This window comes from Bicyclus anynana, chromosome 9 (assembly GCF_947172395.1).
Source record: "Bicyclus anynana chromosome 9, ilBicAnyn1.1, whole genome shotgun sequence".
Taxonomy (NCBI): domain Eukaryota; kingdom Metazoa; phylum Arthropoda; class Insecta; order Lepidoptera; family Nymphalidae; genus Bicyclus; species Bicyclus anynana.
Genome location: NC_069091.1, coordinates 4,647,956 through 4,753,772, shown reverse-complemented (window position 1 = coordinate 4,753,772; position 105,817 = coordinate 4,647,956). Strand labels below are relative to the sequence as shown.

General features: G+C 36.8%; 2 protein-coding genes across 2 annotated transcripts in view; both read left to right on the top strand.

Moving 5' to 3' along the window:
* LOC112047262 (progestin and adipoQ receptor family member 3) overlaps positions 1 to 8,345 on the top strand; it is a 33,892-nt gene extending 25,547 nt beyond the window's left edge. Inside the window, exons 5-7 of the mRNA XM_024084328.2 lie at positions 2,207 to 2,395; positions 3,405 to 3,473; positions 4,670 to 8,345. Coding sequence (XP_023940096.1) covers positions 2,207 to 2,395; positions 3,405 to 3,473; positions 4,670 to 4,834 — 423 coding nt within the window. The 3' untranslated portion in view covers positions 4,835 to 8,345. The remainder of the gene's footprint in view (positions 1 to 2,206; positions 2,396 to 3,404; positions 3,474 to 4,669) is intronic.
* Positions 8,346 to 42,921: 34,576 nt separating this feature from the next.
* On the top strand, positions 42,922 to 105,484 carry LOC112047272 (pituitary homeobox homolog Ptx1). Its single transcript, XM_024084338.2, has 5 exons — positions 42,922 to 43,210; positions 53,477 to 53,795; positions 85,136 to 85,264; positions 91,619 to 91,863; positions 104,900 to 105,484. The coding sequence occupies exons 2-5, from the start codon at positions 53,600 to 53,602 to the stop codon at positions 105,482 to 105,484; spliced, it is 1,155 nt and encodes a 384-aa protein (XP_023940106.2). The 5' UTR covers positions 42,922 to 43,210; positions 53,477 to 53,599.
* Positions 105,485 to 105,817: the final 333 nt, after the last annotated feature.

The window sequence follows — 105,817 nt, the reverse complement described above, 5'->3', positions numbered from 1 at the left end:
GGACCGATTTCAGAAATTCTTTTTTTGTTTGAAACGGTATAGTCCCCATTTGGTCCCATTGCCATCATGTCAAGATCTGATGATGGAATCCTGGAGAAATTGAGGGGAACTTTCGAAAATTATATGGGTGTCTAGTGTGTTTGTATACTTTTCCATTTAGTACTTTTAAGCACTACAATTTCATGAAGGTTTAAAATCGATCTGATGATGGAGCCATAAAACAGACGAGGGAAATCCTCGGCGATTTACAGCAGTTACCTTGTGTTTGGGCTTGATTAATTTGTAATAATGAGAACTTTCCACATAGATAGGTTGTGACTGTCATTTAGGGGTTTGATGATGAAGACCAAGGACAATTAAGGGGACTCCTTAACAGTTTACAGTAACTACCTTGTGTTTGGCCTTGATTTATTCGTATTGCTGAGAACTTTCGACCTAGATGAGTTGTCTGTTATTAGGGGTCTGATGATGAAGACCAAGGTCAATTAAGGGAACCCCTTAACGGTTTACGGTATCTACCTTGTGCTTGGGCTTGATTAATTTGTATTGCTGAGAATTTTGTACCAAGATGGGTTGTGACTGTCAGTAGGGGTCTGATGTATTCGTTTGAGATGAAATTTTACACTAAAAATGGAAAAATAATGAAAATTTTAATAAAAAAAATACAACCGACTTCAAAACCTAAAAACGTACGCACTAAACTAAAAAGTGAAAAATAACATCATAATATGTTCTACCTGCTGATCAGTTTGAAGGCGGTGCTTAGCCGGTGTTGTCTTAATTTAGGCCATTTCTGACAGGACCACATGGAAAAACACTGTCTGCAAAATCTATATCTATAAGATATTCTCACATGGCTTGAATTAATACATCACCGGCTTAGCACCGCCTTCATACTGATCAGCAGGTAGAACATATTATGATGTTATTTTTCACTTTTTAGTTTAGTGCGTACGTTTTTAGGTTTTGAAGTCGGTTGTATTTTTTTTATTAAAATTTTCATTATTAACATTTTAAAGAAATATTAGTTTTTGTACATAACAAAAATAAAAATTTATTCACTTTCATACTTTAGGTGTTTGTAGTACAACGACCTCATAAGAGTCAATTCTTTATGGTAGGCGTCCACATATCTGCATCGTAAGTATCGGACGCATTGCTTCAAACGGATCATAAATATAGATCGCAGTAAAATCTACTCACGAATTTATTGTAAAATTAAAAATCCCTTTTAATGCGATGCGTCTGATACGGATGTTACTCAATTACTACTACCATTATTCAATTATATTGATCAATACCGAAAGAGGTCGCGGTAAAAATATATTTCGACAAATCAATCTAAGCCCAAAGGTGAATCGGGACTATTAACATCGTTCGATGGCATTAATGTATACGTTGTACGCGGTAGTAACGCAAGAGAGCCAAGGTCCGAGCAAAATGATCCATTGTCATCCACTTCGTACTCGTTTTACACTTCGATTGCAATGCCGCTGCGAACATATCCGCCGTTTTGTATGCATGTTGTTAGAAATTGACACTAGTTGGACGTCCTTTGTTAAATTCCAATGAACTACAGTCGTATTGACACCGTTAGTTATGATGCTTCCGATGGGAACGTAGAAGCGAAACGTTATATCAACCACGTAGTCGCAGTTCGTCTTATTATTCTATGGTAGAAACGAAAGGAAAAGAAGGGAAGGAAGAAAGAAAAGGAGGAAGGGACAAGTCCTTTTGACACAATTAACCATTCAACTCCAAAATAGGCATAGTTAAGATAACTGATGATTAAGTATAAATAGGTTGGTACCTTAAATTATTGTATAGACAGATACTGGAAAACACTAATCCTCATAGAAACTTTAATTTTTCATGCTTTCGAACAAAGAAAGGTCTTAAAATCGAAAAAAGAAAGGTTTAATATTGTCTACATTAATTCTTTCGTATTTCGTCCAAAGTATGAAATTTTTTCTAAACTACAGAGTATAAAGTAATATTGCTATACAATGACGACTTTTGCAACATAAACTTGCGTCATAATGAGTACGTAATAGTAATTGCTAATGTCTTCGATTTGCCTTATCCAATCTTTAGCGTAAATAGCTAAGAATCTATAGAAGACACCAAAAAACAAACCGAATCGTCAAATTGTGAAGTACCTAAGCTTCCTGAGTTTATTGACATGCCGTAATCTCTTTGTTTCCAGGAATGGAAGACATTCTACATGATCTCAGTGACGCTGATCTTCGCCGTGGCGATGGTGCTGCAGATTCCTCGTCTTCAGGTGCCTTACCTTGTGAAGATGTGTGTGTTCATAGGCTGGGCGGCATACGGCGTGCTGCCTACGCTGCACTGGACATATGTCATGGGAGGCTTTGATAATCCTATGGTGCAGGTTAGTATTTGGTTAAGTCATTCACACTATAGTACGATTATTAATTCCAGTCAGTAAAATGACAAGTGCAACTGTCACTGAAATGTCATTTTACTGACGACAATAATCTTATATACGATTAATCTAACTTGTGATTAGTAATTCCAGTCAATAAAATGACAAGTGCAACTGTCACTGAAATGTCATTTTACTGACGACAATAATCGTACATACGATTAATCTAACTTATGATTAGTAATTCCAGTCAGTAAAATGACATTTCAGTGACATTTGCACTTGTCATTTTACTGACAGGAATTGATAATCGTACTATAACTTTTTTATAGTACTTAATAGTTGATGAAACGCCGGTGGTAGACCATCTAAAACACAATCTTTTTAACATAAAAATGGAATAGACTTTAAAGGCGTATTTCAGTTATTTTTATTTTAACACAACATTAGTCAGTAAAATGACAAGTGCTACTGTCACTGAAATGTCATTTTCTAGTAAAATGTCATTTCAGTGTAGTGTAGAAACTGAAAGGCGATTTTCATCCTCCTCCTAACAAGTTAGCCTGCTTCCATCTTAGATTGATCTCTCATCACATAAATCTAAATTCATAATTGTTAAATCATTTTTTTGCCTTCGATCTACTACTTCATGGCTTCATAGATTTTGTACGAAAAATGTGTCTGTCCGCAATTTAACTAGGCAACCTATTTGCAATGTGTCACTGTGAATATTTTTTATCATTTATTTCTTATCCAATTAAATAACAGATAAGGGTTTAAAGGTATTACTAATGCCGGATATTAGACCGGTAGTATCTACATGTAACATGGAGGCTGTTTAATTTTATTATTTTATTATTAAAAAAAATATCTATCAACTTCCTTGATCTTTTATAAATGTTAACGTTCAAATGCTTATAATATCACCAGCAACCATATTGCTTTAGACAAGAAAAGATGACAGATAGTCTTCAAAATAGAATAGAATAAAATATGCATTTCTCTCTCTTTTCAGATATTCTTCCCCCGGGTGATAGGCATGTACGTCATCAGTGGGACAGCGTTCGCGATATACGCCTTCAAGGTAGCTTGATCTAACCCGCACAATCTATATTTTAACTAATAGTCCATTGACATTTGCCATTGTCTCACTAGTCTAGACTCTAATGATTAGCTATAAGTTAAAGCAGGTTATATAGCGGACTGTTGGTTTGAATAATGACTATTTAATTTATTTTACTATAATTATTATTCTCCGCGAATAAAACCGACAAATATAATGCCGGAGCGAATATTCAAGTTTCCTCACCATAGTACGTACCTACTCAAGAGGCAGTGATTTATGGTTTTTGTGATTATCTCATATGGTTTTTTGTTCAACCAAATGAATGTTAATTACATCATTTTACATCATGTGTAATTAGTATAGTAGTGGTATTTAGTCGCAAGTGGTAAAATTATCGAAGCAACGTTAATTACCATTTACCATCATCATAAAAACGAAAAGTCACTGCCAAAATATGTAGTGGTTTATAAATGATACAACAAATATTAAGAATGTATGTTATAATATTTGATTCATAGAAATGCAAGTCTTATCGGATCACTATCATTATCAGCTGTTCGACTTAGGCCTCTTGCATGGACCTCCAAGCTTATGCTTGGAGGTCCATGCAAGAGGACTCGAAGAACCGCTTGATATCCCCGGTCCACCAAGTGGGGGGTCGACCAACACTGCGTTTTCACGTGCGGGGTCGCCATTCCAGCACCTTGGGACCCCAACGTCCATCGGCTCTTCGAACTATGTGGCCTGCCCACTGCCACTTCAGCTTATCGGATGTTACATTGTAATTCAAACCATATGCGTTTTATCATTACTGGTGTTTGAATATTAATTACCAATTGGCTACTTGACAGTATTCGGAAAAAAAATTTAAAACTTACGTCAGCTTATTAATTTTTTTCCCAAAAAGATATCATTAAATGGCCAAATAAAATGATTTTTATTCATTAATCTGAAATGCTCACGAAAACAGCTTGCCACGTGACATGTGACGTCAAATTAAAAATAAAACAAATGGGTAACTTACTCCAACTCTTCTTTTTGCTCTTTTCTTGAAGGCTACAGAAAAAAATCTCTTTATGTTGTAAAAATAGAATGTTTACAATTTGTTTTAATTTTAAATAGTGTAATAATTATTGTCTTTAATAACCAACACCATTTCACATTTTATCATTACAACTGTCAAATTATTTGATTTGATTTTGTTCTCTCTCCAGGTACCAGAGCGCTGGTTTCCCGGGAAGGTGGACTATATCGGTCACTCGCACCAGTGGTGGCATGTACTGGTCCTGGGTGCTCTCTACTACTGGCACAACTCGGCCATGATCTACGTGCAGTACCGCATGAACCACGGCTGTGCTAACACCATGAGGATATTCTAATAATCGTTTCGTTTGTTAATATAATTATTTTTTGCATACAATTATTTTACATAGAAACGCAACTACAGACAAAGTCTTCTAATTCAATACAGTAATGCGAGGATATGATCACAAAGGGGTGTAAAAGGGGAGCAAGTAGGAGCATTCTTTATTCATTTATTAATAGACACGCGTTTTGCCGTTCCCATAATTGTCGTCTTACATCATAGGGTTGCAATGCGCGGGCGAGGACTAAGTTAAGCCTCTAGGTGGATTATATCGGTCACTGGCACCAGTGGTGGCATGTACTGGTTCTGGGTGCTCTTTACTGACACAACTCGGCCATGATCTACGTGCAGTATCGCATGAACCACGACTGTTCTGACACCATTAGAATATATGTGTCCCATTTCCTTCTGACGTTTTACCCCAGATCTCTACGTATACCTGCGTCGGCAAGGACTTAGTTTAGCGGTTTTCCTATAATTGCGTTTCTATGTATAATATTTCTTTATGCTGTGTCGGACATTGTGGTGGCATGTACTGGTCTTGAGTGCTCTCTACTAATAGCACAACTCGGCCATGATCTACGATATTTTAGATTTCTATAATATGAGGATATTTTAGATATAGTTTCTTTAGTTAATCCTTACGTGCTTACAAGTTACAAAATAGAAACGCAATTATAGACAAAAATATTCTTCGTCTGCGCAGTACAGTGTTGCGAGGATATGATCACAGGTAGGTTTTTGAGCTTTTTTTTTTTTTACTTTATTAATGAATTATCAGGCTTTCGGTTTTTCTTCCGTACTTGTCCTATATACCTCTGCATCTTTACCCTACGTGGACGAGGACTTAGTACAGCGGTTTTCCTATAATTGCGTTTCTATGTGTAATATTTCTGTGTGCTGTATTGGTCAATGTGGTTGCATGTATTGGTCCTGGGTGCTCTTTCTGCTGGCACAACTTGGCTATGCTCTACGTGTAAAACCATGAAGATGACCTAGAAATTGTTTTGTTAGTTAATTCTTACGTGCATGTTATACCTATATAATGGAGTATAAAGATAGAGGGGTATAAAACAGGTGCGACATACTCACCATTCTGTAATGTATAGGCCGCATACGTTGCGATAATAACAGGGACAATTTCTCAAGCAAAGTGGCTGTTACTTGGCACCGAAGTGTTTGCAAATGTGTGGCCACCCTTATTGTGTTACTGTAAGTATTCGGTTAATAGCAATGTGTGCGGTTATCACACAAATAGATGAAAATGTGCCTGACTCCTTTCCTCTCTTCATTAAGTTAGTTCTCAAATTACAAGTCATGTTTACAAGACCTGCTTGACAACGCTTTACTTTGCGTGATTTCCATGTTAAATAGTTTTATGTTTGGGGGTATTTTAGGCAATTTTGTACATAGGTACAGCTCTCCCAGATTAATTGAAAATTCTTTAAGGAAAATGGAACTTTTTTGTAGGTATTGTTTATAATCTTTGTACAGTGTTCGTGAAACGAAATACGACGCTCTAATAAATACTGAAAAATGTCATAATATTGCGTTCATTAATGGACAATTCACAAGAACAATGTGTCAACGTTGAGGTGCTAGGTAAAGAAATACAATAAGAAACTTAGCTAACTTATCCTAATAACTATACAAATCATGCCCAAGTGGAATTTTTGCATTTCCGCGTTGGTCAGAAAGCCTGATCCTTTGCGCATAAAATTAGTCAGCCCTTTTGTCATTAGTCGGGGCGGTGAAATATTTAAAAAAGAAACATTTGCCCTGCGATTCTATGGCCTAAAGGTCTGCAACAAATACTTATTTAACACTAGATCAGATATTGGGCATCTGCTTGGGCACTGGCTTCTGCTTTTTCAACTACTTATTATCTGCAACTAGGTTTTAATGGTTGTAATCCTAGTTTTAATACCTCGGGATTTTAAAACCTGTTTGGGAGAGGTATTCGTTTTAGATATAATACTCTGAAATCCTGGTCAAAACTAATAATATACCTTACTAACATTGCAGTCTACCATTCAAGGCTATCTATAAATTTCCTTTATTATGATATTACTGTTCTCTTTTGCATTTATTGTCTGTCTTTATATAAATACCGAATAGTTTATTGTGTTTTATCTGATTGAGGAATATTCTCAAAATATACAGGCTGCTGGGTTCTCAAGGGAAAATACAATACATTCATACATATCGGATATTAGTATAATTTGTCTTCTTATGGAACTCATGCTTTGTTGTAAGGTGTACATTTGTACAAATAAGATTGGAAAGTTGACAAACAGTGCGTTTGTGTGTAAAAGTCGAGAAATGTTTTGTAACGAAACGAACCTTTAGTTCGCTTAGACACACAAACTAGCTAGGTCTATCATCTTACCCACATGCAAAGTCAAATGAACTTCTAGAAATAGATGGACTATACGTATCTTCTTAAAATGGCTAGATATTAGTTTAGTTTGTCTACATAGGAACGTCGTGCTTTATTGTAAGGTGTTCAGATAAGATTGGAAAGTTAACAAATAGTGTGTTGGTGTGTGTGAAGAAATGTTTTTTTTACAAAACATAGTTTTATCTATACACACAAACGCGCTTGGTTTGTCATTTTAACCACATCCAAAGCCTTCTACATAGATTGACAATACAAATATTCTTAAAATTGACACAAATCTTTGTCAAAGTAATAATTATTGTAATTTACATTTTAAAAAATTCGTGTTTTATTTTAGAGGATTCTCTGTTGTATGATAATTTTTTGTATCATTCAGAAGAGTAGCATTGTTGAACGTACTAATGTCAAATGTTAGCTTTAAGTTTTTCAAAGCTCAAAATATCTATTCATTCAAAATCATAAAAAGCTTGAAAGTGACCAAATGGCTCAAATAGGTACATGACCATTATTATTATGTTAATTCTTATGTTAATAAATAAATATTATTATGTCAATTCTTGCTCAATATTTAAATAACTAATTATAATATAAAAAAATATTAATTGTTAATTGTATTTTTTTTGTCAATTACATTGTTGTCTGTATTTATGTATGTGTAAATACCACCCATGTTTGTAAATTATCATTTGTTGGCATTATTATTTTGTTATGATTTTAAATCAAATTCTCGTTTTGGTGATTTTTATCCGACAAATTGTATTTATAAGTGATTTTTTTTTATCCATCTCAAGAGGAGGAAAAATGAGATTTAAGTAATGAAACATTATTCCATTAATATTTAATTTTGCTGTTTCATTCCAAAATCTCGAAACTGTTTAGCGTTCAATTCTAGAAATAAGTAAAATATTATTTTTATGTCATCCGTTTTCTACATTATTAATTAATTTGGATAATGTTAATGGATCTGATATTATAGCATTTATTAATAGTTATTTTATTGTCTGTGATGTTTTTATTTTAGAAGTGCTTGTTGTGTTTTTTTATATTTCTACTTTCTTACTTGGGATAACAATGGAAATTACCAATGAACATAAAATAAAAAATAAAAACATTTAAACTTGTAGTCTTTCTTTTCCATATAATGAATATTAAATATATTACATCATAATATAATAATATCATATCTTTGAAACGAAAATTACATAATACCCAGCGATAGTAATTTTTCTCATCTTATTCAGTATCATGATAATTTATAAGCATTTTGTTGTAGCATTCCTTCCTTTAGGAATCAGTTTCACACACTAACGTGCTTTTGCTTTTCTATTTATTAACTATAGCCAAAACCGCAAACAAAAGCATATTCCGAAAATAAAATAAATAAAATAAATGCATTTAAAATTGGCGCCACTTTATTTATTTTTCTGGTCCTGGGCTCTAGTTCTTTTGATCATACCATAGAGACAAACATGCTTAATTTTTGTAACTGGCTATGGCTCTGAGTCTTTTTGAGTAAAAAGTCTATACGTAGTTTGTTAACTGCGCCATCTAGTGTCCAGTAGCAAAACTAACAGCTGAATCGTAATTTTTCTACTCTGTAATAGAGGGTATCAAAGTAACTTTTTTGTTATATTGGCATTTTCTTTTAAAATATTTTTTAGGAAAATGCGGAATAAAGAATAGTAGTATCCTGCGGGATTTACGATTATAAGAATTGAGTTATTATCTGATTAGTTTACAAAACTTTAATCTATACTAATATTATAAAGCTGAAGAGTTTGTTTGTTTGTTTGATTGAACGCGCTAATCTCAGCAACTACTGGTCCGATTTGAAAAATACTTTCAGTGATATATAGCCCATTTATCGAGGAAGGCAGGCTATAGAATTTGCACTTACAAAACATCGTTAGAGAATAGCGTGCTGCACCTAGTGGAGCTCGTCATAAACTGTACCTTCCAATGCGCGGTCCTCGTTTAAAACCTTAGGATCACAACGTTCATCAGTACGTACTTCGAACTGTGTCCAGTACGTACTTACTTATTTGCAACTCTTTGAGCTTTGGTTCTTTTTTTCGTACTTCCTCATTGGGGATCAAATCATTAGGTAGGTTGGTGGGTCTTTTCTGAAGCTTCAATTGAGGTTAATCATTCAAGTTTAACACTGTTTCCTTTTGTTGTAGGTAAAATATTCTCCCTAGTGTTTTTCAGATGCATGGGTACGGTGACAGTCTCCTTTATGACGTTACGTACTATGACAACATAATTCCTTTTTTTTTTCAATTCTTTACAAGTTAGCCGTTACAACTTAGTTAGGGTGGCAACTAGCCATGGCCAAAGCCTCCCATGAGCCAGACCTGGACCAACTAAAAAAACCTCAATCGGCCCAGCCGGGGATCGAACCCAGGACCTCGGTCTTGTAAATCTACCGCGCATACCACTGCGCCACGGAGGCCATCAGCCGTCACGCACTATTATCGTGAATTGCGGCAAATTTTCAAGAGTGAAAGGAACTGTCACCCGCACCATGCTACATGCAACGAACTGTAGTGGCTGATTTTCCAATTTGCCGCTAGTAGGCTGTTAATTTTTTGCCGCCCTTAGGCCTAGTTCGGTAGTAGTATTTTAGTCGAGTACGAACTATTTTTGGGCGGTAAATCCAAAAATTGTTCGTACTCGACTAAAATACTAAAGTAGTCCGAATTAGGCATTACAGACCTCGGAAATTCGACATCAACTTTTTATATATTAGCACTGTATAGTAGATACGTACGGTATAGTAGGTTAGTTCTACTGTTCATTCTCTTCATTTCTGTAAGACAAAACGTATTGGGCCAAATTTACCATCCCCTAAAATCTACAGCCTATAATTAACCTGCTTACAAATCCGCCATTGAATTTCCACCATATACTTATAGAACAAATTTTCCTATACAGGGATCAGGATGAATCCATTTCGGATACATGCAGCCATCGAATTGAAAATACGCGTCGACGTCAAACAATATAGTGATTTCACATATCAGCGAACCGATAAATGAATTGTGACATTGCACACACAATTCACGTTCACAGTTGGAGTTAAATCGCGGGGTTCGGAGGAAAAACGAAAGATAAATGGGCAATATTTTCATTGCGCCGGTGACTGGCCATGTTGACTCAGCGTACTGGAAAATATGGACGGAAATCATTCCGATCGTAGATTGGTAAATCCAATTGGATGATCGTTTTGAAAGGTTCGTTAAAATACTATCAGGCCCTTTATGTTATTGCGAAATAATTGTAGACTTTTCAATTTTGTAGGTAATAAATAATGATTAAGTGGAAACAAGACCCATTTGGTTTTAGGTTGGAAACCATTGACTTTAACAATAGCATTAAATCGCAGACCATGCTTGTTAGTAATAGCTATAGCATATAATTTTAGATTTGGGAAAGTCGTAGGCATCATATGTAACTTTCGTTTAATTTCATTGATTTTTCTGCATTTAAGACTTAAGAGTTTAAACTAATAATTAGAACTAAAAATAATTGAGTCTAATTCAAATTCGTTTATTTCGACAAGGTTTAGTTTTTAAAAGTGCTTGTAAACTTTTGAAAGTCAAGTTTGTCTATGGTTTCAATTATTTACCTACTGGTTTAGAAGGCAGATTCTTACTCAGAAGAGTCAGCAAGAAAGTATAAGCACCTCTTTTAAGAATGGCGGTAATCTGCGCAGGTATAATTATAAACCAAAGTGTTAGAAGCGTGCTACGTGACTGCCCAGTATTAAGGAAGTCAAATATGTACTTATTAGGCTACTTGCTTACTTCATTTGTAAACAGTATTTAAACTGAATTATGAAAGTATTATATTTTATTTTGTTCCGCAAATACTACCAGTAAATTTATATAAATGAAAAAATATCTACGTAAATTTTTTGCCGCCGAAACACATTAGCAAGTGACGTCATTCATAGAGATAACAGCGTGATTGGCGTTTGCAGTGATGTGATTATATCACGTCACCGCAAGCGCCATTCACAAACCGATGCCTTGTAGCGAATGACATTACATAAAAATATTACAATTACGTTAATTAAATGTGATTAGAGTTTCTAGGCATCTAAACTGCCTCTATGCAAACAATCTTCTTAGTTTTGTACAGCAGGCGATTAGCCTATTGAAAGTTTCGTACGCGATTGTAATGGCGTCGAGTTTGCTTTAAGGTTACTCGCCGTACGTCGCCAACATCCGAAAATTACTGCGCAGAGTTCACTTCTACCGCGTACTATATCTAAATCTATCTACCTACTGTCTAATAAGGTTATTTCCAAATATTTCCGAAAACGCAATCGTTATCTCGTTACAAGCAAGTGAAGTAACAAATGAGCGCGGTGAGCGTATGACACGCTCCCCCGGGAGCGGCTGACGGATTGCCGCGCGATCGCCTCTGACGCCCTGACATGTGTCGCCCGCACTTTGTCCTGTACTGATAACACTGATAAAACTACGGGAACATCACTGATCAATGTAGGAAACCTTTGACAGGGAAATGGGGATGATGACTAGGTTTGAATATATTGATTTTTATGATACATTCGGGTAAATAATGTCAATGTTAACTAATTTATACATAAAAAGCAAAGACTTGCAAAATAAATAAGATTACAAAATTTCAAAATCTATTAAATTTTTTTTATCGTAATTAGATGAAAATTCATACATTTTTAACTTCCTTACATTAAATGTGACATTTTCAATAAATGAACTATAAACATAAACGCACAAATAACAAAGATATTAGTAATTTTGTTTGAACGCCCATACAAACCTAACGATCAGCGAGCCAACGATGTCACTAAATCGTGCCATTTTGTATGGAGCGTTTTTCAGGGATCCGCGGCAGCGCCTGTAGCTCCGAAAGTAATGATCGTAGATACCCTGTTACTTTTACAAAATTGCTTTGCTATTAGTATACTGTTAATATATATACAATTTAAAAAAACTGTCATCATCCCTATTGGTAGGTACTTAGCTATTTATTTCATAGGATCATAGACAGATATTATCTAAGGCACATTATGTTTTTTAACTAGCCCAAACTTTATGTATACACTGTATACATAATATAATTATAATATACCACTATCATACAAACTTTACATATAATACCTCTAACCCCTGATAAGATTTTATGTGGCATTTTTTGCTATACTTACAGATACTCATATGATGATGGCCATGCCTTGGCTACTACCTTTAGTTTATACCTTTAGTTACTACGTGTTCGTACGTAGTAGGTTCAACTACAAGTGGTAACTATAACCAAGATTGTAACCACTGTTAATATTAAAAAAAAATAGCCCACGCTGATAGTCAAACTCAGGTCCGCTCAATTATAAAACGCTACTTAACTGTTAGATAAATATTCAACTCGTCATCATTAGTCTATTTTTATAGATCCCTTCATGGTGCAGAACCAGGCTTCTCTCCTTATCGATACAAGAAGGAATATGGTGCTTAAACCCACCACGTCGCTCGAGATTGAATCGGCGAGCTTGGAATGCTTGAGCCTGAAACGATTGCTATAAGATGGTTGCAACCGAAACAGGTAGCCTAACTTATCTTCCAAGTCACACCCAATTTTTAATCTAATATATAAAATTCTCGTGTTTTCACAGTTTTCGTTGCTATACTCCCCCGAAACGGCTTGACCGATTTTGATGAATTTTTTTGTACTTATCCGGTATCTATGAGAATAGGCCAACATCTATTTTTCAAACCCCTAAATCCTAGGGGTAGGATAAAAGTAGGGTAGAGGTAATGTAGGGGTATGGTAGGAATAGGGTAGAAGCAGGGTAAGGTAGGGATAGGGAAGAAGTGCATCATAAGTCAAAGAGAAGCTTGAGCGGGTCCGCTACTTTAGGTGTAAAAAAGGCGTGTTAGTTACACTATTTATAACACAATAACGGCTGGACCGATTAGGAGTAGGATTCAGTAGGGGTTTGGTAGGGTAGGTTTTTACGCGGATGAAGTGTCTGGCATCCGCTAGTATTTTCATAATCCAAAAATCGGAACCCTTATTATCGATAGCCATACATGCTAACCACTGAACTACAACATTCAACATAACTACGTAACTCAACACCTACAGAGTATCATCAAAATAGGGTTGCGGAAATTATACAAATGGCAATATTGTAATCCCATCATACTGCTAATCGTCTATTTGCATAAATACGAAATGCATCTTACTCGACCCCGCCCTACGACAGATGTAAACCTTACGACTTTAATGTCCCGTATGCTAATATAAAAAACCATATTGTAACCTTGTACTAAACTATTTTTTATGAATGGAAAAAAAAGTTGTGGGCACGCGCGGGTTAATCCTATGAACGTAAATCTTTTCAACTTTAGCTTTTGTGTTACGATTTTTGAATATGAAAAATTACTGTTAAATTGTGCGGTTGGTAAAAAAACAATGAAAAATATGTTAAGAATATTTATGAGTTAGGTACTTGGATGATTTGTTAGCGGTGGCGAACAAAAATAGTCTATTTCTTTTATTTTAAATTTTCTTTTTCAGTTGAAGTTATTAGAATATAAATAACTAGCTGACGCCGCGCGGTTCCACTCGCGTGGTTCCCGTTCCCGTAGGAATACGGGGATAATATATAGCCTACCTCGATAAATGGGCAATCAAACACTAAAAAAATTTTCAAATCGAACCAGTAGTTCCTGAGATTAGCGCGTTCAATCAAACAAACAAACAAACTCTTCAGCTTTATAATAGGTATTAGTATAGATAGAATATTGTAAGTGGTTATTATTTCAAGTATATATTTGGAGCTAGGAGCTTAGACCACAGTAGATATATTACAAGCAGTAGTTGGACTTCATACTAAAGGTCGAAACGCGAGCTATACCTACGCACCTCGTACGTGGGGTGATCGTGGGGTGAAGACCGTTGCGACTGTGCCGCGGTGACGAACGCAGTGTATTGGTTTTTTTAATTATGACGACTAGGAAAAAAGTTATTATTTTTATAAAGTTTGATTAATATTTTGTATTCTAAAGGCATAATTTAATAAATATATATATAAATAAATGCTTAAATGATAAAATTGTGTAAATAGGTAAATGACGTAAACGTTAATATAATATTATTAAATAATTATTTATTAACTTCTTCATTTAGGTTGTTTTCTTTGATTATTATGTAATACATAGATTTAAATCTTATGACATGTATGTTTTGTATACCTGTATTTTAATGTAATAAAGAAGTTACGTAAAGAAGTTGTTTGAATTTAACAACATTATTGTGTTGCTCATACTTTAATGTATTTGAATAAAAAAAGTAAAGAGCCAGCTGATATCAATATACCTATCCAGATTTTTTTATTAAACTACTAGCGAACCCGGTCAATCTCAATTTATTTTTTGTAGTTCCTTCCCTACATGCCAAGTCAGGGTCAATTTTTTATCGTCTATTCTATAGTGTGGGGGTATCGTTATCGGTATTTTTGTACATTACATAAGGGATTAAAGTGCTAACATAATCTACGGAACCCTACACTGCGCCTGGCCCGACACGCACTTGACCGATTTTTTATTATTTGGTCACCTAGTGTGGTGGTAATAGATAGATGGCATCACCAAAATAAATATATGAAGGTCCTTCAAGATCATTGATTAGTATCAGCCTTATTTAAATCTACCAATCAAAAAACAACACGCATTTTATTGATCACTTCCTATTTTACTACAATTTACAAAGTATTTTATTTGTTTATTTAAAAAAAAGTATATTTACAATCACATAACTAAATGGAAACACAAAGTTGGCAAATGTAATTAAAATGCTGGAGCCGGGCAGCCCTATCACATGTTTACGGAGCGCGTGGCTGTAGGTATTTATTTCAAAAATACGGCCGAGTTATTATACTGCTTGTAATATATCTACTGTGCTTAGACTTACCATGCTGTTCCAATGCAGGTTGGCGGGTTAAAATCCAACATAGATATCTAAATATAATATTTGAATAAAAGTTCTCTAATTTAAAATATCGAAACATGCGCGTAAGCCATATTCCAGAGAACGAGTGGCATACATTATCTTTACTCTCTTTCTGATGGTGAAACATGGACCAATTATGATAGAATAAGTACTTTCATATTATATTCATTTTTTTTCGAAGCATTTGTTATTTGAAACCAATGCATGTCCACTGCTGGACATAGACCTCTTGCATGGACTTCCAAACAAAACGGTATTCTTGTTACTCATATTAAGAAGGTAGTGCCCGTAATAATGACCATGGGTCCACTGGGCCTGCGGGTTGGTCATTCGCTGGCCTGGATTTTTACGCGCCGGTGTCGGGCAGCAGTGACACCGGCCTGTGCCGTGCCAATTAAAAAAAAATAGTCTGTTTAGAATGTTTATACCTATCGCCGATAGTCTGTCTCCAAAGCCACTTCAGTCAGCCTGCAGTTGATAAGGCTAAAGATACTACGTCCTAGCCTCTCCCGTAGACCCCTGTTTAACTGACTCTCTACCACTCAATATTTTTAAAAACAACAAATCATAACTAAATGCGTGTGTATACGGTTTTTAGTTAGTTTAACTGCATTATTAATCCCTATTTAACCAATATATCGTGCTAATAAACACATAAAGCATTATTATTAACTAATCCATCTAAATCAAGTAAATAAATGAATCGAGAGGCCGATAGTACATACTCCATGTTCAAATATTTACACACAATTTCGTTTGCGCGCTCAATTTCCCGTAACAAATTGCACTAGCGTGCATAACTAATACTTCGTTATATTTCACGAAATTCCGTACAATAACGGCGTATCTTGTAGGTGCTTTGATAGGGGTGTCATTTAGGAAGTTTCCCTTTTTTGTTAGCTATTTTTTCAGACATTATAATGATCATTAAGGCCTTTGTTCTTAAACCATTGTTATAAAGCTATCGAATTCTACTTTTGGTAAGATCTATGTTTTTTGAGTCTTCAAAGTATTTCTATTTATGTCACTGATTGATTTTTTTATTATTATTCAAGGGGGATTATTCAAGCAACGCACTTCTTACGGTCCACCCAGATTCGTTGGCAAATACCACCATACCACGCATATTAACAGATACTTTTTGTTACAATATCAACAAACGAATATGTCTGCACGGTAAAACAAATACCTAGAGAAATTAGTTTAGGTTTAAAAAAACTAATACCTATACTTATCTATGTACCTACCTTAGCCCGAAATAATGACGTTTTGAAATACTTATAAATAATAGGTAGGTACCTACTATTTATAAGTATATATTTAGGCACTATCCCGCGTTTTGACTAATCCTTTTGTCTGCAAGAATAGTTTAGCAAATAAGAACGCATTCGTGCACTTCTGTTTCTTTGTCTCGTATATATTTAAGTGTGCAATAAAAAGTAAATAAATAAGATACTTCCCTCTATACCCTTCTGTAGTCAAAGAAGAAAAATTTTGCAGTATTTTCTTTGATACGCAAAGCTACGAAATACTCATTATTATTTACCATCATAGAGGTTACTTAACGTTGTAGGCACTCGTAATATCGAAATTTCGACTAAGTATTATAACTCTGTTGTATGTGTCAGCCCTATTTTAAGGGGATGATTAATCACGCTACATGAATATGCATGAGTGTTAAGGCTGTCAGGTGTGGGGCTACCTTTAAATATCAAATTAAACATGTAGGCGCTTACACGTGGCGGTGTTGCGAAATATTTTGTAGATACCTATTCTATAGATAATACTCATACATCCTATTAAAGTTGTGAATATAAAAGTTTATCTATTTATATGTTACATATTTATGTATTGTATTAAAAAAAGAGTCATGTTATCCCCGCGTTGGCCGCTTTTAAATTTACATGTTTTTAATAAATAGTGTAGGAAATAGTAGGCTTCAAAGTGCTCGTGGCCAAAGATTACAGTGTATTATTGGAAACTCGTGGCGTTCGAGCCGTCCACATCTCTTGTTGTGTAATTCTTTATAGGTTACTTGGGATAGGCGGGGAGAGTGACTTGAGTGGAAAAGGGGAGTGTTTGATATCAGTCAAAGGATCCTTTAACCCTACACACATCGTTCACAAGTGCGTGACTCCACTCAAGGTCATTCTCTGCCATTCTAGTGTCTTATTTTGGTAACAGTTTGATTTGTTAATTAAGTTGTCCTGACAAGTGTTGTGAATCATAACCTTTGTTCGATATTAGTTTTCTTATATTTGTAAACACATTTGAGTCCTATAAGAGTCAACATTAGCATTTTAATCAATATTCTCTATTCTATAGTAGGTAAGACAATAGTCTAAAAGCTGAGGACCGAACCTTGAGCGAGGATCCGTCGAAAAACACCGTTAAAGTTAATCTTGAGTAGTGTTTTTCGCGGTCTCTTGCAAAAATTTTTCTTGAAGTTAAGTTTCTGACGATTGTTCCAAATGATTACTACGTTACGTTATCAACCCATTTCGGCTCACTGCTGAGCTCGAGTCTCCTCTCAGAATGAGAAGGGTTAGGCCAATAGTCCACCACGCTGGCCCAATGCGGATTGGCAGACTTCACACACGCAGAGAATTAAGAAAATTCTCTGGTATGCAGGTTTCCTCACGATGTTTTCCTTCACCGCTTGAGACACGTGATAATTAATTTTTAAAAATGCACACAACTGAAAAGTTGGAGGTGCATGCCCCAGACAGGATTCGAACCCACACCCTCCAGAATCGGAGGCAGAGGTCATATCCACTAGGCTATCATGGCTTGACTTAATGATTAATGATTACTAATATTATACATAAAAAGAGTTAAAAAATATGTATCTCCTTGGAAGATTGTGGCTATCGGTCTAACCATTCGAACTTGATAGAAAAAAAGCCGCTATAGTTCCTCCTTGTCTACCTATCATATCATGCCATACCATTTACTTACTTAGGGTAGTATGACAAACTTTCTGGTTTTACGAAATCAGCTAGTAAGAAAAGAAGCCAACAAAATAATAATTTAAAAAACGTAGATATCTATATCCACCGCAAAAAAACAAAAAGTCGCCCATAACAATCGAAAAATACTTACTAGTAATCTAAAATTACTTACCTACCTACTTATGGTAGATAATAGGACGAACTTTCAGCTTTTACGGAATCGGCTGGTAAGAAAATAAGGCAACAAAATAATATTTTTTAAAAAACGTAGATATAATCGTTAGGTTATATTTAATATACAATTAAATTCATGATTTACACAAAAACATCCACCGCAGAAAACAAAAAGTCGCCCATAACAATCGAAAAACGAACCCATTAATTGGAAACCGCGGTCGGGCAGCGCGAACTAAATTACGAGCGTCCATTATTATTTCCGTGCGGCATTATCATCTAAATCGCATCGCCACCATTTACGGTGTTTAGGTATTTGCACACTATTGTTAGTGGCGTTGTGTATAAAATAAACATTTGTTATGGCAGGAGGGACCGGCACAATATCGGTGCGCGTATATCCCGCATTACCATTAGAATGGAGCGCCTTGATGTATGGCCGGTTGTATTACTCCAGGTTGGGCGAGTTTTGGATTTTAGCTCGCTTAATGTTATTTTAGTGCTTTTATTTTTGAAAACTGTATTTATTATTTTATTAAAATGGCGTTGAGCTATTTATTAATCCTACTATGTTATAAACGCGAAAGTTTGTATGGATGTTTGGATGTTTGTTACTCTTTAACGCCGTTACTACTAAAGCGATTTGGCTGAATTTTGAAATGGAACCAGATTTTACTCTGGATTAACTCATAGGCTACTTTTTATCCCGGAAAAATCCATGGTTTTCCGAGATTTGCGAAAACTGATACTTTTGATGAATGTTTGTTACTCTTTCACGCCTCGACTACTGAACCGAATTAGCTGAAAATTGGTATTGAGTAATATTATAGCATGGACTAACACATAGGCTACTTTTATCCCGGAAAAATCGATGGTTCCCAAGGGATTTGTGAAAAACTAAATTCCACGCGGACGAAGTCGCGAGCGTCCGCTAGTAGTAAAATAATTGATTGATAATAGGTAATATTAAGTAAGTATAACAAACATATATAGTACAAGTAACAGAAATTACTAAATCTTATGCAGCTAAAGTCAACTGCTTCTTAATGACTTTAGCTTCCAGACGGCCTCCTTTCTTTTAAAAAATTGTTTTTAGTGAATTCCTTTTGTTCAAATTTGAATTTTTAGGGCAATTTTTAATGGAAAAGGTAATTTAATATGAACGTCTCATATACGCGTATTATGAGGGCCATAAACTTTCTATTTTTTTATCTGTGTGATTATAAATAAGAAGCTAGTGCAAATCACAGAATACATAATTATGTACAAGTACCATAACTAGACTCTAATTATATCAAAGCAACAAGCTTTTGTAAGCCAGTTTTTTAATGAATAAATAAATAATAATTATTACAGTTAGGATGACAATGCTAATTGAGTATAAGTGTACCTAACAGTAACAACGATTTACGAGTAGAATGACGTCACATTCCAAATCACTGTTGTTGATACAATTATTGTTCAAGTAGATAGCTCTCTGTGACGTCATTTTAAATAATTGTTGTTGATCAAACGCTACATAATCAGTTATTTACCTTCCTACAAGATATGAGAAATATGAGAAACCCGATCCTCTAACACATCTGAAAGATTGAAACTGCCTGAAAAATTTTGTGATGTGAAAATAGACAGCTCGGTAAACAAGGGCTGTCATGACGTCACAAAATAGACACATTCATTTTATGTCGTGAAATTAGACAACTCTGAATACAAGGGCTGTCATGACGTCACAAAATAGGTACAGTGATGTACAAATTTCGTCTCTACTACGAACCTACTCGTAAATATCGTGTGAGTAAGCACACGCTAATCAAATCTCAACGAGACGATGCTCATTTTAAATTCACAAAAGAAAACACTCGAGACAATTAAATAATAATGCAATCTGGGAATCTGTTTGCTTAGCGCGCGATGACGTAGCGGGGGCGGGAGATGAAATCTAAACTGCGGCGCTATTCTGTGAGTGCGCTTTCCGCTACAACGTTGACGCAACTTTAACATTGTATTTGCTAAAACCGTGTATGATAATTAATAGTAGTATGTAAGTCGCAATAAAAATCTTACCTATTTCCACTCAACGACGACGATCTTACGACGTACCTAATATTAATATAGGCATTCTTTTGATTACCCATAATTTGGCAGCATCTTGTGCTGTCAGTTTGTGAGCAAGAAGTTCAATTTAGGTTCTTTTCTCTCAATTCTGTCTACTGACTAGGTGCAAATAGCTTCAATAGTTGACAGGCCGATTTGGTAAGCTTCTGGAGTGAGCTTGGCTGGCTTGAATAATCCATAGTTAGTCCCACATGTGTAGACATAGGTATAGTTCTCAAATGAAGTAAAAGTAGACAGAAATATTTGTATAAATTTCTGTATCTTCGTTATCTGTAGTAAATAGGTGTAGCAAAAACTGCTTATAGCAAAATTAACACTTATACTATATTGAACAATTAGTCAAAGGCGGGCGCACCGGCGAGCACATTGATGTACAGAATAGCACAACTAAATTTGCGTCGGTCGGATGACACGGGCTTACAGAGAGATGATGGTTGTAAAATAAATACCTACTGGGCGTAGGGCGCGGGAGGCGTTTGCCGTTTAAAGCTCAGCGAGGTGTGGGGCGAAGCGCCGCGTGGCGCCGCGTGGCGACGCATGGCGTGGCTCGTGACGTCACGTGGCGGCCGCGTGGCGTCGCCCGCGCATCCGGGGTTAGCATTCAATTCCAATCTAGTGACAATATTTTGGCGGCGAAAATCGGGTAATTTTATAATTCGAACAGGAAACATTACACGCTAATTTTGTGTTTCGGGGGTTTACTATTGGCCGAGATTGATTCTCTGCGGCTTGTTGGTGCGGATTAAGTTGTTTATCTTATTAATGATACCGTCTTGTTTTCTTTTATTTATATAGATTGTAAAACTAGCATGTTTTAGCCAAACAGTTAAAGCGCAGACTTTGAGAATTGTGATCAAATACCTACTTTAATTTATACAATAAAAAAAATTTAGTTAACCTGTGTCCTAATAAAACCTAAGCCCTAAACCCTAAACCCTAGCTGAAGAGCTCCTCAAGACGTTGGTTGAAATGGTTGAAGCTGTTCGCCATATAAGTATAGGTACTCGTACTTATACTAGCCGTAGAGCCGTGATAGCCCAGTGGATATGACCTCTGTCTCCGAACCGAGAGGGTGTGGGTTCGAATCCGGTCCGGAGCATGCACCTCCAACTTTTCAGTTGTGTGAATTTTAGGAAATTAAATATCACGTGTCTCAAACCGTGAAGGAAAAACATCGTGAGAAAACCTGCATACCGGAGATTTTTCTTAATTCTCTGCGTGTGTGAAGTCTGCCAATCCGCATTGGGCCAGCGTGGCGGACTATTGTCCTAACCCCTCTCATTCTGAGAGGAGACTCGAGCTCAGCAGTGAGCTGAATATGGGTTGATAATGATGATGATGACTCGTACCTACCGAAAATTGACTAAAGTACTAAAGTACCGAAACGACTAAGTATAGCAGAACTAGAATAGCTTATGGTTAGACTCAACATTCCGCATGGCGATTAGTAATATATTCGTAGTTTCAGGCCTAATAACTTTCTGAAAATATTGACTTAAAATAGCCTTTATCAAGAAAATGAAAGACGTAATAAATAGTTTATTGTAAAACTCATTAATATCCTGTCTCTTTTACATAAATATCGTCGTGGCATTCTTTGATTTGAATAGAACTTCTATCCTCTACCTATAGGTAGTTAATTTGCTACCAGATTCGCGGACCTATTTTTTATCTAAATTGTACATATCTGATAAGTATTACAGTTTTCTGTAATTTATAATCATTGTAGATCAATAACGCTTTTGTATGTTTATACCTAATTTTTATGATAGGATAACACCGAACGTCCAAATCGATAAAGACACTCACATATTAATCCATTTAATTTAAGGAAAATCCACAACTGATAACAATTTAGGTACCTACCTGCTTTTTGTGTTAGGACATAGGCTGCTTGCAAAGATTTCCAAACACCATGGTTCCAAATCACAAGCATCTAGTGGCGGTAAGGATATTATTAGTAATCTAGCAGACACACCGCGGTTTCACCTGCCTAGTTCCCGTTCCCGTGGGAATACAGCATACATAACTATGTACGCAGGAGATATTATAGTGCACAAGTGTATGCGCAAGCACAGGTGCACTCTCTCTTCCCTTACTCTCAAAATCCGATGGGACGGCAGACCGACACGACCGGTGAGAGATCAGGCGCAGGACTGATGGCTTTACGTGCTCTCCGAGGCACGGGGGTGTACTAACACCGCCAACTTTACAACTCCAGGCTGCTATTAAGATTGTCCTTGTAAGAAAAATCCAATAACCTATTTTTTTTGTTGGCCTGACCCGGGATTCGAACCCTGGACCTCATTGTCCGTAGCTGAACCAGCTAACCACGGGACCAATGAGGCAGAATTATAGCCTATAACACTTACAAATAACATGGCTTTGTATTGGTAAAAGAATTTTCAAATTCGAATAAGTACATCCAGAGATTAGCCTCTAAAATACCATTAACTTTACATCTTTATAATAATACTAGCGGACTCGCTCAAGCTTCGCTTTGACTTATTAATTTATTTATTTGCACTTCTTCCCTATCCCTACCTTACACTACCATACTCCTACCCCTACCCCTACCCTACCCCTACCCTACCTCTACTCTACCCCTACCCTACCCTACCCTACAACTACCCTACCACTACCCTACCCCTACCCTATCCCTACACCATAAACCTACCCTACCACTACCCTACCCTACCCCTACCCTACCCCTACCCTACACCGCGACACGAGAATTTTATATATTAGAAGTAGGTATAGATGAGACAACTGTTATAACATATATGTAACAAGAACCATAGAAAACAAAAACGGTTATATTTTTAGACTACACAATTTTTTTTTATTATTATTCTTTACAAGTTAGCCGTTGACTACAATCTCACCTGATGGTAAGTGATGATGCAGTCTAAGATGGAAGCGCGCTAACTTGTTAGGAGGAGAATGAAAATCCACACCCCTTTTCGGTTTTTACACGACATCGTAACGGAACGCTAAATTGCTTGGCGGTACCTCTTTGTCGGTAGGGTGGTAACTAGCCACCGCCGAAGCCCCCACCAGCCAAAAACATTTAATACTAATGTGCTAAAGAGGTAAAGTTTGTGGTATCGTACCTACCTTCGATCTCTGGATCTACTGAAACGATTTGGAAAATTCTTTTACCACTACGTGTGTCATATAGGTAGGCTATATTTTATCCCGGTATTCTCACACGAACGAGAACTACGCGAGTGAAACCGCGTGGCTAGCCATTTATTTCCAAGATAGGACTTGAACAGTCAATCTATGAACGAGTTAGTCGTAAGTGGAGTAGTTTGAGAACACGGACCATAAATTGAATCGTTATTATATGTAGTGGAAGTAACGGCGGGGTGAACTAGCGTGGGATTAAACATTCCGCTAGTTACTCAGCTTTATTGAATGGAGGAGGTAATTAAACTTCGCTGCCATAAAATCGGTTCATTGGTAGGAGCGCTACGGAGGGTTACAGAAGACGAAACTTTACGAATGAAACCTTTATTTTTATAGGTAGGTATGAGTATAAAAATACGTGCCTTATGTTCTCGCTCCAAAATTGATAGACCGATTTATTAATTATTTTATTTTGTTTTTCTTGATATATTTTATCTGCTTGAATAAAATATAGTTTTGATCTCAATTCTATAAAATACACAGGTATTTAATGCAATTATTGGATTTTGGATATTATTTTGAAAAGTCAGCGGTAATATTTCAACATCATGGCTAGTACCTACAGTACATAAAGATAAAGAAATTGGCTGTGTTGTCCTTTTGGACTATAAACATGACGGAATACAGAGTAAAAAAAATCATTCTAAAATTTATATTTAAATATTCAATTCAATATATCCTTTATTTCATGTAGCCATAGGCATGGAATTCTGTTGGTCAATGCTTAAAATATCCGTGAACATACATAAAAAACGTAAAAACAATAAAACTTGGAACCTCCTACACTTTATTCTAATTCAAACTTTGACAATATCTGCGGGAAGAGACCCAGCAGATATTGACAAAGTTATCTAACCACGTCTATTAATTGCATAAAAACAATTTTTTTACCAATTTACATCCATTGACAGCGATCTTAAAGTTTCAAGTTCCATTAATGTTTAGTCATGAATGTAGATAGAGGAGATTAGGCATATAAAAACAAGCAGTAATTTGAATATAGAATACCTATTTAGGCTAGATATTAAGTGATAGTATTTTAGATTCTTACCGCATTGTTCATGTTAGAGTATGTAACCCTACCTACCAAAGTAATCGCGATTGTTTAATAATGAATGTAGATGGAGAGCAGATTATATGAAACCGGCAGTATCATCCCGCTACACACGGGCCGTAAATCGGATCGTAATTATATGTAGTGGAAGTAAGTGGGAACTACATCGCTGGAAGATTCACTCCGACTATTACATTACGGGAGGCAGTCGCTCGGCTTTATTGATTCGAGACGGCAATTAAACTTCTCTTCCTTCGCTGCTAATAGAATAACCTATTCGCTTGGTACTAATGTTTCTTTGATATTTCTTTAAGGAGGTTGATATGGCGATGTAAGAATGATCTGTTTTTTTTTCATTCTTTACAAGTTAGCTCTTGACTAGGTATACAACTTCACCATGCTGTGAGGTAAGTGGTGATGCAACCTAAGATGAAAGCAGGATAATTTGTTTAAAACATATGATGAAAATCCATACCCCTTTCGCTTTCTACACGACATCGTACCGGAACGCTAAATCGCTTGGCGGTACGTCTTTGCTTGTAGGGTGGTAACTAGCCACGGCCGAAGCCTACCACCGGCCAGACTTACATTAATTAAGAAAACCTCAATCAGCCTAGTCCGGAGTCGAACAAAGGACATCCACCTTGTAAATCCACTGCGTATAAAACTACAATCATTTGGATTTTGGATAGGTATTCTTTCGGGAAGTCAGCGGTAATGTGGATAGTACCTACAGTAGATAGGCAAAGTAGTTGTGTCGTCCCTTTGGATTATACAATGTGAATATTATACAAAGTGAAAACTCATTTTAAAATTTATATTTAGAAATAAATTGAATGGTCAATGCTTAAATATATCAATGAACATACATACACAACAGCCAAACGTAAAATCCTTCTTTTAATTTTCTTTCGTAAATGCCTACTATCATACCTACCTAATATTCATAAAATAAAGATAGATACTGAAAAGACTACTTTTATTTGAAACCGAATTAAAAGATAAGATCTCAATTTGCGAAGTTCACTGGACGCCCCTAAAGGGACACGTTGGACTAAATTAATTTGAGCCCTTCTTATAGTGATGGGATGAGAATATCGATACATATTTAACTTCGTCCGCGTGGAATTCAGTTTTTCACAAATCCCGTGGGTACCATGATTTTTTCCGGGATGAAAAGTAGCACACCGTTAATCCAGAGTAATATCTATCTCCATTCCTAATTTCAGCAAAATCGCTCCAGTAGTAGCGGCGTTATCGGCGTTATATAGAATAACTAACATCTAACCAAACATCCAAGCAAACATCCAAACAAATAACCATATAAAATTTCGCATTTATAATATTAGTAGGACTAAATAAATTGTAGTTTCTAGTTTGCTCCTATTATAATAAGTACACATTAATGATAGATACCTAAAAATAATATATTGAAATGTTTAGACTACGTTTTCCACTACACAATCAACAGTGATATTCTTACCGACAACTTTAAAAAGATAGGAATTTTTAAATTTTTCATTTTATTTTTATAAAAAACCATATGCCAAAATTAAAGCTTTTATCTAATCTATCAGTATACTGCATAATAAAAGATCTTGGAATGAGTTATTTTAAAATTTACTTTAGGTATGATAATTCTGTGTTGTACCTAAGAGTAGTTTATTTTCCACAGAGAAGTAATATTTCGTAAAAATGACATGTAGCTTACTTGGAGACTGAGAAATTTTAGACGTTTTTGTAAGTAGGTAAGATTATGTATTAGTGCGATAAAGCATTAATAGCTTTGCTTGTTTGTTTCAGTCTGAAGGTTAGGTATCATCAACATATTTTTTTTTATTTTTTAAATATTTGCCATATCTTTTAAATACAACAAGTATTCCCATTCCCCTGTATTAGGAGTGGGTATACCAACGGGGCGGGGATCGAACCACCACCCCTCGGTGATTAGTCCGACCGCTCTTACCTTCGAGCTTTTGAGGCTATTATGCCAATAAAGAAGTTTCTTAAACAAACTATGATTATTACAGCATTTATTGGATGTCGATATCTTTGTGAAGATCGACATCGTACAACCCTGTTTTGCGTTCGCCCATCCTGTTTTCACAGGCTTAGAGGTGCTCCTCTTAATTATAGGGCGTCGTTTTCTCAAGTATTACCTATCTAAAGCAAAATTTCAACCATTTTGTTGAAATATACTAAAGCGGGCAATTAATTCACAAAATTACCTGAAAGTTATATATAATTAAGAATAACTGAAAATACTGCAATCTGAAACTTTTCAAATTTCGTCATTTTTGGAAAAAGAAAATTCTGTAGATATGTTTTACTAGGTACCTACCATAAACCTCCAAGTTTTCAGTTACATATGTGCATTTTAATAAATAAAATATCACGCGTCTCAAACGGTGAAGAAAAAGCATCGTGAGGAAACCTGCATAACTGAGAATTTTCTTAATTCTCTAAGTAAGTGAAGTCTGCCATTAGGCCAGCGTGGTGGCTAAGGCCTGACCCCTCTCATTCTGAGAGGAGACTCGTGTTCAACAGTGAGCCAAATATGGGTTGTAAGATGAAGATATGATTTTTTATTTATTTCATATTATAAGGTGGTACCCACGTAGGTAGGTAAATATTACTTGCTTAAGCACTTGTCAGTTTTCAACAATTCAAAGGTATTTCAAACTTGAAGTTGCTAAATACATTCAGTTCTCAAGTTGCGTATTGTTGTTGATATAAAGAGGTCTGCGAACGAAGGGATGTTCTGCGGAATTAGCACGAGCTTTCACCCGGCCTCGCTTGAAAGATCGAGCCTATTGTAGACGCATTTTGAATACGCATAATTTCGCTTCATTAAAGCAATGAAATGATTAATAACTGAGATCTTTGTTTACCATTAGGTGTGCTGTTACCAAACTGCATAAATGCGTATTTAGGATACCGTAAAAATCACAAACCTTACCTAGTAAAAATTATAAACAAAGGTGATTACTTTAGTTAACTATTTGGGTAACTAAAAAAGGATGTGTGTGCCAGTTCTAACGCACTACCTACTGGAGTTTCCATGTCAAGTAATATAATGTATATTATAAAGTAATTATTAGCGAGTAAAAACTGTGTTTATTTGCTTTCTTGCGATTGGTTGGTTGCGTAACTTTCAAAGCGAAGCTTGACTGAGTCCGGTAGTGAAAATATACATACATATATATTTTCACTACATGAGCACAAAGTGTAAATTTCATGAAGATGCTTTTTGGTGATACTTACTTGATCGAATTACACCTTGAATTTTTTTTTATTAGATTGTCGTTTCATAACGAGTCAACTCCTCTATGTTTCAAAAACCAAGTGGCGAGAACAGTACGGAACCTTTATGACGTGCAAGGCAACACAGAGGTATTTTCTTTCGTAATTTGTCTATAATGTGTTATTTCGAGACAAATACTTTAGGCCTCGCAAATATTTGTCCGTTTAATGCACCTGTCTAATGCTGCTAATTCTCAACCTAAAGCCTAAATACATATCATATTTTATTAATACCTTGGTATTTGTTTTGATGAACACTAACCTGTTTTTGGACTAATTGGAATAACTCAATAACATAATTACTTAGGCTTAGGTATGTTATTAATGAGAGGCGTGATAGCTCAGTGGATATGATTTCTGCCTCCAATTCCGGAGAGTGTGGGTTCGAATCCGGTCCGGGGCATGCACTTCCAACTTTTCAGCTAGATAGGTATATGCATTTTAAGAAATTAAATATCACGTGTCCCAAATGGTGAAGGAAAAACATCGTGAGGAAACCTGCATTCCTAATTCTCTACGTGTGTGTGTCTGTTATTGTGTATATAATTAAGAATAACTGAAAATACTGCAATCTGAAACATTTCAAATTTCGTCATTTTTGGAAAAAGAAAATTCTGTAGATATATTTTACTAGGTACCTACCATAAACCTCCGACTTTTCAGTTACATATGTGTATTTTAATATATAAAATATCAAGTGTCAAACGGTGAAGAAAAAGCATTGTGAGGAAACCTGCATACCTGACGATTTTCTTAACTCTATAAGTAAGTGAAGTCCGCCAATCCGTATTGGGCCAGCATGGTGGACTATTGGCCTAACCCCACTTATTCGGAAAGGAGACTCGTGCTCAGCAATAAGCCGAATATGGGTTGATAATGATGAATGACGCAAGAATGATAATAATTACTGTGGTGAATTTTTAGGATTAATTTAATGTTTTGTCAACCAGTGGCGTGCACTTCGTACATGCATTAAAGTACTGCATACCCTAAGGGTTGTCTTCTTAGTGCTTATTAAATACAGAGATTTTCCACTTTGATTAATTTTATTACTAGTGATCGACAACCTTATGCACGCCACTGTTGTCAACTGTCACTAACAAGTTATCCTTTTCTTCAACCCAATTTACAGTCACCCTACTCGAGATACCCGAAGTATTATTCAGTACGATTTCAACAAAACAACAGCGTTTAGTTCTTCGTTATTAGAAAATTAAATGAGTATTGAGTAGGCATGAATATTCATTGAGAATAAATTAGATTTACTGGTACCAACTCTTACCGATTCGTAGCTACTTTGAAGAGTTTTTACATGAATTACGAAATTATTTTACACCAGCGGACGCCCGCAACTTCGTGCGCGTAAAATCTGTTTTTTTTACTCCGTGGATGATTTCGGGAAAAAGTAGTATATACATATTTTGCTGCAAGGTTTACTTTGTCTCTATACCAAATTTCATTCATATCGGTTCAGTAGTTTAACCGTGAAAAGGTAACAGAGAGACAGACTTACTTTCGCTTTTGTAATATTAGTATAGGTTAATTTTATTATAGGTAGGTTTTGTTTGTTTTTTAATATAGAGTAGCAAGACACAGGTGGCTGAATTTTTATGTTAAAAGTTCGACGTGATTTTGATGTAATTGTGTGTGTCTCTTTGGTACGTAGCTTATATAAGCGAATGGACCAATAATGAGCTATAAATAATAATATCTATATGATAAGTATTTATATATTATTACTAAATGTAATAATTCTAGAAATAAAGACTTCGAACTTCGTCTTCATCGAACACACCTCGGATATAATTATGGGCATAGTTTATAAAACTATAACCTACTATAAAATTGAGCAGTGATAGCCCAGTGGATAGGACTTCGGACCCTTTGATTTGAAGGGCGGGCGAAGGTTGGAATTTGAAACAGGGAAGCACCTTTAAATTTTCAATTAGGTATGTGCGTATTATGAAATTAAATATCACGTCTCTCAAACGGTGCAAAATTGAACGGAAAACAATTGTGAGGAAACTTGCATACCTGAGAATTTCTACAATCTTACGTGTGTAAAGTCTGCCAATCCGCATTGGGCTAACTTGGTAGACTATTAGCCTAATCCGTCTTATTCTGAGACTCCGGCTCACAGTGAGGCGAGGGATTGTCCATTGAATAATGATAAACTATAATTTATAGTTTATCATTTATAGTCTTTATTTTTACATATTTATCAAGAGATGTTGTAAAACAATCGCGACAATGACGTAAACAGTTACTAGTTAGGTAATATATTTTGATCTCCATCAATTTTTACATAACAGTGTTACGTAAAACGATACGCTTGTTATCATGTGGCATAAATGTCCTCGCCAAAATTTTTACATTCACGAAAAACAGATAGCGGGTGCAATAAAGGGATTAGTGACATGTTTATATCATAGCATTGCATACGCGGGGCTTATCTGCGGCCATAAATAAAAGTAAATCTAGACAGATATCGTTGCCACTGAATTTTTCGATTAGATATCAATCATGAAATAACAATAATCTTATACCTACCTACTTACGAAACTCTTTCAGCAGTTATAAATTCCTTCTGTATGTAAGCTTCTCTATTTCACAGTTTTTTTTACTCTTTATTAGCGGCCGCGTCTTCGTGGAATTCAGTTTTTCACAAATCCAACGGGAACCATGGTTTTTTTCCGGGATGAAAAGTAGCCTATGTGTTAATCCAGAGTGAAATCTATTTACATTCCAAATTTCAGCCAAATCGCTTCAGTAGGCGCAGCGTAAAGGAGGAACAAACATACTTACACACTTACACACAAACTTTCGCCTTTATAATATTAGTGTGATAGTGTGACAAGTTAGCCCTTGACAATCTCACCTGATGATAGGTGATGATGCAATCTATGATGGGAGCGGGCTAACTTGTTTGGAGGTGGATGAAAATCCACACCCTTTTCGGTTTCTACACGACATCATACCGGAACGCTCCCCACCCTGCAGAAAGCGCAGTGTTGGTCGACCCCCCACCTGGTGGACTGGCGATATTATCTAAGCGAATCGCAGGGATTCGCTGGATGCAGGCGGCTCAGGTTCATGATGTTTGGAAGTCCCTACAAAAGGCCTTTATCCTGCAGTGGACGTCTATCGGCTTGTATGATGATGATAATAAATTTAGGTAGACTTTAATGATTTAAATATCGGATAGAAGCAGGCGTTACTTTGCGAAAGTTCATCATGAATATATACCTAATAATTTATTTATTTTGCTATCATTGCAAAGTCAATTGCATGTTGTAGAGTCAACATCTCCTGAGGATGCTCCGGTTTCGGGGTGAAACGTACGTAGAGAGTATTTTGTCGGACCTGGGTGACGTTGTCGCATGGGTTCGTTGGCTTTTCGCGGATGAGAGCAAAATAAATAAATTATTATAGGTATATTTAATGATTTAAATGCAGGCTATAGGTAACCTATCTACGTATACCTATAGAAACATAGCATACAGAAACGTCCAGTTTCCGCAGTACGTAGATGACTATGTAATCAAAACCGTCACTCAAACTAGCTAGGCTAGCTAATATTACTAATTAGTAGCTAAGTATTATACGCTAAACTGGACTCGCGGCACATAAACCTTTATAGTGGAGCATAAATTGCAACTAATGGAGCAATCAACGGGTTTATTGTTGTATAATATCTGTGTAATGTGACAGCTTAATTATGCAACTATTGCTGGAATTATTGCTCGGTTGTTGCAGTTTGTACGAGTTACGAGCTTTTGTCAGAAATCATACTATGACATTTGGTTATTTAAGGTACTAGTTGACGCCGCGCGGTTTCACCCGCGTGATTCTCGTTCCCGTAGGAGTACGGGGATAATATATAGCCTATAGCCTTTCTCGATAAATGGGCTATCTAACACTGAAAGAATTTTTCAAATCGGACCAGTAGTTCCTGAGATTAGCGCGTTCAATCAAACAAACAAAGAAACTCTTCAGCTTTATATATTAGTATAGGTAGATAGTAGGTACGGGGTCCTATAGATCTATGCGCTGTGGCGGATTTGTAATCTTGACCGCCCTAGGCCCCTTAAGTACCAGCCGTCCTTTTTCAGCACTCATCATATATTAGACATTTTACGTTTTATAAAAAACAATTGATTTTGTGATATTTTCTGAGATCTATGGGATCAAAATTTGATAAAAGCTGCTGTAAGCTGTCTAGCTCTTTCGGTGCTCGAAGCTTTTACTACGCGATCGTAATTAGGTATTTAAATAGAACCTATTACCTAGGTTTACTTGTTTCTAAGAAATAACATAAATAAAATATAAATACAGTACTAGTATGTATTTCATTTCAATGAAATATAATCAGTAAAAGTTCTCAGTCTGGCGTTAGGAAGTAGGTAGTGTTAGACCCTCGTGCTACAGGGACCATGTTAATCCTACGATACTGGTCATCAACATTTATTATAATTTCATCATCATCATCATCATCATCATCATCATCATCATCATCATCATATCAGCCGATGAACGTCCACTGCAGGACATAGGCCTTTTGTAGGGACTTCCAAACATCACGATACTGAGCCACCTGCATCCAGCGAATCCCTGCGACTCGCTTGATGTCGTCAGTCCACCTGGTGAGGGATCGACCAACACTGCGCTTTGTGGTGCGGGGCCGCCATTCCAGCAATTTGGATGGATTAATTATAATTTACAACATTAAATCTGCCAACCCGCACTGCAGCAACGTGGTGGGTTTAAGCTTCATATCCCCTCTACTATATGGAAGGAGAACAGGGCCTGTAGCTATGTGGCATGTCGATTCTCTTTCTACAAACACTAAAGCTTCGAAAACGAAAAAAAATATGGGAATGACAGATCCGATCGATAACTTGATCACGTGACAAATGAACAAATGTCATACCCATATATTTTATAATTTTGAAAGCGTTTGCGATTGTAGAAAGCGAATCGACCTGTCACATGTCTACAGGACCCCTGGCCCCATAGTGTTATAATAGGCTGATAATGATGAAGACGATGGGCTAAGGTCGGACTTACCTACTTGGAATCACAGCGTTAGCTTTTAATAATAATAATAATAATAATTCGCCGTGTGGCACCGGCAGATTAGAATGTTGCCACCCCTATCTTTCCCGAGGGTGTCGTAAGAGGCGACTTAGGGACATCGGAGAACCGTTTGGTATCTTTTGGTTCTCCGAAATCAAGCTAGCTGGCTTAAAAAAACAGCCTCCTCGGGGACCTGAGTGGACCCCGGGTGATGTAACCTCCACTCACCCCCCCCTAAAAAATATGATGATGGAACAACAGAGAGCGCGATTAGGGCCGCTACCTGGGGGCCGCCAGGGCGCGTCTGGGGCTGGCGCTGGACGTGGCAGCATGCGAGCCGCCAGCCAACATAGTCGACCGGCACTACCACCTGACCGGTCGACACTTCCATCATCCCCATCAGAGGGCTTGGCTTCGACAGGGTCCCCTAGGGCCCAATCTTCGGAGCCCGCCGCTGGTGGCGTACGGCGCATGAAATGGACATGCGACATGAATAAAAATGTCATGCGCGCGTACTACAGGGCTACAGGGGGAGAAACCGGACGGACTGGCTACCGAGCAGCAATGTACCGCGAGTTCTTGCTGCTTGAGCCGCACTTAACTGTCACGGAACAGAACCTAGCAGATCGAGCTCGGTTTATTCAGCGTTCTAACATCTTCAACGCGACCGAGCTCGAACGATTACGACGTGAGGCTGTTCCCGAAGTGCCAACCTCTTCTGCAGAGCAAATCGTCTCACCGGCGGCGCCTGTCCGCGAAGAGACTGAACCTATGTCCCAAGATTTGCATGCAGAGGAGGAGGACACTGAGGGAACCGTCTCCCTTGATTTAGAGCGGATGAGAAGGATCCTAGAAGAGACGATTGCTGAAATCCGTAATGCTCCTCTAGAGAATCGTCCGCGGCTCTCCCGTATTGCGCTAAATATAGCGACGCGGGATGTCATTGAGGCTGTCAACAAAATGCTGCCCCAACATCTGGCGGGCAGCACTGGTCTGGATGATACGGCTTCTATCCTTTTCGGGGCAGCCCTAACCGTCCACCGTTTCATTGGTATCAAAACCAAGGAACCTGGACGCCCGGGGCGTTCTGTTAATAACATCAGAGCAGAACCAGCCTGGAAGAGAAGGATAGAACGCCGTATCACCCTTGCCAGAGGCCTCATTGGCAGACTGCTATGCTTCAGGTTGGGCAATAGAAGGCCAAGGATTGTGCGCTCCGTCAGAATAGCCTTTAACGGGCTCGGGGTTAGGCTGGATCAGCCGGACATAACCTTAAAACTGACGGAGCGCATCGACGACCTGAAGCAGAAAATCGCTGCATGGGGAAACCGCATACGACGATACTCGGAAAGAGTTGAGCGATTTCAGCAAAATCGTCTTTTCTCGAGTGATCAGAAAAGGTTCTACAACAGATTGGAGTGTCCTGCAGTCTGTTCTACCTCTCCACAGCCGAATCCGGCTGACCTTATCGCTTTTTGGCGAAACATATGGTCAAGAGAGGTAGAGCACGATGAGGGTCCTTGGATTTCGGCGATAGAGGAGACATGTGCCGCAATCAGGCCGATGAACCCAGTCGCCATCTCTACGGAGGATGTAGTTGGTGCAGTAAGGCGGGCCGCGAACTGGAAAAGTCCGGGGCCCGACGGACTGCATCACTACTGGCTGAAGGCGTTCTCGACTTGCCATGTCACCTTGGCTCGCCAATTCCAAGAGGCTCTCGAGCAAGGGACACTCCCGAACCTTTTCACCACCGGGATCACTCATTTAGCTCCAAAGACCACCGACACCGTAGATCCCTCAAAATACCGCCCCATCACGTGTCTTACTACCATCTATAAGACACTGACATCCGTTCTGAGCTCTAAGATAACTCGTCATGTAGACGATAATAACATCATGTCTGGGGCTCAGAACGGATGTCGGGGTGGTAGTCGTGGTACCAAGGAGCTCCTTCTCATCGACTCCGTCGCGGGCCAATTGGTCAAGCGCAACCGCCGGAATTTTGCCGCAGCCTGGATTGACTATAAAAAGGCATTCGACTCGGTGCCTCATTCGTGGCTCTTGAGGGTCCTTGAGCTGTACAAAATCGATTGTACAGTTCAAGACTTCCTCCGGTCATGTATGGGGCAATGGAGCACGATCCTTTGTCTCCATGGCGAGCGGTTGGCGGCTGCCGATGACCGGATTAGGATACGCCGGGGTATCTTCCAGGGTGACTGTCTGAGTCCACTATGGTTTTGCTTGGCCTTGAATCCTCTCAGTACATTACTAGAGGGTTCGGGAACAGGCTTTCAGTTTCGGAGAGGAGGGACAAAAGTGCCTCACCTTCTCTACATGGACGACCTCAAACTGCTAGCGCCCAATGCTACCCGACTGCAGGAATTACTGAATCTCACCACGGGATTCAGTAATTCCATCAGAATGGAGCTGGGACTAGACAAGTGTGCGGTCTTGCATGTGGAGAGGGGTCAGGTCACTCATACGGTCGGGATCAATCCTGACCTGCTAAACATCAAGACCCTTTCTGAAACTGAATCTTACCGGTATCTGGGCATGTCACAATCTATAGGGGTGCAAGAGGCGGACATGAAACAGTCAGTTTGCGAGGGTTTTTATCGACGTCTGACAAAGATCTGTAAAAGTTATTTGTCGGGCGCCAATAAGATTCGAGCTTATAACGGCTGGGTCATGCCTGTTCTCATGTACACCTTTGGCGTGCTCAGATGGACTCAGACCGAATTAGACGTCCTGGATAGAAGGGTCCGCACGACTATGACTCTCTATCGTATGCATCACCCAAAATCGTCTGTCATGAGATTGTATGTCCCCCGAAAGTGTGGTGGTCGAGGCCTACTTAGCGCCAAGACCATGCACAATCGGGAGATATGCAGCCTCAGGACCTACTTCGAGACGAAAAGAGAGTCCCCGATGCATACAGAAGTCATAGCATGTGATAAAGGACTCACCCCGCTATCCTTGGCCAACAGCGAATGGCAAAAACCAGTGGTACAGAGCATCTCTGACCGGGAGACCGTATGGAAGGGGAAGGAGCTGCACGGACGCTTTTTTAAGGCTCTTCATGAGCCCCATGTCAGTAAAAAAGCGTCTGTGCAGTGGCTGCGCTTCGGTGACCTCTTTGGGGAAACCGAAGGGTTTGTCTTTGCGATACAAGATCAGGTGGTAAAGACGCGGAACTACCGAAAGTACATTCTGAAGGATGGCACTCACGACATCTGTCGAGCCTGTCGCCATCCCGGCGAGTCACTCAGACATGTCCTTTCGGGTTGTTCAGCTCTTGCCAACACTGAGTATCTGCACAGACATAACCAAGCAGCCAAAATCCTTCACCAAGAGCTTGCTCTGACGTACGGTCTCCTGGACCAGAGGTTGCCTTATTACAAGTACACACCGGTGCCAGTGCTTGAACGCGACGGAGTCCGGCTCTATTGGGACCGGTCCATTATCACGGACAGGACTATTCTTGCGAATAAGCCTGACATCGTGGTGTTGGACCGGGCACAGTCGAGGGTGTTTTTAGTGGACATCACAATTCCATATGACGAGAACCTTGTGAGAGCTGAGACAGAGAAAAAACGTAAATATCTAGATCTGGCTCGCGAGGTTACCGCCATGTGGCATGTGGAGTCCACTGAAATCATCCCCATCGTCATATCTGCCAACGGTTTGATCCCAGTCAGCCTCGCTCACCATCTGAGGCGGCTGGGGTTCCGTGGCAGTTCGCTCGCAGGCAAGATGCAAAAAGCGGTCTTGCTGGACTCGGCTAGGATAGTCCGCCGGTTTCTCCACCTGTCGCCCTGACCCCCGGCCGTTTGGTCTCCCTGCCGGGGTGAATCCTCCGCCCGGTGCATATATGTATTTATGTAATATATATTTAAGTTTATTTATTTTGTGTATTTAAGTAAGTTTATTTATTTTCCCTTTGGCTTTTATATATATTTATTTTGTACCGGGCGTGAGAGTAGAATGCATGTATAATAATAATAATAATAATTTATTTGCTAAAACATGGGTTATAACAGATACAATTAATACAATTCACAATTATTAATGGGCCAAACATGTTTTGCCACAAATTAGGCGTGCAAATTTTTAAATCCAGTAATACAATATAAATTTTCAAATTATTAATATATATTACATGTTGATTTGATTGAAAATAAAGTGACATACAAAAAAATTACCACAACTATACCAATAATGAAATAATTCTAAAGTAATGAAAATAATAAAATATTTAAATAAAGTTTATGTCAAATTGTGAAATATAATAAATTAGTCAAATTGATTTTAATTTAAAAAAGTCATTTAATTCGTAAATACTATTTTGGCTGAGGGCATTAAAAATATGTTTTTTGAAACTCTGTAATGGCATTCCTTTTTTAGCGCTGTCTGTTCTGTGCTTGGAATCATAGACCAATATAAGCATATTATATGTATATAGCATAGCATACTGCATAGCTTGCAGGCGATTAGCGCTAATCCTTTGTCAGCCGTTATTGCATGAACTTGACCGTGCAAAGTGATGCTACTGTTAGAATGTACATACATGACATACTCGTAACATGTGGATGCGTTGGACTTTATCAAGTAGGTCCTGGGTTCGATTCCTGCTTTGAGATATAGTTTTTTAAATACCTACACATCTATTTCATCCTCGGTTCGAGTTCTTTTCGCTCGATAAAAAGCCAATTTTTATATAGGTACCTAACGAATCATAGAGTTAATTTAAATACCAGGCATGCATATGCATACATGTCCGTAGTTCTTATAAAAATACAGTTTTCGTTATTCGTTCTTTGATAATTTTCCACAATTTTCCATACATACCTACATGGTCTTTTAGTAGGTAGGTGCCTATACTTACACCTGTAGACATAGTAGTTGTTATTCGCCTTCTTCGTGATGGAAAATACCTACATCAATATGGAGATAGAATAACTGTATTACGCTAATCTCAGAAACTAATGATCCGATTTGAAAAATTCTTTCAGTGTTAGATAGCCCATTTACGAGAAAGGCTATAAGCTATACCTATTTTATCCCCGTATTCTTACGGAACGGGAACGACACGGGTGAAACCGCGCGTCGTCTACTAGTACTATATATGTATGGTATGGCTGTAGTATAGGTACCTACACATAAAGTTTCAGCAGCATAGTCTGCCTTAATAAATATTCTGTTGGTAACTAACCAACGGAATTTGGCGGGAAAATCGTAGGAATCATTATTTTCATTGATTTGCTGTATTTTATAGTCTTATTGCTTAAAATAGAATGCATTTTATTCAATATATATAGTTCTATAAAAGTGCACAAGTGAAGTGGAGATTGAGCAAGAGTGTTAGAAGTGATAATTCGATTTTCTCGGTGAACTCTTTCGGAAGTTTTGTTAAGGTTTCCTGCTCCGTACTAAAGCATGACATGATTTGACTGAGACTGAAAGATAGAGGATGGACAATATTAATCCTCAATAGCTCAACGGTAAGAGCGGTCGGACTCATCATCGAGGGGTGGTGGTTCGATCCCCACCCCGTTGGTCTATTGACGTACCCACTCCTAATACAGTATTTCCCGACTAGTTGGAGGGGAATGGGAATATTGGTCATATTTAAAAGATACGGCAAATATTCTTTTTAAAAAAGAAATGTTTGACCACTTTCGCCCTAATAATTGATAAAAAATTATTAATTGAAGACAAGATATTATTATTGTTTTTTTAATAAGTGAACAATCACCTTATTAAAAAAACAAATCAATCAAAGTTGACCTTCAGCAAATGTAAAGTTTATCTTAAAACTGCATGTTATCCATTATTTTAATTATTGTTTTTTTTCTCTCTTTCCTTTGTATGATGTGTAATCTGAATAAACTTTTCTTTCTTTCTTTCGTTCTATTAGTAGGTACAACTATAAGTACAGCTCCAGGGGAATGCCCTCGGATTAGTTGTCGATGAGGGCTGAGATGCTTTATTTTTGGCGAGACATCTGCGACGCGCGATTAGTCAGACGATTTGTTTCTGATTGCAATTTGTTACCGACGTCTGAGTTTCTTTTTTTTATCATGACCTTATGATGAAGTTGAAAACTATTTTTATTTATGTAGGTATATTATATTTTTAGTATTTATATAAATAACTAGCTCATTCTATAATATTATCCTATCCTAACGGTGGCATTCCATACCAAAGCACTGAATACCTCCTAAGGGTTATGTCTCTTAATAAGTTCAAGGTTTTTATTAAACGGACGTTTATAGAAACATGATATTATTATAAAAGGCTTGGCAACTAATTGTACTAAATGATTGAATAGGTAGGTACTTATTTCTAACTTTTTTGTGATAAATATGAAGAAAAGCTAACTAAGTTTATTGATTTTCTTTTTGGACCAAGGAGCTTTTGGAATCCTCGTTACTTAAAATTTTATTTTTGTAACTATTTTTTTAAACTACCGACCAAAAAAACAAAAGCAAGGAGAGGTCACTAAGCGAGATTAATTAATAATGTGATCCAAAAGTACCTGAATCACTGATTTATTTTCTCTAACACTTTAAAAATACAAAAATTGTAAACCTATTTATAGAAGTTTTCTACTTTTTTATTCAAACTCCGTTATAAACTCTAGTAACGTAAGACCTCTGACGCCATCTGAAACAAATAGATACCTGCTGTTAATATTTTTTTGAATATCCTCATTTAACTTTAGGTACTTCATAGCAGAGATTTTATTAGAAAATATAATGTTAGTCAGTCAATTTATACACATTTTCAAAATAATAGATAAGAATGTCAGCCCATTTTTTTTACTGTAGTAACTAAAATCGATTTGAAATATTATTGCGTGATACGACTTATACTATAAAGACTAGTAAAATAAAAAAAGAATATCTAAAAAACAGTCTGTGGCCAGTTCAATGTTTTGGAGTGCTGCATTTTTTTTTAAACTTTACAAGTTGACTACAATCTCACCTGATGGTAAGTGTAAGTAATTTCAGTTATTTTGATTTTAATACAAAATTACTGAACCAATTTTCGTGAAAACTAAATGGGAGCAATCTGGAAATATACCTACTTACCTACTCTTTCAAACCAAAAAAATTAATCAAAATTGGTTAATAAATGACGAAATAATGAGGTAACACACCTACATTAAAAAAAAGCATCGAGAACTTCCTCCTTTTTTTAGAGGCATGGGGCTGACAAACTTTCAGCCTACCTAAAACAAGGTAAGAATGGCTCTCGGTCCCTTTCGTTTACTTATAGGGAAAATCATTTATTAATCAGGGAAAACCCAAAGGAACAGATGGAAAATGTCAAAATTGGCAATTTTGGTATTAGAAATATCACTTTGGATTACTTTAATTGATGGTGTTTGTGGCAAAGCAATGTCTGTGGAGCCAGCTAGCAAAATATAGGTAGGTGCTTTTTTTATTCTTTACAAGTTAGTCTCACCTGATGGTAAGTGATGATGCAATCTAAGATGGAAGCGGGCTAACTTGTTAGGAGGAGGATGAAAATCCACACTACTTTCTTTCTTTCTACACGGCATCGTACCGGAACGCTAAATCGCTTGGTAGGGTAGGTAACTAGCCACGGCGGAAGCCTCCCACCAGCCAGACCTGGACCAATTAAGAAAATCTCAATCGGCCCAGCCAGGGCTCGAACCCAGGACCTCCGTCTTGTAAATCCACCGTGTATACCACTGCGCCACGGAGGCCGTCAAATTGTTAGCCATACAGTGGCGTAGCGTGCCTTGGAGGGTCCCTGTATCAAAATTAGTTGGGACTCAATGAAATAAAGATTTCTCACAAAAGAAACAAAAATGCTTGTTTAAAATCAAAATATTTTGCTTAATATAATAGTGACTTAACATAATTAGGATGAAAACGGGAAAAAAAGAGATTGTTTTTTTCGACTTCTGTCATTTCTGAAGTGACCAACACTGACGGGAAGCACCAGATTATGTGAGATTGTGGATTAAATTTTACTAATTTTTGCTTTCACACGTAAGGGGCCCTGTAGTCCGGGGGCCCCGTATCATTGATATGGATATTGCGGTAGCTACGCCCCTGTAGCCATAATTTATGTTATAGGAATAATAAAGTAATATTTTACTGTTGTAAAATAGGTTAGGATTTGTATTTAATTATTTATGCTTGTAGGTATAAACAGATCGTCATGACTATGATAATGGTACTTACAGATTAAAATATCTGTTTGTCAATATCTTTTCTTTAATAAACAATCTAAACTAATATTATAAAGATGTCTAAATGGACCATAATATTTAAGACAAAATAATGATGTTGATCCTATTTATAGATAGGTATGTTATAAATATATACCTACCTAATATAGTCTACAAGGCCTTGAGAATTAAATGCAGCCCTATATTTGGTAGGTAAGTCTCGAGAATATTTACCTACGAATATATCTACATACATATATCTATGATTAGACATTATATAATATATTAATAGATTGTTAGATATACTATATTCATATGTATAATATGTTATTAATTTCATAATAAAATAAATTATATATGTAATTTGTAATTTATAATCACACTGTTCCTATCTTTTACTAAAAGGACGATAAATACAATTGCTACATATATTATAATAGATAATTTTTACTCACCCAAAAAAATGATACAATATATCTTGGGCTTTTTGCAGTTTCCGTCGGAAAGTTGCCGTCGGTAATCCTGAACACAAATCCCTTGCGCGAATTATCAATTATCAACTACAAAAACTGTTTTGGTGTCAGTATTTGTATGATTACAATAAAGCACGTGGAAATTCCTGAATAAAAGCACACACGGCGTCGCGTTTCAGGCGTGCTCGCTGCAAGAAGGTTGCGCGTCTGGCCGCCATATTGTATCGCGCCCCTCCCACTGCAGCGTTGCGCTCGCTGATTGGTGGATCCGCACGCCGTGGGCGGGGCATACCGCGCCTAAATGTTGCCAGCTTTTTGAATAAATAATTTCAGTAATTTAAGTAATGAAGGCAATTATGGCGTTGTTTAGCTAAGTTTGCGCGGCAGCGAGTGGGAACTTTATATTTATACTCTCTTTATGTACGCCGACGCGGTTAATGCGCCCGATCTGTTTACGTTGCGAACGGTTTATTTATTGCGGGCGACGTTGCAAACGATTTAAACTGCAATTATTTTGCTCGCTATAAGGAAAACATATTGCACGATTTAAATGCTTTGGACGGTGCTCTATAAATTTTAGATGATTCAAATTTTTACAGTCCAGCACTACATTTTTTTTATTAGTAAATACAGACATACAATTGCAAAAAAAAATATCTACATATTGTAATATAAGGAAGTTACATATCATAGGTAGGTACCTACCTAGCAACCTGACTAAGTACCTACAATATGAGTAGACTACTTTATTTTTATCGTATTTAAATACTTTATTATTTTAATATTAATCTACTGAATATGACTATTTATTAGAAAAAAAATTGAAATTACATAAATTCAATTAACTGAATGTCACAATAACGTCCACGTCCACCCGAAGTAAACAGTGACGTCACGAGGCGTCACAGCCGCCCGATAAAAAGTCGATTTTATCCGCATAAGTTCGGCCAGCTGACTGAACCCCGCGCCCGACCCCCGCACGCACTGAAAACTCAACACGGCGAGATTTCAGCGCGAGCGAAACAGCACCATTCGGAAAATGTATACAACAGAGCGAGAGGAGCGTATACGGTCGCGGCGTCGCGGTGGGCGGGAATGCCGAATGATGTATAGAGTGGTGGAGTTAGGTTCAAATTGCGTCGGGAAGTGGCCGAGATTAGAGCCAGTGCGGGCCGTAGCGCGCGCGTTCGTAAGCCCACTTAAGACTGTTTTTAATACTAGTATTTTTTACGCCCCGCAAGGATTTAGCGGATTTTAGAAATACTCAGGTCGAGATCGCGCGGTTTGATTTATCGATATCTGTTCTGTGTTTACGTTTGGTGACGGGCTGACCGCGTGCGTAAGCCGGAGCTTGCAGCAGATTATGACGGATATCCGCGGATTTGGTGGGCTGTGATCCTCTCAGCTGCTGGGACGACTGTACCGGGGAATCATCTGTCCACTGTAAGTAAGCTTCGAGAGCAACTATGACAACGTTAGTAATTGGATACCAATTTGAAAACACTGAGTTCATTTCTTTCTATTAGGGTTCTATAAATCCTGCACAGTTTTAGTATTACCTATAAGTATTTATAGTCCAGGAATTGTATTATCTAACATTTCTCCTTAGATTACTGTGAAAAAAATACTTATTAAGTTTGGAACATTCGATAAGCATTTGACAAATCCAAAAATTTTCATAGTGAAGATTTGTGAGAAATTACCGATAGATATGATATTGATAGATATCCAGATTAACATAGAGCTATAAGCAATATTTTAATTGACATATCCCAAGATATAACTTAGTAGTAGGTAGGTAGGTACCTACTTAGTATAATAATCAGTAAACTTTAAAACTTTAGTATAGGTAGGTACGTACTTAATTTAGTTGACACTTCGGCTAAATGGTAGCGTTATACGAAATGAGTATTAGGTACGAGTATGTTAATAAATAATAATTAATTAGGATTATTAAATTATAAATAAGTACATAATTATGTTTCCGTGCTCGAAATTGATGAATATAAATTGTAAAATATCTTTATCGAAAATCTTTATAATCGATACAGAGATTCGTACATTCTTGGTTTGCTCATTTCAAAATATGTTATTTATTGGGGTTTTCTTTCAAGAAATTCTCTGTAACAGTTTGAAAATGGAAGTCGCTGTTAGTAGATACACCTCCATGATAGAAAAATAATAGATTCTGTGTCTGATTTGTCTGTAATCTGTGTAACATTCCTGAGAATGAGAAAATATAGAGATTGCACCTGCAGTCTCTTAGAGGAAAAGGGGAATTGGTCATGTTTATAAACAGACAAGGTTCTTTTTTAAATTAGTTTGTTAAGGTTAATACACCTGCAGTCTCTCAGAGGAAAAGGGAGCATGTTTTTAAACAGACAAGGTTTTTTTAAATTGGTTTGTTAAGTTTAAATATATATAAATAAATAATTATTGTGTCTGCTAATGCTCATATTATCAATATGGTTCGTAGCGACTCTACTACCGGTTCCGAGGGCAGATCCTATACCTAACTGAACAAACCGAGTATGTATTTTTAAAAAAAATTAAAATATATACTCGGTTATATTATTAGGTTACTATTTTTTATGAATTTACAGATTACTTCTCGTACATAATAAATAAATAAATAAGTCATTTATTCCATTATTACATTTCCAATTTACATTTTAAATTTTGTTAGTAAGTTTTCTTAAATTATGTTAGTAGTTAGTTAGTATATTCTTCTTTAAATATGGACCCCTGAAAGTACTCGTACATACGGTTACGGAGATATTATTTAAACTTAAGCCTAAATCCTACAATTTTGACCCGGGTCTCAACTCAAGTCCTGGAATTTGCTTGAAGTTATTCTCTCTAAGGACCCACACAGGCACCGGTAAATCCATGGAACGTTAAGATATTCGTGTTTGATGTGCAGATAAATCATTTTATTAGGAAATTCAATTGTAGGCACTCAGTACCTTGACTTGAAAATAAATGTGTTTTAACCGCAATTTTAACACTTAAGAGAGCCTACACACACGTAGGTTAGGTAGGTGGGTATATTATTGTCAATAATTATTATAATAAGGACTTTGGACATTATGAAGGCCAAGGTTGCCCTTAAAGAAATATATGCCATATAAAATGATGACTTTCGTCCAACCGCCCTGTTCACTAATTTTGTCTTTAATTATTGAAATAAACATCAAATCGATTGAGAAATTTTATTGGACCAGCGTGGTGGTCTATTGGTCTAACCCCTCTCATTTGAACTTGAGCTCAGCAGTGAGCCGAATATGGGTTGATGATGATGATGATGGATGATGATGATGTTATATTGTGTCAAGTAAAATATTTAGTCAAAGTTAGTGAATTATTCTGCTGGTAGGTACATAAGGCAACCCTACCCTACTATTAGGCCAATAATATAGATAAAATACCTAATTGTATGTGGTCAATCTTACATGTAGTGTAACGGAGCAATACTAACCGTCCATAGCCGTCGGTCACTACAAGTAGGTAAACACAATGGTCGTTATAGAGTCAGAATCAGAATCAGAATCAGAATCGTTTATTAGCAAGAAACGTTAAATTTAGTTAAACAAAGATGTTCTTATGTATTAGGTAACAATGTTTTACCATTAATAGGTACCTATACAAATGTTTAATTAGTCAAATAATAAATAGATATCATTAAAAAATTGCTATAATAAGTGCGTAAAAAATATATTTTCTTACTAGTTTTATGCAACAAAGTTAAACATTATTAGCTAGTGAGGTTTCGTATTTCATCATCATTTATCAACCCATATTCGGCGAGTCTCAGAATGAAACGGGTTAGGCCACGCAGGCCCAATGCGAATTGGTAGACTTAACACACGCAGAGAATCAAGAAAATTCTCTGGTATGCAGGTTTTGATTGAGATACGATATATATTTAATTTCATAAAATGCACATAAATGAAATGTTGTAGGTGCATGTCCCGGACCGAATTCGAATCTACACCGGAGTCAAAGGCAGAGGTCATAATCCACTTAAGTTATCACGGATTTCATATCCTACTTCCTCTACTAATATTATAAACGCAAAAGTTTGTATGGATGTTTTGTTTGTTACTCTTTAACGCCGCTACTACTGAACCGATTTGGCTGAAATTTGGAATGGAAATAGATATTATTCTGGATTAACACATAGGCTACTTTCATCCCGGAAAATCCACGATTTCCGAGGGATTTGTAAAAAACTAAAAATTTCTCGCGGACAAAGTCGCGGGCGTTCGCTAGTTTGTTCATAAATTTTGCCAGGGAACACCTGCTTCTACCACATAAACATGATAAAAATTAATAATACTGAAAATATCTTAAGACGCGTCGTATTAATTAATTTTGCTTTATATGTGTTATCAACATCAATCATTCGTCTTTAACTAAAGCTAATCAAAGTCAATCTATTAATAAATGTGGGTAGGTAAGTAATTAAAATTTAAAATTTTATTGACAAGGCATCCATCTAGATCAGAGATGTTTGAATGATGAAAAAAACGATATTAAAGGTATCTAGAATGCCATCCCATCAGGTATTGATGGATAAAAGTAAATGAAACTGGTCCAAAAAAAATGTTGTAGATAGATTGTGACCTAAGTAATGAAGGTATATATTTTAATTTTGATTTTTTTAATTAAATTTAAATTAAATTATTAAATGACGAATGAACATTGAAATGTCCAAGGGCGGAGCCAGGATTCAGGGGGTTCAAGACATTTTCAGTTCTCACATTAGTAGTAGGTGGTAGGAGGTGAGCTCGTGAGCATTACGGTTTACCAGTGATCGACCCCTTTTCTAAAGTTGATATGATCATTTATTTACATCACTCTGCTTTTCTAACACTAAATAAAACCAACGGCCCCACCGTCCCTTGCTTACGGCTGCAAGGTCTTTCAGATTTCACGAGTATCGTCAAACCTCGCAATGCAAGGACTAAAGGTGTAAATATATTTTCGGCGTCATTCTTTCCTCACACCATTGCATAAAACATTAAGTGAGAAGCAAATATTATATTTAATTTAGTCACACATAAAAAAATTCACGATAAACAGCATAACAGCACCATCTTCCGTCGCCGCAAACGTCTTTTTACACTCCCGATCCCAACGCCGATTGTAGATCCAGACGCCCGAAAAACGTCCTTTACGATTCTGATGATGACATATCAAACGTCACCGCTTCCCAGGCAACACAAACCCAAGCTACACCGGCACGACGACGTCCCTGATATCTGACGTCACCCTGACGTGGATTTTTTAACCCACGACCACCCTTCCAGATTAACCGTCTAAGCCAAGGTCGGAGTTTCATAGGAGACGCCCTTAGAGATTCGTTCCGCTCATCTCTTCTGCTTCTGCCTTTGGTGATCAGGCAATGCTTCTGCGTGTGACGCCGTTGAGGTCCTATTAAGGGGTCACTTCCACAATCAGAAAAAAAGGTCTTTTAGATCTCCTAACGCAGTGAACGTGTTAAAGGCGATAATGGAACATATCGACAGAAATAATATATCATTATCCATTTCGGCTACTGGTGATAAACTGATACGTACCTACTCGTACTGAGTTGATTACAAGATAAAGATAAAAAAGTGAAACCCGACTAAGTACTGTTTAAAATACAGGCACTGTTTAGTTTTACCTTATATGTATATTTTTAAGATTAAGAAAATGCCTAAATCAAACTTCTTCAATCGTACGGTACCAATTTTAATAAACGCTAAAGTTGTTATACTTGTGTTTTGGTAAACAAAATAAGTTTGGACAAAAAATTTATGCTGGATAAATATATTTTTATCCCACGAGAAACCTTTCATACAAACGGAATGAAACTTCAGTCTAAATTTAGATAATGTTGACATGATTTATCTTGATATCCTGTAGTAAACGTCGCGCGGTTTCACCCGCGTAGTTCTCGTTTCCGTAGAAATACAGGGAAAATATAAAGCCTTTAGCCTTCCTCGATAAATAGGCTATCTAACACTGGAGGAATTTTTCAAATCGGACCAGTAGTTGCTGAGATTAGCGCGTTCAATCAAACAAACAAACTCTTCAGCTTCAGGATGTATCTATATCTGGCAGAATCTCGTTCTGTTGTTGGAGAAATCTTTTACTCAAACGAAATGTAACTGCAGTAAGAATTTACCTAGATGAAATAAAATTGTAACATTATCGAAAACAGATTTACAAAGGGCAACCTTTCTCACGGAACGAGTGTGATCCGTGTCAATATCGATACACAAAGTCACGTTATCAGCTGATAGGTGTTCGAGATACAAATAGATACACTCAAATATTTGTGTTACATGTCGCTTAACACATGTTTTACATTCAACTCTCATTCACTTCTACAACTTACACGATGTATTTGATGTACAAAGTTGTGTTGATTTTCAATTGACGACGACGATGTGACATCTGATTTTGTGATTGTCTTGTGTTTTGTGACAAAAAAAATATTGTGTAACCGTATTGTTTATGGTAAACACGAATACCTTTCTGTTTTGTGATATTTGTGTTAGAATTGCGTGTATTGTTAGTGTAGTGTTTGTATTTATAAATCTCTACATTTTGCCGTGTAGTTTTTTTTTTAGTAAAAATGATTTTGTTGTCGGTAACTTTAATCAATTAATGAAAGTTTTTGTTTTATTTATAAAATGGGATCCTTATTTATAAGAGAAACCCTGGGTGAACAAATTGACTGTGTTTTTAACCGGAATCTATTGGTGGTAAGTATGTAAAGTTTATTTGTTTACTGATCTCTAACATAACCTCTAAGTTGATATAGATAGGTCCATAGATATGACTTGTTTTTCATATTGTTGTGTCATTCTTAATGCAATGGTATAAATTATGTACCTACTTTTTATGTACCTACCTTATTGATTACTTTTTCTAAATTTCTTGAAATGCAAAATCATAAGATCTGATAGAACAAAATCATAAGATCTGATAGAACATCAGATCTTATGATTTTGTACCTATATTCGTTATAAATAGCTTGGCTAAAATTTCTTCACTTAAGGAAACTATCTACATAATTACTTAGTGAGAATGGTATTATCATGACATATTTTCTGTCTTTACATAATAATCATTCAAAAAAAATGCAATTTTGATCAATTGTTTGGAATTAAACGAAAAAAGCGTCAAATTGATTAATTTCGCTGGCATGTCTTGTTTAAAATGTATTTAATTCTTAAAACTGAATGGGTTGGTAACATTGAGTTGAGGTAAAATGACATTTTCATAATAATCTTATAGTAATTAATCATAATGATAATCCCGCTTGGAATTTTACTTCATTTACCGTATCATTAAAATATATTTAGGGTTTAAGCAAACTACAGACATTTTCCAATTTGATAAGATGCTGCTTTTTCTGTTAAGTTGTAAGATTTGGATACATTGGACGTAGTTTTAATGTGTAGGTACATACAGATAAGTATTTGAAGACAAGATAGGTAGTTGACAGATATTAGAAACGTTCTCCTGAAGTTCATTTATGTACCTAAAGTGTTTTTCAGTTAGCATGGGTACGGTGACAGTTGCCTTATGACGTTCATAATACGTACTATTATCGTGAATCGCGGCAAACTTTCAAGAGTGAAACGAAGTGTCACCGTACCCATGCTATCTGAAAAACATTTTATACACATACACGCGCTTGGTCAGTTAGAATCACAGCATCCCAAGCCAATCGAACTTCTCAGAACATAATTTGACTATAACTAGGTACTTGGAGATCTTTCTAATCATACTTTTTCAGTTAGATCTACCTACCTAGATTTTTAATAACTAAAATCAGCACTGATTTAGTATTTTCGGTGCCAGTTTAGTTGCAATGTTGTAACTGCAATATTTATTTATGATAACTTTATCTTGAGTAAATCATCTTCAAGGATATAGTGAGAGTGGATGTTAGACATCTTCTTGGCAAGCGCGCTCACCTAGACCTCTCTGTTTTAAATATAATTATTATCATTATCCATATAAAATATTATAGGTACTTGAAAAAAAAAGTATTTTAGTATATAATAATTTCAGTGTGTGTTAAGCCTTAGATGATAAAACAAAGGAAAATAATACCTATAGGTAAATGGGTGTGTCAACACTAATAGTAGGTACCTATGAGAGCCTGTAATAGCTAGACCTATCTAATTTTATACAAGAAAGAAAGAAAATACATTTTATTATAAATTAAATAAATTTACAAAATGCACAATTAACGATGTTATCGCTAACAAGCGATCTCTTCCAGGCTACCTAATGAAGAAACTAATAATGAAAATTATAAAGATAAATAGGGTTATGGTGTACAGTAGTAGGTACTAGAGAAAAGAAAATAAAATCCACGCATTTCATGAGAAAAGAAAGAAAATAGTTAAATATGTACAAAATACTAAGATATATCTACGTACATAATATACAATTAACAAAGTGGTAAGGTTGGAGTCAATACTCCTACTATAGCTAATTTAAGCCTAAAATCTAGAATTTAGGCCGTGGTGGACTATCAACCGTCCAAAACACATTTTTTTTTTATATTTACCTCTCTTATATACCAAATAAATAAAATCATGCCCTCAATCGCTAGTCATTTAGTTTTCAGCCATTTAGGTATAAACCCTTATTCAGGCAAAAAATTATTGGAATTGAATTTTATGGCATCTTTTTGAGAAAATTTTTTAGATCTTGATTTCCCGTAGAAAATATCCAAAAAATCATCTTCTATACTTTGACAATGAGGACAGTTGGCCGATTCACTATTTTGGTCCTATTATTAGCAACCTATTAAAATGTACATTAAATAAATTGACAAAATGCCATTTACCTACTGTTTAATATCCACCAGTAAGCACGGGATGACATTTGTTACATAAAATCTTAATTCCTATTCAATATATCAACTAGCATACTTCAAAGATAGTGAATTTGCCTGCTAGACACTTTATACTAGCCATTAAACCATAGTGGCTTTAGGAGGTAATCCCTAAACCCACTATGATTCAATCTCTAGTAGTATCTGTAGGAGTCTACTGTACTTATGGTAGAATGACCTCACAAAGTTTCAGCTATTGTAAAATGAGGTAGGTCTGGCTATTATAGGCTCTTAGTTCATTATCAACAGCTTAATTTTTTTAGTACCTAACTCACTCATTTTACAAATTGTGATTAAGTGTTCTCTATGAATGAACCAGTATGTCAAACATGCGACCAACGACATATTTCGTGAGGATAAATAGACAAAATGTCAACATAATGCGGCGGATATTTCCGTGTGCGCTACTATTGGTTGACATTTGCGGTTGCCTATTTATATTCAGGAGATACGTCGTTTGGTCGCATGTTGGGCCTACAGATATCATTTTCGATGTAACGTCACGCCTTTCTGTCATAGACATATTGAGATTCATTCATGTTATATATTTATTATCGTGTATTTCTTCATCTATGCTTCAGTGAATAAGTTTGATAAATTTTTGGGGACAGTCTTCTTGAATATATTAGAATCTCAGGCCAATTATTACCTAATATTGGACTTGCATCGCACTTAAATTCACCTATAAAATTGTTTGTCGTTTTTTGAAGGGAACGAGGTAAACTCACACATCGAAAATATTTAACACCAATAAATATAATTATACACCCATTATACATTTTAAATTGTAATACACACACGTGTAATTTTAACACAATGAAACATCGATTCTATATATGCAGTATATTTTTGACAGTGTTAGGTTAGTAGGTTAGTTCGTATATAAGGTAATTGGTCTGAGAATAGAATTTTGTATTACCAGCTAAACAGATAAACGTAATATATACAGATTTGAGGAATGGATAGTTACAATGTCAAAATAGGTACATAAGTGTAATTTAATAATAAATTATAAAATAAAAACTAGGTAATATTAGTTTAAAACTAGTTTGATATCAGTTTGATTGACAGAGTACCTAAATACTAAAATGCAATATTTCAACAAATAAAAAATAACAACTGTGCACTTTAGAATTATTTTTTATTGATTTGACTTATTATGAAATACAGTATTTTTCGTCAATTAACTAACTATATTTCTGTAGCGTACTGGGTGTGACCTTTAAATTTAAACATATGCACATCATAACAGTTAAAAAATAAAACATACAGTATAACTTTACCGCGCCGTCGGGCGAAACGTTAGCGCTTCGATATCATAGCACCTTTGTTCTTTTGTCGAACATTGAATTCCCGACGGCGGCCATATGCAAAAAGGGCAATTAAACCCATAAATCACTATGTGCGAGCATTTTCCCACCTATTATTCCACCTTTTATGATCCCAAAAAGCGATGCCATCTACTGACAGCGCATTTGAAATATGAAAGTTGTTAGGCTGTACTCGTATATCTCCATCACGATGCTATTTAGGTTCAGTGTTTGTTTTTACAGCGCCGTGTGAGCACACTAAATCATGCTGATAATACTTGTTATATAGTACAGATATTTTGGTACAGTTGGAACTTTTTTTGGATTTCGTTTACTCAAAAATAACGATAATTAAGTACCCATATCTACTGTATTTGGACTTAGAATTTTGTAGAAAACTCTTCTTTTGGAAATTTACCTCTAATACGAGTTCTTTTTAGCGTCTGTGTTATGAATGGAAGAAATCAATTCATTCTTTTCCCGAAAATTCGCGGGCATGATGGGTGTTTTATTTTTGAGGTTCACCGAAATTATGTGTTTATAAACAATGTTTAGCTTGTGGTTCTTCGGTTTGTGTTTGCATGTCTATCGTTCTGAAAAGTGACTGAAAATGCCATCTATCAATTCAGTCATAAGAGTCGGTACAGACCAGAGGTTGGTTGGGTTTGAACGAGGATTTAGTTACCTTATTTAATCAAGCAAACAACCTATTTATCTTAGTAGGTTGCTTGCTTATTAGAGCATAGATTAAAACCTATAAGTAAACCCTTCGCTGCATCATACAGTCAGTTTGTCATCATCATCATATCAGCCGATGGACGTCCATTGCAGGACATAGGCCTTTTGTAGGGACTTCCAAACATCATGATAGTGAGCCAGCGACCAGAGTATCCCTGCGACTCACTTGATGTAGTCAGTCTTCCTGGTGGGGATCGACCTTTGCGCTTTCTAATGCGTGGTAGCCATTCCAGCACCTTGAGACCCCATAATGGGACAAGGTTATGACGGCCTCCGTGGCGCAGTTGTATGCGCGGTGGATATACAAGACGGAGGTCATGGGTTCGATCCCCGGCTGGGCAGATTGAGATTTACTTAATTTGTCCAGGTCTGGCTGGTGGGAGGCTTCGGACGTGGCTAGTTACCACCCTACCGGCTGAGACGTACCGCAGAGCGATTTAGCGTTCCGGTACGATGCCGTGTAGAAACCGAAAGGAGTGTGAATTTCGATCTTCGTCCTAACAAGTTATTAGCCCGCTTTCATCTTAGATTGCATCATCACCTACCATCAGGTGAGATTGTGGTCAAGGGCTAACTTGCAAAGAATAAAAAAAAGGTTGCTAGTTTATGAAAGCTGCATCATCATTCGGAGGGGGTCGACCAACATTGTACTTTCTAGTTTTGGGACGCCATTTCAACACCATGGGACCCCACAAAAGGACAGGGTTGTCTATACCGCCATATTATTAAAAACTGTCTCCTTCTTTCAAGGTACACCAAATGCGAGAGGCCTAACAACAAAACGGCAGTCGCATCGGCGACTCATTCATCCAAACGCGACCAAAAGGCTTCACCATTCATCTCCGCGTGTACAAGGAGGCGCTGGCGGCTGGCATGGAGCCGCTAAGCGAGAACGGCTTGTGTCTGAGCGAGCTGGAGCTCCATGGGGGCGGGCATCTCCATGAGTCTGTGGCGGCGTCGGTTGGTTCAGCCATATCGAGCCTGATGGCACCATTGCACCATGAACCACAGCATACGCCGCTGCACCACGCGCCGCCGTTGCATCACGAACCGCTTGAGAAGTTGAAATGTAAGTACGTAGATATATTATAGCATATTTCTCACGATTATACTTGCAATTGTACGTACTCGTTGTAGAGTCAACATCTCCTGAAGATGCTCCGGTTTCGGGGTGATACGTACGTGGAGAGTATTTTGTCGGACCTGGGTGACGTTGTCGCTTGGGTTCGTCGACTTTTCGCGGATGATAGCAATATATACCTAGTCATGATGAACTTCCGCAAAGTAACGCCTGCTTCTTTCCAAGCATATTGTTCGTTTACCGGATCATATCCAAAGACGGCAACGCGCATTGCTGAAAACTATTACTAACATTGAAATAAGGTTAATTTAAACCAGGCGCTTTGAGGAGTTGAGTGTGCGAGAACCGAGAATATTCTCTTCACAGTTTTGAACTCAGCATGCAGATTATGATTCTGGATGTTGCCAGGACGGACCCTTTAATACCTTGTTTTATTAAAAATATCCAATTGTTTCTTATAATTAAGGCCAGTTTTAGCTAATTATTGTAATTTTTTTTAAGAATATTTGCCATATCTTTTTTAAATATGACTTCCCATTCCCCTCCAACTAGTCGGGAAAGACTGTATTAGGAGTGGGTACGACAACTGACCAACGGGGCGGGGATCGAACCACCACCCCTCGGTGATGAGTCTGACAGCTCTTACCGTTGAGCTATTGAGGCTCTAAATTAAAAAGATACTAAAATGAGAATAACAAGAATTCTGTAAAATGTACCTACGTCACTTCGAAACTATGGAATGAATTCAAAAGAAACTTGGCATGATTTGAGTTCATAACTTCATATTACGTAGAAAGTCATAGGATACTTGTTATTAAAAATTGAATAGAAAAACATTCAATTTTAAAGATACAAATATAATATCATTTAAAATAGTCCAAAGTGTGATAATGAACTTTGGACCTTATCATTCATGATGCGTGAATTGTGATGAAACGTCACAAAATATAACAAACAGATTTATTTGTTTAGATGTAATAAGACTTATTCAAATTGTATTAAATCTAATGACGTATACAAATGAAGATAGTGAAAGCTACACATATATAAAGTAAATAGTAACTGTGATTCAGGTGATATTTTGAATAGGTAGAGTAGGCAGGTACACATCAAAAGGATATCCGCAGAAGAACCAAAGTAACCGACATAGCTCAGCGAGCCGCGAAGTTGAAGTGGCAATGGGCAGGGCACGTAGTTCGAAGAGCCGATGACCGTTGGGGTCCCAAGATGCTGGAATGGCGACCCCGCACCGGAAAGCTTGCGTTGGTCGACCTCCCACTAGGTGGACCGAGGACATTCAGCGGGTTGGTTGGTTGGGTTTCTGGCGGCTCGAGACCGTTTCGTTTGGAAGTCCATGCAAGAGGCCTATGTCCAGCAGTGGACGTCCATCGGCTGATAATGATGACGCATTAAAAACAAATGAATATCTATCTGTACTTATAATAAATCTGTAGAGAGGTCAATTCTGTACTTGAAATATATTTCCAAAACTAGCGGACGCCCGCGACCGCCCTTAGACCTCTTTAATCCAGCCCTTACAGTATCGCTGTAAAAATGGAGTAACTTCTCCCAATTTTCCAACATTTCCTTTCTCTGCTCTGCTCCTATTGATCGGGCGTGATGAAAAGTACACTATAACCTGCCCAGGAGTATGAATAATAATTGTACCAAGTTTCGTTAAAATCAGTCGAGTAGTTTTTGTTTCTATAACGAACATATAGACAGACAGACAAAAATTTTACTGATTGCAATTTTGGCATCAATATCACTAATCACCCCTAGGTATACTTTTTATCACGCTACGATCTATAGGAGCAGAGCAGTGAAAGGAAATGTTGGGAAAACGGAAGAAGTTACTCTCTTTTTACAGCAAACTACTGTAAGGGCTGGGGTAAAGAATTCTAAGAGCAGACGAATTCGCGGGCATCCGCTAGTTCATAGCAATTTGTTTTAGTCCCAGAATTGTAAATTTAAGGATCTCAACTTAAAATAAAGGTTAGGTTAGGTTACCTTATTGCCCAAAAGTTGATACACTTTTTTCCCAAAAGATAATTAAACGGGAAATATTCCTTTTTTTGCTCTAAAAACAAGGAATATTTCCCATGTATTTTCAAAATTAAAATAACATTTTCATTCCTCTCGAAAAACCCGTAAAGACTGGTAGGCGTAGGTACGTGGTGCTCGAACCCAAACCTTTATCTCAGTCGATGAGAATTTGTAGCATCATAATTTATTTTTAGTATTACCTCCTGTTGCATATATTTTGGACACTAATCATTAGGTAAGTTCCGTAGTTCAGTTATTTCTTCTTCTCATGATAGTCAATTTTCTTTTACTACTAACAGCATTCAGTTTTTGCATTTCGACCTATATGAAAAAGTGCTATTTTAAGCGTGACTAAAGTAAACCACGTCAAAAATCAAAAATTTCTGGGTTGATATTGTGTTTATTTACGTTATATTTATCTAATACAAGGACAGTTTAATAGAAAAGAAAAAGGAAAACAAAGCAATTGACCAAAAATAGGTAAAATACTTAAATAACCAAATTAAGAAAAATAAAATAAGATAAATAAATATTTATACAACGTCGCTAATTTCTAGCAAATTCGATGATATTTTAAAAAAAAATTTTAATCTTCCTCTTTTATACAATATCATTGGCAAAAATAAGTTTAAATGAGATCATTTTGTGATGAAAATAATAGAGAATTGCGTATCATATCAGCGTGGCATGAATAAACCGTAATTTTGTATACAATGCGATGTGCCCACATATCGCGTCACGCTCGTTGTCGGTCCCTTTGATAAACGGATCACATTTTATAATATTCATCTCTATAAATAAAGTCATCGATTTGTAGCACGTGCAACGGTTTTGATGATCCGTGGCTAGTGACTATTTTATGGATAGTCAAGTGCTTTTCATGATGATGAGTTATTAGTTACTTGTCTTTTATTTTTTTATGCATTTGCGCATGAGGTTGCGTTTAATGTTTTTAAGCAGTTATTGTTCGGAAACATTAAAAAATAAATTAATTAAACAAATAAAAAAACCCGACTGCATAAAGTGCATATCTAAGGTCCCGACTTAGATATTGGATAGAATGATTTCTTCTATATTATTTAGTAGGTCCCGACTGTTTTCTAAATGCTTTCTACACTTCTATACTGAGCTTTTTTTTTCTTTTCAGTTTTTTTACACTTTATTTATGCAGTCGGGTTTTTTTTATTTGTTTAATTAATTAATTTATTTCACACTTTTTAGTTACGATAGATGGTTAATTTCGGATTTATTTATTACGTTCATTACAAAGTACGATAATTTATACGTCCAACCGAGGTTAAGCAAATATTCAAAAAAACCTACGGAACGCTCGGTGGACGAATCCGACTCGCACTTAGCCGATTTTTATAATCAATATATTTAATTTAGTCTATTTTATAACTTCACTTCACAAACCTGCTCGCACCTATAGTCATCCGCCTCGCGTATTTTGTATAAACAACTAATAAATAACGTTTTTCTAATTGTAGTTTTTTTTAAACATGGCCATGATATACCATTTTAGAATCCTCACAAAAAGCTCTTGAATTTGATACCCATATTGCAATATTAGAAAAACATTTTTTTTTCACCTCTAGTCTATAACGTCTCACAGTCGTCTTGTAATTTTTTTTTTAGTTTCACCTATCTAAGAACACTTGGGTTATTAAGACAAATCTAACGATATCCTAATTGCGTAAATCCGTTCAGTGGTTTGGAAGATATGAGGTAATAAAGAATATTACATACATACATACAAGATACGCGCGAAAAACATAACCCTTCTTGTAGTCGGCTAAAAAAATTGATATCAACTTTTAGATTTAAGTGATACCAAAAATTTTTTTGGAAGAGACTCATTTTGCTATAAATTTTATTTACTTTTGTTACGTTTCCGTGGCATCATCCTCATACCCAGTTATTTAATAGCCCACTGCAAGGCCAGGCATCTGTAGGCATCTGTAGGTAGATTCACCACGCTCTTCCTTTGTGGATTGGCAGGCAGGAGTCGAACATTATCTGTAACGTTCGACTCTGTCACGACCACTATTAGAAGTCTTAATGATCAGTTTTATCGGATGTCCTGCCGTTAGCCCTGCAGGGACGTGGACTTGAACGGTGAGTGGCTACTGCATGCTACTATACTGCTGCATAATAATCAATATCAGAGCAAGAAAAGGAAAAAGTATCAAAATACACGCCGAGTACCTTGCTCACGAGATTACCGGCATGTGGAATGTTGTGTCAACTATTATTGTTCCGATAGTCGTTTGAATAATTTTGTATTTAACCAACCAACATTGTTAAAAAATAAAAAAAGGAAATAAATAACAGATAAAAAATATCAGAGCAATATCGGATGCGACAGCTAAAAATGCTCTCGGCAGAACGAGGACCCACCAACACCTGCTAGTGTCTTAAACCAAAGGTTGGCACCCCACCTGCTTAAGTTTAACATCATCTGCGAATGCCCTTATGTTTTCCTAAACCTAAGGTTGTCTGAAAGAACGCTTCTTAGCGATGAGGCCGCCTTTTGTAACCTGCACTTGTAGCACATCGAATCTCTTTCTACGATCACAGACGCTTCGAAAACTAGAAAAATGTATGAGAATGACAGATCTTGATCACGTGACCTGTCGATAGCAAATGTCACTCCCTGCTGCTCTCTTCTTAATCTGTTTCTTTTTCTTTAGTTAAGTTTTATTTTTGTGCTCTAAAAAGAAAGTATAAATAAATAAATAACCCAATTTTTTATAAGCTTTGCTTGCTTTACACTCAGGGTTTAAAAATCCAATTGTACTATTGTAACATCATTATACTATCGGCAATCTAAATCATACAAATATCAAATACTACAAAGGAACAAATTACGCTCATCACGCGCCGGTTAAATAAATTATTCAGTGAAGACTGAATATATCGCGGAACGGGAAGCTGCGTGGGGGGAGGGGGGAGATCGGATAGTTTTTACAAACACATCAATATAGGATTACGCGCCCCTGCCGTTTAGTTACGCAATTAGTATCGGGACAGGGGTGCATACAGGAAGGATCGGTTCTCGGCCTACTGCAAAAATGTTTGGTTTTTGACCGACTACAAAAAACGAGTTTTATATTTTTGCCCTAATTTTTATAATTTTTTAAATTCTGTGTACCTACCTACAATGTACATGTAATTTTACATGTATGTAAAATTACATGTACATTGTAGGTAGGTACACAGAATTTAAAAAAATATAAAAATTAGTGCAGCGAAACACATAACACAATATCAAAATTTATGAAAAATGTTGATATAATTATTAAATGATAAGTAACATTAATTTTAAGGATTGCATTTTATCATCATATTGTAATGATTGGGGGAATTCTTCAAAAATATCACCTAATAATGTACACTTAAAATTTTAGTCTGGCAAGTTCGTTGATGACACTCCCATGATATGCGGGCGACGGGGGGGAAAGAAAGTGAAAGTGTGAAATCGTGCGTGCGGGGAAGTGAGGTGCATCAGTCGTGGGTTTTTCATTCATCGCTACACGCCCCCCGGTCCGCGCGGACCATCGGGAGTGTTACGAACAAAGTTGCCAAGCTTTCTGTCATTTTAAGAATAAAACGAGAGTCAGGAGAGTCAAAGAAGTAGAGTATTGTCTACTTACAATGAGATGGACTAGACAACTGTACGACAAAGACTACGTAATAGTATAACTTCGTGCTATTTAATTACTGAGATTAAGATTTTAAACGATGCTGGTGGACACAATTTTTATGCTAATTGATTATGAAACACGGCTAAAACTCACGTGATATTACGTCGGAGTATGCCCGACTAGTTTCGAACCCATACGGGGCCCTTAGTCATGAGCTGGTTCTTGCATCGCGGCACGATCCAAACTGCGAAGCGGCTGCGCGACGCGCTGCTGCACGCATTGCGCGCGCGGAGAGGGGTTGAGTGGTGGGGAGTGAAGGTTCCGTTACACTCTCCGACGGTTCATTAATGTCATCTTCATTAGACTCGTCTTCTTGTAAGCAAACCGAACTAATGCTATCTTGTTCCAAGTTTGTTGTATGTGACAATGAAAGAAATAGCGGTTTCCACGCTGTGGGCAGCAACCATCCATGATCCCGATTAAAATTCGGGTGACGACTAATTTCTATCGCTTCACGTATCTTACGAGGTACTAGAAACTTTTCCCTTGACAATACAGAAGCCTTATCAAAACGGATATAATGAGTCGTACCCGAAGCTAGAACATGCTCGGCTATTGCTGAACCGTCCGTGTCCACATTCTTCATGCTCCGTATGTGTTCTTTTACCCTTGTGGTGATGTTACGGCGAGTCTCACCGATGTATGATCTACCACAGTCACACGGAATCTTGTACACCCCGGGCACGTTCAGCGGATCCCTATCCTTAGGCGATCGCAGTATACTCTTCACCAGTGCAGGTGGACGAAACCACGTCACTATGTCAAATCTCCGTTGGAGATAGTGGCTGATTTTGTCCGTCACGCCCTTCACATATGTTAAGTACACTGGTGACCGGTTCACACAGGACGGTTTCCGCCTAGTTGTTGTTTGTGCCCATCTGGAACTCTGACGCCAACTATAGCCATTGTTCTCCAGCGCCTGTCTCACCACTCTTAGTTCGCACTCAATATAGGGTGGGTCACAAAGACTTAGGGCTCGATTTATGAGGCTTCTTGGTACCGACGATATCTGCGACGGATGGTGGTGCGAACTCGCATGGAGATATCTATTGGTGTGAGTCGGTTTTCGGTACACCGTTGTATGTAATTCACCACCAGACCCCCGGATCACCATCACGTCTAAAAATGGCAGACCGCCCTCTTTTTCTTCCTCTTTCGTAAAATGAACCTTCTCATGTAGACTATATTATTTGGCCATAATATTCCAGTGTCTCAATAGTCTACATGAGAAGGTTCATTTTACGAAAGAGGAAGAAAAAGAGGGCGGTCTGCCATTTTTAGACGTGATGGTGATCCGGGGGTCTGGTGGTGAATTACATACAACGGTGTACCGAAAACCGACTCACACCAATAGATATCTCCATGCGAGTTCGCACCACCATCCGTCGCAGATATCGTCGGTACCAAGAAGCCTCATAAATCGAGCCCTAAGTCTTTGTGACCCACCCTATATTGAGTGCGAACTAAGAGTGGTGAGACAGGCGCTGGAGAACAATGGCTATAGTTGGCGTCAGAGTTCCAGATGGGCACAAACAACAACTAGGCGGAAACCGTCCTGTGTGAACCGGTCACCAGTGTACTTAACATATGTGAAGGGCGTGACGGACAAAATCAGCCACTATCTCCAACGGAGATTTGACATAGTGACGCGGTTTCGTCCACCTGCACTGGTGAAGAGTATACTGCGATCGCCTAAGGATAGGGATCCGCTGAACGTGCCCGGGGTGTACAAGATTCCGTGTGACTGTGGTAGATCATACATCGGTGAGACTCGCCGTAACATCACCACAAGGGTAAAAGAACACATACGGAGCATGAAGAATGTGGACACGGACGGTTCAGCAATAGCCGAGCATGTTCTAGCTTCGGGTACGACTCATTATATCCGTTTTGATAAGGCTTCTGTATTGTCAAGGGAAAAGTTTCTAGTACCTCGTAAGATACGTGAAGCGATAGAAATTAGTCGTCACCCGAATTTTAATCGGGATCATGGATGGTTGCTGCCCACAGCGTGGAAACCGCTATTTCTTTCATTGTCACATACAACAAACTTGGAACAAGATAGCATTAGTTCGGTTTGCTTACAAGAAGACGAGTCTAATGAAGATGACATTAATGAACCGTCGGAGAGTGTAACGGAACCTTCACTCCCCACCACTCAACCCCTCTCCGCGCGCGCAATGCGTGCAGCAGCGCGTCGCGCAGCCGCTTCGCAGTTTGGATCGTGCCGCGATGCAAGAACCAGCTCATGACTAAGGGCCCCGTATGGGTTCGAAACTAGTCGGGCATACTCCGACGTAATATCACGTGAGTTTTAGCCGTGTTTCATAATCAATTAATATGAATAACACTCACGATAGTTTAAATTCTAAAATTTTTATGCTGTTTCTATAAAATACAGCTGTATCAATTGTACTACAGTAAATTTGTAGTAGCGATTTATTTTATACAAAAAACAGACACAATTTAACACACGTGAAGCTGGCGTAAACGAAATGATTCGCAATCCATCACCGGCGAACAAAAAAGGCAATCATTTAAAGTCAATCCAAATGAATCGACTAAATCGTCCGTCCCTTTCATTCATCATAGTTTTTTGTGTGGAAACAGTTAAACTATCTCGCTTGCACAATAAAAAACGTCCCCCCGAAACCGGTGGACCATTATATTGCGATGATTAGCCCTGCACTTGCTTTGCCATTGAATTTAAATAGGGGATTAGAATGCATTTTATTTTATTAAAACGCTATTGTGTACTCGAAGTTCATTAGTCAATTGCAGTTGTCATTTGGCGAGTGTTGAAACTTTCTGGTGTAGCAGTAAAAGGTTTGATAATATTTTTTTATTAATTTTTCAAAATTTTTTAAGAAGAAAAAAAACTTACAATAGGTACATAGGTATAACTGTACTGTTACTGTCATCAACCCATATTCGGCTCACTGCTGAGCTCGAGTCTCCTCTCAGAATGAAAGGGGTTAGGCCAGTAGTCCACCACGCTGGCCCAATGCGGATTGGCAGACTTCACACACGCAGAGAATTAAGATAATTCTCTGGTATGCAGGTTTCCTCACGATGTTTTCCTTCACCGATTGAGACACGTGATATTTAATTTCTTAAAATGCACACAACTGAAAAGTTGGAGGTGCATGCCCCGGACCGGATTCGAACCCACACCCTCCGGAATCGGAGGCAGAGGTCATATCCACTGGGCTATCACTGCGCTACTATGCGCTACATAGGTATAACTGTACTGTTACTGTGTATTCATGAAAAAGCAAAGACGCTTGCTCTTTGTAATGACAAAATGTTTTTAAATAAAATCTCATATTTTTTTCGTAAGTGATATACGAATACGAATAAAAACCGGTATCGTAAACCTTTTCATAATTTAATAATAAAAAAGTACGAGTAATCGGTTTAGCGTATGATATTGGCGCTTGAGCTTACGTCGAAGATTGTTCGCATATCCCGAGATTTTTATAAAATACGCGAAAAACACGTTTCGTGGCTTTAATTTTAAATTGAGCAGATTCTGCGGATTCCTTTAAATCCCCCGTTGATTTTGTCGGTTTTTTACACCTTCGGATAACACCCTTTCTTATTAGCTTCACGGAAAAATGGGAAACTAATTATCTGGCGCACTTAAGGGATTCCACAGCCTTTCAGATCTTTCAATAAATTCAAGATTTTATTTCTTTATAGCGGATGTAGACGATTTAAGTAAAGTTATGTAAGTACGGGGACTTTATCGGGCATGTTAACAGTAAACTAAATATTAAACAAGAAATGAAAACTGATAACTACGAAAAACAAATTGAAATAGTTGACGAATTCCACAATTAATGTCTCATCCACTAGCTTTAGCGTTTTTATGGTCTGTAGTCTTATGTTAAGTAGAAAACCAGCGTATTTTATACTTGTAAAAGAGCATTGCTTGGGACATAGAAACGTCGCACAATGCATTGCCTTGCGACCTGAAGTTTTACTTCTAGGGAATTATGAAAGCCTCATGTGCCTACAATTATACCGAAAACCATCACCTGAGACCGGAAAACAGCGAAGATGCTTGAAGGATGCGGTTACTACCGCTATATGTGTGCCATCTAAATAAATAGTAGATTGTTATACAAGGGGCTAAAAAGACCCATTATATACGAGGTATTTTTAGGGCCCGAGACGTAAGGCGAGGGCCGCCTAAATAGAAACCGAGTTTATAATGGGTTTAGCCCCACGTGTTACACTCTGCTTTTCACTACGATTGCGAGAAAATAAAATAGCTTAGTTCAATATTCAATGATTTATTTTAATTGAAAATTAAATGTACAAAGTCTACAATTTTGGATATTAAGGGAGATGCTTTTACCCGGTAATTTCCGACTACTGTGAAGATGAATAATGAGTATATGAGGTAAACGTGGGAGATAATAGTTTAAAAAACTCCTTTCGTAAGTGAATCCATTCGTTGTTGTTTTCTTCACTTATTAAATTTTTCGTAGGTATCGTAGGTAAGTATTTAAGTAAATGCTTCTGGACTTTGATGGTAACAGATTGAAAATTTCATCATTTCATCTCCAAATTAGGATTACCATTCTCACTAGATGAAGACAACAATAACAATAAAAATTATTGTTGAAAAATATGTAAGTTACGGTCACAAATTTACAATTATTTTCTGAAAAAAATCAAGTGTGTATTATTCACGCCAATTGTTTTTAAATTCTCGCTTTTTAATTTTATTTTTTTCATATGAGAAAAAGGCAAAGGTACTACACCGTAAAGGATGTCCCATGTCTTCAAATCTCGCTCTATTCGCAACTGAAATGAATTCGCAAATGAACGCATTCCACAGACAAGAACGCTGCATTTCATTCCAATTTAAAGTTTTTTATTTATTTTTCAAAACAATCAGGGCCTTACCTATAATGATTCTATTTTCGAATAAAACCTCCTCCGTTTTATAGTAGGCTAGTACTTGGCTTGTACTCGTAACAGACAAGTATTAAAAAAATAAAATTACTTTAGCCCCTAGAGGCTGAAATGTTTGTTTAGCCCCGCTGTGGAGTGGTAATATGACAGTGTTTTTGAGCAAGAGTAGTGAAAAGGACATTTATTTCAATTTATTGAATATCTTCTTGGTTATAAGTAAAATAAAGTACGCACTTCAATATGATTTAAAGAAGGTAATCCTAAATCAGGGGTTAGCCCGGCCAGTTCATAATATGATTTACGGATGAGCTCCCTAAGCCGGTACAAATATTTGTCCTGTTAGTTCGTGTCTCAGATTATGAAGTTTATCTCGACGTTCCTAAATATGACCGGCGCGGCCGTTCGGGGTCTTTACTCCTTTAAAATTAACGTTGATTTTCTTATACGGTTGTCTTCTCTCTACCACGTAGTTTATTTACTTTACTCAATTTTTAAAAATATTTTGAGACTAATTCGTTGTAAAATGTAGTCTCATCATCATTATCAACCCATATTCAGCTTACAGCTGAGCACCAGTCTCCTCTCAGTTTGAGAAAGATAAACAAACAGTCCACTACGCTGGCCCAATGCGGATTGGCAGACTTCACACACGTAGAGAATTAAGAAAATTCTCAACATGCAGGTTTCCTTACGATGTTTTTCCATTACCGTTTGAGACACGCGATATTTAATTTCTTAAAATGCACATAACTGGAAAAGTTAGAAATGCATGTTTCGGACCGGATTCTAACCTACGCCCTTCTTGATCGGAGGCAGAGGTCATGACCACTGGGCTATCACGGCTATATAGTATAGTTTACCTATTTGGAATGTCGTCGTCTTCATCATTATCAGTCGACTGACGTCCACAGCTAAGCCATAAGCCAACTCGGATTTCCAAACACCATGCTCTAGAACTCGCTTCATGTCAACGGTTCACCTAGTGGGGTGTCTTCTCTCTACCGCGTAGTTTAAAATCTTTTTTTTTTTTTAATATTTGGAGTCTAATTCGTTGTAAAGCATAGTTTACCTATTTGGAATGTCATCATCATCATCATTATGAGCTGATAGATGTTACAGTTAAACCATAGGCTTCTTACTCGGATTTTTGACAAAATTGATTCAATGACAAATTAGACCTTGACTGTGATCTTACCTGATGTTTAGTGACTATTCAGTGCAAGAACTCTTTGAACTATGTGCCCAAGCTATAGCCACTTCAGCTTCGCTAAACGTCAAGCTATGTCAAAGATTTTGTTTGTCTGCGTATCTCCTCATTTTATCACGCAGAGATACTCCGAGCATAGCTCGCTCCATCGCTCGCTGAGTGACTCTGAGCCTTCTTGTGAGGTATATAGTTAGCGACCAAGTCTTGGTAAGCTTATCCGGAACTCCGTAAAGGCGAAAACACAACACACGCACTGATCGAAGACTTCAGTCAGGCACTGATGAATTTTAGGCGAACTATACAGTAAAAGCTCATTATTCGCGGGGGATACGTTCTCTAAATGTGTCGCGAATACACAAGAAACCGTGAAAATGGAATGGTATTTTATATGGGATTATAAGGGATACGTTCCTGTGTGACAAATTAAAAAACAACTATACAAAGAAAAAATAATTAATTGAAGTTATTGATTAACTATTATCTTCAGTCCTTGTTTGGTTTAACAATGGTTTGCAGTATTTTGAAAATTTTTTTTGCTTGACATTTTTTAAAAGCTTTAAAAGCCTTCAGAGGGATTTTAAGCAGTGGCATTCTTAAACCATGTACAGCTAATTACTGTCAAACTACATACATAAACAATGAGCATCAAGAAGTCAAAATTACGATCGCAACAATTACAATCTCTAAATAGCTGCTGAACAAGATTTTTTCTCTATTAAACTAACTTTTACTATCAACCTAAACGTACCGTGATTTATCGTCGCAAAAACCGTATACAAAAACCTGGAGCCACACTGTCTGCTCCGCCGTTACTATAAAGTTTTTGTTACAAAAAAAATGGCGACCCCGGTGACATGAGATGAGAATTTAACACCGGGGTACCGGTGTCGCCCCGCTTTGATGCGTGCGGGACGCGTGTTTTTGTTTTTTTTTTTGCATTTAGAAAAAATTGTTATTAATTGGCTACTTTTTTTGACGGCCTCTGTGGCGCAGTGGACTTACAAGACGGAGGTCCCGGTTCCGATCCCCGGCTGGGCTGATTGAGGTTTTCTTAATTGGTCCAGGTCTGGCTGGTGGGAGGCTTCGGCCGTGGCTACTTACCACCCTACCGACAAAGACGTACCGCCAAGCGATTTAGCGTTCCGGTACGATGTCGTGTAGAAACCGAAAGGAGTGTGGATTTTCATCCTCCTCCTAATAAGTTAGCCCGTTTCCATCTTAGACTGCATCATCACTTACCATCAGGTGAGATTGTAGTCAAGGGCTAACTTGTAAAAAATAAAAAAAAATAAAAAATTTGGAATAGAAATAGATTTTACTCTTAACACATAGGCTACTTTTCATCCCAGAAAAATCCATGGTTCTCGCGGGGTTTGTGCTAGTCATGTCTTCATGTACTCATGCTAGTCATGTAGTCATGCTTAATGTAAGTAGGTACTTACCTCCCTAACTACTTTTTTGGTCAAATTAAATAAATAACCCTAGACAGATGTGTGGATAAGGATTTCACGTCTATGATGTCGCCGATACAAAAAACACCCGCCTCCATCAATGTCAATATTTTCGAAATTCACGAGCTTTCCGCGGAGGGCGTGACTGCATTTTCTGCGCAACAGATGTCGCGGCATCCAACGTAAGAGTAAAAATACCCCGAAGGAGGCGTGGTTGTAATAAATTTTGTCAAAATACGCGCCCGACACGAACGCTTCCCATCTCTAGCCCTATTAGAATAACAGAACAAATCGTTTTAATTTGTTAACAGCCGATCCGAATGGGTGTCATATGTCTACGAGGTAGGCCTATAAATTGTTTAGTCGCGCCTTCACTAATTGCCGATGACAAAGTTTAATAGCTCGAGCACATGTTTATCTGTTTCCTTATTGTAAAAAGTTCGGCTGATGGAAAGTCGGAAAAGAAATCTCAGGAATGCTCCTATTTAAATGTTACTTCGGTTAACATACAGAATTTATTTAGTTTTCCATGTTAAAATTAGGTACCTATTTGACTCGTCCCGGCGTATGTGGACAATAGTTCATTTTAGTAAAATAAATATATTGTGTATTAGGACAATGCACACATCGCTAGCTAACCCTAAAATAATTGTAATTTGTGTTATGCTATATACTTACTAAGATAAGTAGGTACTTTTTTAGTCTTATAAGTAAGAAAATAAACAACAAAACAGGCTCATATAAAACTTACCTATAATAATCAGTAACTTAAAAACAAAAGTAAATAATTAAATATTATTGGTTTGAAAGATATCATCTTTAAATTATTTCATTGAAATATGGGTTCAAATATTATGTGTGCAACTTTTATAAAATAGCAATTCATTGTAAAAGTCAATAAGAATCCGGAATTGACAGATATCGGCAAACAATAAGTCAACGGTACAAATAACATTGTGTAGCGGGAATGATTGATAGTGGCCGGCAGATGTCGCTTTAACCCTTGCACTGCTGCGATGCTGACCATCTGTCACGATGTTGTGGTCAGAGAGACCTGTGTACCACTTTTGTCACACAAATTAGAGAGACAAAATTGATATAGGAATTTAGAAAGTTTATGTAAAATTTCTTCGATCACAATACGTTAATTTTACTTAATAAATAATTTACCAACAAATATAATAGAACTAGAAAAATACCCAGATCAAATTTTCAAGCGAATGCATTTTTAAATATGTAATACGTTTGCATTTCTGTGTAAAAGCTTCAAAATGCTTTGAAATAAGAACTTCCTAGTTTTATATGTCAAATAAACAGACAAACATATTTAAAAACATTTCCTTGAACACGTGATCTGGATATGAAATAAAAAACAAACCTTTTTTAAATACTTCACAGACAGAAATTCCATTGTATTCTCCAACAAGATTTTGGTGATAAACTCTGACGCAATTTGGAGATTTAAATAAGGAGGCTCTAAAACCACGTGAAAATGTAGCTCGTCTCAAATATTTGAAGTCTATTTAATACTCATGAAAATTTAACGTCGACGACACGTTTTATTAGCTCCGATGGTAATATATTTCGAAAACAATGTCCATATCTTTTGTATAATATTACTTTTCTCATTCCAGTTTTATTTGTCGCTATAAAAGGGCACAATAACGATGGTTAAAGAGTAGCTGCTGCGTATTGCACACATAGGATAATAAATCTTTTTATTTTATGACAAATTGTTGTCTGAACGTTGCTCACCCTCGCCGCAACAAAAGATCTAGAACAAATAGGGACATAATGGGCTGTGATGGCCAAATACGGCCCAATGTGAACACACGTAAACATAAACACAATGATAGCCCTCCTGTGATATTAGTTTAACTACAATCACAGAATAGCTCATTGTTGGTGTTATTTATTGCTAGTGGTCGAATTTCTCATGATCGAAATGAAATTCTCTCTTATTGTACCAAGTTCAAAGAAGACTTCTGAAATATGAACAGGAATTTGGCTTCTTTTGCAGAAGAGTAAATATGAGTGATGTAACTAAAACAGATTTTAGTCAATCGAGATTATATTACCAAGACTATGTATATGTATAAACTTTTTATAATGTTTAATTATATTTTGACTAATTCTGTATGGAACAATATGTAATTACGATCTAGTTAGTAGATGTTTATGATAAAAACAAGGATTAACGTGTTCTTCGAGGTACAGGTGGTTTAACAGTACCAACTTCCCTACTCTGGGCTGCTATAGATAATTTATGATAATTTGGTACAGAATCTAAACATTTAATAGCCTGACCTACGATTCGAACCCAGGGTTCATGATCCAAAGCCGTGTACACATTTTATATTACAGCTGAGGAAACTTTATACAACACCATTACCCTAAACTTTCAAAAGGCGAGGGCACTAATGAACCTAATATGTAAAACCGACGAGGCGTTTGTATGGAACACGTTGACATGTCACGTGATATATGATAGCGAACAATAGACGTGTCGGGAGATGTGCCGGCGTGGCCTACGGGACCCGTCGTAATTGCAGTGTTATGACTTTACAATATTACCATTGTATCTATTTTGCCCGAGCCCTCTATCGTGCGTGTGTTTAGGCAAGACTAAAGATGGTAACAATATTTAAAAAAAAAAACCTAATGAAGGCAGTGACAATTACAAATAAAAAAATATAGCAATTTGTAGCTCATAGTGTACTAAAACAGTCAACATTTGAAGAAGATCGCTATATAGATTTTCTACATAGAATACAATATATTTTGCTGAGAATAGTCTGACATAGGTAATATTAGCGGCGCTAGATTTATCATCTATCAGCAGCAAAAATAATAACGGACGCTAACCTCTCACCAGGAGATTAAATTTAAAAAATACTGCTTTGCATTGAATAAGAGTTATCTAAAGTTAAAAAAATGTAACTAAATACAGTTAGATTAAAATAAATATAGATAGATTACTACTAATAGGTATTTAGTGCGTTAGTTACATAAATGAATCAGCCTTAGCATCACGTGGACTTATGTCTGCGTTCATTACGTCCTTTGTTTTACCTAAAGCAATAACATTTTCTTATTCGTTAAGAAGGCGTTCAAATAGAACAAATGCTTTCCCAAGTATATGTTCACATGTCAGCGTTTTAAGAACGCCATGCTATTTTTCGAGCAGTGTTGCATTTTCAATTTTGGGCGGTGGAAATACACCTTCATTTAACTTCATACTATATTTGAACGCTTTTTCTACGCCCGTTAAAAAAAACACTCGCGCGAATGGGAGCAACACAGTTCGATAAAACCGTCTTTAAATACGCCTTTAATGACCCGATCTTTACTCTGCCCGTACTTACGAGTGTATTGAATAATCGCAATTACCAAAATAAAGATCAAATGAAAATTTTCACACATGTGGATCTATTCTTAAATCGTTATTTTAATAAACGAATAGATTTATTACATTAATAACATTAAATTTCACCAGAAGGTAAAATAGTTAATGTGTTTTCACCCCCCGATCCGCTGGTGCTATAATATTGTAATCGGCATAAAATCTGTATCACTAATATATTTATGATATTAAAGCTCCCACTAATATTTATGCAAATTGAAAATACGCGAAATGGCGTCGTTTATGCCTCTGCCACCCCCTGTCTGGTGCAAACGACATATGTCAGATTTAAATGATTTTATTTGAGTTTCATCTGCAAAACGCTGAATTATTTCAAATCGTTATTGTTTCATAGTTTATATACCCGGTAGTTGTAAATTATTCTATATGATTAGTAAATGCGGCAATCTTTGCATACGTACGAGAAATTACTAGTGTCTAAAACAAAATCTCATGGTATCCTATAAAATCCTATAAATCATCTATTTCTTTTGTTTTCCAAGGGTAGATTTGGATTTACAAATCGGAGGTCCTGGGTTCGATCCCCGGCTGGACAGATTAAGATTTTCTTAATTAGTCCAGGTCTGGCTGGAGGGAAGCTTCGGCCGTGGCTAGTTACCGGCAAAGACGTACCGCCAAGCGATTTAGCGTTCCGGTACGATGTCGTGTAGAAACCGAAAGGATTGAGGATTTTCATCCTCCTCCTAACAAGTTAGCCCGCTTCCATCTTAGACTGCATCATCACTTACCATCAGGTAAGATTATAGTCAAGGGCTAACTTGTAAATATTAAAAAAAAAAACATACCTACAACCTTTTTCCACGATTTTATTTATATGGTTTGCTCTTTAAGTTTCGCAAAATAGTCCTTTGCATTGTTTTTTCTCTGTTGATATAGATGCTCCATTGATGTAGATTAATACCTCTTTGTCGGAGTCGCATTTTGTGTAAGAATTAATAACAATCTTGTATTTTAAAATAACCCCAAACATGTTAAATGATAAGATTGAGAATAAATAATTGGCAGACTAAGGATCGAAAAATATCATGTTTACCAAAAGTCAAAGCACGAGTCAGTTAAAAAGGACAATCATCATTGCTTATGATCATATAATGGGAACAATCCGACATATCACTACACCCCATTCCAACTGTCATCGTAGACCGAAGGAAAGTAATTTGTGTCCATATGGGACCAGTGATTACCTCCCAAACACTTTCACCCTCGCGAATGTTCTCTCGCTGCCTATTTCACATCCCCAACTCATTTTCTAAGATCTGTTTAATACTGTATTGGAGGTTTGGGGTTAAATATATTATTTGTTTTGGGGTTATCTTTATAAAGGAAATTGTTATTATAAATGGAGCTTACTACAGTTACAACTTACCTTTTTTATTAGACTATATTTTTCATGCTTTATTTAATTTCATAGATTTATGGATTTCGCTAAATAAATTTAGGTAACATTCAAAGGATTAAGTTCTTGTTTTATGAACCACGTGAACAATTCTTGACCTGCTACTGCTACATGATCAATGTCTGACAAACTTTCAGCTTTAATAAAACAAGGAAGTCTAGCCATCACAAATTCTGAGACCATTAAAATAATATGTGGCAGGAAGATGAATTGAAATCGTTAGACATATTCCAAAATGTATTCGCTGTGATCCTTTCTAAATACAAAATCATTGTCGCACCCCTAAATTCATTTATCGCAGTTTACAACTACAAATATTGTGGGGCATTTTTAGTCTCAGGTGGTCTGTAATTTGCTTGCGGGCTGCGGTAGAAGGGTTGTACAGTTGATTTATCCTCTAATGTGCGCTGTGGGAGCAACTATGTCTCCCTCGACGAATTGTGCGGCATAAACTCTTCAGATTAATTTAACCGCAAACTAATTTATACTTTAATTCGGAAAAAATTAACGTTACACAGCAGTTGGTTAAAAAGAAGAAACAGGTGCTCTAACGGCTTTATCTGCTAATTATTGAATTTCAAGTAACAATATGTTGAAAAAAGTCCGTAAGTGATATGATAAGCGCTGAAATTCTCCTGTGAGAGACGTTAACCGACCTTGAAACAAGCACCTCCTTAGTACATGTTGTACAATCCTCAAAGGATACGTGTCATGTCTCTCTAAAATAACGAAACATGAAAAATTTCCAGACGCCCACATCAGACTGATAAATGGCTTCCGAAAATCCAAAAGGAAGTTACAGCTTACTCGGGATTTGGTCTAGAACCTCTCACGTCCCATAACTGGTGCACTTCGCTTTATTACAATTAACATAAGCCTCAAAGTCCCGCACTCCATGCCTATCGGCTGCGACTTCATCACTTTGAACCTACTCGCCACAGCAGTAAGACGGTTATTGCTTGGGTGAAATAGAAACCGCGTCTCGTGCAAACTCTCAAGATATAGCACACAACTTTGGCACTTATGCTAAACACAATAGGAGTCAAGTTTGTAATGTGGCAGTTTGCAACGTAAAAGTAATGCGACGTTCGTGCCTCCGAACGGTCCACTCTTTACATTTATGTGTACGATATGTCGGCGGCAATTTGGAATACTAATTGAGCATGTCTCGGGACTTCGAAACAACGACTATTTACTTTTTTCTTAGGAAAGTCAACTAGGATGAATTGAGATACTTATTTACGAGTATTGTCGTGTAATTCGTAATTTTTATTTTGTAATAAGTATATCATTTTCTTGTTTTAGAGTTGTTTATCACACGTAGGTATCAAATTCGTGCTATACATCTATTACGTTGTTCTTGTTATTAGTCTTTTTTTAGTTCAGGTTTTGGAATACGGTTTGGAACAGAACAGGTGAAAGCTCATTAATAAATCCAGCCCCTTTTGAGTCGCGGCCTTTTGGATCTGTATGGGGAACCAGTAAACCGCGAAATGATGATGAATCGCGCCAGAGAAAAGGGTCGTCAGAGCGAAATAGACGTATGAAAATTTACGCGCGCGAAAAGGATCGCGCTAGGGAAAATTAGCGGATGCTCGCGCGAATTTGTGTACGTTTTCAATGAAGGTTCTTTACGGTAGGTAAAATAGGAATAAAATGGATCGGGGCCTAATCCGCCGGCCATTTATAACTCACACGCCATTAATTTGAGCGATAATTCGCGTTGCGATGCGATTGGTCGGGCAGATATCGGGAACACAACGGCACAGGTATCGCTAGTAGACTTGCCTACTGCTGAATGCTGGCTAATCGCAGTAGCCGTAGATATCTTTATCGCCTACAAGTGTTATTACTTGGCTACACGATTTTTATGATTAGCTTATATTTGGCCTAACATGTAATAGGTATCATTCTGATAGCGTTCAATAACAAAATGGTCTTCGATAATCTGATTGCCGTTTATGTAAATATTGCTTTTCTATTCTATTTGGTAGCTTCTACGGCTGTGGATTACAGAAATCCAGGTTTTGATTGCAATCAGGACACCAATTAGGGCTTTCAACCAAAAAAGTCTTCAGGGAAGTCGGTATGGTGTTAATAAAATCCCATTTATCAAGTATCGTCCCGAAGGTAGTAAAGAAGACGGACCTGCTCTTAATCTCCTTTGTGTTATGTTGTTGAATCGACCCATCACATTATAAGAATAAAAGACCAAAGAGTACATATATGTTGATCCACACACTAAGGCATTAGAGTATCTCCTGCACAGCTAGTCTCAAGATGAGATGTGACTCACCGTAACCATGATTGGATCAAGAAGACTTTACCTATCATAGTTGCTTTTAAATGCTTCAGAAGGTGTAATATGCGTTCTTGCCATAATTAAATCTACAACTTACGATACTACAACTGTACGTTAATATAAAATACCCCTTAGATACCTACTACTTAATACTTATGTAGATGACTAACCCATATCTCTTGACAAGACCATACCTACAACATTACGTAAGCTAATCTCCACAATGCGGGTCATCTCCACTGACACTATCCACATAGTCGTCAACAAAGACATTATCGTAGAAGTTGATGTTCACATCAGAAGTGTGACAGATTACTTTATCCAATGACTGTGCCTTTTTAGTAGGTATGTAAAGGAGATTGATAACGTTCCATAGATCTAAGATGAAAGCTCTTTAATGGTAACAAATACCAGAAATACTTCTAATAAGTAATGCGAAATTTTAATAATACAATTTATTTTTGTCTTTGATACTTGTACGAAAGATTTTTATTAAACGCAAGCTAAATAGGAAAGTCTTATTATAAGCCATTAGGCTTAGTTTTAATTGTTATTGAAATAAATGAATTTTGAATTTGATTGAGTTTGTCACATCAAGCTCTTCGTAGTAAAGCTGAAAAAAGAAATGTATTTTTTTAACAAAAACATTGATTTTTTTGGAATTCACATAATTAATTTAGCTATGTTGCAAAAATTAAAAGCAGGTAGGTAGTCATCATCATCATCATCATCATTATCAACCCATATACGGTTCACTGCTGAGCTCGAGTCTCCTCTCAGAATGAGAGGGGTTAGGCCAATAGTCCACCACGCTGGCCCAATGCGGATTGGCAGATTTCACACACGCAGAGAATTAAGAAATTCTCTGGTGTGCAGGTTTCCTCACGATGTTTTCCTTCACCGATTGAGACACGTGATATTTAATTTCTTAAAATACACACAACTGAAAAGTTGGAGGTGCATGCCCCGGACCGGATTCGAACCCACACCCTCCGAAATCGGAGGCAGAGGTCATATCCACTGGGCTATCACCGCTCTCGCACCGCTATTAGGTAGGTAGTACCTAAAACAAACAAATAAGACGTCTATCTAATACTTCTATAATATATCTTCTATAATAACAGTTTGATTGAGGTTAGTTACTTGAAACTGGTTCATATTTGTCCTACATATCTGTTGACTGAATCCTACTAATCTTTATCCACTCTCAATACTAATCTTCCAACTTAAAGGTTAGTATCTAACGGAAAAGAAAAGTCCAAATACCATTGGAAGCTAATGAGAATACTACGTTGAAACGTATACGTATAAACTTTCAGCTTCATATCAATATAGATAATAGCGTTTATTGTAGCCCCGTGCTACAGAGGAAACACGCACTTCCGTGTCAAGATTATGCTATTAACCAGACTCGAAGTCGGTGGTCCACTCCACTTGATGGCCGCAGTTGCCACTTAGTTTCACTAATTTAGATTCGAATCAAACATCACGTGTAAATGCTTGGAGCAAATATTAATTATAATTGGCGTTTTGACGGCCTCCGTGGCGCAGTGGTATGCGCGGTGGATTTACAAGACGGAGGTCCTGGGTTCGATCCCCGGCTGGGCCGATTGAGATTTTCTTAATTGGTCTAGGTCTGGCTGGTGGGAGGCTTCCGCCGTGGCTAGTTACCACGCTACCGGCAAAGACGTACCGCCAAGCGATTTAGCGTTCCGGTACGATGCCGTGTAAAAATCGAAAGGAGTGTGGATTTTCATCCTCCTCCTAACAAGTTAGCCCGCTTCCATCTTAGATTGCATCATCACTTACCATCAGGTGAGATTGTAGTCAAGGGCTAACTTGTAAAGAATAAAAAAAAAAGCGTATTAGTGCATAGCTTTGTTACCGGTGAGTATTAGTATTTTTGGAATTAACCAATATCTTTTTTTAATTAACTCAGATTTGTTTAAAGTTAAATAGACATTAGATAATTTACATAATCCATATAGACATGATGATGATGATGACATCAATGCAGCGATTCACTAAAAATTGTTCATCAATAAGGATGTGAATGTACCTAATTACCTAACCGAGTAGTGTCATAGCATTGATATATATAATATAAGTTTTAAAACATTAATTAACTCTGAGAGACGTGATAGCCCAGTGGACATGACCTCTGCCTCTAATTCTGGAGGGCGTAGGTTCGAATCCGGTCCGGGGCATGCACCTCCAACTTTTCAGTTGTGTGCATTTTAAGAAATGAAATATCACGTGTCTCAAACGGTGAAGGAAAACATCGTGAGGAAACCTGCACATCAGATAACTTTCTTAATTCTCTGCGTGTGTGAAGTCTGCCGGTCCGCATTGGGCCAGCGTGGTGGACTATTAAATACTAAACTATAGGCCTAACCCCTCTCACTCGAGCTCAGCAGTGAGCCGAATATGTGTTGATAATGATGATGATGATGATGATGATGATGATGATGATGATGATGATGATGATGATGATGATGATGATGATGAACATTAATTAATGTTACACAAAATAAATTAAAAAATTCGACCGAACACCAGCCAGTACAGATATTTATGTCTCCTACATACGTCGACATTATATTTCGTTAGGTCTTTCTAAAACTCCATGTGTATGGAAGTGGTGAAACGTCGGATTATGTAATTAACCAGTACAGGCCCGGTGGTCTACTCGTGCTTAATATTATCTTCGGCCGCTCCAATTGAGATTAGGTTGGAATGTTTGTTTCGTACTCATTATACCAACAGTCGCTTGTAACCTGAAACACTTTAATGAATGGGGGATAATGTTATCGTAAGTGAATGTTAATGTTTATATTTTGGCTCTTTTTACCTCATCTTCACTTTATTCATCATCATCATCACTGCTTTGCATCCGCCGCTGGACATATCTTGCGTGGATTTCCAAACAGAAAGGTCTCGAACCGAGCCAAGTTCGATTAACTAACTTTCTTAATGTTGTTCAGAAATGTTGCTTTTATTGTCTTTTGATATTTCGCCCAAAACAAAGAGGTTATGCAGTAGACTTAAAACTTACACAATACAATACACAGTTTTGAATATCCTAAATAATTTACCCTATTAAAAGAAACCTTCAATAATTACTGTCCCATGTAAACGAAATATACTCGTAGTTCAAGGCATTAGTAGTAGTATTAGGTGAAAGAAAAACATCGGGAGGAACCACATCTTCTACATTATTATCTGACATTCGACTTCTGCTACCTTTTCAAATCGTAATACAGCGTCAATGCTTTTCGCAAAAAGCTCTACTAATTGCAGTGTAATTTTATTAAAATGAACTTTTTACGATTACAAACTTTTCGTAAATAATAATTCAATCATTGTGCCTCTTCTGTCAGAGATATTTTAACTTCGTATTCCTGCTGGCCTATTCACTGTTATGGTTAATTTTAATAGGTTGATAATAAAATCAACCTATTAAAATTAACATCAAATCAATTGACAGAAAGACAGAACGAAAACATTTTCCTACTGTGTGCTATCCTCCAGTAAGCACCGGATGACATTTTTACATAGAATCTCAATTTTGTATATGTCAACTAGCATACGTCAAGGATATTCAATAAGCCTGCTCATCTCACGTTTCATAAACGAGATTTGATTTAAGATACCTACTAATTAATTCCACTCCAATAAATAGTACTGTTAATCCAATGAGCTAAGTGTACACTCTCAGTTCAACTACAGGAATTGATTGTTGTGTGTAGAACAAATCAATAAGTCTAGCTCATTGTCTAGTATATGAGATCTATCTCATTTGTTTAGGCTTAGAAAGCGAGTTGACAACCTAAAGCCGGACAATGACTGTGTTGCTAACATTTCGTACAGAAGTTAATAACGGTAAGTATTAATTCACTACAATATAATTAATAGGAAGTGCTAATCTTATTATTGTACAAGCTGATGCCTGCAATTTTGCTTGCTGATGTGTCTTAGAAAAAGTAATTTTTCCGAGCAAGTGTTAAAGTTATTTTTGGAATACCAAACCGCATTGAAGTTGGAGCTGCGTGATGGATCTAGCCTACATATTAACCTGGCCTTGTATTAGGATGTTGGATTTGGATGATAATGATGATGATGATGATGATGATGATGATGATGATGATAATGATGATGAAAATGATGACGATTTGAATGTATTAAAAAACTAACAAAATTCTAATTTTCGTCTTAAGTGTATATAGACAGAACAGTGAACGATCTTACAAACCATAAAATACCGTATTTATTTAACACTGACCCTCAAACGGATATCTCAAAGAAATTCGGTTTCATCAAATTCCTGGTTTTACGCTCAAACCTGAGCAGTCAGGGCCGAGATCGTAAATTACGTATACTTATCTCTGTTTGCCCCCATACTATCTGTCTTTAGTGTAAATACAACATTTTCTGTTTATATTCTTTGCTTTTTAACTTCACAATTTATAGCATCACGCCCTTGGGTCTAACAGCCTGTCTGGAAGAGTATCACGATATTTATTACGATACTATCGACCACCTCTCACCTGGTCTCTTGTTTATTGAAAGGCAGCTGATTTCCAAAAGATTAGTTAATTTTAATTATGTTTTCAAAATTAAGAAAGAAAGAAGAATATTGAATAAACGTATAGGTATTTACTGTATGTATGACTTGATTTAAATGAAAATTATTTGATTGAAAGGAATGGAATGGAATCTATATTGTGATACTCTAAATATACAAATATACAACCTTTTTTTAATTTTTTGATTAGCGTATACGCAGGCTCAGCACAGCTATTAGCATCCAAAGAGGGTGTTATAATTTTGACGTATCTATCTGTATACCTACTGGTTATTCTTTGTGTCTCTCTGGAATTGTAGCTTTCTGAATGATTATACAGATTATGATGGTATTTTCTCTTTTAATGCTAACAATAGCTAATTATGACGACGACGCGATGAGCATGTCCCAAGATGTCACCGTTTTCGATTATGATGAAAATTCCGACACAAAAGTTGTTAATCTAGCTAAATTCATAATGAGAGTTGGGAATTTTTTATATGCGTTAAAATGTGGTAGTCGTTAATGGTTTAAAATATGGCAGTTACAGGGATTGCCGATAGAAATTAAAACATATCTAATAGTATACAATCATTGTATACCGTATACGATAGCTACATATATTATAAACATGTCGGTGACGCAAATGCACGAGATTTCACCCATCCAACAAGTGTCCACGGTGCAAATCACAGCATGCCTGTGACGTAAACCCTTAAGATCTCTAACTAGCAAAAAGTGATAATTGCGGCTAAAGAAAATTTCCCTTTAAAGAGTATACATATTATGATACTTGTATTTAAGTTTGTTGTCGTTAAGTTTTGGTTAGAGTATTTTAAATTACATGGTTGAACTAATAATTAACCGGTTTCCTGCCTCATCATCATCATCATTATCAGTCGATGGACGTCCACTGCTGGACATAGACCTTTTGCGTGGACTTCCAAACACAACGGTCTCGAGCCTCCCTGCAAACCGCTGGATGTCCTTGGTCGACGATTAGTGGGGTCGACCAACACTGCGCTTTCCAGTGCGGGGTCGCTATTCCAGCATCTTGGGAACCCATAATTCCCCATAATCTTGTGACGTCTATCCTTCCTACTTACTCGTAAATAGTATTATATTTTTTAGTTGTTATTTTTAAATACTCATTGCGAGTTCATGTTATTGTATTGTTGAATGTAAACTATGCATAACATTCAGTCGTAAAAGTTATAGTGCATGCCGTATAGTGTTATAATCATGAGTTATGTACAGACGCGTACACAAACTATAATACTTTTTAAAGACTCAACAATTTTACAGTTATGGGGCCGTACTCACATCCGACAAATATTAATTTATCAATTAATGTAAATATGGATTTGTATTAATTAAACATAACATTGGGTACCTATGATTATTTTGCGCCACGCGACTTTGTTTTGTCTTCTAAAAAATAGCACTTACATGATATAGTGCGTTTTTGGCAGTATTCCATACTTTATAAAAACAAAGTTAATACTCGCTAAGCCCGCTTAAGATGGTAATTAGTATCTATCAGCATTTTATAAAGCAGCGACATTCTGGGATCTCCCTGATTATTTATTCAGTTTAACTGATATTGTCCGAGTAGATTATCTGAGTTAAGATTGTTTTCTAAAGATTTATATTAGATTAATTTCTTGAATTTGTTGATACTCTGCTTCTGTTTATAAGGAGATAATAATGTAAATACAAATGTTTCCGATTTTAAAAAATGTAGGTTAAATAGTGAATACCTCGTTGTCTATATACATTTCTGCCATATATATGAATATCAGTAAAACATTTGAAACATAGATCTCAGGAAACCTCGCCACCAAATACTATAATTGTATACTAATTCCTAGAATTAAAACTTTTTCCAGAAAATAACACCGTAGTTAAATAGATTTCTAGCGACCATGGAGGATGACGGATAGTTTCTAACTCTAAGTGTCTAAGTCTATCTTCTTCTTTCTACATTTTAAGTAATAAAAGAAACCGGTCTTTTAATAAATACTCCCTGAAATCTGACACCATTACAAACCTGGTTGGTTTAATTTAAATTCAAAGCAAGTTTCAATGGCAATTTCACATTTAAGCCCTATTATTAGTAAATTAAATGTAAAATATCTACTCTTACAATTTTTTTTTTATAATACTGTTATCCACAGCCATGAAGAAATGATAAAAGTCCTAAACAATAAAGTATTAAGTCAGTAAAGAATGTCCCAAATGTACAAAAGTGTTGTTAATCGTTGTGGTTCATAGTTTTATAATTTTCTTGTGGAATTTTTGCACACAACGGAAATTTTTCTAACAATAATACAATACATACAAAATGAAAAAAAAAATGTCAAAAATAAATTTTAGAGCAGAAAATTGACAAGATGATCAGATGAAAGAGTTTCATATTATTGGCTTATTTAGACAATACTATAAAGTTCACAGTAGGCACTGATTCGAGAATCGAAAAGACGTTAGCATTATGATATAGTTTAAATTACATCAAATACATAGCATTTTTTTCTTTAGTACAAAAATCGTATTAAACACTTTTGATCGTGACTGTCGGTCTGTTGTAACCGCGAGAGACGCTTTACAACCCCAATAAAACAATGACGCTTATCAGGTGTTATCAAAGCAGCAAACATTAAGTTTATTTGAACGAGTTTGTACGTTCTGTACGTTTGTACGAACCGACGTTTGTTCTAGTTGTGATGTGATAAGATGAATGTGACAATTATAGCTATTCCGTTATCCATACCTACTTGCTAAAAATTTAATTGATATCATAAATAAGATTTACGAAAAGTTATAAATAATCTTGTATCGGGAATATTTTAAAATAAAAGATTTATGATCCAATATCTCTATGTACTTTTATCTAAATCACCGAATTACCTATCAGACTTTTGAAGATATTATGTATTTGTTACTACATCCGGTACCTACAATACTGACTGATGAAATGAAAAAAGAAAGGGAAACTCAAAATTCATTTTTTTGCCAGAATATTCATTGTCAGAGTGTAGAAAGTCATCAGACTAAAAGTACAATTTTTGAATTTTTTCATTCATTTGTTTGTATGGACCATAGGTATCTCGCAACTGAATTTCAAAATAGTTATCCCCGACTGATTGAGATGAAAGTTTAGAAAAATAAACAGAAACGTAGGATATATTTTCATTAGTTTACAATTAGTTTACAAAAGTATCTCACAATATGGTGACACCTTTAGTTTAGTAGATACCTCAAGAATATTAATATCTAAGAAGAAAAACTTTGTGCAATAAATTTCAGCAAAAAACTTTAAAATATAAAAAAGTCCGTTTGAAATATTAAGAAAACTTCGTAACAAAAACAATGGAATGATGGAATGTAATCCTTGCGGTCTTTGCAAAGGCGTCGCGCTATTTCTTACAAAATAAAATTCTCTTTCAAATAAAACACGTCTAATTAATCGCAAAGTTATTGAAGCTTTGTTCACGAACTTAACAAGTTGACATTTATATTTCCTTCGAAATAAATCCGTTTGCTGAGTGAGACATAATTACATTCAGTTGTTTTTAATTTTTAATTATGAGGGACATCGAGACTCGTCGATTGAGCGTTCGTGACTTTTGGCAAAACAATGGAATCAGTGTGTCACAATAAAGATGTTTGCAAGAGCTAACGAAAGTAGAATTGATGAAATTGACACAGCGAAATTAGAATTTTGTGTATAACAATATTTTGTTTTATTTCTGAATAGCATGCACGATGATGATGATAATGAATATGAAATACCTAAAAACAGGTGTTTGCTAAAGAACAATTCATTGTAGACTACAAGCCCTTGAACAAAAATTACCTGTAAAATGATCCAACCGCTTTACCGCTTTATTACCGCTCAGTAATTACGGCATAGTGCTCAGAGTTATTTTCTGATATAGTAACAGCCTTCTAAGCGTTATTCACGTTGGGTCATTTCACATGGAATTTTTTTTCAAGGGCTTGTAGTCTATTGTTATAGGAAAGAATTGTTGTTTATCAAACTACATATTATAAGAAATAGGGTAAAGTAGACTAATAAGTAAAGTAAAGTTAGTAACAGTCAGCAGATTGCAAGCATTCAAGATGTAGGTATACAGGAGAATGCGTGCTAAACAGTTTCACACCAAATACACCAGGGTACCGAAACGTATGCACAAAAAAAGAGAATTCCTGTCCACTATCATTCAGAAACTGAGCTACTTTAGACACCTACAGATAGGACCTCAGTTTTCGTATGAAGGAAAGACTATGGACTATTGACTATTGACAACATATTAAAATAAACAACAAATCAATTGAGAAATGCGTACTTTAAAATATCTACCAGTAGGCACTGAATGACACTTGTTACATTGTATCTCAATTTCACCTAGCAAAGGTACGTCTAAGATGGTGACTTAGCCTGCTTGTCGTCAAAGGAGAAAACGGTTGGACGGCATTAGAGAGTGGACTAGACTCGACTCTTCACAACTGAAAAGGGCATAGATGTAGTAGAGTAAGTAAATATGAAACGAAACCTGTGAAACTGTTATTGAACAATATTATTTTCTACTTCTACCTATCTCTCAAACAGTACTACTAGTATGGCTTCCGGAAAGTATTTAAACTTACATAGAAGATATTCAAATAATTAAGAACTCGAATGTGTGTACAAGTATGTACTGGTCTACAACCTACCTCAGATACTATTTGTTACTATTCTGTCAAAGTATTTGATCAACGATCTAATGTGATTATAAAAACTGTCTCTATATAATCGATGTTAAATAGATGTAATTGTGTTCGTCGGTTAAAGAGCTCTGTAAAAGTACCTTTTTGTGTAATTGAATGGTGTAAAAAACGGGAACAAACTTCTAGTTTAGTATAAAAAATATACCAAATCTAAGCTCGTTTTCCTCAGTAAATGACAGACAATTTTGTTCGTGACTATGAGTGCGATACAGGTCCTTTTATAATTGGTCTGAGACAACCAACCAACTAAACGGGCGTGCGTCTTCAACGCACGAACACATTATTTAAACTAATGCCCCATTAGCACTTTTAAAACGGATTATAAGTGACATTTATTTATTCTCGTATGACGCTTGATTAAATGCAACATGGCAGTTGTCAGTTAAATATAAATATCATAAATGCAAAAACACGATTCTGAATTCAGATGATGACTTATTCTTGCATTAAGATATTTTAAATCTAACAAATGAGTGTTTTATATCCTGCTTTTCTGTTTTTGATTTTAAATAATTAACCATAGTCAATTAATTTTATTGTTGCAACAAGTATTTTGATATACTTGTTTCAACAATAAAATTTGAGTATCTTCGTCACGTATTTTATTTTTAAATGACAATTTGTTGCTATCCGTTTCTAAAGCTGTTTATCCATCCATTTCTAAACGATATTCTTATGATATAATAAAAAATAGTACCTAGGTATTGTAAAGTGTAAATAAAATCTATTTAACAAAAAAATTTAACCGAATTCAAATTCATAAAATACCTATGCTAAAAAACCAAACTTAAACATCGTATATTTTTTATTTATTTATTTATTTATAAGAATACAGTAATTTACAAAAACATCGTATATGCTACCTTCTGATCACTATGAAGACGGTGCCAAGCCAGTAACGTATTAATTAAAGCCGTTTCTGAAAGAACCACGGGAAATAACTGTCTTTTCATCCTAAAAGTTTATGATTTAACCGGCTTTAGTTAATACATCACTGTGTTGGCACCGCCTTCAAAGTGATCAAAAAGTAGCACATACGATGTTTTTTTTCGATTTATAGTTTATTTTGTGTTTTTGAAGTCAGTTCAATTATTTGGTAAAAAGATTTTATTTTTCTATTTTTTAGTGTGTCCTAGCATGTATTTCATTAAAATTACTCAACCGATTTTCATTAAAATTAAATGGAAACCAATCTGAAAGTACAATCTTTCAAACAAAAAAATAATTTTCAAAATTGGTTAAGAAATGTCGAAGTTATGCGGTAACAAACATACGCGTCGAAATGAGAACCTTCTCCTTTTTTGAAGTCGGTTTTTTTTAAAAAAAAAAGAATATTAGCCATATTTTTTATAATATGACCAATATTCTCATTCCCCTCCAACTAGTCGGGAAAGACTGTGCTAGGAGTGGGTACGACAATAGACCAACAGGGTGAGGATTGAACCACCACCCCTCGGTGATGAGTCCAACCGCTCTTACCGTTGAGCTATTGAGGCTTGAAAAATACTAACTAGTTTGTTTTTTTTTTGTTGCAGTATGGGCAGAAACGGGCGAGTTTCGAGATAGCGGGCACTCGTCACTCGCGTCCGGCGGCTCGGGCATAGAGCAGACGTCGCTATACGGCCAGCCGCGGCAGCGGCGGGATCGCAAACATACAGACGACAGTGAGTAAACAGCTTTAGTAGCATAAACAGCTGGTAAAGTCGGATGAAATGCCTTCTGAACCGGTGATATTTGCAAATAGTCAACTGACGTCTTAAACATGCTTGTAAACTGAGCCTACTTAAAATGAATGAATTTTGAATTTTTGAATTTTGAAATCTTTATAACGTCTCAGAAATAAGCTGCGGCTATCGCTACGCGCAGATCGCGTGAAAATTAATGGAGTGGTCAATAACAATGCTTTCGTTCTTTCTTTTTAGTTCATTACGCTTAAGCGGAGGGTTTTTATATTTTTATAATATTTTTTTAGTTCTTGGTAATTTATTTAAATATATTTCCAATTGTTATTAATCACTCCATTGAAATTCCAACTCCAGTAAAAAAATAAAATAACCTATTTCATTATATAAAAATGGGAGGGGTTAGGCCAATAGTCCACCACGATCTTTTTTATTTTTTGGTAATTTATTTAAATATATTTCCAATGGAAGCATTGTTATTAATCACACCATTTAAATTCCAACTCTAGTAAAAAAATAAAATAAAATTTAAAATAACCTATTTTAAATTTTATAAATCAAAGCTATGATACTGTATGATGTGCTGGCATTGCAAGCATAGTAATAAACTATAGTTAGACATAGCATTCTAAAGGTGCTGATAGACTTGAGTATTCACTTGTAATGAGCATTCGTGCGAATGTTACATCGCGAACGTTCTGGCGAGTATTCTAGCGAGCAGATTTGTTGTGAGCTTAGTTTGCCATCATCTTCTATTTTTCTTTTTTTTTTTAACATAACTAATGAGTATAAATGCAGCACACACGACCGTCAAGTGTGACATCTTCATGAAGAATATCTTTCACGAGCATTGAATAGAGCGTTTGCTAGAATTCTCAAGATGTTCGTAGCAATATTTGGCTCTATGTTTGGCTCGGTTCGTTCTGCAGTTCGACAAATTTAAAAACGGCGAATGCTCGATGTTTTGTTACAAGTGAATGCTCAAGTCTGTCAGTACCTTTAAATCGCAAAACAGTTTGCGCAAGATAATATTATGCAGGCGCCTTAATTTGCTAATTGACTCAAACACAAGTCAGTTGTAGAGTGCGGTGCATTCCATCAATATTATCAGCGGTTATTTCCAGGTTTGAAACACGATACTGAGATACTGAGCAATGAACATATCGCGTAGGATCATGTTGAACTTATGAATTATGAAAGACGCTCGAAATAATCTTAACATTTTGCTATATCCATACCAATATTTTAAATATGAGAGCCGTGATAGACTGGGCTATCACGGATATGACCTCTGCCTCGGATTCCGGAGGGTGTGGTTTCGAATCCGGTCCAGGGCATGCACCTCCAACTTTGCAATTGTGTGCATTTTAAGAAATTATAAATCACGTGTCTCAAACGGTGAAGGAAAACATCGTGAGGAAACCTACATACCATAGAATTTTCTTAATTCTCTGCATGTGTGAAGTCTGCCAGTCCGCATTGGGCCAGCGTGGTGGACTAATGGCCTAACCCCTCTCATTCTGAGAGGAGACTCGAGCTCAGCAGTGAGCCGAATATGAGTTGATAATGATTTTAAATATGAAAGTGTGTGTGTGTTTGTTTGTTTGCCCGTCTTTCACGGCAAAACGCAGCGACGAATTGACGTGATTTTTAGGCGGAGATAGTTGAAAGCACAGATATAAGAAGTAACAGCGTTAGCTTTTAGCGATCTCTGTTCTGTGGTTGAAAGGATGGAGAATGACATATGCTAATTTTTGTGTCTTTCTAACCCCCCACTTCCCTAAAATGTGAGGTGGAAGTTCATATGGAGCATTCCGCAATTTTCAATTTATTCATCTCATTTTTTTTTCAAAATTCGGTAGGGTAGGGTAGGGGTAGGGTAGTGGTAGGGTAAGGGAAGGGTAGGGCTAGGGTAGGGTAGGGATAGGGAAGAAGTGCACATAAGTCAAAGCGAAACTGCGTCCGCTAGTTAGTAAATATATAGACAGACACTTCAATTTTATTTAAGAAAGAAAAAAGAAAAGAAAGAAAAGATCTTTATTTTTAAGTAATGCCACATATCACATTAAATCTAAATTATAACATAAGTATTATGGCTTAACTGTATATACTTTCAATAAAAAAAGTATGCAGCACTGATTTTCAGTTAGGACTCAGTTCAGGTATTTACCTATATGATGAATATGACGATACTCGTGGTAGCCCAGTGGATGTGACTCAATGCGCATTGAAAAACTGTACATTCTCAGATATCTAACCAGGTATCGCACGATCTTTTTCCTTCACCGTTTGAGACATGTCCAAGTATTTTCAGGTAAATTCGTAGTCTGCTTGCCCACAACTAAAAAAAGGTTATTGAACCAACGGCCATTTCTTGATTTATATCTAATATAAAAAATAAGGTAAATTCGGTGTTTTCATGTAGGTATTCTGAAAAATATTGAACATTGCAAACAATAAATAATTCCCAAAAAAAACCTAATCGATTTCATGTAGGTAAGTATATTAAAATGATCAATCTGTTAACGTACTCATCGGCATATAATGAACAACATGGGATTAAGGTCTCAAAGTTTGGGCAGGATCGTGGACGCTACCGCTTGCATTCTCCCGGCCGATTACGATAGCGCCTATCGCTCGATATCACTCGCTATCGATAAGCGTTATCGCCGATACGCTTTGTACGCCCGCCGACCCATCCATCATTGGAAAACAACCTTTGCGTTTGGCCGCCACGACACAAGCTGGAAGGTAAATAGCGCAGTTAACATATGTTAGAGATAGCGTTACACGATGCCACTTCACGCCCGGCTCTCATTGATAACAACGATTCCTTTAATGTTAACTTTTGTACTTGGCTAACTAAGTAGCGCTACTTGTGGCGCAGTAAATATACCTACTGGACAGCCGGAGTGGACATCATCTTTCTTCCTATTTATTATCACATATTTACTCTAATACTCGTAGCTCTACGCTTTAGCTTGAATTTGAGTAGGTACAAGTGCGTACTATTTTTCTGTGGTTTTACCCGACTGCGTCAGACGGAGGGTAATGAGGGGACAAATAAGACTTTCTAACGGGCAAAGATTGAAATACCAATTTTTGTCACCGCGGCAACATAAAGAATTTGGTCAGAACTTTACGAGTTGTTGAGAGAGTGATATTGTGATACTTGTTTTTCTCTTTTCAGTTCATATTTATAATAATATTTTTTTGTACAAATTGTGGCTGTTTATTTTTGTCAAGACTAACATATTTCTTATTGTACCACTACAAGGTAAGTTGTACATGTGTGATGGACCTCTATGATTTAGGTATCTACAAGATAGAAATACAAGTTTGTCGAATAATGCTTTTAATTTTTGATCAAATTTTTAATAACATTTATAGGGTTCGGTACTATAAATTAAAAAATGGAACCCTGTTATGTCCACTTTGGTTTCCGCGTCAGTCTTTCAAGACCATTTTCTCAGGAGCGTATGTGAACGTTAGTTCATTAAGTTTAAATAAAATATTCATGTGTGCAATTCCTTGGAGCTGTGAAAAGATTGTAAGCATTAAAAAGAATACCATACCAAAAAAAGACCATTTTTGCTGCTCATTCTGGCATTTAAAGAAGTGAAATCTATAGACTAGGTAGGTACTTCATTTAACGTGATTGATTAATTGATGAATAACTAAAATTATTTAACACAGGAGTTATAACACAACAAAATAATTTGATCTTAAAGATAACTAAATAATCTATTGTAGTGAGATTACGTAACAAGAATAAAAAAAAACATATAAAATCTACATTTATTATGTCAGATTTGTGACCATAAACCGTGGATTTTCATGTGAAAGATTTGTTTTTATGATAACTAAAGGTCTAATACCTAGCCATTTACCCAGCTATATTACGAAATCGTAAGCGTTGCGCGATATAATTTTTATCAATTGATAAATAACTAAAAACAATTAAAATATTTTAATAATAAATAAAAATGTGGCAGTCATATATTATACGTAGGTATAATCTGTCTTCAATCAAGATAAGTTTGCCGCAATAAAATTGCCAGTTATAATCCGATTATAATATGAAGTTTACGAATGAAAACCATTATTCGTTGAGATAAGTGTTATCTATACAATACCTATACCTAATAAAACACCTACTTTGTACCTACCCACTTATTGATATGGAGATATTATTGTCACGATGGGAAGGCACACATTGTTGCCATAAGTCAATAAATATTGAGCAAATTAAAACCAAATTTAGACAAAAACACTCTGGAATTATAAATTAAAAACCTATTTTAATTCTGAGTGAATTTAGAATATTTACTCGCGGCATCTCTTTAATTTTTCGGGCTAAGAAGTAGCGTAAATTTCTGCGTTAATTCAGATTGTCAACGTTAATGAATTAACACATAGGTTCACAAGACAAAAAGTTACTAAGTAATGTAAACTAAACTCCATAATATTACAAATTTTTTACTTTTTAATTTAAGTTGTATGTTGTAATGAGAGTAGGGTACTGTAAGCGGTTCATTGACATAGGGATTTCGGGTAAACCAATATGCGTTGATTGCGATCGCCCTTATCAAGTAATGATGTAATAACTCCTATCATTTTGTCCCCTGCCTCGACATACTTCAATGTTTGCCTGATATTTGGCCAGACGTAATTAACCCTAAAATCGATATTCTAAACATGTTATTAAGTGATGTGTTAAACTAATCGAGATCTATAGATGTTTTGCCTTACAGCTATAATGTCACAATGTCACAAACTTATTTGGCCCGCGAGCTGTTATTATATTTTTTTACAAAATGGTGACTTCCGTGACATTAGCTATAGCTCCAGTTATAGCCGTCGGGCCAGAAAAGTTTGTGGTTATACATGTTGATATAAATGGACATCACTTAGCATTTGTGTGTATAACGAAAAGGGACGTCAACGAAAGGAAATCTCATCATATATCTAAATATATAAAACTCAAAGGTGACTGCCTGACATAGTGATCTATCGACGCACAGCCGAAACCACTGAACGGATCGGACTAAGATTTGACATGCAGGTAGATGTTATGACGTAAGCATCCGCTAAGAAAGGATTTTAATCAATTCTACCCCCAAGGGGATAAAATAGGGTATGAAACTTTGTCAATTTTGCGACGATTTGGCTGAAATTTGAAATAAAAATAGATTTTACTCTGGATTAACACGTAGGCTACTTTTCACCCCGGAAATCTATAAGTCGCGGGTGTATTTTTGCATTTCTGATGTTTCTTCAGTTTCACACCAACTCAGCTTTCAAACGCTTGTCTGTGCACCTTACTAAAAACTAAATTCAAAGGCAAACTAAAACCGATAGTAGAAAGACTATTTACGTTTATCAACAGCTAGCCAATCTCGCAGTTTATCACGTCGTCGAACAGAAATAGATATACGAAAAAAAAAAACAATTTATTATAGTTCACATAAATTATTTTATGGTGTGACGTAGATCATTGAGAACAACGAATTTACAGCTGCGTCATAAAAGTTGGGTGCGCTTGCGACTAATCCGTAGTATTACACGCCCGCTACCGTCGGTCATGATTCAATATTTTTTATTTGGAAGCAGTTGGAATTATTTTTATTCTGCGGTAACACTTGAGTTTATTGTCTTGTTTATAAGTGCCGTAATTTGTGCAGTACTTCTTTGTTTAATAAAATGAGCATTGAAATAATGTAGATTATTGTTATTAGATGCAATTCAAGAAAGGAAGAAGAAAGAAAATATATTTATTCAAATCTAAAAGTTACAGACAGTACCCTACCCTTATGACAGCATGTCTATCTTTAACCCTAACAAAGAAAGGGTGTACAGCTCAGCATATGCCGTACACTTTACAAACTTCTGTTTTTAATTTTAAATTTACAAACTTCTGCTTTCAATTTACAAACTTCTGTTTTTAATTTTTCATCTGGTTTAAAAAACAAATCTCGTTGTTGATTTCGTCTGCATTGAATTAGTTTTTTAAGGAACGTTGTATTTTTCCCATATCGATCCGATCACTATAAAAAAGTAGTTTCAAATTAACAAATAAAAGTGTTTTTAGTAAAAACAGCATTCCATTTAAAAAAACATACTTATAATAATATCTAAGTATGATTTTTTTAAATAATTATATAAATAATTTTGATCCTTTACCCATTATATAATATCTCTAATCGGATTCTATTCTTCTATTACGTGTTTATATGGGTCTAATACTAATATCGATGTGCGTTTATATTAGTTACCCATCTACCTAGATCGTAATTCTTGTTAACATTGTGACTAAGTTTAAAATTTGTCCTTTAGGTCGGCCGCTCACATCAGAACCGACGATAAAGACGGAGTCAACAACACCAGGCATAGGACCTGATGAGCCGTCTCTAGACGACAAAGGAGACAAGAAAAACAAACGACAAAGGCGACAAAGGACACACTTCACCAGCCAGCAGCTCCAAGAACTTGAAGCGACCTTCGCGAGGAACCGATACCCTGACATGTCGACGCGTGAAGAAATCGCGATGTGGACGAATTTGACTGAAGCGAGAGTTAGGGTAAGTGGAGTTGATGCTTTTATAAAAAGCAAATAGAGCGTAGACTCGATTGTAAGAAATGTGCTGAGGACCCTGATTTAAGTTTGAAAAAACCTATATCTCAGGATCCTCGCTCTTCCTGCTTAAATTGTAAGGTTGTTATTGTTTTCATTTGCATCTAGCTACAAATGAAACTACTACTATTTTACCACACGAGGGCGGATAATTGCGATGATTTCCGTTTTCCCTATTCCTTATGGTAATGATACAATTTTTCTGATTATCCTAAAATATATTTATAGGTATCAAGTATTAGAAATGCAACTAATTCTTGAAATGAATTTTCATAAGCATAATAACCTATTTAAGCTTGTAACTTGTTAAGGATGATGAATACTTACATAATTTGGCATAGTCACATTTATATCGACAATTTTGCTAACCTCCTAACATTTTCATCTAACTCCCCCTAACATTTTCATCTAAGAAATAATCATTTAATGATTGCATGATTGATTTCCGATAGTCAAATTCGTAACTCTTCACGCATTGTTCCCGAGAAGCGAAGAGGTGTACAATATTAACGAGCTCGATGTTTAGACTAATCGTTGCATCCGGCGCACATTCGATATATTTTTGTATCCCGCCGTCGAACGGAACACGGAATCCCTTAATCCTTGAGGATTTGAAGCGTCTATTTCGGTCTTTTCATAATCCGCGGCTTAAGTGTGATCGCATCCACACACTGTCAATAGTTTTGGAAGGCCCTGTTAGAGATTCTGCGGCTTGTACTATTTACACAATGTTCTGGATTCGTGGAAAATTTTTCGGTTTCTTCGCTATGCGTGGAATTAGTGTCGCCTGTGTTTTAAGCCACGGGACGTGTTGTTACGGCGAATTCTTACTTTAGTGCTTTGTAACAATGTACTACTACTTACCTACTCATATGTTGAACTGATCAGACCGTAATATAAAATATTTACTACTAACTCACTGTGGCAATTTAATTAGGAAGAGTTATACAATGTTCCAAAAAATCGAAAATTTTGCACTATTTCTCAAGTCAACATCTTCTGGACATTATCTTCTGAAAATTCGATGCTCCAACAATTGGTTCGAACATTGAATGTTGTTGGGTTTCCATCCACTATTATTTCAATTTTCAATATGTCAAGAGACACCAACCACTCCTATTTCTTAGATATTTGTGGAAAATATAGAATTAAAATTATGCATTTTACAACACACAAAGCTCTGACCATTTCAAGGTTCTTTTTGCCGCCAACGATGTAACGCCAAGCGATGTCTATGGGTAGGATAAACCTGTACCTCTTTCTGGTTAGCTCGCCTGATGCTAAACGATGATGCAAGATAAGATGTAAGATAGTAGATCTTAGACTACATCATCGTAGAGCTAATTTAATTTGTCGTTAAATAAAAAACGACACCTGTTGCCACAGTCTTGTGAAACTTGTTATCACTGGCAAAGTGGAAGGAAAGAGACCTCGGGGACGTAGCCCGATGCGTTGGTCAGATCAAATCCGCACCACTCTCGATACAAAAGTACACGATGCTCTACAAGTCGCGAAAAGCCGAGCCGCATGGCGTGACATCGTGCGGAATAAAGTTATGAATGTGTGATAGGGGTCACGACCCTCAGTAATGAGGAACACGACGCGGAGAGAGAGAGAGAGAGAGTTGCCGCAGTCAGTAAAAGAAATAAAAAATTAGGAGAACATAAATATTATTTTGTTAAATTAAAAACAAAATATATGCTAACAATTAATTAATTTAAAAAAGTTAAGCAACTGAAATATAGATGTTTCTAAGAGCATATTATCTAAACCCTTCAATCATATTAATATTGGTGAAATTATGCTTTTTTATGTTGCATGAATATTTTAGTAACTTATAAAAAATAAGAAATTGCCATATTTTACATTAATTGCAAGTAATTTTGCTAATATCTTAATTAACTAAATACAGTAACATGTAAACTGATATTTCGAGATGAACCCGGTGTATTTCAAGTGTTAGATATTAATTTCGAGTCATAGCCGTCTGTGTGTATGTACTGTAGCTACTGAAAGACCGCGTGCTCTTTAAAACGTTATTTCTCCTCGTTAGTAGGGTTGTGCAAATTACTTGAGAAGTTTTCAAGAACTTGTTCAAAAATTCTCATTCCTGCGTTAGATGTATTTATTGATTTGTGCTACAAAATTGTGACGGAAGCATCCTTTTAGCATAATATAATCTAGAAAATTGTAACTCTTTGTTATTGTACTCCTTAGTATCATTTCTGATTACTGTCCCACTGCCAGTCTCGGGCCCTTTTATTCATGCCTCAGGTGATATTGAATTGAGTCTGCGTCATTGCTGGTATATCATCATGGGGGGGTACTTGGTAGTTGTGATCTATAACGACATAATAAATGACAGGTGTTATAGATAATGATAGATACGAATAGCACGGTCTTCGAGGCACAATCTTGCGCCACCGATATCTACTATGCAGCTACTGAGAATTTCCTAATCTAGTGAAAAGGAGAGCTTAATACACGGCTCAAAAACTCCGTTTTTATATTTTAGCTTCTCGCCAAGACTCAGAGCTCATATACAGTGGCGTGTGTGAGGTCTCCAAACGAACCTCTATTGGAGATGGAATTTCCATTTTGTACATAAAATAAATAGGTACCATAGTTAAAAACCTTGTGCGCACCACTGTTCACATACCTCTTATAATATAATTACCTCGTATTTAGTTGGTAATTTTAGCTTGTATAGCAATCTAGTATCAGTCTATCTATGGAAAATATACTACATGATTTTCTTAGCTTAATAATGTGATATTCAAGTTCTGCCAGCCCTAACGAAGGGATTAGCGTGATTCGTCTGCGCAGCTCCCCGCGTCCAATAAATCTGTGCGCGCGCGCATCGATAAATAACTCGTCATTATTTTTGTTGCTCGCTCATTAGGGTCGTTGCGCTTATTGACTCTTAAAATATGATATGTTAATACAATGTTTTCTTTACCACACTTGTAAATTGCGATTGTCCCGGCCGTTATCGCTTAATTCCAACGTTTATTAGGTTATTTGTGGCTAACGTTCGGTAAGAAGCCAGTTTATTCATAATACGAGAAATTATATTTTTTATAAATTGTCTCCAGATGCATCGGACATGTTTATCGTCACTAAACTGAACGATTATATCTGTCATAATCGTAGCCATTTTGTTTTGATTTGCACAATTTCATATTATGACAGAGTTTAATATTATTTTAGCATGTTTATCATGTTTTTAAATACGATTTCGTAACTAAGCAGAAAATGTTAGTCACAAAAAATTTTAAATATATATTTTCTTTGCCACTTCCTGAGTCATTTTGAAAGAAGTACACTAGTTATTTTTTTTATCGCAAAAAATAGTACCTCTATTAAAAGTAAGGCTATCTGCGTAAATCAACAGAAACCACCCTCGAACTTGTGAGAAAAAACACAAATGGGGACAGGCGTGGGAGGTTCCGTCGCATGTCAACTCAATCGTCCGTGAAACAACTCTTGACACATTTAGTATCGTGTTCTGTGACAGTGTATTAACTCATCGATCCTTTGACAATATTAATAATAACATTTGGTCATTTTTTTATGAGACAGTTGGGAAATCATTTGATTAGTAAAATAATCTTTTTCATGTTTTACTACTCGGACACCCATGACTTTGTCCACGTGGAATTCAATTTTTCACAAAGGAACCGTGAAGTTGTCCGTGATGAAAAGTAGCCTATATGTTAATCCAGAGTAAATCCATTTCCATCCCAAATTTCAGTCAATCGCTTCAGTAGCCGCAGCGCAAAGGAGGGACAAACATACACACAAACACACATACGTATACACAAACTTTCGCCTTTATAATATACTAGCGGACTCCCGCGACTTCGTCCGCCCTTAGACCTCTTTAATCCAGCCCTTACAGTAGCATCGCTGTAAAAATGGAATAACTTCTCCCGTTTTCCCAACATTTCCCTTCACTGCTTTGCTCCTATTGATCGCACCGTGATGAAAGGTATACTATAACCTGCCTGTACGAAGAATAATTGTACCAAGTTTCGTTAAAATTCGTCGAGTAGTTTTGTTTCTATAACAAACATACAGACAGAGAGACAAAAATTTTACTGATTGCGTTTTTGGCATCAGTATCGATCACTAATCACCCCGTGAAAGTTATTTTGGAAATACATTTCAGGTACAGAATTTACCTACAGATTTATTATAAGTATATCTATACTAATATATAAAGCCGAAGAGTTTGTTTGATTGAACGCGCTAATCTCAGGAGCTACTGGTCCGATTTGAAAAATTCTTTCAGTGTTAGATAGCCCTTTTATCGAGGAAGGCTATAGGCTATATATTATCTCCGATTTCCTGCGGAAACCGGAACCACGCGGGTAAAACCGCGCGGCGTCAGCTAGTAGAAGATATAGTCTATTGCAGTTGACAATACGCTCGTTCCATTTTGGGAACGTTTAAGTAAGACGCGAAAACATTTTAGTGCTTACAAAAAGCCCGCTACGCGTTCGTCGACAGGCTAAGCGGCACGTAACGTTATTTATTTTACGTGGATCGCTCTAGGCTCGGCTGTTTTTGCAATGCTTTTAGCGCGTGTCGGCTGTCGATTCATGCAAACAGTTTAGTTCCCGGATTTTTTAACGGCCGTACCGGGTGAGTCGCGTTTTAGCTGAGTTTGCATATTCCAGCCGCGTGTAAACTTTTCAGACTATGTTTATTTGGATTTTTTTTTTATTTTCTTTGGATTTATGTAGAAACGTAGGCCTTTTTATCAAATATTTGATTTATAAAGAACTATCTTACGCATAATTTTATAAACAAGTTTTTTTTTTTTTACTTCGTCAATCTCTGTTTTACATAAAACATTTTCATAAAAAAATTTAACCGACTTAAAAATCAGATAATAAACTTAAAAGCAAATAAATAACATCATACGTGCTACCTTCTGATCACTTTGAAAGCGGTGCCAATACAGTGGAACCAATACAAACCAATCTGGAAGTATACTCTTTAAAAAAACAAAGAATTTTTATAATTGGTTGATAAATGACGAAGTTGTGAGGTAACAAATATTAAAAAAAAAACATACGCGTCGAATTGAGAACCTCCTCCTTTTTTATGAAATCCGTTAAAAACCTCTTATGTAGCTCCACTCTTAGATTAAACTCCACTCTTAGATAGCCGTGGAAAAATTACAAGAAAATCTTTGAGAAATTACCGTGATTAGAACGAACAAATCAACAAACAGACTGACCGAGACAGTATAACTTGTGAGTACCTATGTATTTCAAAAATAGTTTTTTGTAATCTGCTGCTCTTTAAAAAGTCATCCTAAATCAATTTTCGGTACCTATTTTTTCAGATAAGTACATAAGCTCGATGTCTACTTTCTTATTGCAGTATAGATGTAAAAGTTTGTATGTTTATTTGTAACTCAGTTATAGGAAGCTGACGAGTTTTTGGCATTTTGTACCCAATATAATTTACTTTATCGTATGTAGGTACCTACCTGCATTCTGATCGGGCTCTAGTATATTTATATAAGAGATTTATCAAGTTTACATGCAATTCTTATAGACATTTAATAACGGATATCTTTTTAAATCGAACGTGTCCACTAACTTAAAATAGGTGTGCCACAAAAATGCCATATGTTTCAGATTCATGACAAGATTAAGCCCTACATCGGAAATACACCAAAACCAATATCAAAGTCGTGTTAGTTTCGATGCCTGAACAAGCATATTAAAGAGAAACGGTCGCAAATTTATTTGTTCTGCGTACAGTAGCCAACTGCTACTTCACACGAAAATGTATTCTATGTTCAGTGAATAGAGTTGTAAATTGAATTACAGCGTGCAACAGATTCAACGTAAGCTCCTAGAACACTAGATGTCTTAACTGATATCCTACTTATGTTTTGATAGACCGAATGTTGAGTGTTTTGATCGGGAAGATTTCGGACGGCTTATTGAAGAATTTATTTCAATGAATGTTGCTGAATTTAAATGTAACATCTTACATATTTTATAATCGCGCCGTAATCTCTATTTATTGACGGTTGAAACTTTGTTTTCTTTGTTAGATCTACTATTCAAAACATGTTGGTTTGTGGGTAGTGAAATAATATTTTGAAGAAAACATTTTCATAATATTAGTGAAATTATTCGAGCTTAGAGTTGAATGTACGTTCAACTCTAAAAATATTTTCATCCGTTGCATTGCTACGGTGAAAATGTTTTTTTTTATATTCTGTGTAAAATATTCAAGAAATATTTTTTGTAATACAGTTCTAAACAACGTATTACTGTACATTATCGTTGAAGCAATTTTCACAATCTAAGATGTTAAATAAAACTTCTATCCAATGTAGATTTATATTGATATATTTCGATAATATGGTCACACACCTAATCATTACCAAGAGTAGCTCTTTGTGAGCTCGTTTGGGGAAATACTGCTTAAGACAAATAAGACTTTTTAGCAGCCAATCAGCGTTGTTGTATTCCGGAAGGCTATGGTTACTGTTGAAATTAAAGGCTCATAAGGCTCAAAACCTATGCCTCAAAATGTGCGCAAAGAAGTGCATTGAAAAACTTATTCCTTGCGAGCGAAGTTTTGCTTTGTTAGACGATGATACGATAGTGGCAGAGGGAGGGCCATATTTGTTGCAGAAAAGAATCTTCTGGAGTGAAGACTACGTACCAGCATGAGCAATGTAGGACGCCCCCAGCTAGATAGTCCGACGACATTAAGAAGGTAGTAGGAACTGGCTGGATAAGAAAGGAAAGCTCTCGGAAAGCTCTATGTCCAACAGTGGACGGATACAGGCTGATGATAGACGATATTTCCACTTATCATTAGGTGGATCATCTACTTGATCTGTTAACAACTATGAAAACAAAATACTCCCTATGTCCCTAATCACTTAATTCCATTTATCGGCATTTTAAAATTCGTTAAACACCATCAAAATTTTATTCCTGAATAATATGAATCTATATGAAGAAATCATTGGATTCAGTTGAAATACAATTCCAAAATGTCTGGTTGTAACGAAAATGTAATACGAAAGTTTATTTCTTCGTTTTCCGATCCGATTGAGGAAGAGTTTCTTTGCGCTGCAGGGTGCATTTAATAATGTACCCGGCCGAGGGATGTCGCTCACAGAAATAATATTATTTATGTTGTATATTTTCTCAACAACAATTGTATTGTTCTTATTTGCCTCATATCTAATTCGATTTTTTGTGGTATTTTCTTTGTAAGGATTTATAATTCTTAAAATAATGTGTACCTACTACTCAAGCAGAGATTCAAAACTTTCATTATTGTTATTAATATAACATCATTAGATACATCTACATATACGTTGTGAAAATATTAAACAACTGTTGAGTTTCTTGTTAATTTTTAACCGACTTCCAAAAAGGAGGAGGTTCTACGTTCGGCTGTATGTATGTTTTCTACAGTAGATTCTGCATTCCCGATCGATTGTAGAGACAGTAGACACAGAACAGACAAATACGACTTTTGTGTGCTCATACTAAACAGACTTGAATAAACGATTTCAAGTTAGAATTTACTTATTTCTTCACGAGAATAGGTACATCATACAAGTAAAGGAGATGTCCGAAATTGGGCACTTTTCAGAAGGATACAGAACTGATAAATGTACTAAAAATCTTGTATATATCACCATTAGATTGTAAAAAACGTTAGTTTATAATCTCACTCGTGATATTATAATCTACCGTCATATTGTGAACTGAAAATACTGTTTTTTTTATTCTTTACAAGTTAGCCCTTGACTACAATCTCACCTGATGGTAAGTGATGATGTAGTCTAAGATGCGGGCTAACTAGTTAAGAGTAGGATGAAAATCCACACCCCTTTTTGGTTTCTACATGACATCGTACCGGAACGCTAAATCGCTTGATGGTACGTCTTTGCCGGTACAATTTAACGTGTTATTTTTCGGTATATTATAATCTTTTGGAAGTGAAACCGTAAATTGCAATCTTAAAACGGATTATATGTATAAGTGGCAACATATACCTGAGAGGTTACCACTTATACATATAATCCTAAACATCTCTGTCTAGACACATAGCTCTGTCTACATCCTAAAGGAAAACTCGGTATCAACCCTAAACTGCGCACGTGTCAAATCCTGGTTCATATCCATTTATTCGAGCCCATGTTTATTTGACTTTCGAATAGTGCCAAAGTAAATCGAATTAAGTTAATATAGTCCTACCATCTATATAAATATAGGCTATAATTGAATGGCGAGCCGGCGCTCAGCACCCGCGCCGATGGACCGTCATTTGATTGATGACACTAATAAAACTGTGATTCTAGTTTAATTTAAATTTAAGGCAATTTAGCAACCCTGCTCCGGGTCCCGTTGACCGTAAAATGGCTTCATTATTCGCATAGTGCGGTCGCATCGCTCATTGTGGCGTTTATTATGCGGACAGTGTGACTAATGATTTGTGAGAATATTTAAGGAATAAGTGCTTCTGAGATGATTTATATGCAGCTACACTATCTATACAAAACAATGACTATAGTAGAACATTTTTTTAGATACTAAGCGAGCACTAGAAAATTATGTTAAACTAGCGGACGCCCGCGACTACGTCCGCGTGAAATTCAGTTTTTCACAAATCCCGCGGAACCATGAATTTTTCCAGGATGAAAAGTAGCCTATGTGTTAATCCAGAGTAAAATCTATTTTCATTCCAAATCGCTTTTGTAGCCGCAGCGTAAAAGAGGAACAAACATACTTACACACTTTCACACTTACACACCAACTTTCGCCTTTATAATATTAGTGTGATAAATAAATATACTTACACAATACACAGATCACCACTTAACCCCAAAGTAAGCTAATAGCTTGTGTTATGTGTACTAAAATAGTGGATTTTAAGTAAGCGGAGTAAGTTAAAGGATTATAAAATGTTGGGTCTATTTTACATTCTCGGAGGCATTTTTTTAACAATCTGCAGTCATTCCTGTAATTCAAGCGTAGGCGTATCACGGTTATCATAGAGTTCGCTTTAAGCATATCTACAAATAAAACAAAAATTTATGCATCCGCATCAGTACTAAAAATAGTACTGTAAATATATTTTACAGAACTAACTTATTCAGAAACAATAATTATTTTAACACACTAATACTAAAAAGGCAAAAGTTTGTGTGTGTTTGTTCCTCCTTTAGTAGCCACGATTACGTCGTGGCTACTAAAGCGATTTGGCTGAAATTTGGAATGGAAATAGATTTTACTCTGGATTAATACATAGGCTACTTTTTATCCCGGGAAACTCCTTGATTGAAAAAGTGAATTCCACGTGACTGAAGTCGCGGGCGTCCGCTAGTTTTTTATATATTTTTTTAAATTCATAATTAAGGTTTTATATATTATGGTAAATAATTAAATATGTAGGTAAATATTGCTATTAGTTTCTTTAGCTTAGTAACGAAAGCAAGCGTAGATTGTATTGTGAGTTTCCCCGCTGTCAGGCTGGATGGCGGCCTACAGTGATGGGCGCATTAATCTTGCGCCGCCTTACATGATAACGCGCCGCGAGATAACATGCGTGTTGTGCCTACGAAAATCTAACAATTCCTTTTAATTCCTGTATAATAAAACAGGAGCTGTGTGTGACTGTCTGTGGCAATCGTAGCTTTTATGTGAATGGATGAGGGATCGATATGGATTTGGCATCATGTAGAAAAAAACCTGAAATTCATAAAAAAACCGAAAAGTATTGCTTAAAATTTAACTATAATAAAAAAAGAAATGTTTTATTTTCAAGTTTTATCATAAAATGTGCTTTAATAGGTACACTGATGTGCTTATAGGTAGATGTGAGTTGATTTAATCTATACCAACTACCATTATAATGAGGTAAAGTTTGTGGTGCTGTAATCTCTGGATCTCCTTAACCGATTTTGAAAATTCTTTTACCGCAAGAAAGCCACGTTATTTGTGAGTGTCATAATATTCCCGTATATATCGTCCAGACTTTATTCTCGTATTCTCAAAGGAACGGGAACTAAGAGGGTTAAACCGCGGAGCCTCGGCTTTATTAGTTTTCTATCTAGTATTCACGGAAATTGGTACATCTTTTAAATATAATTTATAATGTAATAAATTTGAAAAGGTGTGTAACTTACCACAGTTTTTGCTGAGCTTTTCCCTAAATTAAGGTTCTTTAAACACTTTTAGGATTTAATTATACAAATGAAGCTTTTAAGATTTTTTCTTGTACTTATGCGCTTTAACAAACGGAAAGTATGTATGAGTTCTGATTCCTTTGAGAGTGTTGAAATATGCTATATACTATACATATTACATATATATTTCGAATATATTGTATTTTTTACTGAATAAACGGCCGTATCTTTTTCTTTACGTAAACTTAGAAATAAAAGGTCTTGGCAGACAGACGAACAGCAAGAGCATCTTATAAGAGTTTATCTTTTCGAGGGTTATATTAAAACTAAATTTTAAGTTTAAAATAAATCTTTGGCAACTTCAACTCAGTTATCACCTAAAACAAGGTGGTAATTTACAAGGCAACATGGGCAACAGTACATTACTATCGATTTCGGAAACATTAAAAATTGTCTCCCTTCGTCTGACATAGGGCGGCCTCAACCTCATACAATAATATATTTAAAGGATTAGCCCGGCGCAATATCGCGACCCTCCGGGTAGGGTTGGCAGCGGCACACTTTTCTTTTCTCTTACTGCATAGTACAAAAGGACAATGGGCAAAAGTTAAAGTTAAAGTTTAAATCGAAGTTGTGTCACAAGATTTTCATGATTACAATTATTTTTTTAAATTATAAATGTTACTTTCATTTATAAGATATCACAAAAACATCGTCAGTAAAAATGAATATAAATAAAATACTATTTTGTTTTATTATGACCGCCATTCTGTTTTTCTTCGAATGTTGTCATAGTAATTTTTACTTGCATGACATGTAACATGTCACGTTATATAATTTTTTTTTTTTTTTATTTATATCATTTCGTCGATTTAATACTGCTATTGTCCACGTTTATTCTGACCGTGAGAGAAATAAGACTCCATAATAATATTAGAAGACTCCATAAGAACATTATGGATTAGTGAGAGTACAGAAATGGTCAATGTCCTTTGTACTAGTGCACAGTAAAACCAACTGTGATACTTCGCATTTTGATTAGGCTCCTTCTTCTCTTCTTTTTCTTCCTTCCGTTTCTGCACTTGGCCATGTGATTGATTGTGTGTGGGTCCTTCGGTGTAGGTCCCTACTGGATTTATACTATCCAGCCGATCTCGTCCTAGAAGCTTAGCAGGCTACCTAGGTCGCCGTTAGTTAGGCTTAGTTTCATGTATTTATTTTAGAACTAGCGGACGCCCGTGACATCGTCCGCGTGGAATTCAGTTTTTCACGAATCCCGCGGAAACCATGGATTTATGTGGGATGAAAAGTGCTATGTGTTGATCCAGAGTAAAATCTATTTCCATTCCAAATTTCAGCCAAATCGCTACAGTAGCCGCAGCGTAAAGGAGGAACAAACATACTTACACACTTACACACAAACTTCCTAGTTTACAATATTAGTGTGAAGTGTGAAAATAAAAAAACCCCTTGCCAATTAAAATTGTCTGTGAGTTAAATAAAATCCGTTACTATTGCCTAGCAACTCTGTCCGCGTAAAATTCCGTTTTCTTCAAAAATTAAGAATTTTCATACAAACTCCACTTTTCTCTCTCTCATTCACTCACTCACTCTCTCTTTCTTATTGTGTAAAAGAAACCCAAATGCGAATTGCATGCTGCTTCAGTTTCAGTATATATTTCCGATAGGTTGTTTTTTGTTAATTTTCCATGGAAGATTTGTAAATTTTCTTAAAAGTGTTTTCCAACCCTACTGCTCGCAACCCTCCGGCCTCCCCGCTGCGCTGCCCGCTATTCAAATAATGGAAATTATTTCCACATATGTGCACCTAAATAAATATCATTCTTCTGTCATTATTTGACACCCTTTCTCTGAAGTTATTTTCACCAGTTCATCCGCTTTTAATAGCTTGTTACAAATAAAAGGTGATGAATAGGTGAATGTTTATTAATACTAGGTAATTAATAGTAGTAGGTAGGTAGGTAGATCTAAGGTAGTGTTTATTAATAGTTAATTTAGTTTAGGTTTCGATTCCTATAGTTTTTATTTTATTATATGTGGTACTCGTATTAAAGTTCATCCCAAAAAATGTGTCAAATTAAGAATAAGATCCTGCCGGTTTACATGGCTGTATATGATAATGTACGCGTCCACGTGAATTTGCGAAATTTATGTTTCGAAAAATAAACGCTCGTATATGGGGTGGAAACGACCGTTTATGTTCACTTAACCGAGGAAAGAGGGTATTATTTACCGTTTCAGCTGGGTGAACACGCCACAGTGAGTGAGACAAATACCGCTGCCGGCACAATATTTATTGCAGTCGCTACGTGGATTGCGCAATTTATCGCCGAGGTGTCGTCGGCGATCGATCGCTCGCTGACGGACGCGGCCATACATCAGCGCGCGCGTTATCTGTGCTCACCGACTTATCGCACGCCTGGGCCTCGGCCTCCGAACGCCGACATCGGAGGCTTCGCGGCGAGTCCGCCGCCCGCTCGCTCGCTGCGGACTCCCGGCGGCGTGCGGAGGCGTCCCGTCCAATCGCGATGCTCGTTTATCTTCATTTCGCGACCGCAATTAGACGGGTCGTTGGCTGCGGTCGGGCGCGGCCCTCGCCTCCACTCTACGTGGCTCGAATACGGCGCGCGTCGTGTCGCTCTGTCAACTTCGTAATGAGTAAAGTTAATGGCGCCCTACGCATCGCGGCCCGACTCCGCGTTCTGAATCCGGTTAAAACTTTTCCGTCGCGGAATGTCTCTACGCCGGGAGAATAACTCGAACGACTTTGTTGCAGGTCTGGTTTAAAAATCGGAGAGCCAAGTGGCGGAAGCGCGAGAGGAACGCCATGAACGCGGCCGCGGCCGCCGCCGCCGACTTCAAGAACGGGTTCAGCACGCAGTTCAACGGTCTGATGCAGCCGTTCCCCGACACGGACGCGCTCTACTCGTCCTACCCCTACAACAACTGGGCGGCGAAGGTCCCCAGTCCGCTGGGCACGAAGAGCTTCCCGTGGCCCGTGAACCCGCTGGGGCCGGTGGTGCCGGCGAGCCACCACCAGGGCTCCGTCAACTGCTTCAACACTGCGACGTCGATGGGCGCGGTGGGTGGCGGCGGCATGGGCGGCGTGGGCGGCGGCGGCGTGGGCGGCGGCGTAGCTCCGTGCCCCTACACGACGCCACCTAACCCGTACAGCGTGTACCGCGCCGAGCCGTACCCCGCGATGTCGTCGTCGATCGCGTCGCTGCGGCTGAAGGCCAAGCAGCACTCGTCGTTCAGCAGCGGCTACGGTGCCATGTCGCCGGTGTCGCGCGCGGGCTCGGCGCCACTGTCGGCGTGCCAGTACGCGACGGGCGGCGCGGTGGCGGACCGCGTGCTCTGAGACGAGGCGCGCGGCCGCGAGCAGTCGCGCTCGCCCCCGTTCGCCGCCGCGCGCGCGTCCTAGTCGCCGCCCGCGCGCGCCCCGCCCGCCCCGCCCGCCCCGCACGCGCCCGCGCTGTACCGGCACCTGTGGGAGTGGTTCGACTGAGCGCGCGCGACCAGCTCTAGGCTCCTAGGTTACACTTGAAACTTCAGGCAATAAATACTAAACGATTCGTTCTAGACTTTGTTTTGTAAATATGTAGTTATGTATGTAAGTATACCAAAGCGATGTGTGCAATTTTTACAAGCTTAAATGTACGTAGATTAACGTAGGTTATTGTCGATTGTGTAA

What these genes read in the sequence shown, in the direction of transcription:
- LOC112047272 (XM_024084338.2), top strand. Translation starts at nt 53,600, where the DNA reads ATGGAGCCGCTAAGCGAGAACGGCTTGTGTCTGAGCGAGCTGGAGCTC. An exon ending in TCGCAAACATACAGACGACA is followed by an intron (nt 85,265 to 91,618) that starts GTGAGTAAACAG and finishes TTTGTCCTTTAG; the next exon opens with GTCGGCCGCTCACATCAGAA. An exon ending in TGACTGAAGCGAGAGTTAGG is followed by an intron (nt 91,864 to 104,899) that starts GTAAGTGGAGTT and finishes ACTTTGTTGCAG; the next exon opens with GTCTGGTTTAAAAATCGGAG.